This window comes from Myxine glutinosa, chromosome 1 (genome assembly GCF_964187855.1).
Source record: "Myxine glutinosa chromosome 1, kmMyxGlut1.1, whole genome shotgun sequence".
NCBI lineage: Eukaryota > Metazoa > Chordata > Myxini > Myxiniformes > Myxinidae > Myxine > Myxine glutinosa.
Window position 1 is genome coordinate 16,140,953 of NC_136261.1, and position 118,509 is coordinate 16,259,461.

At 45.3% G+C, this 118,509-nt stretch overlaps 1 protein-coding gene across 1 annotated transcript; it reads right to left on the reverse strand.

The window, feature by feature from the left end:
* Positions 1 to 23,664: 23,664 nt before the first annotated feature.
* Positions 23,665 to 87,272, reverse strand: LOC137421486 (uncharacterized). The gene is made up of 5 exons (XM_078784968.1): positions 87,169 to 87,272; positions 83,362 to 83,794; positions 30,285 to 30,431; positions 29,712 to 30,151; positions 23,665 to 28,878 (listed from the first exon to the last, which is right to left on the reverse strand). Exon 5 carries the CDS (start codon positions 28,813 to 28,815, stop codon positions 28,096 to 28,098), a length of 720 nt encoding a protein of 239 aa, XP_078641094.1. The 5' UTR covers positions 28,816 to 28,878; positions 29,712 to 30,151; positions 30,285 to 30,431; positions 83,362 to 83,794; positions 87,169 to 87,272; the 3' UTR covers positions 23,665 to 28,095.
* Between the last annotated feature and the right edge of the window lie 31,237 nt (positions 87,273 to 118,509).

The following is a 118,509-nucleotide window of genomic DNA, read 5'->3' on the forward strand; positions in this document are numbered from 1 at the left end:
GAATGCGCTTGGGGAGAGAAGGGTGCCGGTGGCACCAGGTGTGAGAGCACAGGTGTGCAAGTACAGGTGTGTGGAGAAAGTTGGAGTAAGTGGTACGGAGTGGTGTGCATGGTGCGAAGGTGTGGATGGGGGAAGAGTGGACCCCCATCACGGATACCCGGGGCGGGTAGTGTAAGTGTTAGGTAGAGGGTGCAGGTAAATTGTGGTTGGATATTGGCATCTGTGGTGCGGTTGCAGAATGGTGTTGTGAATGGGTGCATTAGTGTTGTGGAAATGGCTGGGCGTGTAGCCTGTTAGTGTGTGTAGTTGGTTGAGCACTCCACCACTGTGAGGATGTCGGCCAGGTGAGGCCGCAGGTGGGCTCTGGGAGCCGGTAGAGTTGTGGATGGGGCCCGAGGATCCGGAGGACGGACCCGGGTAGCCCAGTGCCAGAGAGGGCACCGAGTGGGGAGAGAGCCAGAGGGCCTTCCCCAGGTAGTTAGGTTAGGGTGAGGAGCAGGTAAGCTCGGAGGCAACTGCAGTGGTGGAGGTGTGCAGGTGGGTAGACCCACTGGGAGAGGTACACGCCACAGCCCAGAAATTGTGCGAGGGCACCGGGAGATGAATCGGGGGAGTGAGACCCCAAATTGAAGAGCACCACAGTTTGGCCAATGGGAATTGGTTTTTAGAACCCATAGTGTAAGAGGGCCAATGGTTTGGCCGGAGAAAGACCCCGGGTAGTGTAAAGTTGTTAAAGTCATTCAGGAAATAGTTAGGATTGATGAACCTGTCGCACCATACGCAGCCACTTGCCTGAGGTGATGATGATGACTCCACACCTGTGTTTCCTTTGTTTTGTGCAGAAGTAAGGATTGCTGTGAGGATTTGTGAGACGCATCACGACGTGGATGAGACATTGGAGTGATTCCATCTCTCCCTCCCTAGGAGGGACTGATGATGAATTGGTAATGGCAAATTTTGATGTGCAGTTGGAGATGGCAAATTTTGATGAGAGTTGAAAATGGCAAATTTGATTGGTTAGGAGGGAGAGAAGACGAATTTGGTTTATGGGAGGAACGGGGAAGACAGTAGGGATGTTTGTTGATTTGTAAAGTAGATGTTTATGGGTAGTGTTGTGTTTTGTGGATACAGTAAGGGGTAAGGGAGGGGCCATGTAGGTTACCTGGTGGGGGGGGGGCGTACGATAGGAACGTACCTGTCTCACCTGGTTCCCATGTGCCCCCAGTGTGCATCACCTTACATTGCGTGCACTTTTGCGCCCTTACCACCTTACTCACTTGTCTGCTTCTTTTGTCTCCCACCTCCGAGGATCTGGCTTTGGGGTAGAGAGAGAGGAGAGAGAGGTGCTGGCTGCGCAGTTGTGGGCCTGCACTTTCGCTGTTTGCTGCCGGGATCGATACACCATATGGACCGCAATGTTTGTGGCCACCCACAATGGACCGCAGTTCGTTTGCGGCCAAGCACCACCCGTTGATGGACCTATGGGTCAACGTGGCACCTATGCCATAAAGGTGAACCACTGTTAGTTAACACCAAGTGCACCACAAGAAGAGCAAGAGACACCTGCAGGGTTAGGGGTTGTCGAATTTATTTTTATTCCAATGAACAATGGTGACTGCACCGATTGGTGGTGGGGTGGTGCTTTTGATGCTGGGAAAGGGTGCTCTGCACGTTATTAAAGGCCGTCGGCCACAGAGCACTCGTGGGTTGGTGTATCGATGTTGGCAAGCGCGCTCTCTCTATGCATAACATCTGCATGTGTTCCTCCAAAAACAGGTCCTGGATCGTAGTGTAAATAGCAGCGTAGTCTTGTAAATAATGCTCCCTACCGGCTGTATGTGTAGTTTGAGAATTCTTTCCGGATTCGGTTATCCTGTGGGTGTGTTTCTGTGAGGAGAAGGGTGCAACGTCGCAGGGGGACATATTTACTCATTCGTGAATATCTGTAAAACTGTCGCACTCAGGGTAGAGTTAATAGTAGAGGGAACTACATTGCGTGCCACACTAAAGTAGGTAAAAATTTATCGGGTCGGGACGCCCCGAGGGTAGAGAAGGGTGCAATGTTGCGAATATGGAATTTGGCCTCCATATCCGCTTGTAAATATTCCCCTATTTTCTCCAATACTCCCCAACTTTCCCCAATCCCCCATTCCCTAGTCCCATTGCATGTAAATAACAATCAGTAGAGCCGACCTTCCCCTTATTCCCCCATTAAATGTCGTGCCCAGGTCCACCGCACCACACGTAGACAACTTTCGGACATCTTCCTAGTTATTCTTATTCTATGTCAGTTAAGGCCTCGTCTCCATTAATTATGACTCTTCGTTGCACCAGAATGTGATTATATGGCATCAGTAGTGAGTTTAGGACCTTTCCCATACCTCCTTCCATCTTCCCATACCTCCTTCCATCTTCTTCCCCAACCAACTATGGCTGCAGCAACGGAGGGGATGGGAGATGGCGGCGGAGCGGGGGAGGATGCGTCCTCACACCGGCTCGATTAGCGCCATTGACCACGCGCTCCACGGGGTTACCACGAAGGGGCTCCTTGTCAGCTCCTCGTCAAGGGCGGAGCCTGGTAAACCCCCCCGCACGCACCCAATGAGAAGCAACGTGCCGATTCCATCTGGGGCGGCGCTAACGAGCCGAGGGCGTGTCACTCCCCGCCGGATATACGCGGCCCCGCGCCGGATGTGACGACAGATGCGCCCCCAGCTGGAGAAAGAACGTTGCCTGCGATCGCTGAGAGGAAGAGAACCCGCCTGTGAAAGAACGTTACCACCTCGAGCGCTGTGCAACCTTCCGCGTCTCTGGACCGGACCGGGTCGATCCTGCCCTGAGCCCAGGAGAACCTGGAGCCATCGACAACCGCTTTCCTGCCATCAACCCCCGTGTGAGTCAGCCTTGTCCCGTTTGCCTGTCGTCTGTTGGGGAATAATATAAGATTGTGTCTAAGTGCTTGTCTTTCTATGTTGTACCTCTCGTCCCTGTAATCTGACCTTCCGCACGAATATAATCTCCTCCGGAGGTCTTGAGAACCGTATCCCTGGTGTCGTCATTTTATAACCCAGCCGGGTGTCTTCTTTTTCTTATTGAGCCAGCGTGGCGCGGCTTCGTCAACGTCGAGTATAATCGGTAACTTGTGCAGACGTGGTCATACCAAAACCGCTCGGTAAACTAACATCTAAGCCACGTCTGTAACAATATTTTGAAATAGAGTTGAGCCAGGGGCAGACACAAGTATCATTGTGCGAAATATCAGCGAAATTGGAGACATATATTGATTATTGAGGACAAGCAAAATAAGATGCTAAATTATTCCTTCTCTTCATACTGTTGCTGCTTTACAAGCAGCTATTGATACAGCAGAGGAGGATTGTGGGTAACCTTGGGGACTTGTTTTAGGTGTGGGAGAAGAGGGCATGTACAGTGGGAGAAGAGGGCACGTACAGTGGGATTGTCGACTACCACCTGGGAAACCACCTCCTAACAGGTCTCAGCCCAGAAAGGAGGGGACCCACAGTAAGACCACAGGTGCCAGAAAGAGGATCACCACCTAGGCTTGGGCCTGTCGCCATAGAGTGTTTGGGAAAATAGAACGAGCCAAGCATATGGGGCCATGCTCAGCTGGCAAGTGTGTGGAGAAGCACCCTCCTTTTGTGAAAGTAGTGAATTGCGGAAAAATTTCCATGGGTAATCTCAGTGTTCGATGCAAAATCGAGGGGGAATTTTGTGAGGCTGTGGTGGACACTGGGGCCAATGACACCATTATCAATCCTGAGTGTGTTAGACCAGAGTGTTGGAGGCTGGGATAAAATTGATCAGGTAGGACACAGCCTTCAACTGGCTATGGGGGCGACGGCACCAATTAATGGGACGTGGTGTAGTGAGGATGGAGTTGAGTAGTCTGGAGGTCAATGTGGTGGCATGGGTGGCCTCAGTGTGCGATCAATGTCTGCTGGGATTGAGTTTCTTGGTGGAACACGACTGCAAACTAGACCTAAGGCGTGGTCATATGTGGTTGGGCACTGACAGGCTGCAGATGGTAAGACTGGGGGATGATGAGGAGGTGCAGGGAACGTGGCTGGAGGTGGCGCGCACTGTGACTGTACCTCCCAACTCTGAGGCTGTGGTGAAGGTGGAATTAGCAGCAGGTGTTCAACACATTGGCCAGCTGGGGCGAATGGAGTCGTGGTCCTCACAGCGGGCCAAAGGATGGATGGTGGGTTGTGCCCTCGTAGACACCCGTGGGCCTATGATGGCAGTTTCGCTGCTCAACTTGTCCGATAACCCTCGCACTGCAAGGGGTGGAGCCATCATAGCCAAATGCAGTCATGCAGTTGAGGTCATCGGAGGAAGTGGATCCACATGCTTGCCAGTACAGCCGGAAAAGGGGGAAATTTTGGGGAAATGTGATTGGCCAGAGGGAGTGCGGGACATGATGACACGCTCTGAAAAGAGCCCAACATCGGAGCAGGTAGAGACTTTGCACAATTTGGTTGGTAAGAACTTGGATGTTTTCTCTCTCTCTCTCTCCTGAGGATGTTGAACGCACGAGCCTCGTCAGGCACCAAATTAGTACTGGTGAGGCTCGGCCTGTTCGCCAACCGCCAAAGGGGCTCCCTTTCGCTGAGAAAGAGGAGGAAGAACAGGTGAGCAAAATGAAAAAAGTCGGATTTACCGAGCCCTCGGTGAGTCCTTGGGTGTCACCAATTGTCCTGGTGAAAAAGAGGACAGGACCACTCGGTTCTGTATGGATTACCGCCAGCTCAATCACGTGACACTCAAAGACTCGTATCCCTTGCCAAAGATTGACGACACCCTCGATGCCGTTTCAGGCTCAAAATGGTTCTCCACATTGGATTTAAAGAGTGATTATTGGCAGGGGGAAATGGATAAAGAGGTGAGGGAGAAAACAGCGTTCACCACAGGAAAGGGTCTCTGGGAGTTTGTCGTTATGTCTTTTGGATTGTGCAATGCCCCTGCCACGTTTGAGCATCTGATGGAACGTGTTTTAATTGGTTTACCATGGCAGACTTGCCTCGTCTATCTGGATGACGTATTGGTCCACGCTCCCCCATTTGAACATGCTGCTAAAAATTTGTCAGAGGTATTTGATAGTGTGGAAGTGTAATTCAGAGTAACTTATTGATTGGCACTGGTAACTTATTGATTAACCTGGTAACAAAGCAAATACATTTTACATGCAAACTCTGTGAAGGACGAGTTTGTAAATGAGTTAGGAATGTGCACGAACATGATAATCTCTTGAAACACCTGGTCACAGCCCCAGGCTGGAGCACCCCCCTATTGTTTGATAAATGGAACTCACAACAGGGGGGGCTAGCTGGCGCCAGGAAGGCGACCAGTAACGTCAGCGGAGAAGAGATTACGAGTTCAGCGGACAGAGGATTAAGTCGAGTTGGTCCATATAAGCGGGAGCTGCGGCTGGAGTCGAGAGGACTTGCTACGTGAAGCGCTGACCGAACGGGAGTGTCGGATGAACGAGAAGGACCAGCGAAAAGAGTTAACCTGATCCATTATATTATGCGGTATCATTTTGGTAATTGGATGAAGTGAATACAGTTTAATAAACTAGACCTTTTGTAACCTGTGTCCGGTCATTGGAGTCCTGTGAGTCCCCCAGTACAAATTCCCTGACAATCTTGGAGGCACCGCTGGGATCAACTGGACACAAACAAGTCTTTAAAAGGTGAGTGTGTCTTGTTTGGTCCAATATGATTTACGAACTTGGAAGTTATGGGTACATACATGGGGGAGCAGGTGGTCTGGGGCTTCTTTGCGCACCGATGCCGCGATATAGGTGGCGTGAGCCATCACGAATGGGATTTCGATAAACGACTGTAGCAATTGGATTCGTTTTTTTTCTAAATGATTTCTGTAAATACGTATTTTTGCGCTGGTTATTAAAGGGCCTTACTGTGACCTGGAAGCGGGCGGAGCAAGTGTGCACCTTGCGACCGCTTGCTTCCAGGACGTGTAAGGCCGGTACACTCGTTTACCCACCCGCACACGTATAAAGTACTACTTTTTTTTTGCACTTGTTCGAAGCACTTGACTTGCTCGGCGCTCGGCGAGCGACAGGGAACCGGGAAACGGAATTATATTTATATATATATATATTTCCAATATGGTACACCGGCCACAACGATTTTAGCGATTATCCGAGTTTTTTTTTTTTTTTTTAACGATTTCTGTAAATACGTATTTTTCCTGCGCTGTGTAACTCTTCTGACACGCGCCACGAAGAAACGCACCACTGATGTGCATGAAGCGACTTGTTTGCCGGTTCGGTAAGGTCAGTACACGTGTACAATCATGTACACCCGTTTTAAATAGAGAATTTTTTCAGTTTTCCCGCCATAACTAAAACTCGTTCGATCAACAAATAAATTCATGACAGACAATCCCACCTCATGCCGGTCCAGAATTACTGTGAAAGATGGCGATTGGAAAAAAAAAATTTGCATACCAACACTCCCTCACTGTCCCTCATTGTCCCTCATGTCAATTCCGGCACCCTGTCTCTTCCTCCCGCTCTTTTTCCCTCCCTTTACTTCCCGTTGGCGGACGTTTTGCGAGAAGCAAAGCGTTTTGTAGGACGCTTCCACGGAACCAGTGCTGTTTTTTTTTTTGACGAAATTTGCTAGATAAATAGCATGGGTGACACGGAACCAGTGCTGTTTTTTTTGACGAAATTTGCTAGATAAATAGCATGGGTGACACGGATTAAATGATTTTATGATTATGAATTAATGAGGAAATGATTTTATATTTAAATATAAAAATTGATCTGCTTGGTGTTAGTTTAAGGGCTGTTCCAAATTTATCTTGATTATGAGACAAAAACAGCAGAGTGGGAATCGGCAGACAATGGAACAGCTAGCGACGAGTGTTTTGTGAGTAGCAACCACTCTCTGGTCGAGGCTCATAGAAAAAAAATTGATACTTATTGATTTGGCACGCTTACAATAGATATTAATGGCGAGGGTTCTGTGGTCGTTCGCTTTGGCTCTGCGGATGGACCGAACCATTGCATGTAAATAGAAGGGGGGTTCTGTGGTCGTTCGCTTTGGCTTTGCGAATGGACCAAACCATTGCATGTAAATAGAAGGGGGGGTTCTGTGGTCGTTACTGCCACGTGGTTTCAAAGTTTTGTTGTTGTTGTTTGCACGCATGTTTTTTGCAAGCACGTACGGGCGAGCACGTACGTGCGGGCACGCCCTAGTATATATAAATTGAGGTAATATTAAGTTATGGAATTAATTGCTTTCAACAATGCAAAGGGTGACAAAATATGGGATTTTAATGGGATTTTTTAATGGGATATTGGTTTAGGAATGTTTAGAGGTCATTGCAATGTGATAATAACTTGCTGTTGGAACTTGTTGTTGGAACTTGTTGGAACTTGTTGTTGGAACTTGTTGTTGGAACTTGCTGTTGGAACTTGTTGTTGGAACATGTTGTTGGAACTTGCTGTTGGAACTTGTTGTTGGAACTTGTTGGAACTTGTTGTTGGAACTTGCTGTTGGAACTTGCTGTTGGAACTTGTTGGAACTTGTTGTTGGAACTTGTTGTTGGAACTTGTTGTTGGAACTTGCTGTTGGCACTTGTTGGAACTTGCTGTTGGAACTTGTTGTTGGAACTTGCTGTTGGAACTTGCTGTTGGAACTTGTTGTTGGAACTTGTTGTTGGAACTTGTTGTTGGAACTTGCTGTTGGAACTTGTTGTTGGAACTTGTTGGAACTTGTTGTTGGAACTTGCTGTTGGAACTTGCTGTTGGAACTTGTTGTTGGAACTTGCTGTTGGAACTTGTTGTTGGAACTTGTTGTTGGAACTTGTTGTTGGAACTTGCTGTTGGAACTTGTTGTTGGAACTTGCTGTTGGAACTTGTTGTTGGAACTTGTTGGAACTTGTTGTTGGAACTTGTTGTTGGAACTTGTTGGAACTTGTTGTTGGAACTTGCTGTTGGAACTTGTTGGAACTTGTTGTTGGAACTTGTTGTTGGAACTTGTTGTTGGAACTTGCTGTTGGCACTTGTTGGAACTTGTTGGAACTTGTTGTTGGAACTTGTTGTTGGAACTTGCTGTTGGAACTTGTTGTTGGAACTTGTTGGAACTTGTTGTTGGAACTTGTTGTTGGAACTTGCTGTTGGAACTTGTTGTTGGAACTTGTTGGAACTTGTTGTTGGAACTTGTTGTTGGAACTTGTTGTTGGAACTTGCTGTTGGAACTTGTTGTTGGAACTTGTTGGAACTTGTTGTTGGAACTTGTTGTTGGAACTTGCTGTTGGAACTTGTTGTTGGAACTTGCTGTTGGAACTTGTTGTTGGAACTTGTTGGAACTTGTTGTTGGAACTTGCTGTTGGAACTTGTTGTTGGAACTTGTTGGAACTTGTTGTTGGAACTTGCTGTTGGAACTTGCTGTTGGAACTTGTTGGAACTTGTTGTTGGAACTTGTTGTTGGAACTTGTTGTTGGAACTTGCTGTTGGCACTTGTTGGAACTTGTTGGAACTTGTTGTTGGAACTTGTTGTTGGAACTTGTTGTTGGAACTTGCTGTTGGAACTTGTTGTTGGAACTTGTTGGAACTTGTTGTTGGAACTTGTTGTTGGAACTTGCTGTTGGAACTTGTTGTTGGAACTTGCTGTTGGAACTTGCTGTTGGAACTTGTTGTTGGAACTTGTTGTTGGAACTTGCTGTTGGAACTTGTTGTTGGAACTTGTTGGAACTTGTTGTTGGAACTTGCTGTTGGAACTTGTTGGAACTTGTTGTTGGAACTTGTTGTTGGAACTTGTTGTTGGAACTTGCTGTTGGAACTTGTTGTTGGAACTTGTTGGAACTTGTTGTTGGAACTTGTTGTTGGAACTTGTTGTTGGAACTTGCTGTTGGAACTTGCTGTTGGAACTTGTTGTTGGAACTTGTTGTTGGAATGTTTTGGGAACATTCAAACGTTGGGTTTTGCTAACGTTTCCACAACGTCGCTACAACGTTTCACTTTCGTTGTTGCAACGTTTTGCTCCAACGTTTTGGGGACATTCGAATGTCAAGTGAATCGAATGAGAATTCAGGAATTATTTCATTATTAACGATTAATGAAGTACTTATTTAATTAATTACATTTCTTATTACATTACAGTAATTACATTACAGTAATTACCTGAGGTAATTACAGTAATTACAGTTCCGGTAATTACAGTAATTACAGTAATCATTACAGTAATTGCAGTAATCTTATTACAGTAATTACATTACATTAACTCAGGCACCTTTTGAGTAAGGAAGCTGATATTTGGACATGACACTGACCAAGTGATGTGGCTGTCAAGGAAAATATTGATTTATTGATTAATCATTTAATAAATTAACTCATTGATTTATAAATGACTTATTTAATTAAAATTCCTGAGAGATACATCTTCGGATGAAATACTTGCAGATTGGTTATGCTATGAGCCAATTGATTAAGGAAAATATTTTGTGATGGCCATATTGGCAATTTCGTGGCCATATTCGTGGCAACTCAGTTAGTGCCACTGCACCTTTAAAATGCATCCCTGCGTTCATTTTTCGATCGATTGAGTTGAAATTTTGAACAATCGGATCTGGACTGTCGTTGTTAACGACTCTAGCACGCACTCGTCCAATCAGGATGGAGCGGTATGGTCCCCGGATCATCACTGCCCGCAGTTTTAATTAATTTTACTTTTTCTCTTGGGCATATAATTTTGAAGACATGCATGTCATGATAGAGGAAATGTTTGTTCTGTTAAACGGAATAAATGTTGTTAATGCATGTGTGTGTGTATTTTTGTGTATTTGGATATATTTTCACGACTAATTCCAGTTATCGTCCTGCAAAAGGTCTGCTCGTTCTTTTCCTTTGAGTCATAAATTCCTGTTGAATTCTCATTAAAAAGCGGAATTAAGTATGCTGTGTGATGATGGAGATCCTTGATGACGAATCAGGAATAGTGAATGAGCAGACAAATATCACGGATGGTACACCAGATAGGGAAAATGTAGATGAAACCCCTTTTTGCTCAGGTGCTGTGTAGCGCTGCACAAAGATCCATATGAGCGGGGCCTGGGTGCTGTGTAATTAGTACACAAAGAACCAATTACTAGGGTGCTGAATAAACACAAAGATCCATTTTTGGAGCTGGTTCTCCCGGCGCTGTGATTTATTCAAAGAACCAAAATCTTGTAAGAATTAAGATATGATTTGTCGACATCATAAATACTTTAATATATGTAACGATTTTTGTAACGATCATCCTGCAAAAGGTCTGCTCGTTCTTTTCCTTTGAGTCGTAAAATCCTGTTGAATTCTCATTAGAATGCGGAATTAAGTACGCTGTGTGATGATGGAGATCCTTGATGACGAATCAGGAATAGTGAATGAGCAAACAAAGTGACAAATGCTGCGGCTGGAGCAGTAGAAGCGATGTTTTTTAATGGAAACGATGTAATGAGTAATTAAAAGTGGGAGGGGGCAACACCACGCATACCTCTTTTAAGGTGTGTATAAACCCTGGAATAAACGTGGGAGGGGGCAACACCACGCATACCTCTTTTAAGGTGTGTATAAACCCTGGAATATTTCAGCAATCAATACAATGCTGAAACTATGTAAGTTAATTTAATGAGTAATTTAATGAGTAATTTAATGAGTAATTTAATGAGTAATTTAATGAGTAATTTAATGAGTAATTTAATGAGTAATTTAATGAGTAATTTAATGAGAAATTTAATGAGTAATTTAATGAGTAATTTAATGAGTAATTTAATGAGTAATTTAATGAGTAATTTAATGAGTAATTTAATAAGTAATTTAATAAGGAATTTAATGAGGAATTTAATGAGGAATTAAAAGTGGGAGGGGGCAACACCACGCATACCTCTTTTAAGGTGTGTATAAACCCTGGAATAAACGTGGGAGGGGGCAACACCACGCATACCTCTTTTAAGGTATGTATAAACCCTGGAATATTTCAGCAATCAATACGATGCTGAAATGATGTAATTTACTGTGTAAGAGGGTCGACCTTGGGTTTGTTTGGGTTTGTTGTTTATTTTTGTGGGTGTGTATTTTTGTGTATTTTGGATATATTTTCACGACTAATTCCAGTTAACATCCTGCAAAATTTGCTCGTTTTCTGGCCGAGTCGAAATTGCGTTGAGTTTCTATGGCATGCGCCATTAAAAGCGCTGTGTAATGGTTGAGCTCCTTTTATTTCGTTTTGGTCATGCGGATGAGCAGACAAAATGACGAATGCTGCGGCTGGAGCAGTGGAAGCGATTTTTGAATTGTTCAATGATTATTCGATACTGTTATGACTTATTGTCAATAGGTATACTAAGTGGCCATGAGGTAGCCTGTTGCTATGTAGTTTTATTCTATTGTTGATTATACCACATAACTGTGGTGATAAAGGAAATGTTCGTTTTAAATAGATGATTATGATATGACCATGACTATAAAATCATGATGATTATTATGAATGATATCATAGGGTTCAAATGCAGAATGATTGCATGAACTTGGGAAAGAACTTTCAAGCCCTATGGGATAAATTGGGTGTTACAAGCGATGGAGCTTCAAAATTTAGCATGATTGAAGGAATTTACAGTCTTATTTCAGGAGTTTTACGAAATTTAAATTGCCAAGAGATTTTGGGTACTATTAAAAGGAAAATGATGAGATATTTTTCCCAAAGAACTTTAATATCTGCCATCCATTTTGGCTGTCTCACGAATGAAGGATGAGTTGCCTTTAGTGGTTGCAAAGAAAATTTGTGGAGACCAGGCAAAATGGGAAAATATGTCAGATATGACCCTAGGACAGGACGGTGATTCATCAATTGACATGAGGTACGAATCTGAGGTGACGACCGATGAAATTCGATCTCAGTCAATGGATGGACCTGTCCTGACATCATTGGGAAAAGGGCTTATGCAAGGAGACATCCAAAATGATTAATTTGATTTATTGATGAATATTGATGAATTAATTGAAATTGAATAATTGATTGAATTGTTAATTGATTGAATCTAATTGATTGAATTTAATTGCATAAATTGAACTGAATAAATTGAATTGAATATATTGATTGTTTGATTGATGAAAATGCGGTCTCAAGAAAGAAGCTTTGATATATTTGCGAGATATTATCAATGTGGAGACAACCTGGGAAAATTGAGCAAGGTGGTGAGTTTATATACAGATATATATGTGCGGTTACCATTGTGTGATTTCCCCGTCAAACAGAGCGGACACCTGAGGATTCACCCATTTCATACTGACCCTCCGGCTCATCTGCAAATACTGATCTGTGAGATTGGATTGTGCAAAAGCCACAGCTGAGGGAGATTCTCTGGAAATCACCGTGTTAACAGGTGGAGAGATCCTTCCTGGAGGTACGAGTGAAGCTTTAGAGGAACCTGGAACAAGCTACAACACATCCAACGCTACTTTGATAAAAGGCAGAATGGGAAATGGAGCCTGCAAGAATACACAAGGACAACCAGAAATTCCACAAAAAGGTACTTGTACACATCATATGTACGACCGTTATGGTGCCGAAGCTATAAGGCAGGTCGAGAATTGGTATTTGTGGACAAAGGGACATGATGAGGAGTTTCCAAGAGATGGTACATTCGAGCGAAGTCGATTGGAAAGATTGGAACAAAGATTGAAAGCCAGGAAGAGACAGAATCTAACGGTAGACTGGCTTGCATTCCATCTTTGGGATGGTGAATCCAGACAACGGGAACAGCAAGAACGGATAACGGATCTAGAACTTAAAATAAAAAGGATACAGGATACAGTGGAGGAGACAAATGCACAACTGCCCTCGAAATTAGGAACGAAAGTGACAGTTGTCCCATCAGATTTCCAGTTGTCTCCCCAAAAAGGACGGTACAGAGAATTTTTTCGTGTTTCAGGAGATAACGAGAGATTGCAGTGGCAACTCAGGGATGTAGAGATGCAGCCCAGCAATACAAGTGCACAGGTGCACAGATCAGACAACGACAGAAACCGGTGTTTCAAATGTGGACGGATGGGACATTGGAAAAGAGGATGTCCGTATACCAAAAGGAAGACAAGTTAATAGGGTAAACCAAGATCAAGGGTACCAGTGCTGACCGATACCTCAGACAATGATTAGGCCTTCATTGCTGCAAATCCCAAATGATGATTGGCCTCAACAGATTCGATTACTGGACAAACATGAATAACTGTCGATGATTCTTGTGTCTGAAAAGTTTTCAGAGCAAGAATGATTCATTTTTTCTTTTTGCTTGTTAACAAATTAATAATTAATTGATCAAATGCCAAAATTGGATCTTCTATTTTGGGCACAGCAATTTTAAATTTACAAAGTTTGGAACAATTGCGTTGCAATTGTTGGCAAACCAAGTAACAAGAGTCACATGATGATCAGGTGGGAATTTCGGACTATTGTTCCGCACGATTGATAGGTCAATGGTCGACTGACATGCAAATGGGTGTGTAGTCAAAATTTGGATAGATTATTGTGAAGGCAGAAAGGGTAATTTCAATTTGACATCATAAGGGTTTTCTAAGAATGGACTTTTGGTTTATTTGTCTATAAGCATTTTGAATTTGATTGACAAATTTTATGAAATTGAAATAAAATTGACACCCATCTGATCTGTAAATAATGGTTCCAACGCAAACAAATATGCATAATGCATGTGTGTGTGTGTTTTTGTGTATCAATCTTACAAGATTGTTGACACCGACAGTGTGCCTGTCTGGAAATGGATAGTTATATGTGGATGGGATTGGGATATGTGGATGGGATTGAATATCCAGAGAATCCGTAAAATAAAATAGAAATATAATTTGATTATGAACATTATCTCTTTTGTCAAGGGAAATGGAATATAAAAAAAATTTGATGTGCTGGGTTATGAGCAGCCATTAATTAATAGTAAAATTGTGAGTAATTTTGGGATTCCATTTTTGATAGAATGTATATGAGAATAACATCTATTTATGGATATGAGCTTCATAAAAGGAAATGAGGAAGTACAAAATCATCCAAATTTGGGAGAGGTCTTACACTGACTTCCCAGAATACTCTGCTCATGGATTTTATATATACTAGGGCATTGCCCGTACGTGGGTGCCCGTTCCGTGGCCAAAAAAAAAAAAAAACGCTACCCGTACGCTCTACCCCGCCCGTACGCCCGTAAACAAAAAAAGCAACGCTCTTCGCTTCCGCCCTTCGCTCTGACTGAATTGGGAGAAATAATGCGCATAAGAAATCGAATTACGTACCGTAATGGCGGTCAGCTCGTAACGCGCTCAGCTCCGCTCGTCTCACATCGGCCACGCCTACGCAACAGAGCGTTCTGTGATTGGCTGCCGGAAGATAAGTCGTCACTGTCCGGAAGTTCGCAAATCGCAGTTAGGATGAATCGTTTTAATTTAATCGCAGTTTGAATTCGTTTTAAAACATAGTTTAACGGCAACATAGTTTTCCAACGTGAAATAAATGAATACGCTGTCAAATGTGCCGTCCGAGGCAGAGTCTGATCGCCACGTTCGGCACACGTGATAGCTCGCTGCTCTCTGATTGGTTGAAGCGTTTTTTGGACATAGCTCGGTAAGTAATTGTCCGATTAATATGAAACCTTGAAAAGGCACATCCTCGGGTCCCCAGCAATATACCTGGCAAGTTTCAAGTATATCGGACCCGTGGTTGTCGAGAAACAGCGGTCACAGACACACAGACACACAGACACACAGACACACAGACACACAGACACACAGACACACAGACACACAGACACACAGAGATTGCTGGAATTATAGATAGATAAACTTGAATTTTATCAGCATATAAATTGTGCTGTATGTATGGATGTGTTTTAGGCATAGATGATATGGGAAAAGAGTAAAGAAAATTTTGCTGGTTTGAACTATTGTGGGTTTTCAGTTCTGGAGTTTAAACAAAGTCACTGGTTAACAGATGAGAAAGGATAGTAAATAAATTATTCCCTGCTGGGCAAATTAAGTACGATATTACTAAGACTTATGAGAGCTATTGTTCCGCCTTACAGCAGTGGAAAATTATTGGAAAAAATTAGATCCAACATAATGAATCTATTAAAGAATGTGATAGGGATAATATCCTCAATTTGTACTAATTATTTGATTGTGGGTAAAGGAATTAAGTCATCGTAGTGGATTGTTAACAGCAGCCTGAAAATGTCCTGAGAGTGTGCATCCATGTAATCAGAAATCCCAGATTTGTTTTTTACAAACAACATTTTGGTAGAGGTCTTGTGTGGAACACTTCCTTGGTAGATAAAAACGGTACTGCATGCTGGCAGCCACTTTTGCGGCCAGTTAGGCCAAACAAATTGAGAGGAAATTGTAGTTAAATACGTAAGTTACACATGGCTATTTGTAAAAAAGGAAATTTGTTGAGATGGGAAACATTTTTTCGAAGGTTTATTAAGGTGTTATAATATGACATGTGGCAAGGCAAACTATTGGATGGGAAAATTAGATCTGGCTATAGAATAAATTTATTGACCCCTTGAAGTTAATCCTTCGAATCATTGTTTCACTGGCATTTTTGTTCAAATTGGAAATAGTTTGGTAGAGCTTTGGATAAAACCTTTGGTTGCGGTATCTTGGAACGAATTGATAAACCATAGGAGATTGATAAGAATAGAAACAAATATGGACCCAAAATAGAAAGTTGGATTCATGCCTCTCATTGCAAGCAAGCACATGGGGCTAAGGTGGACGATCCCACAGAAAATGAGGCTGCACCTAGCAGCCCAGCAGAACATTCAGTGGTAGAAAAATGATAGTCGTGATTTACAGTCATTTGAATTACATTTTAACACCCCTTGCATTGATAAACATTACATTTTCAACATGTGATATTCCTACTTGGAATAGTGACATTTATTTGCCTACATGACATACAATTACCTGCTGATATTAATACAGCATGAGTGAAAAAATGTATCACAACTACACTCATGATCAGGGGATTGAGTTCAACCCCGGGAGATAGGGGGATCAGGGTAAGACAAATAATCTGATTATGTTACATATTAAGGGATTTTCTTTATTTACCTTTTAGGAAGCTTGTTAGTTTGGTACATAATGTTAAATGTCATCGACATATAACTATGTCATAGATATGAATATATACAAGGAGTAGCAGACTTGTTTGTTGGTTTAGTAGTTATATTGGCAATTGTTTTAGTGGTGGCTTGCTTGAAAGCCTTAGTGACGGTGTGTTTGAATAAGGTAACCAACAACACGATGATAACGCATGAAGTGACAAATGAGGAAAGAAATGTGGAACCAGAAAAGGAAGACTTTTATGGCGACATAAACAGTAGAATTAAGATAATGGCATAACGACAATGTTATGAGTTGTGTCAATTACAATATCAATGAACTCATATCACCACGAGTGACACACCGTTAGGAAAAAAAAGAGGGAAAAGAAAAAAAGTGGAGAGGAATTATGGTAATAATACATTATGCTTAATTTGTTGGTTTGGGAAAATTGTTGTTGGGAATTAGGTATTCCCGTTTGTGATTGTAATCATATACAATGCTATTCTTAGTTTAGTAATAAAATACATACCTGATTGAATATTATTTGTGTGACGCATATAAATGAATATAACTTTTTGTGTTAAGGAAAAACAACAAATTGTTGAATGTGAAACTGTCGGAAGATATACATGATTATGCTGATTTCATGGTAAGATGCACCCTATCTGATTCAGTGTGTGTGGAAAGCAGATTCAGATGTGACTGAGCATAAGGATAAGACGAGATCACATTTTGAAGGGAGTGCTAACGGAATTGGGAAGAAGTTCGAGAAAGAAAATTTGTGGCTAAAAAATGAAGTTAATCGTGGCATACACCCTCTTTCTCAAAGAATGATGAAGACATTCTCCCGTGTAACTTGGAGATGAATGCTTACCTTCACCAAGGAAATTTATGTGACCATTTGCCTGGATCACACTGCAACATATGAAAGAAAGGCGATCACTTACTCTTGTTCGAAGGCTTCGAACATTCACCACATCAGAAGTTGCAGGACAACGACATTTTACCTGCAACCTCTGTGAAATGCGGGGACATATGTTATTACTTCACCAACGTCCGGGGAACCAGCATGGAGCTGCAAAAAAAACGGCTGTGCCCTTGTCACAACAGCTGTGCACGATTCTGCTGGTTGCTCCTGGTAAGGACCATGAATGACCTGAACACCATGGTCCCAACATCATTGTGGATGCATCCGGCATCCCTGTTCCACATCTTGCTGGCCAATCAACGTCACACCAATACTTGCTGCCCACTCACAATGAGGGAAGAGGCAAGTCGACTACAACTGGGTGAAGGCCTTGTTCAGGAATTACTATGGTTTACAGCAAAAAGTGGCAAGAATGCTACAAGGAGAGCAGGGTCAGTCTATGACTCCGCAATGTTACCACAACAGCGAAATCCTACACGAAGTAATGCAGGAGCTATGAAGACATTAGGAGAAAATGTTTCATACCTGGATTCAAACACAAGTGATCAGCCCTTCCTTTCAAACAAAGTCAACATTTGTGTGGAGGCAAACGTTTTTGCCAGATGGTGCAGATGCTTTACAAAACTTGAAAATGAAGTGAAATTGTTGTATCTTGGTGATGGTGAAGTGTTGTTTTGAAAATATATTTGTGATGCAAATGCAATAGATTGAACAATAAGGAAGGAGTCAATGACCAACGAAATGTTTTGTGATTCTTGCAGGATGATGGTGTATGCCTAAGGGAATTTGATTACAAAAGTTATGATTATTTACTTATACTTGTAATGATGTTTACTTGCAGTGATTGATTATTTACTTATACTTGTAATGATGTTTACTTGTAGTGATTGATTGTTTACTTATATTGATGTTTAGATTAATGGTTAATATAAACAAAAACAAAAAGATGAGGGAATTGTGGAAGTGTAATTCAGTGTAACTTATTGATTGGCACTGGTAACTTATTGATTAACCTGGTAACAAAGCAAATGCATTTTACATGCAAACTCTGTGAAGGACGAGTTTGTAAATGAGTTAGGAATGTGCACGAACATGATAATCTCTTGAAACACCTGGTCACAGCCCCAGGCTGGAGCACCCCCCTATTGTTTGATAAATGGAACTCACAACAGGGGGGGCTAGCTGGCGCCAGGAAGGCGACCAGTAACGTCAGCGGAGAAGAGATTACGAGTTCAGCGGACAGAGGATTAAGTCGAGTTGGTCCATATAAGCGGGAGCTGCGGCTGGAGTCGAGAGGACTTGCTACGTGAAGCGCTGACCGAACGGGAGTGTCGGATGAATGAGAAGGACCAGCGAAAAGAGTTAACCTGATCCATTATATTATGCGGTATCATTTTGGTAATTGGATGAAGTGAATACAGTTTAATAAACTAGACCTTTTGTAACCTGTGTCCGGTCATTGGAGTCCTGTGAGTCCCCCAGTACAAATTCCCTGACAATAGGTTAGGGGGGGCTGGGTTGAAATTGAATCCGAGCAAGTGTAAAATTTTCAGGAGAGAGGTGACTTACCAACGTCGCGTGATTAGCGAGAGCGGCATGGCCACTGACCCTGGAAAGGTAAAATCTGTAAAAGAGTGGCCCACCCCCAAAAATGTAAGGGAAGTCAGAGGATTTTTGGGCCTCTGCTCCTACGACAGGAGATTTGTGGCAAATTTTGCAGAAATCGCAAGACCCGTGCACAAATTGACAGAGAAAAGAGCCCGATTAATATGGTGAGAGAGCTGCATCGAAGCATTCAGTCACTTAAAACAATGTCGGGTGGAGGACCCAGTTTTGGCAAAACCGAAGGATGATGGCAGTTACATCCTTGATACGGGTGCAAGTCCGGAAGGATTGGGAGCTGTGTTGTCATAAATGCAACAGTGAGTCGAGAGGGTTATTGCGTATTACAGTCGGGCGCTTTCGAGGCCCGAGCGAAATTATTGCGTTACATGCAAATAGATTGGCCCTACTCTCGGCAGTTGGACACTTTCACCCTTACCTTTGTGGGAGGGAGTTTGTGATCCGAGTGGATCGTGCCTTCTTGCAACGGCTTCTTCGGTTCAAAGAGCCGAAGGGACAAATTGCCAGGTGGCTTGAGAGGCTGCAGCAGTATAATGTCACTGTGTAACATCGGCCCGACAAAGCACATGCCAATGCAGACGCGCTCTCTTGGTGGCCCTGTTTGGAGGCACAGTGCAATTTTTGTGATAGACAGGAAGCCAAGGATCCAATTGGGCAAGATCAAATTGATGCATGCCGATATGCAGCGAGAGTGACAAGGCAAACTTTGCCACAACTCCCACCTGAATTGGGCGATGTGAATTAGCGAGAGAGTCAAAGGGAGGATCCTGTTTTGGGGCCCCTTTTTCATTGGCTAAAGGAGGACAAAAGACCTTCTTGGGAGGAGATTGCTCCACACGGGGCCCAGGTGAAGGCCTATTGGGCACAGTGGCAAAATGTTGGGGTTGAAAGATGGCCATTTGTATTGGAAATGGGTCACACCAACGGGCAATGCAGCTTCGGTTGATAATTGTACCAAACAAATTGAAGGAAGTGGTTATGGGGCACGTACATGGGACTAGGACAATGGGACATTTGGGCGTGGCCAAAACTTTGTCCAAATTGCGGCAAAAGTTCTACTGGGTGAATTCGGGCAGGGACATTCAAGATTGGGTGAGATCCTGCGACCTCTGCTGCGGTAAGAAGGGACCCCCACGTGCGCGCAAGGCCCCGCTCCAGGTGTACAACGTGGGAGCACCACTTGAGCGAGTGGCAGTAGATGTAGTGGGCCCCCTGCCAGTCACCCGCCAAGGGAACCGGTACATTATGGTGGCAATGGACTATTTTACCAAGTGGCCAGAAGCCTACCAATTACCCAACCAGGAAGCCCGGCTGGTAGCTCGGGTACGAGTTGAGGGATTCTTCTCCCGATTTGGCGTTCCCAGGGAGCTACACGCCGACTGGGACCAGAACTTTGAAACTGTGCTCCTGCGGTCGATGTGTGAGATCCTCCAAATTCACAAGACCAGGACGACCTCTCTTAGGCCTCAATCGGATGGGATGGTGGAGAGGTTCAACCGGACCCTTTTGACACAATTGGCCCTCTTTACATCCAAAAACCAGCAGGATTGGGATGAGCACCTCCCCTTTGTACTGATGGCATGCAGGACCCGACAGCATGGGACCACTTGGTGCACCCCCGCCGTGTTGATGTTCGGTAGTCCCCACGAGGAGATGCGAGTCCCCACAGATTTGTTGATGGGACTGTCACCAGAGGAACCGGGTGAAGCATCTGTGGAAGGCTATGCAACCAATTTGAGAAAGAGCATAGAAAGGGCTCACGAGTTTGCAAGGAAGCAAATTGGCTTGGCTTCCTCACATATGAAAGTGCGGTATGACGTTCGGGCACACACACCTCGGTTCCTCCCCGGAGACCTTATTGGGCTCCACTGGCCCCGGAGGAGGAAAGGGGTGTGTCCAAAACTCACCTCACCTGAGAAGGGCCCAGGGGTGGTACTTCGGCAGGTGACTGATGTGGTCTTCAAAATTGATGGCATGGTCGGTGAGGGGTGGAATGTATGCAACACAGTGTCTTGTGGGTGGCCGTTTGTTTTTGTGTGAAGGTGATGTGTATTTATGTGGTGGTGAGGTTTGAGATTATGGATGAGTGATGATTACTGTGATTATGAAAAGTATTGGTTAAATGTGAATATGGGATTTCACATCATGGCAGGCCATGGCAGCAACGTTTGGAAACGACTCTTTTTAAACATCTGCTCTGGAAATTTGTTTGAAAATTGAATGGCAGCAGGGGAGGAAATGTGTTTTGGGGATTTTGTGAGTGGGGAAGGTGTGCGTGTCCGCAGGTACAGATCAAGCTCTGAGGAGCGATGACTGCGACCCCCCTCTGCGGCAATTACCCCTGACAATCAGTGGTGACTGGAAATTGGAGCCCGTCGGTGGAGGGTCTGATTGGGCGCCTTGGGTTAGAAGACTCCTGGCGACCCGTGTAGCTGTGCGGAAGCAGGAGGCAACAGACCCTGGAGTGTGGAGACCCCCACCAGCGGGGTAACGGCGGAAAGGGGCTGTTTGACTGTCACGGGGCGAAGAGGTAAAGGGGGGGGGGGCAATGAATTTGTAAGTCAAGTGACTTGCGTTTGGACTGCGGGCACCACAGCCTGAAGTGCCCCCACCATCTTGATTGTGCGGTACCTCCCCGCTGCCTAGTTGAGAGCAACACACACATGTGAGATGACATCGATGCCATGGTCCTGCAGGGGGATTGATTAAGTGCTTTATTGACTTTTGAAATGTTTGGTTGATGGAATGTGTATGAGTGGTTATGGGTTTGTGTTGAATGAATGTGGGCGAAATCCACCGAGCCAAGTCACTCACCTGTAACACCAGGAAAGGGCCCACGGAAATTTTGGGGTGCATTGGGACAGCCCCGAAGGTAACGTTTAGTCTTGTGGCATCCACCGTGGGACGCGGTCTGTAGGAAGGGGTTGTATAAATGTTTATAGAATTTTTGAGTTTTTGCAGGTTAAGGTTAAGTTTGTGGTTGTTCGTTTTGCGTGTTGCTCGTTTCCCTTCCTCCGCAGGAACAACAAGTGAATCCTCTTGGATTGCGCTGAGGTTCGGGCATGGAATTTCTAGGAGGAAGTATAATTTGTATGCAATGAAAGTACATGTAATATGGGATCGAGTAAGATCGAGTAAGCTTCACCAGTGCGCGTGCGCGAATTTACGTCACGTCGGCAGCGAGAAGGGGTTCCCCAACACGAACCAATCAGGAACTGCCACGTCACACTTATATTATCTCAGAATTCCTGTGACAGGAATTCGCGTTACACTGGCTGGAAGTCATTCGCTAGAGGCGCTTCCTCAGCGCTAATAAATTAGAACCATTGTAAATATTTGAAATGCATAATTGTAAACGGGATGAGCATGTTAAGGAGCCGATGTCGGTAGCTTCGGCTCACTTCCCACAGCCCTCCTGATTTATTTCATAGGGTAATTAGGTGTGAGACCGTAAGTGCTAAGACTGGAATGGTAGCGCATGCAGTGAACCTAGCAAGGGGCTACAGTTCCAGGGGGGCGGAGGGTTGGGGATGGGGCTGTGTTATGTCGGTTGTGTAGGCATATATAGATCCAGGTAGATCTGCATAGGTATCATGCTTCGTCTGTCCAGTGAGAACAATCTCAATGTGATAAGTTCTGTGTTTAGGCGGTTTGTCGGATCAAGTGTGTACTTGTGATCATACGAGGATGATCCGGTGATAGGTAGACTAGGGACTATGATACTTCCCCTGTGTGTGAAACCTCTGTGCTCCATCCATTGTCCCTTATGGCAACACACCACATACATGAGCTAGATCCATTAGTGCACCACATTAATTCCCCCGCCGCCACAATGACTGACCGAAAAGACCGACAGCAAGCGGCCGCACAGTGGTACACCGTGGCGATCAAACATTGACCAGGCCGGCTGAGAGCCACATCCAGGGAGATCTCGTGATTGGCCAGGGGAGGGGCAAGCAAAGAGCAGGCCACCAATTGGCAGAGCAGGGAAGGACGTGTGATTGGTTAGGGAAGGGACAAAAAGCTTCCCCGGGATTGGGAGTAAGGAAGGTAAAGGAGCGACACCGATTGGCCACCGACCGATGACACCTCGGCCAATCGGTAAGGAAGGCGCGAAAGAGCCACAACAAGCGACGCGCTGATTGAAGGACAAGCGCCGGTGATGCAAGAATGCGCGAAAGACCACCAATAAATGACACACTGATTGGGAGAGATAGAGGGTGACGTCAGAAGACGATCAGTAAAACGACTCGCTGACCGACATTTTCTCTCTTCGCCTCTGCCTCTCTTCAATTCTTGGCATATTTTGCGCTTGGACCTGTTCTTGCCTTCAGACTTTGGTGGAGAGACGGAGCGCCGACGATTCTTTTCCCCTGTGCTCACATACGAATGACGAGCTAGGCTTGCTGTTGGAGCGCTGACGATCCTCCTTTACTGCATTCACGCACGGGGCCTGACGAGTGATCGCGTGGGCGCGCTGAGGGCTGCTCAGCGCCTACGACCAGGCAGTTCCCGCCAACACCAGCGCTGCGTCGCACGAACACGCTCGATGCCTGACGATTCTTTACGAATCACAAAAGCTAAACTCGCACCACACAAACCCCAACACAATGATTATTTTATTTGAATATTCCTTCGTCCGTGTATTTGAAGTGAGGTGTGGGGACGTCCCGATTTAGGACCTTTATTTTGCCGGCCCATTCTTGTTGGCATCCGTGGCAATAAAACCTTATTTCTTTTTGTACATAATTCAGTGTTCGTGTGAATCTAATCACTTCGCAGGTTGGAGAATGCGCGCGGACTGCCAGGTAAATCTCGCCGCTTCTTCTTCCTCTTTCCGTCTTCCACCCGCGTGTGTATAGCAAATCCACCATTGACCCGGACGCCTCGTTAAGCTCGTTTCCATCCGCTATTCCCCAGTCTTAACCGAGGGCAATCGCGTGACAATATTCACAAAAACACAGGCAGTGCATTTGTGCTTTGAGGACCTCTCTTTATTGTGAAACCCTGAACAAATTAAAGTTTAAGGAAAAACATACGCAGGACTCTTCTTTTGATAAACAATTTTACAACAAGGGTGTTCTCCCAATATCACACATGGCAATGAAACATGGACGACAGCAAAGATCGAGTAAAAATTGATGTCCAAACTGCCATGGAAAGATTCCATCTGAGCAGAACTAAAACGGGACCAGAAAAACAACTAAATCAGATGGAAAACAAATTTTCTAGACACTGGTCAGTGGTCACAATCAAAAAACGCAAATGGAACTTGGCTGGATACGTGGGAAGGACAGAGACAAGAATAACAAAACTGCATTCGAAGAAAGGCCCTGAAAGAAGCACGTTGAGATCCAAGTACAGATTGAGAGATTAAGTTATGTTACCATTTTTTCTTTTTTGTACACAAGATCGAGGTTCGTGTAAGAGCTAACATTGATCACAAAAAGACAAACCGACACATCAAACATATGACAAAAGGAAGGATCGGGAGAGAAGATGGAGAGCACGGACATTGGGAGATCTGTGGGAGGGAGAGGGCTTGGGGGAGGAAGCATGGGGAGGGGGGCGGGGGGGTGGGAGAGGTAAAAAAAAAAAACCACATGGACACTGCTCGGACATCCAGGAGTGGTCAGAATTTCAAAAAAGTGGATCTGGGGTGAATTAACGGGGGAAGAAAAGATCAAGGTTTTGGATGGGAGAAGATAAGAAATGGTAGTGAACAGCTGTTTTAAAGGCCTGGAGGGAGGAGTGGGATTGAAAAAGAGTGAGGGAGTTTGTTCCAGAGGCAGGAGAAAAGAGGACTGAAAGAGTGAAGGTGAATAGAGAGTCTTGATTTTGGCAGTTTAACCACAAGAGGGTTGCTGGTAGATCTTGTGCGACCTGTAGGAACATTTGTGGGACAGAGCACAGAGAGAGCTGGGGAAGCAAGGCCGAAGAGGAGTCGGTCGAAGACAGAAAGACCACCAAGAGGAAGTCTGCAAGCCATGCGTGGAGATTTCCATTGAGTTTGGTGAGAATAGGAGGGTGCTAGACCGTATCTAAGGCATGTGCTCTGTCGAGGGAGGCGGCTCTGATTTATTGTTTGGCATGAAGTATCTCCATCCATTGTTGAGAGAGCAGAAGCAGCATGTCCAGAGTAGAACGTCCTGCTAAGAAATCAAATTTATGATCCAAGATCAAGCCATTAGAGATGAGGAAGGATTTGATGTCAGAAGCGATGATCGATTCCATGACCTTGCTGATTGTTTGGAGCAGGCTAATTAGTCTGTAGTTTCAAGGATCTGTTTTTGCACCTTTTTGTGCATTGCGGTAATGTTGGCTGATTTCCAAGCAGATGACAGATGACCTTGAACAAAATAGAGGGTGAAGAGAACAGAGAAAGGGTGAGGTAAAGAGGCAAAGAAGGATTTTAGGACCCGTGGGCTGATGCAGTCTGGTCCAGTTGCAGAATCAGAGTCAAGGTTTGACAAAAAGTTCTCCACCTTGTCAGGAGAGAAGGACACAGAGTCCAGGAGCAGCTGGGTACGACTGAGTACGGTGAATACAGAGAGAGATGGGTTTGGGACACAAGATTTTGACGCAAACACAGAGTTGAGGCATTCGGCTTTTTCACGTGCGGTGTCAGCTGTGTTGCCCTTTGAGGTAAGGGAGGGGATGGATGGGGGAACAAACACCAGAAACAGATTTGACCAGCTGCTACCAGGATTTGGAGGAGGGCGACAGGTTTGAGAATTCAGTCTTGAGAGCAGAGAGATACTGTTTCCTGGCTCTCCTGAGGGTAGATACACTTGTTCTGAGCTTTGTGAAAGGAAATGAGATTACCTTCAGTTGGATTTGCCTTCCATGAGGTGATGGCAAGTTGCTTCATGGCAACTGCCTCACTACAAGCTTCAGTGCATCATGGACGGGAGGAAGGATATGACAAATGAAGAGGAGATGGGATAAATCTATGCATGAGAGAGCAGTTTACTTTGGAAGAATTCCCAGGAAGAGTTGATGTCAGAGGCAGTAAAGATGGGAGACCAGTCCAGATGATTGATGGCTGCTTGAAAACAATGCCAGTCAGCCTGAGTTAAATGCCAGACTCATCGGTGCCGAGGAGGCTCTCTGCGATTGGCCAGAGATGTTCACTTTAACAAGGAAATGATCAGAAGAACCGATTGGAGCAGAAGAAGAGCAGCAGACATTTGCAGGGAAGTCAGTCATAACCCAGTCGAGAAGAGAAAATACTCCGTTTGCTGAGATCCAGGTCGGGAAATTGACAGATTGTGTCAGTCCCAGTGAGTTGCAGAAGTCCTTTGCTGAGGTCTCATCGCTGGTGTGAGAGGAACCCACACCCAGTCAGTTGGCATGATGACAGTTCAAGTCGCCATATATGAGGAAGAGAGAGTTGGGATGAGTGGATAGAAGTTAGTCCATGTTGTCAGACAGCGAGATGTAAATGGAGTCATCACTGTTTGGAGGACGGTACAGAACACATATGAACAAAAGGTGGGAGCGGAGAAGACGCCGAAGCCAGAGGTACTCTTGGGGGTGGGGTGGAGAGAGGGCAGTGCAAGGAGAGTGAGGAAGAGAGTCTTTGATAAAGATAGCAACCCCACCACCAGGACAAGGCTCGGGCCTATCATACCGGAGGAGGGAGAAACGAGGAAGAGATATTAAGGAATCAGAGACATCTTGAAGGAGGAAGGTATCTGTTAAGCAGATTTTTTTTTTTTTTGTATACAAGATCGAGGCTCGTGCAGGAGCGAACATTAATCACACAAAGAGTCAAACCGACACATAACACACAAAATAAGGGGAGTGGTAGAGGTATGTGATGGAAGGGAGGGGAAGTGGGGAGGAGGCAGCTTTGAGGAGGAGGTGGGAGGGGGGAGAAATGGAGAAAAATAGTAGGGTGGAGATTTGAAGGGGAGGTGTGAGGGGGTAGTTTTGAAGGGGAGGGGTGAGGAGCGAGTTTGAATTATTGGCATCACATTTTTAATTTTGGTTGTGAGAATATGGAGAACCAAATTAATAAATTCAACATTTTTTTCCCTGTCGTTTTCTATAAATTTAGTTTGAGTAGCATGGACGTGGATGGGCTTAGCATCCTGAAATTCTTGTTGCCTTTGGGCACAGGTTTGCAGTCATTGTTGTGGATATTCTGTTAACAGCCAGCCGTATGGCTTTCATCAAGGGGATCAGGGGTGCTGGCTGGTTGTCCGGAGTTACAGGTGGTTCTCTGAGGAGTTGTGCTCACAAGGAATATGCCCAAAGGGATGTACGCTTTCACGATAGCTTTCTCCTTGCTGGTTCACTGAATATCTCGTCTACTGCTGGGGAACGCATACAAGAGGAGCATGCACAACATGGCACGGGTAATGCTATGTGAATTTAACAAACCTTCAACAGAAAAACTCTTCCCAAGTCAGAGCATTTTTTTTACGTGAGCACTCCAGCGTGGGTTGCACTGTGGAAGTTCAAGCTCCGTTGAGAAATAAAATCCTCGTCAAAAAATAACTTTTGTAAGGACGCTCTCGTTGGTTGTTATCTCCATATGCGGGTTTTAGGAGGTGCGAGTAAGTTCTCCATGAACTCAAAATCTCCACCTCCTTTTTCGGTGAAGGGTCATTATTCCTGAACCACTTTGTGAAATTTCATTCTCATAGATTTGTTCCAAGGGCCCGTTTTAGAAACCTCACTGAACATCTAACAGCCTCCACCTGTATGTTGTTTGTCATGATATTCCCCAGAATGCTTTTAAGTGCTCAGTGGGGGTTTTCTTGATCATCCGGAGTCCCTGTTGCTCCGACTATCACTGGTACAATTTCAGGTTTCTTCAATTTCAAAATACTCTTGACGTCATTTTTCAGATCCTGCTGTTTCAGATTTCAGCTCTCCTGTATGGACCCTTGTATGTAATTTCAAATTGCTTTTTTGAGAGAAACCTTTGTCACATATCGAGCATTTGTGTGGTCGCTCTCCTGTATGGATCCCTCATATGTAATTTCACTTTGCTGTTGTTAGAGAAGCCTTTATCACCTATCGAGCATTTGTAAGGTCCAGAGCTTTGTTTTAGATTTGATTCGATTAGATTAGATTTTAGATTAGGTCTGGAGCTAGATTTGCGGGAATAGAGCCTGTGATTGATGTTGTGAAGAGGAACAGGTTGAGATGGTTTGGTCATGTGTTGAGGAAGGATGAAAGTGACTGGTTGAGAAGACTGATGGAAATGAATGTAGAAGGGAGTAGAGGATGGGGAAGACAGAGAAAGACTTGGCTAAAGATGGTGGAAGAACAAATGTGGGCAGGGGTTAACAAGGGGAGATGCAGAAAATAGGACAAAATGGAGAAGATCGTCATGGTGACCGCAAGGCCAACCCCCGCTCGAGCAGGGAAAATGGCCTTAAAATGCATGTTATTGTTGTTTTGAGCATTTGTAAGGTCGCTCTCTTGTGTGGATCCTCACATGTAATTTCAATTTACTGTAGCTAGGGAAACCTTTATCACATATCGAGCATTTGCAAGGATACTCTCCTGTATGGATCATCATGTGCGTTTTCAAATCGCCTTTTCCAGTGAAACCTTTGTCACATATCGAGCATTTGTGAGGGCGCTCTCCTGTATGGATCCTCATATGCCGATTCAAATCACCTTTTGCAAAGAAACCTTTATCACATATCGAGCATTTGGAAGGACCCTCTCCTGTATGGATCATCATATGCGTTTTCAAATGACGTTTTTCAAGGAAATCTTTGTCACATATCTTGCATTCGTGAGGTCGTTCTCCCGTATGGATCCTCATATGCGTTTTCAATTGACCATTTCTGTGGAAACCTTTGTCACATATCGAGCATTTGTGAGGACAATCTCCTGTATGGATCCTCATATGCCTATTCAAATCACCTTTTCCAAGGAAACCTTTATCACATATTGAGCATTTGTGAGGACGCTCTCCTGTATGGATCCTCATATGCCTATTCAAATCACCTTTCTGAGAGAAACATTTGTCACATATCGAGCAGCTGTAAGGTCGCTCTCCTGTGTGGATCCTCATATGCCTATTCAAATTGTTGTGAGAGAAACTTTTATCACATATCGAGCAGCTGAAAGGACGCTCTCCTGTATGGATCCTCATATGTAATTTCAAATGGTTGGTTTGAGAGAAACCTTTATCACATATTGAGCAGCTGTAAGGACGCTCACCTGTATGGATCCTCATATGTGATTTCAAATGCAATTTTTGCAAGAAACCTTTATCACATATCGAGCAGCTGAAAGGACGCTCTCCTGTATGGATCCTCATATGCCTATTCAAATTGTTGTGAGAGAAACTTTTATCACATATCGAGCAGCTGAAAGGACGCTCTCCTGTATGGATCCTCATATGTAATTTCAAATGGTTGGTTTGAGAGAAACCTTTATCACATATTGAGCAGCTGGAAGGACGCTCTCCTGTATGGATCCTCATATGTAATTTCAAATGGTTGTTATGAGAGAAACCTTTATCACATATTGAGCAGCTGTAAGGACGCTCACCTGTATGGATCCTCATATGTGATTTCAAATGCAATTTTTGCAAGAAACCTTTATCACATATTGAGCAGCTGTAAGGACGCTCACCTGTATGGATCCTCATATGTGATTTCAAATGCAATTTTTGCAAGAAACATTTGTCACATATCGAGCAGCTGTAAGGTCGCTCTCCTGTGTGGATCCTCATATGTAATTTCAAACTGTTGTGAGAGAAACCTTTATCACACATCGAGCAGCTGAAAGGACGCTCTCCTGTATGGATCCTCATATGTAATTTCAAATGGTTGGTTTGAGAGAAACCTTTATCACATATTGAGCAGCTGTAAGGACGCTCTCCTGTATGGATCCTCATATGTGATTTCAAATGGTTGGTTTGAGAGAAACCTTTATCACACATCGAGCAGCTGAAAGGACGCTCTCCTGTATGGATCCTCATATGTAATTTCAAATGGTTGGTTTGAGAGAAACCTTTATCACACATCGAGCAGCTGAAAGGACGCTCTCCTGTATGGATCCTCATATGTGATTTCAAATGCAATTTTTGCAAGAAACCTTTGTCACATATCGAGCATTTGTGAGGCCGCTCTCCTGCGTGGACCATCACATGTGTCTTCAAATTACCTTTTGTCAAGAAAGCTTTATCACAAACAGAGCACTTGTGGGAGCGTTTTCCAATGTAGATCCTCATGTGTATTTTGACGTCACTCGTTGAAACAAAATCCATTCTGCACACATTACATTTGTAACAAATTTGCTTTTCTCGAACCTTTTTGAGTTTGTTTAATTTAATATTCATCTTGGTGTTGCGAGGCCCAGACATGCACTTGTATTTCTTCGGAAATGAGTCTTCATCTTGTGATTGCTTCTTCAAAAAAGGCTTCTTCCTCACCGTCAACTGCGACTGGACCTTATTTGTCCCATATTATTTCTCCATTGTTCTACAGAAACAAAGAACACAATATTTTCTTTTTTTTGTCAAAATCAAAATGCAAAGTATTTGACACTTTTCTGAAAATTTATATTTTCTCAATACAAAAGATTGCATGTTAATGTTTTTACGTTTCCACTCACCAGATGCAAAACAGGAAGCACTTCCGTTTGTCATGTGAATATCATCTGAACCTTCCTTTGCAGAAGCACATTTTGAATCTTCTGTTACAGATGAATCGTTGTCATGTTGTCTGCGTCTGCCTTCCACATTTACAGGACAGACATCACCTGTGTAGAAATCAGCGTCAGTCTTTTGCAGGGAAATGAGATTGAGAACCATCTAGAGAGTTCATAGAACATGTTACGCCACACAATGTATACTTCAATTCAAATATAACAATTAAATTAAAGATTGTTAAAGAAAAATACCGGATGTTAACCCTCTGGAGTCTATTCCCATGATGCACATCGAATCCAGGAGGCGGTAATTGCACGGTAAATTTGAATGCGGTTAGAGCCTACAAATTCGGCTTGCAGACGTTTCGGCGCATGCGTGAAGCCGATAGAATCGGCTTGTAGACTCCAGAGGGTTAAGCACGATTAAAGCAGTCTTTCACATCATCCTTATGCACCACCCTATTTGACATGTCCAAGTGCTGCTATACTGGAGGTTATTGGAATAAACAAGAAGACGATTTATGTTCAACAGTGTTCAAATATTTAATTCAATTCAAATGAAGTAAAGATTGCAAAAATCCTTTCAAAAAAAAAAAATCTGGAATTTACTGGCATTGTAGTGTAGTGTCGATTACCTCACTCTATCTTTCTTACACGTTACATTAGTTATTTGTGCCTGTCGTTTGTGTCCTTTATGATGTCATTCTGAACATTAAGTTTCCTGTTTGGAATGATTTTCAATGTTGTTTGACTGCCAAACCGGCAGAGTGAAAATATTGTTGCAGACACGGGGTTTGGGGTGCATCACGTGTGCGACTTCTCGGACTCTCCCGGACCTCTGGACCTGCAGGCCGCCGTGCCGTGGATAGGTCCCCGGCCAGAAAAGATGTTGAGCAACGACTGACACCGATTGAGACCGCCAAACATAGCAACACAATTGATCTCGGCAGGCGATCCCTCCATGGCATGAACAGGCAGGAAGCTTCTCCTTGGGTGCCCAGTGCGTACAAACAGCAGCGATTGCTCTGGCGTTGCAGCATTCAAGCTGCTTCCATACTCAATATTCTAACCTCAGCAAGCCCTTCTCTGTGGAGAAGTTTGACGGTGCATCCGTAGTCTACCAGTTAATTTAAAATTTCGCACTGGCATTCGGCGGATTTCCTGCATGGAACCCCGACGTGTTCTCCATATTCACTGCTTATGCTGCAGAAGTCACACACATACATACGCCCCTCCCCATAACCTTGACCACGCCCACTCTTACATCATGGTACTTCCCCCAAACCATGCATGCTCAGAAGCTGCCTCGCAGACCAGCACACACAACTTACACACACCGGCCATCTCACTTACCCTCGCACACCAATTATTCGCACAATCAGCTACACAATCATTCTCACTCCATTCACACACATCGGGCCACCCCACGACAGTTTACACACTGCTTTGCAAATGAGCCAATCCCACAGAGGCTTCTCCAAACTCTCTCATACATTCATTCAAGAACCTCTTTGTCCACCTGACTCCGACTTCTCCCGATGCAAGTATCATTTGTGTAATGCCTCGTCAACACCTGGCGCCCTTCCCTTTTTCATCCTCTTCAATGCCGTCCGCACTTCCTTTTCCGTGATCTCTACTTTTCTCTCTATTTAACTCTGCAGCTACAGCTCGCTGCTGCTTCCTTCCTGATTAAACAGCTCTTTGAAATATCCTACACACACCTTCAATCATGCAACCGTCTTTGTCACGAGCGTACCGCTTCCATCCTTAATCTTCTGCAATTCCCTTGAATGCCTCTCCACACTTCTACCATTCCTTCTCCATTTCTTCCCCTTCTTTGCCAAATTGCTCATACCTGGCCCTCAACCTCTCCTTGTACACTGAGGTGACAATTCCCCTAAACCTCCCCCACATAATAACCTTCTGACCCCCTGCTCCTTGGATGTTCATGAAACTGGCATCTCCTCTGCTGGCATTAGTTGGTGGGCATTAGGCAGGGAAATACTGCTGGATTCTGATGTTGATGCATCGTTTTCCTGTTTTATCGGAATAGGTGAGTTCTAAAGGTTTTGAGGAATATCCATTTTGAAATTAGTTCCCTCTTCCAGATCACCTTCACCTGCACACAAGTCGACATTTTATTTTATTGTCTACAGAGTCGAGGCTTGTGTAAGAGCAACACAAAAAGCACAAAGCCATAAACAGAAAACACAAGACATAAAATAGAGGGAGTGGGCGACAAGAGGGGGAGAGAGGAAAGCATAACAACAGAAGAGAACAGGGACTTTTGTAGATCTGCAGAAGGAAGAGGGGGGGAGGGGGATGGGGGAGGAGGGGGTGGGGGGGGGGAGAGGAGAAACGGTGCAAAACAAATAAACACGACTTGGACAATCAGGAGAAAAACGGAATTTGAAAAAGGTGGATTTGGAGTGTATTAACAGGGGTAGAAAAGATCAAGTTTTGGATGGAGGAAGAAAAGTGATGGTAGATAAGAGAAGATAAGAGAAGTTACCCAATACTTCACATCGATAGTCGATGTCCAAACTGCAGGTTCTGAAATTTTGTTCATTACAACTTGAATTATGTTCAAATGAACATTTCAGAATTAAACATATTCTTTTCTTAAGAAAGACCAAATTGTTGTTGGGAAAAAAACAATTTCCACATTTTGTTCGTTTTGTTGACCAGTGGGGGGTTTTTTTTGTACACAACATCGAGGCTCGTGGAAGGGCTAACATTAATCACAAAAAAACAAGCGGACACAAAAAACATACAGTAAAGGGAGCGGGAGACAAGATGGGGAGAGAGAGGGAAGCACACAAGTACAACAGTGGAGAACAGGGACATCGGGAGATCTGTGAGAGGAAGAGGGCTTGGGGTGGGGAGGTATGGGAAGGGGGGAGGGGGTGGGGAGGTGTGGGAAGGGGGGTGGGCAGTGGGAGAGGTATAATACACATGGACACTGCTCAGACTACCAGGAAAGAAGTCGAAGATTTCAAAAAAGTGGATCTGGGGTGAATTGACAGAGGGAGAAAAGATGAAGGTTTTGGATGGGGGAAGATAAGAGATTGGGGGGAAGATAAGAGATGGTGGTGAACAGCTGTTTTAAAGACCTGGAGGGAGGAGTGGGATTGAAGAGAGCGAGGGAGTTTGTTCCAGAGGCGGGAGAAAAGAAGAATTAAAGAGTGAAGGTGAGCAGAGAGTCTTGATTTTGGCAGTTTCACCAGAAGAGGGTTGCTGGCAGATCTTGTGCGACCTGTAGGAATATTTGGGGGACAGAGCACAGACAGAGCTGGGGGAGCTTGGCTGGAGAGGAGCCCACAGAAGACAGAAAGACCACCAACCTGCCTGCAGTGAGTGATTTTGTTTATTTTATTTTTGTTTATCCCCCACATCCTGTGTTGGAGTTTGTTTTCAAATAAAAGTTTTTTTTTTCAACTTTCATATTGTTCATCCAAATCTTTCCAAGACAAAGAATTATGCAATGCATTTCACTGTTTAAAGAAGGATAAGTGAGGGTGGAGGTACATCATATTGGATTTGGGGGATCTCTTGAAGATCTCCTGGGAGATTGATCGCCTGTCTCCGTGCAGCGGGCCTTTCCCAAGAGAGCTATCCAGGGCTTTAGAACAACAACAATAATAACAATGTTTAAGCCCGTCCATGGGTAAAGAGAGGAACTGAAACTACAAGAGCAAAGCATTTCTCGCCATCGCAAATCCCCATGCTGCACACCCAAAGCAAAGTAAAAAGATGGAAACAAGTTCCACCAGGAATGACCCAATATAAAATCTTGAGCTCCTTTCCATTTTGCCCCATGACACGAAATCCTGGGGCATAAACTGGGAGTCAAAGAAAAAGTTTACATATTTCATGTGTCGCCCAATGCTGATTGCACAATCAGGTTTACATTAAACAAGACCGAAAGTCTAACAGCGGCGTAGCCGGGATTGTTTGATAATTTAGTTGAATTTAGATAGTATGACCTGGGTGGAGATAACAGTTCGCAAATAATGCAAGTATTAAATTATTTTGAAGTACTCTAAATCTCAAAGCTGTCTTAAATGTGAACAGATTGCTTTGAGACACTGGTTTATTTGAAGCCAGCAAAAGTACCCGGCGTTGCCAGGTAACAATGAGTCGCTTCCTGACGGGAATATGAATAAGGAGGGGGGGAGGAGAGAAGAGAGAGAGGGGAGGGGAGGAGAGGAGGGATGAGGAGGGGAAGGGGAGGAGGAAAGGGAAGGGAGAGGAGGGTGGAAGGAAGGGGAAGGGGGGAAGGGAGAGAGAGGACGGAGGGTGGAGGGGAGATAGAGAAATGAGGGAGCAGAGAAGGGAGGGTGGAGGGGGACAGGTGGAGAGAGGGAGGGGGGCAAAGAGGGAGGGTGGTGAGCAGTGGTGGCAGAGCGAGGAGCAGGGAGGAGAGAGGGAAGAAAAGGAGGGTGGAGCGAGAAATCGGGTTAGAGTGCCAATATCACAAAAAAAAGTCAAATCAATCAACTGCAGGTCAATCAACAAATGGGTACGTGAAAACAAAAAGGCAGCTCTGTCTACTGTAACGCCATGGTTTGCAAGGGCAGCCTCAATGGAGCAAACATTACCGCTTTGCACAAAAAATGTGCAAAAACAGATCCTTGCAACTACAGACGAATCGGCCTGCTCCCAATTATCAGCAAGGGCATGGAATCCATAATTGCTTCGGATATCAAATCCTTCCTCTTCTCCAATGGCTTGATCTCCGATCATCAATTCGGATTCAGACCAGGTCGTTCTACTCTGGACATGTTGCTTCTGCTGTCTCAACAATGGATGGAGGTCCTCAATGCCAAACAGGAAATCAGAGCTGTCTCCCTTGACATACCACGTGCCTTCAATACGATCTGGCACCCAGATCTGCTCACCAAACTCTCCTCCTATGGGATCAATGGAAATCTCCACACATGGCTTGCAGACTTCCTCTCTGGTCATAGTCATCGTGTGCCCCTGAATGGATTTCTCTCAACTCCCCTTCCTGTTCTGGCTGGAGTTCCCCAAGGTAGTGTTCTGGGCCCTGTGCTTTTTCTGGTCTTCATCAATGATCTCAATGATCAACCATAACAATTACAGCTACATATGGGCAGGGTACAGCCCGAAGTACCCCGTGGTTAGCCCACTCCCTCTCGTCAAAACTCAAGGTGGGGAACCCGATCAAAGCAAGGGTGGAAATCACTCCATTTATGACGACGAAAAGTCTGATGCCCGACGTGGAGATCGGTTTCTGAGGTTTGGGACATGGAATGTAGGGACAATGACAGGGAGATCAGGAGAAGTGGTGGAAGTATTGGTCAGAAGAAGAGTGGACATATGTTGTGTGCAGGAGATGAGATGGAAGGGAAGTGGTGTGAGAATGGTGAAGGGTAGGCAGGGACAGAAATCCAAGATTGTGTGGCTAGGGTGCCCAGAAGGCGTGAATGGTGTTGGTGTCCTGTTTTCTGAGGAGTTTGTAGACAGTGTGGTGAGTGTGACTTGAGTGAGTGAAAGGTTGATGATGGTGAGAATGATGATTGGAAACCTCTTGGTGAACGCCATCTCGGGATATGCTCCGCAGGTACGGAGCAATGAAGAGGCCAAGTTCTGGGGTGCAACAGAGAAGCTGATGGAAAACATGAAAGATGAGGAAGTTGTTGTGGTAGGAGGAGACCTAAATGGACATGTGGGAAGGAGTATGGACGGTTTTGAGGGAGTTCATGGGGGTTACGGATATGGTGTGAGAAATGGAGAAGGTGAAAGGATTTTGGAGTTTGCTGATTTGTTGATTGGTAATACTCAGTTCCAGAAAGAGGATAATAAGCTTGTTACATACACGTCAGGTGGGTAGACGACAACCGTTGACTACCTGCTGGTGCGAAGGCGAGATAGGGGGCACCTCCGGGACACAAAGGTGATCCCGGGGGAGGATGCTGTTTCACAGCACCACTTGGTTGTCTGTGACATAAGGGTGAAAGGTGCGAGGAGAGCTCGGCAGGTGAAGTACCAACCGAGAATGAAGGTGTGGAGGTTGAAAGAGGTGACAGTGAGGAAGGCATTAAAAGAGAGGCTGAGTATGGTGGAGGATGATGTGGTTGAGCTTGAAAGTGGTTGGATGTTGTTACGTGCTCCTCCCCAAACCCCGGTCACGGTGTACCTCCGAGCCCCGAGAGGAGTCACAGCAGAAAGATGTGTTATTCTGTGTGTCAAAGATCAATGGTGAAACCACACCAATTGTTACCAAAAAACAAGTATTGTATTAAGGTCACTCAAGAATAACAGCACAAAAACAATAGTAATCAATTGTACAACCAATATATTGTTGCGGTTTTTAGAACCCTCCACATTGTAAATTTTTGTGCAATATTCCCTTATAAATAATCCCCTGTAAATATCCCCATTTTTCTAACATGAAGATCGCACACATAGCTAGTCCACGAGCAACACGTAGCACACCTTAGGATCTCAAAAGATATCTCATTATTATGTGTGTAATTAAGGCTGTGTTCCCAATAGTTTGAATCTACATTGCATCAATCAAATAAGATAGGTTCCACAGCTCCCTCAATGGCAGGAAGAGTGGTTTTCTACGACCCGTGCAAACGCCATCACGCACGCGGTCCTCTGGCGGAAAAAGTTGGCAAATGGTATTTATTTTCTTTTTGTTTATCCCCCACATCCTGTGTTGGAGTTTGTTTTCAAATAAAAGTTTTTTTTTTTTTCAACTTTCACATTGTTCATCCAAATCTTTCCAAGACAAAGAATGCTGCAATGCATTTCACTGTTTAAAGAAGGATAAGTGAGGGTGGAGGTACATCATATTGGATGTGGGGGATCTCTTGAAGATCTCCTGGGAGATTGATCGGCTGTCTCCGTGCAGCGGGCCTATCCCAAGAGAGCTATCCAGGGCTTTAGAACAACAACAACAACAATAATGTTTAAGCCCGTCCATGGGTAAAGAGAGGTACTGAAACTACAAGAGCAAAGCATTGCTCGCCATCGCAAATCCCCATGCTGCACACCCAAAGCAAAGTAAAAAGATGGAAACAAGTTCCACCAGGAGTGACCCAATATAAAATCTTGAGCTCCTTTCCATTTTGACGGGGAGCACCAAATTTGATTGGCAAATGGTATATGGTGCAGAGGGATGGTAAATCCACCATCCCTCACATCATAGCCCGGACACATGAGCAATAGGTTATGGGGTTATGGCGGTGAAAACCAAGCCAGGGAGGGTTTGGTTAATGTTAGGGTTTAGAGAAATGACGTTAGGAGACTTGAGATTTAAGTAGTGACACCATACCTGTAGTGGGGACGTAGCCTAGATTAGTATGGTTGATAACGACGTGGTATGTGCTTAGTTTAAAGGGAGGATGGGGAGCACTAAGTTAGAGGGAAACCTCGGTAGCTTAGATGATGCAGTGTGTGATTGAGGAATTGAGATTGTGCATTGGGTGAATGGCATTGTAGTGAATGAAGAAGCCTGGGAGGAAAGGAGGGTGCAAGTGCCACCAGGTGTGTGTGAGCACCAGGTGAGTGTGCAAGTGCAGGTGAAGCACAGGTGTATGGAGAATGGTTGGATGAAATGAATGGTCTGGAGTGAGTGGAGCACGGAATGGATGGTGTGGAGTGAGTAGTGTGGAATATGTGGAGTGGGAGTGCATGGTGCGAGGGTGTGAATGGAGAAAGATGGACCCCCTTCACGAACACCTGGGTAGGGTAGGTTAAGAGTAGTGTTACGTGGTCCTCCCGGTAACTACCTGGTCTTGGTGACCCCCGGACCGTGGGAGGACCCCGCCAGAAAGATATCTGATTTATACGCGTTCGTAATGCAATCAATAGGAAACACACAAACAATTCAGGTCAATAAGCAACCCCACACCAAGGATCCGGATCAATTAATAATATATTCTCAATCCATCAACAACAATCAACAATCCATCAGCAATATTACTAAGATGGCCATCTCATATATTTCCCCACTCAAGACCCCTCACTGGTCACTATCCCTCACAATGTCTCTGGGCCCCTCCAGACCAAGGTGAAGGTCGACTTCTCCGCACACGGGCGGTTGAACGGACCCCTGGCTGACGTGCTCCAAACGTGCACGTCGCGTACCGGGAACAGCTGCTGCAGCGCACACCTCCTTGCAAAGCAAAGCGGGCAAAGCAAAGCACGGCTCGCAAAGCGCGCGAGGCCCAAGGTACGACCCGTACACGCCCTCGGAGGTGTCGAGGCGAACAGTGCCGGATGCTTGGTTCCTTCCAGGAAGCCACGGCAACCTGACACGTAACAGGCAATCACCCCGCGCAGGTAACTCCTCTCGCCAGACGGGCTTTTCAAACTCAGCGTTCCCAACGCTAATCAATATCGACCCCGCTCGCATCGGAGCTGGGCGAGGAGCAGAAGATGGCCGCTTTCTCTCGGACCTCGTCTCTTTTTTCTTCTCCTTCCGGTTTACTATCCCGTTTCCGGTCTCCTGTTATCCGGAGCCTCTCTAACCATTTAACCACAACAACCTTTAATAGAATAAACATTAATAAGCAATGACATGAATAGTAATTCACCTAAATCCGGGATCCGTAACAGTAGGTAGAGGGTATAGGTAAATTGTGGTGGATATTGACATCTGTGGTGCGTGGGTAGAATGGAGTGTCTGGATGGGTGCATTGGCAAAATGAAATGGCTGGGCGTGTGGCCTGTTTGAGGTGTGATTGTTTGAGCACTCCGCCACTGTTAGTTTGTCGGCCAGGTGAGGCTGCAGGTCGGCTCTGGGAGCCAGTAGTGTTCAGTGGGGCCCGAGGATCCAGGGACGGACCCGGGTAGCCTGATGCCAGAGGGGGCATAGCATGGGGAGAGAGCCAGAGGGCCATCCCCAGGCAGGTAGGTTAGGGTGAGGAGCTAGGTAAGCTCGGGTGGCAACTACAGTGGCGGAGGTGCACTGGTAGGTAGACCTGTTAGGGGAGCCACACGACCCAGCCCCAAAATTGTGCAAGGGCACAGAGGGATGAATCAGGGGAGTAAGACCCCAAATTGGAGAGCACCACAGTATGTTCAATGGGAGTTCGGTTCTTAGAACCACATAGTGTAAAGTGGCCAATGGTTTGGCAGGGAAAGTACCCGGGTAGTGTAAAGTGTATTAAAGTCATTTAGAAAGTAGTTAGGATTGGAAATCCCTTCGCACCATCTGCACCCACTCACCTGAGGTGATATTGCTCCACACTAATATATTTTTTTTGTGCAAATGTTTGGATGTAAGACGCATCATGACATGGGGGTGACATTGTGCTTTGATTCCATCTCTTCCTCCTTAGGAGGGATTGACGAGGAATTGGAATTGGGGGCAAATTTGGGTTAGAGGGATTGTTAACCAATTCGGATTAAGGGGAGATATGGGGAAGACAGGACGTAGCGACGGATTTGTAAATGTGTAAATTTTGTAGATACGGGGTAAGGGCAAGGGTAGAGTAGGTGACAGGGGGGGAACGTACGGTAGGGACGAGCTTTCTCGGCTCGCTCTCCTGCGCACCTCACCTCTGCATTACCTTGTAATAATGTGGACCCTTGCGACCTTGCCCTGATGCTTGCTTTGTCCTTCCTTCCCCACTCACGGCATGTTTCTTTTGGGCCCGGGGGGAGTGCGCAGGTAGCCGCAGTTGTGTGCCCGAACCGCTGCTGCCTGCCTGCCTGGACCGGTACACCACATATGGACCGCATGTCTTGCGGCCTAGCACCACCATATGGACCACAGTTCTGTGGCCAAGCACGACACACATATGGACCCCATGGGTTGGGGCCTGACCCCTCTGCTGGAACCGGCCATTGTGGCCAGAGAAAATCTTGCTTGCGGACCACGGTGAGGTGGCACTTAAGCCATGCAGGCGGACCACCTTTAGTTGGCCCCTGCTGGCCATAATTAAAAGAACAGCGGACGCACTTTGTGCTTGTGTTTATTACCATCAAATAGGCCGCAAGCACAGAACATCGAGCAAGACATCAAGAAACATCGGCCCAGCAGAGCAGGAGCAGAGCTGAGAAGGGTCATCAGTTAGTTTATTATGAAATGTATGACTGAGCACTGCATGGTGCTTTTTGCGTTTTTGGTGCTCTGTGGTGCTTCATGGTGCTTTTGTGAATTGTGGTGCTCTTGTGCTCGGGGGTGCACTGCAATATCAATTGTGCATCCCCGGGCATGTGAGTATGGTGTATCGGTGCAGTGCATGCTCTTCCTCTTTTCAAAAGTTCTGCTTTTGTTTCCCAAATGACAGGTCCTGGGTTCACATTGTAAATACCAAATAGTCTTTGTAAATAATGCTCCCCACCATATATGTGTTGTTTCAAAATAATTCCGTAATTCGGTTATTCTGTGGGCGTGAGTCAGTTAGGTAGGATGCAACGTAGCAGGCAGGACATACTTAACTGTTTTAAAAATGTCGCACTCAGGGTGAAGTTAATAGTAGAGGGTTACCACACCTGAGTGTCACACTAAATTAAAGTGTTCGGGCCGGGACGTCCCGTGAGGAAATGAGGGTGCAGTGTTGCGGTTTTTAGAACCCTCCACATTGTAAATTTTTGTGTAATATTCCCTTATAAATAATCCCCTGCAAATATCCCCATTTTTCTAACGTAAAGATCGCACCCATAGCTAGTCCACGAGCAACATGTAGCACACCTTAGGATCTCTATAGATATCTCATTAGTATGTGTGTAATTAAGGCTGTGTTCCCAATAGTTTGAATCTACGTTGCATCATTCAAATAAGATAGGTTCTACAGCTCCCTCAATGGCAGTAAGAGTGGTTTTCTACGACCCGTGCAAACGCCATCACGCACGCGGTCCTCTGGAGGAAAAAGGGGGAGGAGTAAGTTGAGCGCCAAGAACAAGGCGTGGCCCTGTCAACATTTCGTCAAGGGGCGGACCGGTAAGCCCTCAGGAGCCAACCAGGGCCGAGGCCAGCTCATCGTTGGGCGTGTCCTGGGAGCCGGCGGCACGATCTAACAACGCCCCATAAAAGCGGCCGAGGGACTGCTTCGGCAGATCACAGATGAGCACGTCGGGAGATCACAGAGGAGAGATCACAGATGAGCACTTCGGCAGATGAGCAGAGGAGCACAACGGCGATACAAGCAGTTCAGAAGAGAGGAGACAAGCGCGGCGTTGATCTATTACATACGAGGGAGCCCGGTTTTCCCCGAGAAATATATTCGCCTTATACGACGCGGGAAAACCATACGTGCAGCTGCCGCCGGGTTTTTGCTCAAGCCCGGAGCGCGACCTGGAGCGGACCCTTCTCCTCCTGCCATCTACCTGGACCCTTCTCCTCCTGCCATTCCTGCCTTTCCTGCCATTCCATCCCTTTGAGTGTAAGTGTGTTCGTTCTGTCTGGGCGTTGCTAATTAAGACTAAGGCTGCCCTGTGTCCTGCTTCTTCCTCTTCTTGTAAATTCTTTGCCTTTCATTTCCTCTTCATTTATTGTACATAATTAATAAACCTGTGTTCTTCCTTTACCTCTTTCTGATTTATTCTCACCCGATCGCTTGCGTCCTGTCCCCCAATTGAGTACCTGTGGCCCGATTTGGCCAACGCTCGGAATCGGGTTAGTCTTCTTGCAAACGGCTCGAGCTTCGGATTGCTAAACTGCTCGGCAAATACCATCTTGTCTGGGGCTCGAGCGGGACTTATCTCCCTGTTTTGCGGAGAGATTGGCAAAGGTATCTGGGAGCCCATCTTGACCAATCACCCTGGCCAATCTCGACCCCGCAAAAGAGCGTTATAAGTTCCAGGACTGGGAGATCGGCCAGTGTAAAAGATAAGGGGATTAACCCCCCCTTGGTAACGGGAGTGCCGACCCCAGATACGTAACAATATCATTTCTGTGATGGTACCATCAGTTTCGTACAATATAACTCACTGTGCTCCAGGTGAGCGAAAAGAACATTCCCAATGTGCCAAGGCATCAAGCATCAAGCAACAAGCTCAGCATCAAGCCAAAGTCGATCCACGCCCCAGTGATCGTCAGAACGATGTCTTATCGAGACCAGAATCCCGTTCGGTTGACAGGCACACTGTCAAAGATGGGCAAAGGTATCCTCAAGAGGCGACTGGGAAATCACACCTTCGGGTATGGACGTTCAACGGCTCCCAATCGGCGAACCGCAAATTCCCACTCAAAATCCACGTGACACACACACACACCAGGTTAACGTCTGGATGCGGTGAAATGGTTGAAGCGAGGTGACGAGCCGAGAGTAATGCAAAATCGGGCGCGAGGCAAAAATGGCCAACTGGCCCGTACTCGAGACATAACAGCACTCCAACGATTCTCTTCGGAATCAACCGCAAAACCTGTCACGCAGGTTTATCTGTCACAGCGATAACAACTCTGTCGCAGCAATCCCTTTCCCAGGAAACCCAAAGTTCACTCATGACCCCCGTTCGCCAGTGTTTGCTCAAGACTTCGGCTCGGCTCCTTCTCGACTTCCTTCGCTCCGCCTCCTTTTCCCTCTTCTTCCTCTTCGTCCGGTTCCCGATCCGGTTTCCTCTTCTTCCTCTTCGTCCGGTTCCCGATCCGGTTTCCGGTTTCTTTTAGAACACTAACTTTTTTTACCTTTTGAAAACAGTTATCTCTATTTCACTTAAACGATAACAATAATGGGTACATGCAACCAAAAATGTTCACAGTGGATGAGAACCACAACAACGGAAATGACGAATCCGTAACAATGTCAATGAAAGATAGTCTGTTGGGAGCCGTTGGTGAGGTACGTGGATGGACAAAAGGACCACTGAGGCACTCGGAAACATAGTGGTGGGATGATTAAGTTGGAAAGAAGATTGACGAGAAGAGGAAGAAGTTCAAGGAGTGGCAGAAGGCAAAGGGTATCGGGGCAAAAAAGGCAGAGCATGAAAGTTATAAGGCAGCCAAGAAGGCTGCAAAGAAAGAGGTAGCAAAGGTGCAGGCCTGTAGGAAAATGTTCGGAGAAAGCTTGGATTTGGAAGAGGGTCAGAGAGCGGTATTCAGGATTGCAAAGCAGATAGCGAAAGAGAGGTGTGATGTGATGGGGGTGAGTTGCTTGAAGGATGAAGTGGGACAAATCGTTGTGGACCCAGATGGAATTAAAGGAAGATGGAAGAGATATATGAAAATACTGTTGAATGCAGAGAATGAATGGGTCGGCAACATAGAGAGTAACCCAGTTTTAGGATCGGCAGAGAAGATAACCGAGAAGGAAGTTGAGGAAGCAATAAAAGCAATGAAGAGATGAAGAGTAGAAAAGCAGGAGGGCCGACGGGAGTTGTGGGAGACATGTTGAAGGCAGCGGGAAATTGGGGTGTGAAGAGAATGACAGAGATCTGCAATCTGGTGGTGAAAGAAGGCCGCATTCCAGTGGATTGGGAACTGAGTACCCTCGTCCCTCTATACAAGGGGAAAGGTGACCCACTGGACTGTGGCTCGTATCGAGCGATAAAGTTATTGGAGCATGGAATGAAGGTATTGGAAAGGGTGTTGGAGAGGAGGATAAGGAAGAAAGTGAAGATTGCCGAAATGTAGTTTGGATTTATGTCAGGAAGAGGAACGACAGATGTGCTTTTTATTGTGAGGCAGTTGCAGAAGTACATGGAGAAGAGGAAGAAGTTGTTTCTTGGGTTTGTTGATCTAGAGAAAGCATTCGATCGGGTTCCATGTGAAGTAGTGACATGGGCATTGAGGAAGTTAGGAGTGGAGGAATTGTTGATCAGGGTAGTGATGGCAATGTACAAAAGAGCGCTTACAGCTGTAAGGACGAAGGACAGGAACAGTGGTGACTTTGAGGTGAAGGTGGGAGTGCATCAGGGGTCGGTACCAAGTCCACTGCTATTTGTAGCTGTGATGGAGGTGCTGGCTTGGAAGGTAAAGGAGGGTTTACTGTGGGAGTTGTTGTATGCAGATGATCTGGTGTTGATTGCGGAAAGTATGGATGGACTGAAGGAAAAGATGAACAAGTTGAAGGAATGTATGGAGACAAAAGGTCTGAATGTGAATATCGGAAAAACGAAGGTGATGGCAAGTGGTAAAGCATGTGTTGAGGTGGAAAGAACTGGGAAGTGGCCGTGTGCTGTGTGCAGGAAGGGTGTCGGAGTGAATTCCATTCAATGTAGAATGTGCACTGAGTGGGTTCATCAAAAATGGAGTGGTTTGAAAGGGTCATTAACCAGTGTGGCAACTACATTCAAGTGTAAGGTGTGCACAGAGGGAGCTGCAGATGGAGGAAATACTGAGATGGATCTTGGAGACGGCGTGAAGCTGGAAGGTGTGAAAGCATGCTGTTACCTCGGAGACATGCTGAATGGAGAAGGTGGATCAGACTCGGCAACGGTTGCTCGAGTGAGATGTGCATGGTAGAAGTTTCGGGAACTGAGTGGCGTGCTGACGAGGAGGGGAGCGTCGTTGAAGCGAAAGGGAAAGGTGTATGCTGCATGTGTGAGAAGTGTTATAATTTATGGGATTGAGACATGGGTAATGAACATAGAGCAGCAACGAAGGCTGGAAAGGGTGGAAATGTGAATGGTTCGGTGGATGTGTGGAGTGTCGTTGAGAGAGAGAAAGACAAATGATGCATTGCGAAAGATGATGGCAATAGAGCCTGTGATCGATGCTGTGAAGAGAAACAGTTTGAGATGGTTTGGTCATGTGTTGAGGAAGGATGAAAGTGACTTGGTTGAGAAGAGTGATGGAAATGAATGTAGAAGGAAGTAGAGGACGGGGAAGACCGAGACAGACTTGGCTAAAGATGGTCGAAGAAGAAATGCGGGCAAGGGGGTTAACAAGGGGAGATGCAGAAAATAGGGCAAATTGGAGAAGATCATCATGGGGACCGCAAGGTTAACCCCCGCTGTTGTCGGGAAAATGGCCTTAAAATGCCTGTTGTTTAATCAATGATCGCTCCGACTCTCTGGAAAATCCTCTCTATCTCTTTGCTGATGACTCCACTCTCTGCCGCTCCATTCCTCATCCCTCAGATCGGCAGTCTGCAGCCCCCTCACTCTCTGCAGACTTGGACAAAATCAGACTGGTCAAACAAGTGGAACATGTCTTTCAATCCTGACAAATCACACACTCTTACTATGTCTCTCTGAAAATACCGACTGGAAAACCCTCCCATCCACTTTCTCAACAATCCTCTCCAAGATGTTCTGTCGCTCAAGCTTTTGGGTCTCACTGTCTGCCATGATCTTTCTTGGGAAAACCACATCTCCAAGCTGGCCTCCAAAGCCAGTCGCCGTCTGGGCATCATCTGCCGTGCGAAGTTCTTCCTTGGCACACCTGAGCTCCTCACCACAAACAAGGCTTTCATCCGCAGCTCAATGGAATACTGTTCCCCCCTCTGGGCCGATGCTCCTGCCTCACACCTAGCTCGGCTTCACGCTGTTGAAACCAAAGCTTTCAGAATCATTGGATTCTCCTGCGATGAAGCTAACTCCGAGGGCCTTTGACTCACTCACCACAGGCAGGTTGGTGGTCTCTCAGTCTTCTGCCGACTCCTCTCCAGCCTTGCTCCCCCAGCTCTCTCTCTCTCTCTGTGCTCTGTCCCCCAAATATTCCTACAGGTCGCACAAGATCTGCCAGCAACCCTCTTATGGTTAAACTGCCAAAATCTAGGCTCTCTGCTAACCTTCACTCTTTCATTCCCCTTTTCTCCCGCCTCTGGAACAAAACTCCCCCACTCCCTTCAATCCCACTCTTCCTTCCAGGTCTTTAAAACAGCTGTTCTCCACCATGTCTTATCTTCCCCCATCCAAAACCTTGATCTTTTCTGCCCCAGCTAATTCACCCAAGATACACTTTTTTGAAATTTGAACTTCTTTCGTGGAAGTCCTTGCAGTGTCCATATGTTTTATACCTCTCCCACCTCCCCCCAAGCCTCTCCCTCCCACAGTTCTCTCGATGTCCCTGCTCTCAAATGTTGTGTTTGTGTCCTTCCCCCTCACTCCATCTTGTCTACCGCTCCCCTTATTTTGTGTTTTTTGCGTCAGTTTGACTTTCTGTGTGATTAATGTTCGCTCTTTCACGAGCCTCGATCTTGTATACAAAAAAATAAAATAAAATTGTGATTGAGGGAAGCCTTGCTGAGGGCAGCAAGCTGATTGCTTCTGGATGAAATGTCCGAGGAATTTTAAAAACAGATCGATTTCGAGCAGAAAATAATGTGGAAACCACTGAGAGCAGACAAATTCAAAAAAGGGCGTTATAACACACAAAAACTTCCCCGGCCTTGTGACTAAAAACAGAAAGGGAGCTCTGCCTACTGTAACGTGATGGCTTGCAAAAGCAGCCTGAATCAAATTCATGAAATGCTAGATATGGTAAATTTTCTCAGATTTCACTGCAGATTTGGACATTATTTAGTCTACAGAATCCAATCCTCATATCCGAATCCAGATTCTGATGTGCTTCAATTATGTTATGAGAATAGATCGTGTTTCCAAGGCAAGGCATGATTAAGGAGGCTGAAACAAAATGGTGGGTTAAGAATCCAGCAAGGTAGAGTGGGGGCTGGCCAAGATGGCAGGCCGCCATATTGGTAAGCCAACACATCGGGTTTTTTTCTTGAGCACCTTGTTAATCATCTTCAAAAAGGGTGTTATAACACACCCAAACACCCAGTTTTCATCTTTGCAATCTGTTGGAAGTCCAGGTGTATGCACGCAAAGTTTGGGCCCGCAAAGAGGAGTCGGAAAAGATTGGTTCTGAGACACACCTAATTTTCCATTAAGTGAACTAGCAACGGTACCCGCCCTAAGGGCAGGGCTTCAATTGGGAAGCCCAAATGGAAAGGCAAAATATCAGGAATTGAAGGCTTTTTTATTTTGAACAATTCATGTAAACATCCGTTGAATCATATCACATGGAAATCATCAAAATAAAGTACATAGCGTATTCAACAGGACATGGGTAAACAGTACATGCTGAACAGTACATGGTGCCCATTTTGAAAAAAGATTGAATTCTGCAAAACGGAAGCGGTCGCTACACGTCTTTCTCAGTCGCACGTTTGTGTGTGAAGAGTGCGTGCCAAATCTAACATGGAAGCGGCCGCTACACCTGTTTCTCAGTCGCTTTGCACATGCTGCAGTGTTACTTCGGAGCCGCACGTTTATTTAGGAAGAGTTTGTCAGAGTCGATCAAATCTCCTGGTACGTAGAATTTCAACAAAAGCCACATCACTGTTCATTATCGGTAAATATTATTCCATCGTGTTTGGAAAAACTGGAAAATTGGAAAACTTGGAAAAATTGGAGAAACAATATCGCCTATTTTACCCCCAGGGGTCCCAGGATTACCCACCCAAAATATAGTTGCGATCGGTTCAGCCGTTTTTGTGGTACCTTTGAACGGACAGACAGACGGACATTTGGTGAATTATGGTAATATGGGGAAAGTGCATTGGAACTTATGGACCACCCACCCAAAAACCCACAAACATCCAGAAATTTCTCCCTCCCCATCTAATCCAATGACAAAGGTTAAATCCTCAATAAACCCCCAAACCCTTTGTCGATTCAAAAACACCCATATTTTCTTTGAGCACCTCCTGAGTCACATTTTTTTCTAAGCCCTGCCCACCTTTTTCTTAGCCAAGCCCATTTTCCCAAGCCAAGCCCACTTTCCCCAAGCCCTGCCCACTTGCCCTCAGCTACACCCACTTTCCCACAAGTCCGCCCACCTTTCCCAAGCCATGCCCACTTTTCCTAAGCCCGCTCACTTTTATAAACCCCACCAACTACGACATCATTTTCAATTAAGCCTTGCTCAGGCTTGCCAAGAGATTTTCTGATGGAATTTCCAAAGGAAACCACACCCACCATTCTTATATAAAGGGTTGAAACACAGGCTAAATGTACTGAGCTAAATGCTAAATGTACTAAATGTACAGTGCTGAGTTTAAATGGGATGACTTTGGAGTTCCTTGGAGTCCTACTGCCTCTGTGGAACTAAACCTTAAAATTGATGAACTGGATTCAAACCTCTTATCAATGGAGGTAAGAGTTTCTTTTAATATTTGGAGAGTTTGATTTCTACATATAATTATGTTGTATCTTTACTATAATTCACCAAATGTCTGTCTGTCTGTTCGAAGGTACCGTAAAAAACTGCTGAACCGATCTCAATGATATTTTGGGTGGATAATCCTGGGATCTCCAAGAGTAAAATAGGCTATTTAGTTTTCCCAATTTCAGCTTTAGTCTAGAGCATGCTCAGGTTTGGACTCGCGCATAACATTTGCGTTCGCATGACGTTCATTGTGACGATGGATGTGTTCACGGTAGTGTTTGACGTGATGGTGTGAACGTAATTTCGTAATGTTTATCGTTTCGTAATCCTTTAATGAACATTTAATGTTTAATGAACGTTCAATGCCCTTCTATGTCCGGGGCCGCATGCGCGCTACACTGGACGGGCCAGTGTGTACCTTGCCCTTCGCCGTCAGGCTCGGGTAAACCGCTGAACCCCGTCCATGATGGGGACTGGGGCTTGAGACAGTGTCACACGTACGAGGAATTCCCAGTAAGTGCGAGTCATCAGCTCACGTTGATCAAGTCCATGCCCTTTGTACACACCACCCGTCGCTACGACCGATCGCACGGTTTGATGAGATCCTCGGATCTCTCCCTGCACGGGCCGTTCTTGGCTCGTGCCGGTGCACCGAAAAGATGAGCGAACTTGACTGTCGAGAGGAAGTAAAAGTCGTGACATGGTTTCCGTAGGTGAACCTGCAGAAGGATCATTATCGGGACAACATGAGAGCAAGCAAGACGTGAGACGTATGTGGTACGTGATCGTCCATGTACTGTTTAGCCATGTACTGTTTAGATTTTGATGATTTGCGTGTGATATGATTTAACGGATGTTTATATGAATCGTTTAAAATAAAAAGCCTTCAATTTCTGACATTTTACCTTTTCATTTGGGCTTCCCAATTGAAGCCCCGCCCGTCGGGCAGGTACTGTTGCTCGTTAAATTAATGCATTATTTTCCCTCACAGGAAATTGTGTCTGAGATACAAAATGAAAATACTACTTTTACCACAACTTGGGATGAAATTATTGATTTGTTTGAAGACCTTTTGAACAACCACGACCCACAGAACGAGTTTTACCTTGATAATCCAGCCAGAGTTATACCTTGGAGACTCACTAAATTTGGGTAAAACATTGTGGGGGTTACAATTCAGGTCATTTCTTATTAATGTATATTCTATTAAAGGTTGTTGTGATTAAAGGGTCAGGAGCCCTTCTGGGAAAAACGAGACCGGAAACGGGATCGTGAAGAAGAGGAGGAGAAGAAGAAAGGGCGGCCATCTTAAGCTTCGAGAGCTCCGACGTGAGCGGAGGCGATCGTTACCTACTTTGGAACCGAGTTGGAAAAGCCCGTCTGGCGAGAGGAGTTACCTGCGTGGGGTGATTGATTGCCGGTTACGTGTCAAGGTGCCGAGTGGTCCTGGAAGGAACCAAGCGCCCGGCGCTGTTCGAGAGATTGGAAGGAGACGGTTGAGAGTTGAGACTGCAGCTCGAGACCGAGCCGCCGAACGTGAAGGACAAGGGAACCGTGCCTCTGTGAACCGAAGTCCGCGCGTCAGGAGAGCGCCGGATTACTGCGGAACCTGCGAAGTCGGGTATCCTCGCTGAGGTTGTCGAGTACCCTCACTCCCAGCCCCAGATTGGAATCGGACCTAGATTCCCCGATCGCTGGATCGACTCGACGTCACCTGGGAGGCGTGCAGGAATCGGACATTGCTTCCCCGATCGCTGGATCGACTCGACGTCACCTGGGAGGCATGCAGAGATATTGGGGGCAAGGGCCGTGAGTGTTGCCAACACTGTTGTGGGTTAAGGTGGCGCCACCTATACTATAGATAAGGATTGTATGGAAGTGCTGTAAACGCATTGTGATTCCTGTGTGGGATTTGGGAATATATTGGGGTTTGTTCATAACCCTTGGTGTGGACTCGTTATTGATTGACTTATTTTCACCCAAGGACCATACATCTTTCTGTCGGGGTTCCCCCTCGAGGTTGACCCCGTAACAGAATTGGGGGCTCGTCCAAATTAGAATTTACGGATTCGCAATTGGGTCTACGTCCGGGATCTATAAAATTTTCTAAATTTTAGTCCGGGAAAGAATTCCAAAGAGTGGGAACTTTTCCAACGTTCCCAAAATTGTTTTGCTCTGCCGACAAAACAACAACAAAAAAAACAAACAAAAAAACAAAAGCAATAATAGTAATACTGTTGCTTTTCTTTGTTGGAAATTTCTGGGGTGAAGGTTAACAGGTGTTACCAGTAGTCACCATGGCGTTTGTGGCACAGAACTTTGCGGTAACCCCTAGTGAGGCACAGTTCCGAGCATTACTAAAATCGGACCTCTTGAAATTGGCCAAACATTTTAACTTGGAGGTCCGAACTAATTTGAGGAAGGCAAAGTTGCAGACCACGGTGATACAGTCTATGGTGGGATTAGGAACATGGGACGAGTTAGCCTGGGAGTGGCTACCCGAAGAACCAGAAGACGTTGAGCTCCGGAAACTGGAGTTGCAATTACGGAGCCAGGAACGGATCAAAGAAGAAGAAAGGAAAGCAGAAAAGGAAAGAGCAGAAGAAGAAAGGAAAGCAGAAAAGGAAAGAGCAGAAGAAGAAATGAAAGCAGAAAAGGAAAGAGCAGAAGAAGAAAGGAGAGTGGAACGAGAACTCCAGGAAAGGTTAGAAAGGATGAAAACAGAGGAAAGGAAAGCAGAAGCAGAGGAGAGGAGAGCTGCAAGGGAACTCGAAGCAGAGGAGAGAAAAGCGGAAAGGGAATTAAAGGAACGTGACATGGCGCTTCAGCAAGAAATTAAATTCAAGGAGCTGGAGTTAATGAGAGAATGGGGAGAGGTACCACCCTTGCTGACTGGGCCGACACCTAGCCAGAACACCTGGGATGTGGGCAGACATTTGAGGCTGGTTCCACCCTTCAGTGAAAAGGAAGTCGCTAAATTTCTTCCACACTTTGAGAAAGTAGCTCGACAGTTAAACTGGCCGGAGGAGGCCTGGACCATACAAGTGCAAAGTGTGCTGGTGGGTAAAGCTCAAGAGATTTATTCGGCGCTACCAATCGACCAATGTGCAGATTATGAGGTATTGAAGAAGCACATTCTCAAAGCGTATGAGTTGGTTCCTGAAGCTTACCGGCAAAAATTCAGGAATGCCAGGAAGAGGGAGAGTGAGACCCATGTGGAGTTTGCCAGAGTGAAAGAAAACATGTTTGATTGGTGGTGTGAGTCAAAAGGAGTCGGGAAAGACTTCGAAACATTGCGTGACTTGATCCTGGTGGAGGAATTTCAACAGTGTGTCCACGAGGACATCAAAGTGTACCTGCAGGAAAAGAAAGTACCAAAGTTGTGGGACGCAGCCACCATGGCAGATGATTATGCCTTAACACACCGGATAGGGGTCCACAAACCTAACTCCTCGCCTAGACTTCAGCAGGGGAGTTATGGAACACCCGGTGCGGAGAACGACAATACATGGCGGCGGCCTCGAGAGGATTATGGGGACAACTCTGATACCCCAACTGTTCGAAATCAGGGGGCTACGGGCCCAAGACAAACTTATTTCCCGGGGGGCCCGAGGCAGACCACGAGTTTTTCCTCCGGGCCTACTTGCGCCTTTTGCAAAAAACCTGGACACTTGATGTCCAGTTGTTACCTCATGAAAAGTGACAACCCAGAGCGGAGTCCGACTAATACAACTCCGAATGCGATGGCAAACATAAGAAATCGCCCACAGAAGAGTTACCAACCATTTATTTATGAGGGGTTTGTCTCACTCGAGGGAGACTTGACTAACCCAAGACCTGTTAGGGTATTGAGGGACACAGGAGCCCATCATTCCTTAATGCTTGAAGGCATTTTGCCATTGTCAAAGAGTACAGCAACTGGTGATAGTGTTCGGTTACAAGGGATGGGTGGCTGTGTTAGTGACCCACTTCATGTCATCCATTTGGAATCCGATTTGGTGTCAGGACCGGTCACCGTCGGTTTACAAGCCACGCTTCCTGTAGAGGGAGTATCTGTGGTTATCAGGAATGATTTGGCCAGGGGGCAAGTTTATGGTTACCCGAGGGTTGGTAAAGAGTACAGCAGGGAAAATATCACCACACCAGCTAGGAATGGCGACAAAAGTACCAAGTTATTTGTAGGGGGGCTGAACTTCAAAACAGAGGAAGAAGTTATGACCTCTGTCTTCAACAGATATGGGCCGCTGGTGGAAGTGTGGTTGGTAAAAGACAGGGAAACGCAACGGTCAAGAGGGTTCGGCTTTGTCACGTTTGCAAGCACAAAAGACGCCAGAGAGGCAGAGAAGAATTGGAATGGTAAGGATTTGGAGGGTCGGACCATAACAGTAGGGAAGGCATTTCGTAGGCGTCGAGAGGTCCACAGAAGAGGACAACTTGGCGGTAGTTTTGGTGTTGGCAGCAGCCGATATTACTATGGAGGCTCCCAGAGTTACGGCACCTCCTGTAAGAATGATTGGCAGAGCACTGGCCAAGAAGGAGACCGCCAGTCAGGTAACGGCTGGGACAAGGGGTCCCACCGTAACTGTTAGGAGTCCGGAGGAGTTGAAGCACTATATACGGTGGAGCCGCCGAGCCTGGGCTCCTACACGGACTAACCGTGAACGCCACGTTCTTAAAGGCATCCAGGTAGTGAACTTTCCTGCATGGACTAACCGTGAACTCCACATTCCTTAAGGCGTCCATGTAGTGAATACTCAGCTGGGCCTCCCGAAAAAGTGCTATCGAGGTTTAACTTTGGGGCTGTGGTCACCACCTCTTAACCGTCATTCAAGAGAAACTAGAAGTTGTTGACGCTTGGTCCAGAGTGAATTACCTTTGGAATCTCTGGGGGGTTTTGTGAAATTTTGTTGCTTTATTTTTAAGTGATAATTGTGCCCGGGGGGAACTGATGATTTGGGGGTGTGAGTTCTGGTTTGTTTATCAAAGTTGGCCTGCAAAGAAAGTTTTCGCTGGGTTCAAACTTTCTTTCTTGAAGGGGGGGAGTGTTACGAATTCCCGGTTTATGGGGGTTACAATTCAGGTCATTTCTTATTAATGTATATTCTATTAAAGGTTGTTGTGATTAAAGGGTCAGGAGCCCTTCTGGGAAAAACGAGACCGGAAACGGGATTGTGAAGAAGAGGAGGAGGAGAAGAAAGGGCGGCCATCTTAAGCTTCGAGAGCTCCGACGCGATCGTTACCTACTTTGGAACGGAGTTGGAAAAGCCCGGCTGGCGAGAGGAGTTACCTGCGCGGGGTTACGTGTCAAGGTGCCAAGTGGTCCTGGAAGGAACCAAGCGCCCGGCGCTGTTCGAGAGATTGGAAGGAGACGGTTGAGAGTTGAGACTGCAGCTCGAGACCGAGCCGCCGAACGTGAAGGACAAGGGAACCTTGCCTCTGTGAACCGAAGTCCGCGCGTCAGGAGAGCGCCGGATTACTGCGGACCCTGCGAAGTCGGGTATCCTCGCTGAGGTTGTCGAGTACCCTCACTCCCAGCCCCGGATTGGAATCGGACCTAGATTCCCCGATCGCTCGATCGACTCGACGTCACCTGGGAGGCGTGCAGGAATCGGACATTGCTTCCCCGATCGCTGAATCGACTCGGTCACCTGGGAGGCGTGCAGAGACATTGGGGGCAAGGGCCGTGAGTGTTGCCAACACTGTTGTGGGTTAAGGTGGCGCCACCTATACTATAGATAAGGATTGTTTGGAAGTGCTGTAAACGCATTGTGATTCCTGTGCGGGATTTGGGAATATATTGGGGCTTGTTCGTAACCCTTGGTGTGGACTCGTTATTGATTGACTTATTTTCACCCAAGGACCATACATCTTTCTGCCGGGGTTCCCCCATCGAGGTTGACCCCGTAACAACATGTTCTAAGTTCTGCCAAGATGGTTCTAAAAGTGGAGCCTTTCTTGGAGACTCACAAAATTTGGGAAAAAACATATGATAAGTTCTGCCGAGATGGTTTCAATACCGACCTTGGAGACTCAATAAACTTGGGTAAAGCATGTTTTGAGTTCTGCCTTGATGGTTCTAAATGTGGAGCCTACCTTGGAGACTCACAAAATTTAATAAAATCAAGAAAAGAGTTTTAGCTTGGAAACTTTCAAAACTGGTTTCATTTTGGAAACTCTGCTTGAGATGTCCATCTTATTTTTTTATTTTCAACACAAGATCAAGGCTCGTGAAAGAGCTAACGCTAATCACACAAAAATCAAACAGACACATAAAACATACAATAAGGTGAGCGGCAGACAAGATGGGGAGAGAAGGGGAAGCACACAAACACAACATTTGAGAGCAGGGAGATGTGTGGGAGGGAGAGGGCTTGGGGGGAGGAGGCGTGGGAAGGGGGACGGGGGGGGGGGGGTGGGAGAAGTATAAAACACAAGGACACCAAGGACTTCCCGGACAGAAGTTGGTATTTCAAAAAAGTGGAATTGGGGTGAAATTAGCGGGGGTAGAAAAGATCAAGGTTTTGGATGGGAGAAGATAAGAGATGGTGGTGAACAGCTGTTTTAAAGACCTGGAGGGTGGAGTGGGATTGAAGAGAGTGAGGGAGTTTGTTCCAGAGGCGGGAGAAAAGAGGAATGAAGGAGTGGAGGTTAGCAGAGAGTCTTGATTTTGGCAGTTTAACCATAAGAGGGTTGCAGGCAGATATTGTGCGACCTGCAGGAATATTTGGGGGACAGAGCCCAGAAAGAGCTGGGGGGGGGGTCAAGGCCAGAGAGGAGTCGGTAGAAGACGGAAAGACCACCAACCTGCCTGCGGTGAGTGAGTGAGAGGCCCTTGGAGTTAGCTTCATCGCGGGAGATTCCAATGATTCTGAACGCTTTCGTTTCAACAGCGTGAAGACGAGCTAGGTGTGAGGCAGGAGCACCAGCCCAGAGGGGAGAGCAGTATTCCATCGAGCTGCGGATGAAAGCCTTGTATGTGGTGAGGAGCTCAGGTGTGCCAAGGAAGGACTTCACACGATGGAGGATGCCCAGTCGGTGACTGGCTTTGGAGGCCAGATTTGAAATGTGGTTTTCCCAGGAAAGATCATGGCAGATAGTGAGACCCAAAAGCTTGAGTGACAGAACTTCTTGGAGAGGATTATTCAGAAAGTGGATGGGAGGGTTGTCCAGTCGGTCTTTTCGGAGAGACGTCGTAAGAGTGTGAGATTTGTCAGGATTGAAAGACATGTTCCACTTGTTTGCCCAGTCTGTGATTTTGTCCAGGTCTGCAGAGAGTGAGGAGGCTGCAGACTGCCGATCTGAGGGATGACGAATGGAGCGACAGAGAGTAGAGTCATCAGCAAAGAGATAGAGAGGATTTTCAAGAGAGTCAGAGAGATCATTGATGAAGACCAGAAAAAGCACAGGGCCCAGAACACTGCCTTGGGGAACTCCAGCCTGAACAGGAAGAGGAGATGAGAGAATCCCATTCAGGGCCACACGTTGACTACGACTAGAGAGGAAGTCCACCAGCCATGCGTGGAGATTTCCATGGACACAAAAAGAGGAGAGTTTGGTGAGCAGAGCGGGGTGCCAGACCGTATCGAAGGCACGTGATATGTCAAGGGAGACAGCTCTAATTTCCTGTTTGGCATTGAGGACCTCCATCCATTGTTGAGAAAGCAGAAGCAGCATGTCCAGAGTAGAGTGACCAGGTCTGAAACCAAATTGATGATAAGAGATCAAGCCATTGGAGAAGAGGAAAGATTTCATATCTGAAGCAATGACGGATTCCATGACTTTGCTGATAATTGGGAGAAGGCTGATTGGTCTGTAGTTGCTGGGATCTGTTTTTGCACCTTTTTTGTGCAAAGCGGTGATGTTGGCAGATTTCCAAGCAGATGGCAGATGACCTTGAGCAAAAGAGAGGGTGAAGAGAACAGAAATAGGGAGTGAAAGAGCGGAAGAACAGGATTTTAGGACCCGTGGGCTGATGCCGTTAGGTTCAGTTGCAGAATCAGAGTCGAGGATTGACATTTGGATGAAGGAGACAGGTTTGAGAGTTCAATCTTGAGTGTGGAGAGACAGTGCTTCCTGGCACTCCTCAGGGTAGACACACACTTGTTTCGAGCTTGGTGGAAGGAACTGAGATTGCCTTCAGTTGGATTTCCCTTCCAAGAGGCAAAGGCAAGTTGTTTCAGGGCAACTGCCTCACCACAAGATTCAGTGTACCATGGATGGGAGGAAGGGTAAGACAACTGAAGACGAGATGGGATAAATCTGTGCATGAGAGAGAGCATTGCTTTGGAAGAATTCCCAGGAAGAATTGATGTCAGAGGCAGTGGAGATGGGAGACCAGTCCAGATGATTGATGGCTGCTTGCAGACCGTGCCAGCCGGCCTGAGTGAAATGCCAGACTCGTCGGCGCTGAGGAGGCTCTCTGAGAATGGCAAGAGAGATGTCCACTTTAACAAGCACATAATCAGAAGAACCGATTGGAGCAGAAGAAGAGCAGCAGACATTTGCAGGGAAGTTAGTCATAACCAAGTCGAGAAGAGAAGATACTCCATTGACTGAGATCCGGGTCGGGAAATTGACAGATTGTGTCAGTCCCAATGAGTCGCAGAAGTCCTTTGCTGAGGTGCCATGGCTGGTGAGAGATGAACCCACACCCAGCCAGCTGGCATGATGACAGTTGAAGTCACCACATATGAGGAAGAGAGAGTTTGGATGAGTTGATAGAAGTTGGTCCATGTTGTCTGACAGCGAAATGTAAATGGAGTCATCACTGTTTGGAGGACGCTACAGAACACATATGAACAAAAGGTGGGAGCGGAGAGGAAGCCGTAGCCAGAGGTACTCCTGGGGGTGGGGTGGAGAGAGGGCAGTGCAGGGAGAGTGAGGAAGACAGTTTTTGATAAAGATAGCCACCCCACCACCAGGACAAGGCTCAGGTCTATCATACCGGAGGAGGGATTAACCAGGAAGAGATATTAAGGAATCAGAGATATCTTGAAGGAGGAAAGTTTCTGTTAAGCAAATCAAGTCTGGATTGTCAGAAGCAACCTGAATGGAGAGATCAATCAGGTTTGAGCGAAGGCCCCGGATGTTTGAGGTCCATACCGTTAATGAGGAGAGAGGGGGAGTATCGGGTGCAGGACAGGGGAGGGGAGGGGTAGGGTCAGATGAAGGGTGAGAAGGGGAGGTAGGAAGAGCAGTTGATAGTGTGTCAGAGATTACAGAAGAGTTACAAGAAAGGGAAGGATGAGGAGGACGAAAGGTTTGATGGTGATGGGATGAGGCACAGAGAGGGGTTGTTTGAGGGGGGGCAGAGGAAAGTAGAAGGTTGGGGGAGGTGGAGGTATGAGACAGAAGGGAGACGAAGTGGGGAGGCAGCTTTGAGAAGGAGGTGGGAGGAGGTAGAATTTGGGAGGGATGGTTGGGGGGGAGATTTGAAGGGGAGGGGTTGGGGGAGAGAGTTGAATGTGAGGACAAGGGGGGAGTTTAGGAGGGGAAGGGCAAGGGGGGAGTTTTGGAGGGGAGGGGCAAGAGGGGAGATTTGGAGGGAAGGGGCATTGGGGGAGATTTGGATGGGAGGGGCAAGGGGGGAGTTTAGAAGGGAAGGGGCAAGGGGAGAGTTTAGAAAGTGGATGATTCATGAAAGATGAACATTTATAACAAATTGGGTTTGTTGTGATTTTCAAGTTAGCGATCCGTTTAAGAACGATGGAGGAGGGGTGGAATGAATTAGAATTTAGAGCATGGAGTGATTTGGAATCATAACAGATTGAAATTTTTTTTGAAATGGAATGAGTTGAAGAGGAAATTGAAAGGAGCCTTTTAAATAGGAAGAAAAACAGCGTGTTGTAATATACGACTGAATAAAACATTCCAGGGGAAAGTTTAAACATATTTAAACAGAACCGTGAAGAACAATCTTATATTCACAAAAATACCAGTGGGGAGAGGGAGCCTCGAGAGACGACCATGAATCACTTGAACAGGGCAAAAGGTGGAAGGCAAGGGGAAAATGGGGGCGGGGCGAGACAGCGCACGTGGGCAGAGGCAAAAGCACACGATGGGACAAAAGCACACGAGAAAGGGAAATAAGTTTTTTTTTGTTTTTTTTTGGGGGGGGTGGGGGGGGGAGGGGGTTACAACGTCAGACAAATAGTAGATGTTCGGTGAAGTTTGGGGGAGAAGGGAAAATCAAAAAACCTAGCAAAACTAGCGAAGGAAGAAACAAACTTCGACGGGGGAAGCCTGAGGCTGCAAAGCCTCACACGCCGCGCGGCAAACAAACTATTAATTTATGGTAAACACCGAGATAAACACCGAGAAACATCCAAGAGACACACTATAAGTTCACACGCCGAAAGATAAAATACAGTTACGACAAAATACAATTGTGAACAGACTTAACTTTGAAAACGTGGAGACCGTGTGGAGCTTCGAAAATTCATGACGTCGGGTTGTTCCTTTAAAAAACAAGCGTTACGCCTAGGTCCCCCGTCGGTGAAGTGATGCGAGTTGACAAAGTGAAAGACGCAAGGTGGCCATCTTGGATTTGGACGTGGCGACCCAATTTTCAGGAGCGTTCTTCCTTGTGCCTAGATACACCCACACACCAAATTAGAAGTTGGTACTTCGCTTATTTTTCAAGATATTTCGCTCAAGGTTCAGACATATATATGGTGGCGGCCATCTTGGATTTTTACGTGGAGACCCAATTTTGAAAAGCTTTCTTCCTTATCCCGAGATACACCCACACACCAAATTAGAAGTTGCTCCTTCGCTTATTTTTCAAGATATTCATCTCAAGGTTCAGACATACATGGCGGTGGCCATCTTGGATTTTGACGTGGCGACACAATTTTCAATAGCGTTCTTCCTTGTGCCTAGATACACCCACACACCAGATTATAAGTTGGTACATCGCTTATTTTTCAAGATATTTCGCTCACAAGGTTTAGACATATACATGGCGGCGGCCATCTTGGATTTTGACGTGGGTTGCACCTCCACACCAAATTCGAATGCGGTCCTTCGCTTACGCATGCATGCATGCCCGCACGGACCGACGGACGGAGGGGAAAACCATAGTCCCCCTTTCGCTCCGCGGTACGACAGGGGACAACAAAAGGGGTGATACTCTTATCGTAGCTTTCAGTGGAATATTTCGTAAAAGCAAAAGGAAACCAAAGAAGTTATGGACTGATGAGGGAGCAGAGTTCTAGAACAAAATATTCATAAAATCTCTTCAGGGAGAGGGTATTAAATTATACAGCACCTTTAATGAAGGGAAGGCAGTTGTTATTGAGCGTTTTAATCGTACTTTGAAAGAGAAACTATGTAAAAAATTCACACAACTCGGTTCTAAACAATGGGTATAATTTATTTAATTCAGGATATTGTCGATTACAATAATACAATTCATTCATCAACTAAATCAAAACCATCGGAAACATTTACAAAATTAGAATATGAAAAGGAGATTAATTTGAGAAAAGGGCAATTCCACGACGTTACGGAGTGACACTTTGAGTCATTTTTGTGAACTTCGATTGCTCTAGCACAGCGATAAAGCCACTAGTACCTACTCTCTATCTATCATATTGTAAAGGAAGAATTGCACTTTCTAGAGATATAAATGGAGTTCCTGTAAGTTGGACCATTGTCAAGTAATTAACATTCAAAAACTGTGTTACGGAGTGACACTGTCTTTTGTCATTTATTAAACAATAACAACATTTATTGAAAATTCTGCTCTCACAATAGTTATAAAATTGTAATGAAATACTGGGAAGATACACTAATAGTTGTACCTTCAGTACAGGGGTTTCAAAATTCCAGACATGACCTAATTACTCTGAAATAATTACAATAGTCCCGTTACGGAGTGATGAAAAATCCCGTTACGGAGTGACGAGTCAATTTTGAGATTTCTCCCAAAGCAACAAATCATTTCTAGATTACGCCAGACTTTCATTCTGAACCAAACTGACTTGTGCTGGCGTTTCAACATCTAACACGTCAGAAAATAATGAAAATAAAAATCTGAACTGAGAAAATATACAATAAACATATACAAAAGTCAAGAAATAGACTAAACAAATTGAGAACAATTTACGAGTGGATCACCAGAAACAAAACAAAGTTTGGAATTAATCAGTTGGCCACATCACAAAACTTCACATGACTGCCCTGCAAAAGGTTCCCTTTCCCAAAGGGCATTCAGCAAATACATGATGATTGCGATGGTCGAGGGATGGCTGAAGAAGGAATCTGATGACTTGGTTGGAATCAATCCAGGATTTATCTTCCACCTCTGGGAATGTATATGCCAAGTCAGATAGGCCCGCTTTTCGCAAAAATGATACTTCCAAACAACCATCATCTACTATCTGAGTCACCTGGCCAACAAACATCTTCTTAGATTTTTTTGTGACATACTGCACAGTCACAAAGTCACCAGGGTGCATTTGGGGTTGACTGTCTGACCTGGGGCGCTCAGCAGGTGCTGGACTAGCAGTATTTTGACATTCCAAGGATGATACATGGCACTCGGGGTGAAGACTCACCAATTCAAATTCTGCAGCTGTTGAGTACATAGAGGCGCTCACAACATATTTCCTCTCAGGTTTCACACTGTGTTTGGTGTGTATTCGGAAGCGACTTCACTAACTGCCAGCGCTCGTCCAATTGCGACTGGCACTTCTGAATGTCTCCTGCTGCGATGAATAAAACTTCGATCTTTTTGCACTGTGCCGCTGCTACGTGGAAGAAGGATTCTGCATCAGATACAGGATCCCCAGCCAGATTTGCCAACCAAACTCTCCTCTTTACCTCACCTCCTATCCCATCAACAGCGCCCTTACCGTGAGATGTGGCAAAGAAATTCCAGGATAATTGAATCATGAACAATTCTTGAAGGAATGTTAGATTGGAAAACAAGAATTTCTGTTTAAATTGACTGGCTGCCCCATCTGAAAAAAAGTCACTCGCCCTAATCCTGGGGTGGCTTGATATCAGTGTGGTGATGATATTGGACAGGAAGGTATGAACAGCATATTTGCCATGCTGGAGGTCATCGCTAACAATAACGAGACTCGGTAACATTAACATCAATCCAGGCCCGCACTGTGAATAGAGTGACTTGGACGTGGCTCCAATGAGCACTCTGGATTTCATTCTGTTCTATCGCAGCATAGTTCTCCACAAAATCGACCTGGATGACAATGCGATCACCATCAACTGCCTTCCTTCTATCTTCAAAGAAGTAGCTCTGCTTCCTCTTGATGAATGAGTGCAAGCTGAAGCATGGAAGTTGTTTGCAATACCTCATGCAGGGCATCCTGAACAGTCCCATCTCTAGCTACTTTTGTGGCCCGCTGCTCAATTGTCTCCCACTGAAACCACTTCAGCGGCAGGTTAGCCGTTTCGTCGTCGACAGAATACACTGTGGCAAACTTGGTATGGCATTCCTGACATTTTTCTGTCATGCAGTTGTCCGAATCCTGATCGCATACAATGCTTTCAAGGAATTCACGAAAGTTGGTCGAAAGTCCAGGTACATGAGATGACAAGGCCTCCAATAAGAGGTGCATGTTTTCATGATATCTGCAGAGGCAGACATTGTGCGGAAACTTTGAATTGAGGCACACATTGGCTGGACGAAGTGCTGCGAATTTGGATAGCCGATGTTGATGTTTGGATATTTCTCACAAAACAAACTGTATGCCTCTGGTATTGTCATCATTAGGAAACTCTTTTGAACCTTGTCCTTCCGTTTCCCAGTCTTAATGACCACAAAGTCTTTTAGTGGGGGGGCCAATGTTTTCCCGTTGAATTCAAATGTTAATTTGTGGACACTGGTTGGGTTGTCTTTAGGGATGATAGAAGTTGTAGAAAAAATATGTCTCCATTTTTTTCAAGTTCTTTATAGCGGCCATTTTGGATTATCAAAATGGCGTTTGTTGAAAACCGAAATTGTCATTATCTTGGCTTCTAAATGACCTAGAGTGTTAATTTTGGTGTCCAAATGTACATATTTGCGGATACTTAATCCAATAAACACACATTTATACACCTACATATGATCAAAAGGGTTCTTATGGCAGCCATCTTGGATTTTCACGCACTTATGCCAACACATATATATATTTTTTTCCATCATTTTCACTTCTAAATCACATAAAGGCTGGACTTTAGTGTTCAAATGTACACTTATAATGTCTTTGTGCAATATTTTTAGTTGGCAGTGTTCATTGTTACATTGAAGGATCTCCATCCTCCTCATCATCAGTGTTATCGATTCCCATGGGGCGCTCCTGACCCGTGTTACCACACACCTCTTCATCTGCCCCACACATACACATCTCAGAACAGTTGAGATGCTGAGACCTGCATGAGCAGTGAGACATGCATTGGGTCTTCTTGCAGTTACATTTGATTAGATGTGTGATGGCAGCTGGGGCTGGAGGGTCCTTGGTTGTGATGGGCACCAGCTGATCTCCTTCTGCTCTCCATCCATGTTCTGTTGGTTGTGGAAGCTGGGGGTCCGGTACATCAGCCTGATGCCACACCATGGCCTGGAAATGTGCACGAGCAATGGCTTCATGTAAAGCTCCCCGTGTTGGTGGCAGCTTCTGTGCCTCTAGCTGTTTCTTGGTAAACAGTCTCCACCTCAGCTTGCCCACATCCACAACTGTAGTACGAGGCTCATACAGCTGGCATACAAATGCCTCAATGTCACTTTCTGTGTCAGCTCTCAGCTCCTCAGAGGCCCCAAGGTCATGAAACGCAGATACCACCTCAACAGAGCACCTATTGAGGGCTTGCCAACATGTGAGCTTTCCCTTGCCGGCAAACCGACCAGTCTGGTCTGCTCCCGTGAATGCATGGAATCCTGGTAGGGCTGCAGCCTTCCTGACACCAAGTTCATGTACTATTGGTTCCAGTGAGATTTGCCTCTTCTTGTTCCCCACACCCGTGATGAAGTATGTGTCTTTGCATAGTTCATGGTACCGGTGGAGTGCTAGGATGAATACATCAGTATCAGGTGACTGAATGTACAGCTGTGTTGCACCTCTTCGGACGGCATCTAGACTGTGAAGAAAGATCCTCGTATCAGCCTCCTACTGGGAGCTACGGAGATGCTGTACATCCATGCAGTTGGAGAAGACATCCTGCCTTGAAGTGACGATGAAGACCTTGGTAGTCCCCTCAAAGTGACACAGAGCTTTCTTTGCCAGATAGACAGTTAGCTCATCTTTGGTGTTGGTGTGCGACAGGAACTGTTTTGCTGTCAGTTTCCCAATCGGGGTGCTGTCTTGAACGTGGTAAGCAGTGGGCGGCTTGCCACCTTGGCGCCTCTCCCGTGTGGCCTCTTTCAGTGAATTTGGCAGATCATATCGGTCAAACACGAGGTGGACTTCATCATACCCGTTGGTCTTGCAGTCCAGTGTTGCATTGAAATGGCCAGCCCACTGGGCACATGTTTTGACCCATTGTGGCTTACCCATTGCTTGCACTAATGCCATGCCGTCTATGACAGTCACCTTCTTGGGAGGGGGTGGAGTATGTTCAGGATTGTCGTCGTCTGGCTGCTGACCAGTGCCAGTTGACTTCTTGGGTAGATCTTCTAGGATGCCCATGAGCTTGCTTTTGTCTGTGCATGGTAGTAGTGTCCCAGCCATTGCAAAGAGGGTTCGTGGAAGCGCGGTGAATTCATATTGACCTATGGCATCCTTCAAGTTGATCTCTGGTCGTGAGCGGGCCACGATCAGCATGCGCGCAAACAGTGACCTGTCGTCTTTCAGCTCTACAACCTTGTCTGCCAGTTTGTGCTTCACAGCTTTCCTGGCACTCTTCCACATCTTCAGTTTGACCTTTCCCATTCTGGCCCAAAGGTTGATTTCATTTGTGTTGATGCGCTCTGCAACAAACGTGTTATACGCTTTCTGACCAATCTCATCTTGGTTGCAGACATCCTTCTGTACTTCAGCTGGCATCACCACCTTGGTGATGATAGTCGTCAGGTCTTCACCCTCATGCGTCATGGGATTCATGGACTCTCTGATCACATTCTTCAGTCGACGAATGCTGTCTTCCTGCCGAGCCCAGACTGTGGTTGATAGGTCGTGGTGCTCCTTGCGTGTAGCTGATTGTGAGCCAGCCATCTGACGGGCTTCTTCAGCAAGCCTACTCAGCTCTGGTGCTGTCAGAAAGAACCTTTCGCGGGCACTGGCATTCTGGGTAATGCCCACAATACCCCCTGTCACCTTCATGATCCTGTTGATGTGCTCCAGTGCATGGTCCACACCTACAGCACAGAAGGGGATTTCATTCTTATGGACACTGAAGTTCCCATCCATGAACTCTTGGTAGATCCCTGGATCTGTCATCTTCAGGGCCTTCATCTCTGCAAGGTACCGGGGAGTCAGCCTGGCATATTTCTGTTTGTCATGTGCAAAGAAGTATATGCACATCTCATCCAGTGAAGACAGGTGAAGCTCAAATTGTCCATCACGGGTGGCACGGATGAATGTGTATATCAGCATTATCATCCGCATGTAGCGTCGCACAAACTTGAACAGTGGACTCTTGGCTTCTTTCCTCTCATCAAACTTTGCCATGGCCTCCAGGACTTCGTTTGACTCGAGGACAGCTAGCATGTTGTTCTGCGCGCTTGTCATCTCCTCTCGGTTGTGTAGATGACAGCTCTGGGCAACCTGTTGTGCTGACTGGGTACATGGGCCCCTCAGATGGGGATGCTCTTGGAAGAATTCGTCCACATAGAGGTCGAAGAGGGCTTGGACAGTGGTGATGTGGGCCTCCAAAGCCCTCTTCATGTGCTTGGCTTCCAGTATTTGTCTGGTCGTTGTTGGGCCATAGATATCAGCCTCAGACCAAGCCTCGTCAAGACCACTGTCCTCTATGGCATTCCCAGCAGCCCTCAGTGCAGCCATCACAGTGTGCATCTCCCCTAGTCGCAGTACCCACTTGCCTTTGCAGTCATCTCTGGTCATCTCCAGCTGTTTGGCTCGCTCATACAGGGCCATGTCTAAGGTGATCACTGTCTTCCTATCGGGACCCATGACCATGCAGTTGATTTGCTGTGTCTGTTTCAAGACTGTTATCAGTGTTTGCCATTCATGGGCTGGTGCTGCTACCAATGGCAGGGCGTTGACCTCTGTCAGAGGCTTCGAAGAGGAGAGCAGTGAGTTGTAGGCTGTCCAAGTTGGGATATCGTGATGCTTGATCCTACTGCCAGGTGGTTGTTTTGGATCGTGGACGAGTGACCCAACAGGGTCAGCATGCTGGGGTTCTGCAGCTTGCAGCTGGTCATCTGGTGGGATGATGTCGTCTTGTACGTCCTCAGCTTCAGCTGTTCGCATGATTGTGCGTGAAAGTAGCCACACTGTGTCCGTCGCAAAGTACGGCTTGGTGACATCTGGGTTTGACCGTGTCTTGAAGCTATACGTGGTACCTGTGGCAGATTGTTTGTTTGGTGCTTGGCAAGGAACAAAGTCTGGAGCAGTCAGAACCTTGAGTGAGCGGTGTCTGGCCTTTCGGTCATGTAGTGTCAGTGTTCTATGTTCATCTGTGGAGGGTGCATGTTCCCGTCGTTGGTAGAGTGCCCAGGCTGTAGCATGGAGTGTCCGCTTCCCATCAGGTGTGTCTTCATTGAAGTCACTGTTGTCCACTGCAAAGAAGACAAACGTCCCTATGCGCATGGTTCTTGGAAAGTATACACCCTGTTCTGTCGTAGACTCTATGACTGAGTTGGCCAGCTGTGTCTCCAACCGCAAGATCCGACTATAATCAACAGACAGACCGAACCCATGCAGGAAATCCAGAAGCTTCTTGTTTCTGGTGGACTGATGGACTACAATGGCAACGGCAAGCTGCTGTGGCCATTCTAAGCGATGGCGGAATGGTGCATCTGGCTCTTTGGGCTTGTACGTGACTTGGCGTTTTGACTTGTAGCCGTACATGATGTTCTGACTGATGGTTATAACATCTCGATGAATAGTGGCTGAGCGCATAGTCTCTGGCTCAATGCTCGTGGCTGGTCCTTCCAGTAGCCAGCGGAGGAAAGCATAGAGTACTTTGGGTACATGCTTTTCAGCATCATCAGTGTTCATTTCTCCTTCAAATTGCCATGGGTGCTTGTTCTGACAAGCAATGGCACTGCGGAGAACAGAGGCACTCTCAAACAGTTGTTCGATGTTTTTTTCATTTGTCTTCGTCATTGCATCTTCGACAGCTGCATCACGCACGGCAGTGGAGAATACACAGTCTGACTCGTTTCGACGTTTTGGTTTCATGAAGTGAACGTCATCAATGTGAGAGTTGATTTTCTCCTTCATGCCTTGGGTAGTAGGTGATGGGACATTGTGCACACCATTATTGTCAAGAATCCTGGAGTAAACCGACTTCAGGTCAGACATGTTGAGAATTTCACCAGCTTGGAGTAGAGAGCGAACAAGGCTGACAAACTCAATGTCTGCGGCTATTTTGATAACATTAGTTTCTTGCAGTATGTGTTCTTTGTCATCACTTGATGTCCCACTCTTGGGAGCACGTTGGACATTCTGCACCCAGCATGGGAGATGATACTTGACGTCGATCGCATGAGCATCATGTGCACTGATGGCAGCACTCAGCTGAACTTTCCACTTGTGGTTGCTGCCTTCTTCAACAGCTTTCTTCAGCTGTTTACCTGCGTTGAACGTGCATACAACATGTACACTTTCCTTAGTGACCTCTTGACAGAAGAAACAAAGGTCTCTGTTGAATGGAGTTGATGATGAACGTGTGAAGCGAAGAGTCTCGTCTTGCGTAGAACCTGAGGTACTTGCAGCGGCAGGTGCAGAAGAAGGACGTCCACACCTCTTATGAAGATGCTGGGTGTCGCCATGTTCGCAGGCTTTCTGGTGGCGAACTCTAGCACGCTCCAGGTGAGCAGTGTTGCATGTAGATCCATAACATGCCCGGTGCCACTTTGCTTTATTGTTCCTCAAGTCAGTGGCAGTGAAACAGCTTAATCGTTCGCTGATCTGTTTGAAGTCGGCATCACCATATCGTGCCCTCTCCTGGATGAACTGGAGAAACTTTGCATATGAGCCCAGTGCTGGCTCAGTCACTAGTGCACCTTGGGGATCCTGGCACTGAATGCAAAGTGTGAAATCAGTTTCTTTCTTGGTTTTCTTGCTTTTTGGCTCCATCATAGCTCAGGGTCACGAATCTGGAACATACAAATAACAAATAACAATTAAGATAGATGTGCATTAAGTTAGATTTTGGACACTGGTTCGGCTGTGCCATAAAAACCTATTTTTATCCCTTGTAGGTTATTAAAGAAGGTTTCATTCAATTCTCTATCCCCAAAAATGTACAACTGGACACCAGAATCGAAACTCTAGGTCATTTAGAAGCCAAGATAATGGAATTTTACGTTTTCGACATCCGCCATTTTGAAAATCCAAAATGGCCGCCATAAAGAACTTGAAACAATTGGAGACATATTTTTTCTAGAACTTATATCATCCCTAAAGACAGCCCAACCAGTGTCCAAAAATTAACAAGCAATTTCACCGGGCATTTCAATCTGCTACATTGGCCCCCCCACTATTTCTTCCCTGGCGACATCCATGAAATATCGGGAGTCAGTGTTTTTGCCCTTCGCCCGACATCTCCGCTGACGTGCACGTTCATTTTCCCTTGCCTTCGCAACATTAGCAGCACGCGCCTCTCTTGCGTTTCACATCCAGCTCCCTGCATTTTTCCTTGTGCCTGTCTCGAAAACGCTTTTGTCGCTCGGCAGCAGTCAATGGCATCCTTTCTGTAATATGAATGCATCGACAAATTATCCATTTGAATTGCACCGTACCCTTCTACGAATCATCTAAAAGATCATGAAATGTTTTGGCCACAAAAACTGACAGTAGAGGTTGTAAGCGGCTTCACTCAGCTTGTCCACTGCAAAGTTGGCGGTCCGCGGTGGCGCGGTGATTTGTCTAGTTTTCCTCTGACGATGCGTATCCGCAGGTGACAACAGAGGTGTAGTTTGTACTCACCGATTGCTGGATGTAAACCGATTTCAAAACCGCTAAAGATGACCACTTGAAACTTGTCATACGGAAGTAAAATCTGGCACGCAATGAATTCTGGGACAGCTACTCTGTCGCCACCTTTTTTCAGGCTGAGTTATCAATTGTTTGACAGAATGAGTCACTCCGTAACGTTACGGAGTGACAAGTTTTCTTTTTAATTTATTTTTTGTAGATTTTTTTAAAATGTATAATTATACTGTACAATGATTGGGTGGTATAAGTTCTTAATGACACTGGATTTATTTGGCTTTTCATCCACCAGTTAAAGAGAAAAGTAAACAAATGTCAAATTTTCGTTATGGAGTGACACGTCACGGAGTGACATCCGACTCCTAATTTGAGTGTTAATTAAGCAAAGAAGGCCAACTCGTATTTTTTCAATTGGTTTTGAAATAATCTTCATACAGGTATCTTCTGATGGACAGCATTTGTTGACCCCATGCCAATGAATTGAGAGACTAATGAATTAATAGTTCTTTGCATTATTGAGGGCCAATTTTACTGCGCTTTTCAGTAGAATGACTTCATTAATTGCAACGAGTGATGTAAGCCAACAGAGCAAGCTAACTCAGTGATCTTGATATTATCTGAAAGTACATTTTTTCAGCTTTCATTTGGTACATAACATGAACTTTTTCAGTCAAACTTAAAATTTGAGCTCTGCTGACCGTTTCTCGTGGAATTGCCCAAAACCTAAGTTCAAAGTTGGTGATATTGTAAGAATATACAGATGGAAAAGTCATTTTGAGAAGGGGTATACACAGAGATGGATCCCTGAGCTTTTTGAAATTGTTGATGTAATGGATACAGTTCCTTGGACTTTTAAATTGTATGATTTACATGGAGAAGAGATTTTAGGCTCATTTTATTCACAAGAATTGCAGAAGACAAAGTTGCATTCAAGTTCAGAGGAATAAAGGTGTAATTAAAGATAGTATAAACTTTGAGAATTATTAACGCACAGGTTGTAAACCTGTGCGTTATAGCGTTTGCCTGGGAATTTCGGGCGCTCAAAAGTGAAGCTAGTTATAATTGTTTCACATTAAAGACAGAAGAGTTTTGAAAAATGAATGCGATAAGTTATAATAATCAATTATATACTGAAGAGGTGAATAAGAAAGCATTGGGGGCTTTTGATGACAAGAGATTTATTTCAGAGAATGGAATTGATGGTGGCCCTTATGGTTATAAGTGACAAGATTTTTTTTATTTTTAAAGGGGGTTAGGGATTTTAAAGGGCTACCTCCACCTTTTTTTACCATTATATAAATGATTGAACCAGGTTATAACCAAACCAAGGAATGGAGGTGTAATCAACCTTGGTATATAAATGGAAAGCATAACGAATGTGAGAAATACCAAAGAGGTATAATTGAGGAAATAACGGGGGTGAAGGTAAATAAAACAAATAAAAGAATAAATTTCAATACTAATAAGTTGGAGGCTCTGGGAGGTAATATCCTAGAGTGGACAGAAAATTTTGATGGTGGTCAAGAAATCGAGGGAAAAATAATTTACTATAATCTTAAAATGATATGTGGTTCGGGGGGATTTCAGAAAAGGTTATTAAGAGAGGTGTATCATTTTATATCAGCTCAGTGGCGATACCCAAACCAGGAGTTAAATTCCAATACCATATTTATCAATATTTTAGATGGTGATTGTTCTTTTTAGAGAATTAAGCTGTTACCTCAAAATGAAACACAAATATTCGTTGGGTCTTTGAACGAGTATTATGAAAAATGGGGAGAGTTAATAAGCTAAATGCAGACCATTGACTTCAATGTGTTTTAGTAGTAGGTAAATTGGCTCAGAAAAAGAGGAAAAAATGGGTGATTTAGTGCGTTTCAATGCGCTTTCCCCATTCACTTACATGTTAAATGGAATGTTTCCCAGAACCAACATTCTTCCCCTACTGAGGAGTATAGAGGCTCAAATGCCCCAGAGGAGTTTGTAACAACAAACAACAACATGCATTTTAAAGGCCATTTCCCCGACTAGAGCGGGGGTTAGTCTTGCGGTCCCCATGACAATCTTCTCCATTTTGCCCTATTTTCTGCATCTCTCCTTGTTAACCCGCTTGCCCACATTTCTTCTTCCACCATCTTTAGCCAAGTCTTTCTCGGTCTTCCCCGTCCTCTACTTCCTTCTACATTCATTTCCATTACTCTTCTCAACCAGTCACTTTCATCCTTCCTCAACACATGACCAAACCATCTCAACCTGTTCCTCTTCACAGCATCAATCACAGGCTCTATTCCCATCATCTTTCGCAATTCATCATTTGTCTTCGTCTCTCTCAACGATACTCCACACATCCGTCGAACCATTCGCATTTCCACCCTTTCCAACCTTCGTTGCTGCTCCACGTTCATTACCCATGTCTCGCTCCCATAAATCATAACACTTCTCACACATGCAGCATACACCTTTCCCTTCAGCTTAAACGACACTCCCCTCATCATCAGCATGCCACTCAGTTCCCGAAACTTCTTCCATGCACATCTCACTCCAGCAACCATTGCCGAGTCTGATCCACCTTCTCCATTCAGCATGTGTCCGAGGTAGCAAAATGTTTTCACACCTTCCAGCTTCACACCGTCTCCAATATCCAACTCAACATTTCCTCCATCTGCAGCTCCCTCTGTGCACACCTTATATTTGAATGTAGCTGCCACACTGGTTAATGACCCTCTCAGACCACTACATTTTTGATGAACCCACTCAGCGCACATTGTACATTGAATGGAGTTCACTCCGAAACCCTTCCTACACACAGCACAGGGCCACTTCCCAGTTCTTTCCACGTCACCACATGCTTTACCACTTGCCATCACCTTCGTCTTTCCTAAATTCACCTTCAGACCTTTTGTCTCCATACATTCCTTCCACTTGTTCATCTTTTCCTTCAGTCCATCCATACTTTCCGCAATCAACACCAGATCATCTGCATACAACAACTCCCACGGTAAACCCTCCATTACGTTCTGAGCCAGCACCTCCATCACAGCTACAAATAGTAGTGGACTTAGTACCGACCCCTGATGCACTCCCACCTTCACCTCAAACTCACCACTGTTCCCGTCCTTCGTCCTTACAGCTGTGCACGCTCTTTTGTACATTGCCATCACTACTCTGATCAACCATTCCTCCACTCCTAACTTCCTCAATGCCCATGTCAATACTTTGCGTGGAACCCTATCGAATGCTTTCTCCAGATCAACAAACCCAAGAAACAACTTCTTCCTCTTCTCCATGTACTTCTCCTGCAACTGCCTCACAATGAAAAGCGCATCTGTCATTCCTCTTCCTGGTATAAATCCAAACTGCATTTCGTCGATCTTCACTTTCTTCCTTATCCTCCTCTCCAACACCCTTTCCAATACCTTCATTCCATGCTCCAATAACTTTATCGCTCGGTACGAGCCACACTCCAGAGGGTCACCTTTCCCCTTGTATAGAGGGATGAGGGTACTCAGTTCCCAATCCACTGGAATGCGGCCTTCTTTCACCACCAGATTACAGAACTCTGTCATTCTCTTCACACCCCAACTTCCTGCTGCCTTCAACATATCTCCCACAACTCCCGTCAGCCCTCCCGCTTTTCTACCCTTCATTGCTTTTATCGCTTCGTCAACTTCTTTCTCAGTTATCTTCTCTGCCGGTCATGAAACTGGGTTACTCTCTATGTTGCCATCCCATTCATTCTCTGTATTCAACAGCATTTCCATATATCTTTTCCATCTTCCTTTAATTCCATCTGGGTCGACAACGATTCGACCCACTTCATCCTTCAAGCAACTCACCCCCATCACATCACACCTCTCTTTCGCTATCTGCTTTGCAATCCTGAATACTGCTTTCTGACCCTCTTCCGAATCCAAGCGTTCTCCGAACATTTTCATACATGCCTCCTGTGCCTTTGTTACCTCTTTCTTTGCAGCCTTCCTGGCTGCCTTTTTACTTTCATGCTCTCCTTTTTCTGCTCCCGTACCCTTCGCCTTCTGCCACTCCTTGAACTTCTTCCTCTTCTCATCAATCCTCTTTCCAACTTCATCATCCCACCACCATGTTTCCGAGTGCCTCGGTGGTCCTTTTGTCCATCCACATACCCCACCAACGGCTCCCAACAGACTATCTTTCATTGACATCCAACCACTTTCAAGCTCAACCACATCATCCTCTGCCCTACTCAGCCTCTCTTTTAATGCCCCCCTCACTGTCACCTCTTTCAACCTCCACACCTTCATTCTCGGTTGGTACTTCACCTGCCGAGCTCTCCTCGCACCTTTCACTCTTATGTCGCAGACAACCAAGTGGTGCTGTGAAACAGCCTCCTCCCCCGGGATTACCTTTGTGTCCCGGAGGTGCCCCCTATCTCGCCTACGCACCATCAGGTAGTCAACGGTTGTCGTCGACCCACCTGACGTGTATGTAACAAGCTTATTATCCTCTTTCTGGAACTGAGTATTACAAATCAACAAATCAGCTCCATCAGCAAACTCCAAAATCCTTTCACCTTCTCCATTTCTCACACCATATCCGTAACCCCCATGAACTCCGTCAAAACCATCCATACTCCTTCCCACATGTCCATTTAGGTCTCCTCCTACCACAACAACTTCCTCATCTTTCACGTTTTCCATCAGCTTCTCTATCGCACACCAGAACCTGTCCTTCTCTTCATCGCTTCGACCAACCTGTGGAGCATATCCCGAGATGACGTTCACCAAGAGCTTTCCAATCATCATTTTCACCATCATCAACCTATCACTCACTCTAGTCACACTCACCACACTGTCTACAAACTCCTCCGAAAACAGGACACCAACACCATTCACGCTCTCCAGGCACCCTTGCCACATAAGCTTGTATTTCTGTCCCTGCCTACCCTTCACCATTCTCACACCACTTCCCTTCCATCTCGTCTCTTGCACACAACATATGTTCACTCTTCTTCTGACCAATACTTCCACCACTTCTCCTGATCTCCCTGTCATTGTCCCGCCATTCCATGTCCCAAACCTCAGAAACCGATCTCCACTTCGGGCTGTACCCTGCCCATATGTAGTTGTAATTGTCATGGCTCTCTTTTTGAGGCAATGTTTTTTATGGCCGGATGCCCTTCCTGACGTCAACCCTCTTAGTCGTCTCTTACGACACGCAGGGATACGGTGTACCTATTCTAATCCAGGGTACACACTGGGAAACGTTTAGAACATGGAAATTCTGGGGGGTGGGGGAGGGCGGCGTCAGCATCACGGCTGCGGTTTTAGCATATTTATACAAAACCATGAAAAACAATCTGGGAAAAGTCTCTAAGTGAGAACGTGGATTTGAGAAAGCAGGAGCAGAGGTGGAAGAAAAACGAGATTTTAGGGGGCGGGGCACAAGTCGAGACAAGGAGGAGAGCGAACAAGAACGTGTCCGGGAGGAGAGAAAGAATAAGTGGAATATATTTTTTTTGTTTGTTTATTTGTTTGTTCTGTTTTCAAAACGCTGGACAAAGGGTAAGATGTTCGTGAGAGGTAGGGGGGAGAAAAGAAAATCAAAGAAACAAGCAAATACTATGAAGGAAAGAACCCATATTCACAAAACACTGACGGGGGGGGGGGGGGGGGGGAGGAAGCCTGGAGAGACCAAAAAAAAGAGAACAAAGAAAAAAACGACAAATTACACACAAATTTGCAACAACTACAAAACCAAAACCAAATAGAAACACACAACACATACACAACAAAATACCCAGCAGAAATTTGACAAAGACACGAACAGGAAAACACTCAAACTTTGATGCCGTGGAGAGATCGAAGCAAGCCTCGCCGCTCAAGGGACCGGAAGTCGGAAGTCTATATATATGTTTGTAAAACGACTAGAAAAAGACTGTGTTCGATTAACCAAGATAATGAGAGAAACCAATAAACCAATGTCCTTAACAAAAGAAGAAGAAACAGAATTTGGGCAGCCAAAGGTTGTCTGTCATATTTGTGAGGAGAAAATTGGTGAAGGCCTAAAGGTTAGAGATCATCGTCATCTCACTGGTAAATATAGAGGTCCGGCTCATCAAAGTTGTAATATTAATTATAAACTCCCCTCTTTCATTCCTCTTTCTTCATAACAACGCTCATTATGATACGCATCTATTTATTAATGAACTTTCAAAGACATCTGGAGACATTTCAGCAATTCCTCACACGGATCAGAAATACATTTCATGCACAAAAACAATTCATACATCTCCTATAACTCATATCAGATTTCTTGATACATTTAAATTCATGGCAAGTCCATTGCCCAACTTGGTTCAAAATCTAAAAGAGTTACCATGTCTTTGGAAACAAATGTCTTTGGAAATGTCTTTGGAGTATTTTTCAGATAAAGATTTATTAACACAAAAGAGAATTTACCCCTATGACTATATGGACTCATTTGGGAGATTAAATGAAACATAACTTCCTTCAAAAGAAAATTTCTTTCATAAATTAAATAATAGTCATATATCTGATAAATATTATGTACACGCACAAAATGTTTGGAAACAATACAACATCAAGAATCTTGGTGAGCATCATGATTTGTATCTCAAAACTGATGTCCGACTATTGGCTGATGTATTTGAGACTTTTAGAAGCGTCTGTCAAAATAAAAATTCCTATGGATTAGAACCCGCTCACTATTACACTGCTCCTGGTTTAGCTTGGAGTGCCATGTTAAAAATGACAAAACAGGCTTTGGATTTAATCAGTGATGTTGATATGCTTTTGATGACAAAAAATGCTAAACGAGGAGGAATATCTCAAGTATGTTCGAGTAGATATGCTAAAGCTAACAACAAATATCTTCCTGATTATGATACTACAAAAGATCGTTCTTATTTGATGTATTATGATGCTAATAATTTGAATGGATGGGCTATGTCTCAAGCCCTACCTAATGGAAAACTCAAATGGATTAAAGAGAAAGATTATGAAAAGGTTTTACAGGATATCGTTATCTCTACACAAAAATAATTGGATAAAGCTAAAATTGGATATTATTTTGAGGTTGATTTGGGCTAGCCTGGTGTTGGGCTAGCGGCTAGGGTGCCAGCTTAGGATCCCAGGATCCTGGGTTCGAATCCCGGTCGATCGCTGAATTAACGCCAGGGGGTTGACTCAGCCTGTCATCCTTCCGAGGTCGGCTAATTGAGTACCAGTTCACTGGTAATTCCCTGCTTGTCGTAAAAAGGCGACAAAAAGGGTTGGCGGCAGGAAGGGCATCCGGCCGTAAAACATTGCTTCAAAAAGGGGACCAAAAAAACAACAACAACCACGGTCCCCGGAAAAGGCCAACCCCCGCTTTGCGGGGAAAAATGGCCTCTAAATGTGGTTATTATTTTGAGGTTGATTTGAAATATCCTGAAGAACTTCATAATAAACATAAAGATCTGCCTTACGCTCCTGATAAAGAAAGACCAAGAAAAGAATGGTTAAGCGATTATCAACAATCATTTTATACAAAAGGCAAATCAACAGAAAAATTACTTACAACATTATATAATAAATAAAGGAAATTATGTTTTACATCAAAGGAACTTGAGACAATGTTTATCAGCAGGGTTGAGAATAAAGAAGATCCATGGAGTTTTACAGTTTAAACAAAGCCAATGGTTGAAGGAGTATATTGATTTTCATACACTCCAGAGAACTGAAGCAAAAACTGATTTTGAAAAGGACTTTTATAAATTGATGAATAATGTGGCCTTTGGTAAGACCATGGAAAATGTTAGGAATAGACAAAACATAAGACTTGCAACATCTTGGGAACAAGCATCAAAATTAATTAATAGACCGAGTTTTTTAAGAGCCGAGGTGTTTACAGAGAACTTTTGTGCGATCCATTTGGTTTAGGAAAGGATAGAAATGAACAAACCGATTTATATTGGAACAACAATTCTTGATCTTTCAAAGTCTTTGATGTATGATTATTATTATTATAATTTAAAGAAGAAATATCAAAAAGATCTTAATCTTCCATACACGGATTCAGATGGCTTCATCTTGAAAATTAATACTGATGGTGTTTATTCAGACATGAAAAAAGACATTAATATCTATGATACTAGTAATTATAGTCCAGAGAGTGAGTTGTTCTCTTCTAAAAATAAAAAGGTGATTGGAAAGTTCAAGGATGAATTAGGAAGAAATGTTAGGAGTGAATTTGTGGGATTGAGGTCTAAGGCTTATGCTTCTAAATATATTGATAATAATATTGAAAATGGACAAAAATTTGAAAGGAATAAAGAAAAATGTTATCAAAGAAACAATAAACTTCGAAAATTATTATAATTGTTTAACTTTAAAGAAAGAAGAGTTTAGAAAAATGAATATGATAAGAAGTTATAAGCATGAGTTATATACTGAAGAGGTGAATAAGAAAGCATTGGGGGCTTTTGATGATAGGAGATTTATTTCAGAGAATGGAATTGACAGTGTCCCTTATGGTTATAAGTGATAAGATTTATTTTTAAATAAAGGGGGGGGGGGGGTTAGGGATTTTAACGGGCTTCCGCCGCCTTTTTTACCATTATATAGATGATTGAACCAGGTTATAACCAAACCAAGGAATGGAGGTGTAATCAACCTTGGTATATAAATGGAAAGCATAACGAATGTGAGAAATACCAAATAGGTATAATTGAGGAGATAACAGGGGTGAAGGTGAAGAAAACAAATAAAAGAATAAATTTAAATACTAATAAGTTGGAGTCTCTGAGCAGTAATATCCTTGAGTGGACAGAAATTTTTGATGGTTGTCAAGAAATCGAGGGAAAAATAATTTACTATAATAGGGCGGGTCATACTCAGGTGCCAAAATGAATCTGAAGGAAATCCTAACATGAGGGGTGTTTCTATATTATGTGTTTTTTTATGGGGAATTCAAATATGAGTTTATTTTTTGGATAGGATAACTCTAACCTACATCAATTTGTATTTCTAAATGGCCAATTTTACCCTTTCGAACCCCTTTATAAGATATTAAAATATATAAGGGAAATCATTCATATTGACACAACCCAATCAAATGTACATATTTATTCACAGGTGAACTGCATGTATATCACTGGTTACAATTACAAAGATCAATCTCCTTACTTCTTGAACTTTACCAGGTTGCACAAGTCCTGCTTTGACTCATTCTTGGACATCTTCTCCTGTGCTCTATTGACCTTGTTCTTATCAATCACTTTACTTGTATTGTCTTCTGTGATGATTCCTGCATCAATCAGAGCTGCAGTGGCCTCAGCCCTATGCCATACCTTACACTAGCAAGGGCAATGTTTGGAATCTAATCATTGTTTTTCTGGACCTTTGCTGAAGCTGCAGGCTCAGTGTCAGTTTCAGGGAAGAGCTCAACTTCAGTGACAAATTCATCTTCAGCACCACTTCTCTCCAATTCCAGATCCTCATCACCATCTGACAAAAATCTCTCAACATCCTTCCTGGCTGCCTTCTCTGCTGCTGCAGCATTTTTCCCTCCTTGCTCCTTCTCCTTTTCTCTGCATTCTTTTTCTTTTCCTGCCTTTCCAATGTTCTCACCTGTCTCTTGTGCTCTGGCAGATCAGGGCTCCCCATTTGGTGGGGTCCTTTACTTCCAACCTTCTCTTTCTGTCCCTTGATGTAGGCAAGATCTTTCACAGGAATCATTTTCTCTGCTGCAGGAACAGTTAATGTGGGCTTGGATCACACAGCCCTCAGAGCCTCCCCCCTCACAACTGGTAATCTGACACTTGCAAGTCCAAATATCAAATAACTTGTCTAACTTGACAATGAACCTCTCTTTGGCATCAAGGTTGCCCTTCCCAAGAGAAAACTTCACTGCCTGATTCCAGACCTCCTTGAGCTTGGACATGATGGTCACCTTTTCATTGATAACAGGAGGCTTGAAAAGAGCATTAGCTTTGCTCCACTGACAAATCAGACCAGGGTAGATGTCAGACACAAGCTGGTCCACTGGGTCGTTCCTCCTGTCATCTTCACTTTGCTCCCTCAAGTAGATGCCATACCTCAGGATATCCCTCACAGTTGGCAGTTCAGACACCAACAGCTCCTGCCCAGTGCCAACAAGATTACTTAAATGAGAACTTGATTTCATCCTTGTTCTGACTTGAGCCATTTTTAGTAGTTCACACTGAAATAAAAACAATAATACACAGGTAAGTATCCACTACAGACAGATATTAAGGTATTACACAGGTATTACAGAAAACCGTCAAAATATTGTTGCCGATCTCTACGTCGGCCTTTTTCCCCTTACCAAGGGGGGATTAATCCCCTTGTGTGTGACTGACCGACGTGAGTCCTGAAGTCGTGCAGCTCCCTCCGGAGAGGCAGGTGCCGCGACCACGGACAAGATGTTAATTGCCGAGCGGATGTCAGCCCGCGGCACGAACCATTTAACAGGTACTAAACCCGATCCTGAAACGTTGGCCAACATCACGCCACAGGTATTCAATGAGGGAAATCACTAAGACGAACCGGATGAGAATGAAGAAGACGAAGGTAGGAAGAACAGGGATTTATTACTAATTATTTACAAGACCAAAATAACCAAGGAGAAGGAAAGATAAGAAAATAAAGACAGAAAGGATGGAAGGAGACACAGTGCAAATATTAACTTATACAAGCTTACTTAAACCCCAAGACAACACAGAAGACGGACGACAATCAGACTCACACGGGGAATGATGATAGGGATGAATGGCACGGGTGGCTGGAAGGAGAGGAAGGTTCGGTTGGAGCTTGCTCCCGCACGGGACGTCGGCCTCGACCTCGACGGCCACCGATCCCACCGCAATCGGTTCCCGCCTAGCAGCGGGTCGAAGCTGCGTGTCACAGGGGGGCTGGACTAACTGAGGTCTCACTTGCGGTGGTCCCAAAGCTGCGGTCCGTTCACTCAACGCTGCTGCTCCTTCTCCACTGGACTCAACAACAACTTCGCTGCTCCTCCTCCACTGAGCTCTGAACTCAACTCTCGGTGGACTCTTACGCACTTCTCTTTGGTGGGGGCTGATGCAATGGGTTTTATAACCCCACCCTCTTGAGCCATACCCACTCATCCTTGGTTGGTCGGCAAGGGCTTTCCTGGCTCCAGCCTCTGATGATGAGGTGCGGGCCACGCCTTTCTTCTCCGAGCTGGAGCACATGGAAATGGCGGTGAATGCAGTTGGAAATGCAGTTGGCAATGCAAATCGCAATGGTGATGCCAATAACCCCATTCAAAGTTACTTGGCACTTTGAAGAGGCCAAGGGGGCGCCGGAGGGACCTATCTTATTTCATTCGATGCAATGCAGTGTCAACTAGTGGGAAACAGAGCCTTAGACGACACAGAATAAGGAAATAACTATAAGAGAGGTATATGGTGGCCTACGTGCTTGTACATGGATTAACTAAGAGGACGACCTTTGACCTTTACACACAAAACGGAGGTATTTACAAGGAATCATTCAGAAACATTTATAAAGGGTGATAGTTACAACAATAAAAAACACAGGATTCTCAAATCCGCAACACTGTACCCTCATCCTCCAGGCACGTCCTCGGGCCTATAAAACTTTAACTTGGTGTGACACGTAGGTGTAGTTCCCTCTACAATTAACCTGACCCTGAGTGTGACAGTTTTAAAACACAAATAAGTATGTCCCCCTGCTGCATTGCACCCTGCCTAACAGATTTACGCCCACAGCTAACCGAATTGCGGAATTGTCTTCAAACTAAACATGTACGGTGGGGAGCATTATTTACAATTGACGCTAATGGTATTTACAAAACTGACCCAGGACCTGTGATTGTTCTTTTTGGGGGGAGAGACAGCCTGCGCTGCATCGACGCACCAGCACCAACAAAGAGCACCATAAAGCACCAAAACGCACCGGAGTGCACAGTCACCACAGTTCAAACAAAAACCAAACCCCTGGTGCTGGTCTTCCTCTTCGGCTCCCTCTGCTGGCTAATGTTCTTCCAGATGTTGTCAACTTGTTCGTCTTCTTGCTGGCGGCCTATTTGCAATAATAAAAAGCACAAAACGTGTCCACTTTTTATTTATGGCCCACAGGGGGCCGACTATGGGTGGTTCACCTGTATGGCATAGGTGCCACATTACCGAGGTCCGCCAGCAGATCTCGGGCCATCATGGCCGGTTCCAGCAGAGGGGCCATGCCCCAACCCGTGGGGTCCATAAGTGGTGCTCAGCCACAGACATGTGGTCCATAAGTGGTGCGTGGATGCAGGCAGCTGTGGTTGCGAGAGTTTCGGGCACACAATGGCGGACTCCCGCACACTCCCCTTAGTGCCGAGGGCACGACCCTCAGGTTGGGGAAGGAAGACAGAAAAGACAGGTGAGCGAGGGGTAAGGGCGCAAGGGTACACATCAAACAAAGTAATGCAGAACGAGGTACGTACGGAGAGCGAAGTGAGAAAGCTCGTCCCTACCATACGCCACCCCCCCTGTCACCTACTCCACCCTTGCCCTTACCCCATATTTACAACAATCTACACATTTACAAATTTGTCACTACTGTCACGTCTTCCCCATATCTCCTAATACCAAATTCGTCACAACAATCCCACTAACCAAATTTGCCATCACCCAAATTCCTCATCAATTCCTCATAAGGAGGAAGAGATGGAACATCAGCACAATGTCACACCCACGTCGTGATGCGTCTCACAATCCAAATATTTGCACAAAGAATAATAAAACCAACAAACCATGGCATGGTGGTGGAGCTTTGTCACCTCAGGTCAGTGGATGTAGATGGTGCGAGGAGATTCCAATCCTAACTACTTCCTAAATGACATTAACACACTTTACACTACCCGGGGTCTTTCCCTGCCAATCCATTGGCCATCTTACTCTCTGTGGTTTTAAGAACCAAACTCCTATTGACCAAACTGTGGTGCTTCATTAATTTGGGGTCTCACTCCCCCGATTCAACTCCCTGTGCCTTTGCACAATTTCAGACTGGGTCATGTGGCTCTCCCAGCAGGTCTACCCACCTGCACACCTCCACCACTGCAGTTGCCTCTGAGCTTAACCTGCTCCTCACCCTAACCTATCTGACTGGGGCAGGCCCTCTGGCGCTCTCCCCACCCGGTGCCCTCTCTGGCACTGGGCTACCCGGGTCCGTCCTCCGGATCCTCGGGCCCCATCCACAACAACTCTACCAGCTCCCAGAGCCCACCTGCGGCCTCACCTGGCCGACATCCTCACAGTGGCGGAGTGCCAATTCAACTACACACACTAACAGGCCACACGCCCAGCCATTTCCACGACACTAATGCACCCATCCAAACACCATTCTTCCACACGCACCACAGATGCCAATATCCAACCACAATTTACCTACTCCCTCTACCTAACTCTTAAACTACCCTCCCCGGGTATTCGTGATGGGGTCCATCCTCCCCATACACACCTTCGCACCATCCACTCCACTCCACAGTTTCCACCACACTCACTCCCAAACCATCCATTCCATACTCCATATATTCCATATATTCCATACCATTTATTCCATACAACAATTCTCCATACACCTGTTCATTTGCACACCTGTGCAATCACACACCTGGTGCTTCCTGCACCCTCCTTCCTCCAGGACCATTTGCTCAAACCAACACACAATCACTTACTCATACATTGCTCCATACACCTGTCCACTTGCACACCTGTGCAATCACACCTGGTGCCACCTGCACCCTCCTTCCTCCAGGACCATTTGCTCATCGCAACACACAATCACTTACTCATACATTGCTCCATACACTTCCACACTCAATACAACTCACAATCACCACACACTTTTCACAATACACTTCTGAATACACTTTTACACACACACACACACACACACACACACACACACACACACACACACACACACACACACACACACACACACACACACACACACACACACACACACACACACACACACACACAGCATCATCTGATCTAACTACTCCCTCTAACTTGGTGCTCCCCGTCTTCCCTTTAAACCAAGCACATACCACGTCCTTAACAACCAAACTAATCTCCCTGCGTCCCCGACTACCTGTACAATTGTCACTACTTACCTCTACAGTTACCTATGGTCCTTCTTCTCTAGATGCCTATCATTTTATCCTAACCCTCCCTCGGCAAGCTTACACTGCCATAAACCCCATAAAACTATTGCTCCTTTGCCAACGTGTGAGGGATGGTGGATTTACCATCCCATCACATCGGGTATCTCCCACTACCAATTTTTGCCATCAAATTCCAATTCTGCCCATCACTTTACCAATCTGCCAATTTCGATTCAAAACCCCTATTATCATCACAGTCCGCTATATCTGAGCCTCGGTGCGTCGTTACATTATTACACAGCTCGGCTTTGCACAGCCGAGCAATGCATTCGGGTGGTTTGGTCGCCTGCAGGTTGAGTCCGTCCGGCATTCACGACTCTGGGGAGGAGGCTTGCTCAGGCCGAGGTTCCACGCACCATCTCGGCGCCGAACCCTTCGGTCTTCGGCCCGACGACCGAGGCTCGCCCGGTCGGAACACCGTCCCCGCCAGGGGGCGAGGGTCCGGCCTGGCCACCCTCCCCCGGAATCGCGCCGATCGCCGCTCTGACGCGGCACCGACCATTCAGTGCGGGACCCGGCCCGGCCTGAAGATGCGCCATCCCATAAGCTCCCCGGATATATGTTCCAGGTGAGCTAAAAATTGACTTTGTACCATACATCAAAAATACATTCATATTAGACAACACAAAACTGCACCAAAAGAGTTTATACAAGTTAAAATAATTTTTAAAAAGCAATGGTAGAAGATAAAGATATTTGTTGACATGCTATATCGTAGAAAAAAGTGACATACCAGACGTGGATCTTAATCCATCATCCTGAGAGCGGAGGCTGCAGACATCACTGAACCCAATTCCAGAAACACCAGGACGATTTTCCAGCTGCACATTTTGGAATCCAACAAAGTTTTGGCAGAAACTGGAAAGTTCCCGAATAACATTATCCAAGTTGACGAAAATACTTCCCAACAGAGAAGAACCTGCAATCTGGACATCTTGTGGCTTTAAAAAAGAATTCATAAATTTAAAGAAGTCAGCATACATTGCAAATTGAAATTTCTCTGTGGAGAGAGCAAGGAGCTCATCCCGCAATGAATCTGACTCGGTACAAGCTCGAATAACCTTCTGATTCTCAATTCCAAGCTCATCGATCACTGCTTGGGCTGTTTCTTCTCTCAGGCCTTGTGATTGGAGCCATTCCAAGAAGCTCTCCATTTCACCGATGACCTGCCAAGGATACAATGTTTATGTTACTCACAGAAAAGTTATACATTATATATTCCTTACTCTGTTTGGAATTTTTGCGATTCATTTCCATGGACAATCCAGTCAATAATTATCCAATAAATACGGGCTTTTGTATTCAGTTTGTTGACCCACTGTGTCCCATTTTGTAAGTTTTCCCATCAATAAGGATCTAATGAATGCAAGTTTTTATTTACAGAGACAAAAATAAACCCAGAGTAAACACAAGAGGAGACCATTCGACCCATTATGCTGCGCTACATCAACACCAAACCAATTTTATCCGCCAAAAACAATGCAATTTCATTTGGGGAATGAGGGGAGGAATACGGATGAGACGATGTGGCATGACCAGGCATATCCCAAGCGCGTCAAATACAAATGGGGAAATGCATTTATTTTAATCATATTAAAATACCCAATTTGGGGTCTGTCTTTCTGTCTGTCTGATTATTTTTTTACCGCGATACATTCCGTCGTCACTTATCCAATCTCAACCAAACTTGACAGGAGGACTAACAGTCACACAATGAAGGTTGTAGCACATTCATTCCCCCCCCCCCTTCCCAAGGGGGGTTTTCTCCCTTAAAGGTGTTTTCCCACCATTGGGGACACGTGTTGAGGTGTATATCAATGTTAAGTTAGCGATATTGTGACATTTTTTCAAGGCTGCTTCTACCAACAAAACTAATGATAATAGCATAAAATTGATGTAATTACAAAACAACATCAATAGTAATAATATCCCACCTCCACAAGTGGTTTTTCCCTGCCGTGTTAATGTGTATAAATCGCTTAAAGTGCCGTTTTTGTGGGAGTAACGGCCAATACAGGAAGAAAAAATATTATAAACCACAAACATATTTGGTTACCTATATGAAGAGTCGATAATGCTGTTCCACACTGAACTGAAATAGATTTGGACTCGGACATTTGTCCATGCTTATCACATCGACGATCACACTTGATCGTAGATCTACTGCACTCTATATACCCACCAAGGGTTAATAACACGACCCTTCCTGTCGCTTCTGTGGAGTTCTTTCAAGGCGTTTTTGTGGCGTTTTTCAAAGCTCCTTCTTTTTACACAAGTAATAAAACATTATGATCACATAATATTGATTATGTTATTAAACAATATCCCCACTCCTCAAAGGGTTTTGTGGATTGAGATATTGCCTCCCCCCTCCCCCACCTCAAAATCCTCACTGAAGTAAATATTACGATCAGTAATTTTAAATGGTGAGGTACGGTCTGATGCTTTCACTGACCTGATCTAACATGATATGATGTCATGTATGTTCTGATCATTTCAAATAATTATTTTTTTGGAATCGAAAGCCAAAGCTCGTGTAAGAGCAAACACATTAAACACGAAACCATGCACAGATCTACCATGTTATAATATCTTGCAGATGTTCTGATGCTTTCCATGACCTGATCTAACATGTCATTATATCATGCACATTCTGATCCTTTCAATGACCTGATCGAACATGTTATAACATCATGCACTGTCTAATCCTTTCAATGACCTAATCTAACATGATATGATGTCATGCATGTTCTGATCATTTCAAATAATTATTTTTTTGGTATCGAAAGCCAAAGCTCGTGTAAGAGCAAACACATTAAACACGAAACCATGCACAGATCTACCATGTTATAATATCTTGCAGATGTTCTGATGCTTTCCATGACCTGATCTAACATGTCATTATATCATGCATGTTATGATCGTTTCAATGACCAGACCTAACATGTTATAACATCATGCACGTTCTGATCCTTTCAATGACCTTATCGAACATGTTATAATATCATGCACTGTCTAATCCTTTCAATGACCTGATCGAACATGTCATAATATCATGCACTGTCTGATCCTTTCAATGACCTGATGTAGATGATATAATATCATGCATGTTCTAAACCTTTCAATGAGCTGATCTAACATGTTACAATAGCATGCATGTTCTGATCCTTTCAATTACCTGATCTAACATGTTATAATATCATGCATGTTCTAAACCTTTCAATGACCTGATCTAACATGTTATAATAGCATGCATGTTCTGATCCTTTCAATTACCTGATCTAACATGTTATCATATCATGCATGTTCTGATCCTTTCAATGACCCGATTGCACATGTCATATCATGTATGTTCTGATCCTTTCAATGACCTGATCTGACGTTATAATATCATGCATGTTCTGATGCTTTCAATGACCTGATCTTACATGTTATAATATCATGCATGTTCTGATCCTTTCAATGACCTGATCTAACATGTGATAATATCATGCATGTTCTGAGCCTTTCAATGACCTGATCTAACATGTTATAATATCATGCATGTTCTGATCCTTTCAATGACCCGATTGAACATGTCATATCATGTATGTTCTGATCCTTTCAATGACCTGATCTGACATGTTATAATATCATGTATGTTCTGATGCTTTCAATGACCTGATCTTACATGTTATAATATCACGCACGTTCTGATCCTTTCAATGACCTGATCTAACATGTTATAATATCACGCACGTTCTGATCCTTTCAATGACCTGATCTAACATGTTATAATAGCATGCATGTTCTGATCCTTTCAATGACCTGATCCTACATGTTATAATATCATGCATGTTCTGATCCTTGCAATGACGTGATCATTTGGAGTTCTTTGATAGAGGGGGAGGCGGGAGGTCATCGTCATTGAAAAGAAAGGATCAGAACATACAACTTCCTCAATACCTGAAATATTTAAATAAAACTTTCAGTGAACAAAGCCCATGGGATAATGGGATATACATTTTAATGACTCAATTTATACTTCATAATCAAGCAATTAACATGTTGCTAATTAGCGATATTAATTACTTTCGTGAATAAATTAACCTTGTGAACTCAATGAAAAGTATCTCCGATGCAGAAACTTAGTTCATTGATAAAGTACTGAAGGTAGAAAGCCAATCTTTGTGAATCAAATCTTGTTTAACTGGTATTTGATGATGTAAGAGCTTGCAAACCATGAACCATCGAAATTTGGTCCAAAAGGCCAATGGGCCCCCGGGTTCACATGAAATGAAGGAGTTTTCCTGATCAAACTTCAACAAGAACGTCAATTTCATGTTTCCGGACTCTTTTTGAAAACTCGGACAGATAATATTGACAGATATCGATTACGGATAGCCGTCCCTGCCACACAGGCCTCGATCAGTCACCGATAGATTGGATAAAACAAGCAAATAAAATCGTCATTCATCCACGTCATAAATGCATCACTTGAATAAAATACCAATGAACAACAATTGAAACGTTTAGACTTCCATTATGATGCCATACTTACAAAACAAAGGCGATTATAATCGTGTTTTTCAACGAAGATCGTCCGACGAAAAATGGACTGCAAGTGAAAATTCACCAGAGGGCCGATACCGGATATGATGTGTCCAGTGTCCTTCATGACCGGATGTGATGCTTATTTTTTATTACCGCTCTTTAACATATCGTGATGTGTATAATCATAATGTTAGCCCCATCTCTCTGTTGTGAAGAATCCCTTCAAATGATCGTTTTACAGATCTTTCTCAGTATTAATAATTAATAAAATGAGAAACTCCGAACAAACCCTTTCCTCAGAAGATCAGACCCGAGCACGAGGATCTTCGTCACAGTTACAGTTCAAGGTTTGCAAGATCACCCGGAAGTTTTTAATCGTTATTCAATTTTTCCTGTAACAGTATTTCATTCTTCTTCTTCCTCTCCGCATTCACCGAGCTCCGAGCTCCACCCACTTATCTCGAGATCAGTGATGGAGGAGGAGGGTTGACGTGGGCTCCACCACATGAAGTTGCAGTTGATGGGTCATTGACACAGAACTCAAATAGACGTAGAAGAACTATGCAGGCCGCTGTGTGGCCCCTCCGCCGCAACGCGGCAGCCATTTTAGTTAGCGCAAGACACCTCCGCTTTCAGCGTACAGATAGGCCTATTGTTAACATGAGCAGTGTGAATGTTCAACAAATATCAGCAATATGCCTTCTTGTGCTGCAATAAACTGTACAAATCGACTTGTGAAAGGTTCTGGGAAAATATTCCACAGGTAAGTAATTTATTTTTCTTAATTATGAAGAGTTTACTCGCCAAACTGTAGTTAAACTTTCACGTTATGCACAGATGTAGTTTTTCGTTTATGTAGTCCCATCTGTTAGTTTGTGTGTGTTTGTGTGTGTGTGTGTGTTTGCGGATTTGTCAGTGCATTTTGACTTGAACCAAAGGCCGTGCCTTTGCTTGAACTTAAGGACTCTAGCTCTTAATCTCTTCTCTCCCAATTTTGTTGAGCCACACACAATTTTGGGCTGTTAGGAGATGCATAAACATGTTCAGTTATCAAGGATCTAGGTTAACATTTGTCGTCTAATTAGACTAATAGGGTTGTATTTTGTAATCGCTTTCTTTATCGTTAGTAATTGTTACTTTGTGGAAAATATTGGTGTGACGCGTGAGTGAGTGCAATCTGTGCCCATTTGCCCTAGTTAATCATAATGTAGGGTGAGAGCCAAGATAACATTACGAGTTTAACTGATAAAAGAAATAAAGCTTGATAAAGTATTTCCCTTGCTGTGTGTACAATGTCGCCAAGCAAAAAATATTGGGGGCTAGAGTATGGTCTAGTGATTGAATTTTCGGACACTGTACCGTATATAGAGTGTAGAAAACATGTGGGGGGCAGGCGCGTAGGAAGCAGTTTTGGTTGGGGGGGGGGGGCAAAGACCCAAGGGGGCTCACAAATTTTGTCTTTTCTTTTGAATATAGATTTCCCAAGGATGGTTCAACCCTTCAGAAAGAATGGCTCGTAAAGATGAGGAGGGACAAGTGGACACCCAGCAAGTATGCCAGCCTATGCTCGGATCATTTTGATGCTGAGTGCTTTGACCGTACTGGCCTGATAACCAGACTTCGCCAAGGTTCAATTCCAAGCATTTTCAACTTCCTAAATCATCTCCAAATGTTTCTACACTTTCAGAGTACAAGAACTCCGTGATAGGTTATGTTGCTGGATATGTTGTGAAGATGACTGAAAAACATCTCTCTTGCGAAGAGTGTATTGCTTCGTTAACCACTGGAGAAGTGATGGTCGGCAGCTTGCTGGAAAAGAAGAACAGAGGTGGTCTAGTGAGGCCTTCTCCAGACGTGGTGAAAGTCTGTAAAACAACAGAGAGGTGTTTCCAGAGGATGCTAAGTGTGACTGGAGGTGAACTCCCTCAAGCGTCTCGTCTTACTCAGGCCATTTCATCTGCTGTTCTTGCCGAAGTGAATTGCCACACCATTTTTGGTTCCCTGTCCGATCATATGTTTGATTGCGAGGCAGATAAGAATCATGTGTACATTCTCATAAAGCGTATTGCTTCATCGTACGTCAAGATCCGAATGCATCATCTTGCCCGATTGAAGAATGAGAAGTTGAGTGGACCATTTGTAAGAAAACAATTATCAAAATTAATCTTGTTCAAACACCAGTGAGCTTTTATACAGAGATTTCTTCGGATGGCTTGTGAAAATGACATTCACATGTTGTAATGGCATCATTATTGTTTGTAACACAAGTACTGAATACTCCAGTACAATATACTTCACTGTGCAAACATTTTGAACTGTTAACTTTGCCCAATACAATCTTGCATAGGTCAATTATTTTCCTCAGTCGAGCATTTTTACCTGTTTATGGAAAATGTTAGTTCTTTGATGCCAAATTGCTCCCGATATTGTCAAATCAATTTTGTTTTTCCGAGAGACTTGACTTGGGCAAAATTACTTGTACTAGCATTTATCATATGTTTTTAATGCTTTTTCTACGGGAAATATATATATCTGTATTGCATTTTGACTGAATGGAAATATTGGAAAATACATTACTAGAAAACTAAGAAAAATATTCATGTTTGTTCTTGTGTTTTAATGTGCATATTAAATTGCATTCATCATTATAGATTCATAGAATAGATTTAAAGAATTAACAAATAGTAGAAAGAGAGAGGGAGAGAGCATATAGTAGAAAGAGAGAGCGAGAGAGAGAGAGAGAAAGAGAGAGAGAAAGAGAGAGTGAGTGTGTGTGGGGGGGGGGGGAGGGAGGGGGAGGAAGGGAAGATGTAAAAACATGACCAGAAGGGGAAGATAGTAGAGTGAGAGAAGGGAACAGGAATGAGGGGGAGGAGGGGGGGGGGTAGTGGAGAGCAAAAAAAGTCAAGTTCTGTGATTGAGAAACTATCATACTGAGAATTGGCATGAGAAGGGAGTGGAAAGGGGGAGAGAGAGAGAGAGAGGGGGGGGGGTTGTGTGTTTGTTTTTAGAGCTGGAGAGACAATTATGTTGAGAACTGGAAAATAATAGAGGAAGAGAGGAGCAGGAAAGAGAAGGAGGGAGAGAGTGGTTAAAAGTACATGAGAAAGGAGCAATAGGCAGAAAGTGAAAGAGAGGGAGAGGGGGTACAAGAACCAGCAAATAGTAAGGAGTGAGAGATTAGCAGCTAGAGATGAAATGGAAAACTACCGGGGAATTCGGATAAACTATGTCAAGATGCCAGGAAAATGCTTCGACAGAGATTTAAATTATGAATAGAATTCATAAAATAGTGTTTAAAAGCAACACAACACCGTCCAATATAAAAATTCACGTCCACTCATCCACTTCCACTGGGCCTAGCTAGCGCACACGTTCGCCTATTCAGTTCTTGCGCTAACTAAAATGGCGGCGTGAGCGCGCGAGCGGGGCCACCGCTGTGTGTGTGTCGTGAACGGGCATAGGTCTTCTACGTCTATTTGAGTTCTGTGGTCATTGACCAATTGGCGTCACATAAAGAACTGAAGTCACAGATCGGCCATTTTTCCACTCCCATTCTTGGTGCATGAGAGTTATTCCCTTTCGTTCAGTTGTTGTTTGATCGTCGACTTGGCAAGAAAATTGGAGTTACACACAACCCCTTCTACTGACCTCGTAGTGAACGAGAGAACATCACAACCCTTTCCAGCAATGCCGCGCCCTTCGGAGTGCCACTCGCCCCTCACACCACCCCATCCCGTCCCACCCCATCCCACCCCGTCCCCGATCCAACTGTTCTTGGAAACACCGAAACCAAATTTCTGGTAGATCTACTAAACTACACGAACAGCAGTTTTATTTGTGTTTTCTCCTTTATGACACGAGGAGGGGGAAAGTCTATCAGAATGACGGGTGCACACAAATATACACAACACAAAGGATTACAATAAATACAGTTCGGCCTATGGATTATGTAAGATGGATTATTTGCAATAAATAATACAGTCCAAGAAACGAGACCTTACCTGGGAAGGATTAGAGGTTAAGACAGCAAAATGTCGAAACATTGCATGTTGAATTGAGAGAATTGTAACTTCACCATGCTCTCCCTCCCCCTGCTGGTAAGGCCATCTTTCGCATCCCCGCAACAGGACAAGGACGTCTTCAGTATTACCCCACCCTCCAACAGGTGGTTAAGACCATCCTTCGCCTTACCCCCGAGTGCCCATTCTCCCCCAACAGGAGGGTAAGATGGTAGTCTTTTGCACCAACTGCCCCCCTCCACCCCCAACAGGTGGTTAAGACCATCCTTCGCCTTTCCCCCGAGTGCCCATTCTCCCCCAACAGTGGGGTAAGCTGGTAGTCTTTTGCACCAACCGCCCCCCCTCCCCACCCACAACAGGTGGTTAAGACCATACTTCGCCTTACCCCCTAGTCCCCATTCCCCCCCAACAGGAGGGTAAGATGGTAGTCTTTTGCCCCAACCGCCCCCCCCCCCATGCCCCACCCACAACAGGAAGGAAAGACCATTTTTCGCATTACACCCTAACCCCCACCCCCCCACTCCTCCTCCCCAGCCCCCAACGGGTGAGTAAGGCCATCACATCCCTCCCAACAGAACGGAGAAGGGCAAGGTGATCTTCAGCATCCCCTCCCCCCCCCAACCCTTATACAGGAGCTTCAATCCATCTTGAGCATCTTCCTCACAGCTTGCCACCAGAAGCGGAGGGCGATCTCCAACATCCCTCCCACCCGTTCCCCCCACTCCAACATGAGGGTAAGGTGATCCTTATTCACATTCAGCAGCTTCCAGAATGTGTTGCGGTGTCCCATCAACCTATAAATCAAAAAGAGAATTCTGCACCGAGGAATGGTGAACTACATGCGGGGTCCGGAGTTAAACCTGTGAATCAGGACTGCGACATCACTCTCACTGCCAGAGCAGCGATAGTTCATCAACCTTCCCAGAAGTCTCTGCCAGTTTGTCACGTGTTGCCTCCTTTGCAGAGCCTGACAATGGTCCTGGTCCATTTCGGGTCTGGCCGAGCTGTGAAAATAACATGTCGTCTTGATCTTAAAACATTTTGATTGTCTGATGCTCACAGCTTGATCTTGCTGTCTGGTATGACATAGATTTATGTTTTTACTTTGTGTGTAAAAATGCTGTCATTTGTTTGATTTGTCATGCTGTAAATCGTGAAAATGCGATTTGAACTTGTCATTTTTAATGAACATGTACTCGGTCATACCAGACAGCAATGATGCATGGAAGGTATCAATGGAAAGCTGAGGATCTCCTCTTAATTAGTAAACTACATGTAAATTGTCAAAATTAATAACCTTTGGAGATTAACCCCTTGAATTCGGATTACCTTTTTTTTGATACGTGCTGTATATATAGTACATACAGTCACGTGAGAAAGTAAGTACACCCCATGTAAAATTTTGACTTTTTCAACATATTTCAACATACAGCTATTTTATCTTCATTTCAACAATATTGATAGATAAAGGTGATATAATACAACAAATATCATGAAACATTTACATTTTGTAGTCCATTGTATAATTTAAATAAACATAAATGCAAATTTCGCATGTGGAACAAGTGAGCACACCCTTGGCTCTAATAGGTGGTATTGCCCCCTTTGGCAGAAACAACCTCAAGTAGGCGTTTCTTATAACTGTCTGCCAGTCTCTGACATCGACAGGGAGAAATTTAGGTATTTGAAGTAGTGATAAATGTCGGGGTGTCCTTACTTTTTCCACATGCGAAATTTGCATTTATGTTTATTTGAATTGTTCAATGGACGACAAAATGTAAATGTTTCATGATATTTGTTATGTTATATCACCTTTATCTTTCAATATTGTTGAAATGAAGATCAAATAGCTGCATGTTGAAATATGTTGAAAAAGTCAAAACTTTCCATGAGGTGTACGTACTTATTCACGTGACTGTATATCTGCGAAAGTGCTGAATAGAAAAAATTGAGACATGGCTCATTGTAAAGAACTCTCCATGTGGATAAAATATGTTAATGATGATGTCATAGGTGCCTCCATTGTGATGTCATAATTCGACAACTACAAAACGTCATTGATCAAGATGAAATTTGTTGAGCATCATCTTGGGATAAATTGGTTGAGAGAAAAAAAATGATGACGTTATTGGTCACGTGGTTCGGCCGCCATATTTGTTTTAACACAAAAGCCTGAAAAACCACTGAATCAGCCCTCTCCCTCCCACAGATCTCCCGATGACCCTGTTCTCTACTGTTGTACTTGTATGCTTCACTCTCTCTCCCCATATTGTCTCCCGCTCCCTTTATTGTATGTTTTGTGTGTCCGTTTGTTTTTTTGTGATTATTGTTAGCTCTTACACGAGCCTCGAACTTCTATACAAAAAAACAAAACAAAAAAAAACACTGAAAACACGTCCTGGTGAGGGTCTGCAATCTCCGATTGCTCTTTCTTGTTTGTTTTGTGCTGTGAGGAAAGTGGTGAAGTGAATTTATGAAGATAAAAGGAAACAGATTTTATTTGCAGCACCAAACTGTCCTGAGGGTGTGCGTCACTCAGTTGATAAAGGGTACTGGAGGTGTACAGTGACTCAGATTGCTATAAAGGTCAAATTGACTGGAAAACTGAAATAGCGTACATAATTTGTTGATGGGTATTTGGTAAATAAAGAAGATGATTCATTGATGCTTTTATTTGGATGATATTTCCATAGGTCTGGCAAAATGTTACACTCTGGCAGTTGTCAGGTGTGAGAAATCCATTGGATGAATAAAAGACCCATAAAATTTCAAAGCCTGTGAAAATCATAAAATCTGAGATTCTTATTATAATAGAGGAAATGTATATGGTTATGTATGTCTGTTTATATGCGACCAAAACGTCTTCTTCTTCAAATAAAATGAACACCCAACACACAGTCCATGAACTCTTAATTACGTTTAGACTGCTGAGACCCCTCAGACCTTTGACGACCCTTTAAGTCCCCCAAGACCCAAAAGACACTGAAGACCCCAAATACCCCAAGACCCAAAACACCCAAAAGACCCCAGAAACCCAAAGCCCCTGAAGACCCAAAATACCCCAAAGTCCCAGAAGACCCAAAATACCCTTAAAGGCCCTGAGGCTCCAAGAGACCCTGAAGACCCAAATGGCCCTGAAGACCCAAAACACCACGAAGACCCAAAAGACACCGAAATTATCAAAGATGCCTGTCCCTCTGAAACGAGGTGTGGTGAGGGGCACGGTGCGCGCCGAGTCACGCCAGCAAAAATAATTAAGCTTGTTTTTTCCAAAGGAAAAGTCAGAAAAATCGAATCGGTAATCCAGTGTAAAAATGGTCAATCCATTTTAAAAAATATCACCAGATCCATCTCGATATGTGTGCACTGTATGGAAAGATAGAACACCAATATTTTGCAAGCAACTACTTAAGCCAAGTGGCCTCAGTACTCAAGCAAGCACACCAACAAAAGCATTGGTGAGGAATTGTTGGCTTGGCAAGTGATAACAAGCTGATTGGTAACTGAACACACCAAAGGTGTGCTACACAGATTGTAGTTCCTTTCTTTTAGTTTGGTGGCTTGTGTAATGGGAAAAGTTAATTTCGGGTAAAACATCGTACATAACATAATAGTTTACAACAGTGTAATTATGTTTTCATTGCGTTTGATGCAGATCTGGCCTGTGAATGTGTTTCGAAAGGCGTGAGCTGTTTCGCCCAGCGATGGTGTACCCCAATGTGGGGAGATTTGGAATTGGTCTGCCTTGTGTGCAACGTGTAGTATATTTTAGCAGAGGCCGTTAACGAATTACCGAGACGATGAACAGTGAGGACGTCAAAGGCATTGAAATTAAAAGTTTAAAACATGCGTTGATTTATATCCACGCAGATTTAGCACGGGAATTGAACTAATCTTGTGAAGGAATCGGAAAGATCAGATAATGCGTTCAAGAAATATCGTTTAATACGAAAAATATTACATACGCAGATTCAAAAAGTTCTCGGAATACGATGGTTGTGTCGATCCATGAGAGCCAAGATTAGAAGTGTCCGTTAATACCTAAATAAAATTGTGATTTAGCAGGGTGTTTCGTTATAGTAGCAATTTGTGATTGGAGTAGTGCTGTTTGGAATGAAATAGGGATATTAAGGATAAATATGAATGAATAAATGATGTTGTGGCGTACACGAAAGCCCACTGGCGTGGTGACATCATTCCGCGCACCAAGTGGGCGGCGGCCACGCCCGAGGGGTAGGCGTGGCCTCAGGATATACACCGGGCGCGCAGCCCGGAGCGCGCCAGTGCTACAGTGACCTCTTTGAATAAAGAACATCAAACTTACCGCGTTGTTCGCTTCCTCCTTGGTAGCAAGTCACGCGCGTAGCACCGCGTGCTAAATTGGTGACCTCCGACATTCGAGTCAACCGTCGCTGACTACCCGAAACCGCCGCAACAATGGCTACCATCGCGGTCTCCATCAAGCTCCCCGAATTCTGGGAGTCACCACCCGAAGTTTGGTTCCTGCAGGCGGAAGCCCAGTTCCGACTTCGAGGCATCACGGTTGACGAGACCATGTACTGCCACGTGGTTGCCGCCCTCGGGCCCGGCACGGCCACCGGCGTCATATCGGTCCTAAGGGATCCACCTGCCGACGGCAAGTACGAGGCGGTCAAGCGTCTCCTCCTCGTCACGTTCGGCCTTACGGTGGACGCACGGGCCGATCGCCTCTTGGACCTCCCCGAGATCGGGGACACGCGACCGTCGGTCCGTATGGACCATATGCTGGCGCTCATGGGCGACAAAACCCCGAACGCTCTATTCCGGGCGTTGTTTCGATGCCAGCTGCCAGCACAAGTCCGCCTCACTTTGGCTGGTTCCGCGTTAACGGAACCCCGTGCGCTCGCTGCCGAGGCCGACAAATACTACGCGGCTTTGGCCACGCAGGCGAGTCTTGGCGCGGTTGCTGCTCCCGAGGCTCCCGAAGCTTTCCCCGATGCACCGCACCTCATGTCCGCCGCCACTCCCCAACCACCACCGCCGCCGCCGCCGCGAAGAAAACCGCGGCCTCCGACGCCGCAGCTGCCCGCCTGGTGTTTCTTCCACGCCAAGTTCGGCCATGAGGCTCGGCAGTGTCGCCCGCCGTGCTCATTCGGCAGGTCGGGAAACGGGCGAGCCGGCGCTCGGTGGCAACGGTGAACGTCGGCAATTCCAACAGCCTTCTGTACATAACGGACACCTTGTCCGGGCGCCGTTACCTGTGCGATACGGGAGCGCAGGTGAGTGTCGTTCCTGCCGGTACGTCCGACAAGCACACCGCTGGCCGAGGCCCTGCGCTGCTTGTGGCCAATGGTACGTCTATACGCACGTACGGAAAACGCTGTCTCTCCCTGCGGTTCGGAGGTCAGGTTTTCCGTTGGTCGTTCGTTACGGCCGACGTGCCCATGGCACTGCTCGGCGCGGACTTCTTATGTGCTAATGGATTACTGGTCAATCTAAAGCGCAGAAGGCTTGTCCAGGCTGAGACGTTCAGCTCGCTCACGTGTGCGCTGCCTGGCTCGTTGAGCAGCTCACAGAGCGGCTCATCGAGTGGCTCGCCGAGCGGCTTGCTGAGCGGTTCCGTTCCGGCCAGGTTCATCTGTACGCTTCCGGCAGTGGACGAATTCGCCCGCCTCCTCGCGGGTTTTCCGGCCCTCACGTGGCTGACCTTCTCGTCGGGGACCATCAAGCACAGGGTGGAACACCACATCCCCACCGCCGGGCCACCGGTCTACGCCCGGGTACGCCGCCTCGAGCCGACGAAGCTTGCGGTAGCGAAAGCGGAGTTCGCTATGCTGGAGCGGCTCGGCATCGTGCGGTGCTCCGAGAGCGTGTGGGCGTCCCCGCTCCACATCGTGCCCAAGCCCAGCGGGGGATGGCGACCGTGCGGGGACTACCGGCACCTCAACGATGCCACCACCCCCGACCGCTACCCCGTCCCCCACATTCAGGACTTTTCCGCACGCTTGGCGAATATGTCCTTCTTTTCAAAGGTGGACCTCGTACGCGGCTACCATCAGGTCCCTGTCAGGCCGGAGGACATCCCGAAGACAGCTGTCATCACGCCATTCGGGCTTTTCGAATTCCTTCGGATGCCCTTCGGTTTGAAAAATGCTGCTCAGGTGTTCCAGCGCCTCATGGACAGCGTCTTGCAGATTGCAGCGTCAGCGTCATATGCAGCTTCACCATTGACTGGGGATAGAACCATTCAGACAGGTATCTTGCTCGACTGCTGGTATAATTAAAAAATTAAATAAGAGGAGTTTTTCTCACTACTCGGCTTGATCTGCGGATGCTTGTGTGAGCTGCACACCTGGAAAAGGTTGGGGCAGTGTGCAGCTTACAAGGTGGGGCGAAAGGGGGTGCAGCATTAACTCAAACCAGTTGTCTGCTGTGTTGTCAAGAGCTGCCTACCGGAGCTGAATGATGTCTGAGGACGAATGGACAGGTCTGTGGAGACAACAAACGTTTTTCTTGGGGACGAGTAGGGATAGAGCCACTGTTTCGTACTATTGCGGTTTTGAGAACCCACACTTTTGTAAATAAATAATCACTCTTGTAAATAATTCTCATCATTAAAAGGTCAAAGCTAGCACCCATAGTTAGGCCACAGCAACACGTAGGTCACCTTAGGATCTCAGTTATTTCCTTATTATGTGTTAAGTTAAGGCTGTGTTCCCAATAGTCGAATCTGCGTTGCGTCAATTAAATAAGAATAGTTCCCATTCCAATTCTGGTCATTTTGCAGTCTCTCTCTCCAAGCGACGCCATTATGCGCCCCTACAGGCGGGGCTGGTCTCTCTCCCAATTCTGTTACGCGCCTTAGCGCTCGCTCCAGACGCCATTACGCACGCGGTCAAGCTCGAGGAAGAAGGGGGCGGAGCACCAAGGACAAGGTGTGGCCCTGTCAACTAGCTGTCAAGGGCGGAGCCGGTAAGCCCTCGCCAACCAACCAGGGCTGAGATGAGCTCGCTGGCGGGTGTGGTTTCCAAGCACGCGGATTGATCTGGAGGCGCACTATATAAGTGCACGTGCCAAGCCCTATCACGGACTGCGCGAGGGAACTCCATTGTTAACGGACTTGTCGGGAGCACGCGCGTATGCATGGACTGCGTGAGGGAGCTTGATTGATACGGACTGCGCGGAGACAGCTCGATTATACGGACTGCGCTGGGGGGACTCCTTTTTGCACGGACCGCGCGAGGAGTTATTCAGCGGCGCTGATTGCTCTTTGATACGAACTGCCTTTTTGATACGAATATTGATCGGGAGAGAGAGAGAGAGCGCTGGGCATGATAAACGTATTACGTACGCAGCATCCCGGTCCCCCCGCTATATGTAAGGTCCGCTCGCGGTTTACGACACGCGAAGCTGCCTGCCGTTCTTCACCCGTGGAACCAGAGCCTGGACGGAGTCGACCTACCTGGAACCATCTACCTGGACCTTCCCCCCTACCATCTACCATCCACCATCCCGTGTGAGTGTGTATGTTTGTCCGGGGTAATAAGTTAAGACTGTATAGTTAAGATTGCTCTGTGTCCTTTTGCTTCTTCTCCTTCCTGTACATTCTTTCCTTTCGTTTCCTCTTTGGTTTTGTACATAATTAATCAACCACGCTTTGTTCTTCCTTGACACTGGTTTCCTCTCCATCCGATCGCTTTAGTCTTTTCCCAATTGAGTACCTGTGGCACGATTTCGGAACCGCTCAGGATCGGGTTTAGTTCTTGTTAACGGCCTGAGTCGTGGCTCGCTTCGCTCGGCGTGTCCATTACCGCCGCGGCTCGGGTGGGAGTTATCTCCTCGCTTTACGGCCGGTGGTAGTACTTAGGTACTAAGACTAATTAGGCTTACAACCCTACTTACCACGGGCCGGAAGTGACGTCATAGCTTCCAGGACTTGGTGACGGCCAGCTTAAAAGACAAGTTGATCAAATCCCCCCCAACCCCCTTGATAAAGGGAGAGCCGATCCCCGAATCCGTAACAGTACTCTCCTCTGGTCTTGACCATCGTTAGTTGTGCTGTCTCTCGAATGGCCCTGCCTGCCATTGTTGGTTGTTTGAGATGGAGAGAAGGCAAGCTATTACCGGCATTCTGGGCAACAGACAACGTAAGTAACAAACAGGATGTCACTGACTTCAAACAGTAAGATGGTTCATAGACTTCCACTGGAGAAGACCTTTCCAGAAGACTGGAGGAGAAGAAGAGGTAGGAGTTTTTCTTTTCGCAAACAATAACAATTCTTGGCTGCAAAACTGTGGGGCCAATCATATTGGGATTTGGATGCGTGCTCTGCTTTACACTATTACATTACCTTGGAGTTTTGCATTAATCAATAAAGCGGTTCAAGAGATAAAATTTTAAGGAAGAATTTTTGTTCGAATTGTAACCACCAACCACATGACCTAAGATATCATAATTATCATTTAAGATTTTACAGGTGGATGTGGGCCTGTGGTGAAATTTATTGTCAAATGGCCGAACAATTGCAGAGAAAAATGTAGAAACAAACAAACGGGCCCAAGTGGGGTAACCTCTGGCAAGGGTGGCAAATAATTTCATGGTCATACGAATAATAAATTCTGAACAGCTGTGTAAAAGTAGCTATTGAGTTGTGGAATCCCAAATTAATGTGGGTGCAACCCTTTCCATGGGCCATGGATGTGCATGTGTGTTGGGACAGCATGCGTGACTAATGGAGTTATTCAGAGATGTTTTAAATCACATGAATTGTCGAAGCTTATTCCAGGAGAATTCGGAGAGCATGGCATATTGATGAGCTCCAACAGGTGGCGTCATCTCCAGTAATTTGCAGGCACACGAACTGGTTTGGAAAGGGAGGTGCCGGAAGCATTATTACAGGTTGCGTACACGTGGTTGCAGGGGAACACAATGCTATGCATAGTACCTGACCGGAAAAATTTAATGTGACATGATGTTGACAAATGGGAATTGAAAAATAATAACACGACGGTGCCGGTGATGCAGTGTCCCAATTCGAGTAAACTGGAGTGCTTTTTGTCAAATTTGAGGGATGATGGGCTAATTCAATCCGCCTGGTGCTATCTAGCATCACAATGGGGGGTTTGGGCTCAGAAAATGAATGAACGATGGGAAGAGTAAATACTAATTTGGATTATACAGCTTATCAAAAGGTGGAACAAATTGTTCCAGAGTATAAAAGTAAACATATTTTGAAATAGAGTTGAGCCAGGAGCAGACACAAGTATCATTGTGCGAAATTTCAGCGAAATTGGAGACATATTTTGATTATTGAGGAAAAGCAAAAGAAGATGCTAAATTATTCCTTCTGTTCATAATGTTGCTGCTTTACAAGCAGCTATTGATACAGCAGAGGAGGATTGTGGGTAACCTTGGGGACTTGTTTTAGGTGTGGGAGAAGAGGGCATGTACAGTGGGAGAAGAGGGCACGTACAGTGGGATTGTCGACTACCACCTGGGAAACCACCTCCTAACAGGTCTCAGCCCAGAAAGGAGGGGACCCACAGTAAGACCACAGGTGCCAGAAAGAGGATCACCACCTAGGCTTGGGCCTGTCACCATAGAGTGTTTGGGAAACTAGAATGAGCCAAGCATATGGGGCCATGCTCAGCTGGCAAGTGTGTGGAGAATCACCCTCCTTTTGTGAAAGTAGTGAATTGCGGAAAAATTTCCATGGGTAATCTCAGGGTTCGATGCAAAATCGAGGAGGAATTTTGTGAGGCTGTGGTGGACACTGGGGCCAGTGACACCATTATCAATCCTGAGTGTGTTAGAATGGGTGGCCTCGGTGTGCGATAAATGTCTGCTGGGATTGAGTTTCTTGGTGGAACACGACTGCCAACTAGACCTCGGGCGTGGTCATATGTGGTTGGGCACTGACAGGCTGCAGATGGTAAGACTGGGGGATGATGAGGAGGTGCAGGGAACGTGGCTGGAGGTGGCGCGCACTGTGACCGTACCTCCCAACTCCGAGGCTGTGGTGAAGGTGGAATTAGCAGTAGGTGTTCAACACATTGGCCAGCTGGGGCGAATGGAGTCGTGGTCCTCACAGCGGGCCAAAGGATGGATGGTGGGTTGTGCCCTCATAGACACCCGTGGGCCGATGTTGGCAGTTTCACTGCTCAACTTGTCCGATAACCCTCGCACTGCAAGGGGTGGAGCCATCATAGCCAAATGCAGTCATGTAGTTGAGGTCATCGGAGGAAGTGGATCCACATGCTTGCCAGTACAGCCGGAAAAGGGGGAAAATTTGGGGAAATGTGATTGGCCAGAGGGAGTGCGGGACATGATGACACGCTCTGAAAAGAGCCCAACATCGGAGCAGGTAGAGACTTTGCACAATTTGGTTGGTAAGAACTTGGATGTTTTCTCACTCTCTCTCCTGAGGATGTTGAACGCGCGAGCCTCGTCAGGCACCAAATTAGTACTGGTGAGGCTCGGCCTGTTCGCCAACCGCAAAGCGGCTCCCTTTCGCTGAGAAAGAGGAGGAAGAACAGGTGAGCAAAATGAAAAAAGTCGGATTTACCGAGCCCTCGGTGAGTCCTTGGGTGTCACCAATTGTCCTGGTGAAAAAGAGGACAGGACCACTTGGTTCTGTATGGATTACCGCCAGCTCAATCACGTGACACTCAAAGACTCGTATCCCTTGCCAAAGATTGACGACACCCTCGATGCCGTTTCAGGCTCAAAATGGTTCTCCACATTGGATTTAAAGAGTGGTTATTGGCAGGGGGAAATGGATAAAGAGGTGAGGGAGAAAACAGCGTTCACCACAGGAAAGGGTCCCAGGCAGTTTGTAGTTATGTCTTTTGGATTGTGCAATGCCCCTGCCACATTTGAGCATCTGATGGAACGTGTTTTAATTGGTTTACCATGGCAGACTTGCCTCGTCTATCTGGATGACGTATTGGTCCACGCTCCCCCATTTGAACATGCTGCTAAAAATTTGTCAGAGGTATTTGAGAGGTTAAGGGGTGCTGGGTTGAAATTGAATCCGAGCAAGTGTAAAATTTTCAGGAGAGAGCTGACTTACCAAGGTCACGTGATTAGCGAGAGCGGCATGGCCACTGACCCTGGAAAGGTAAAATCTGTAAAAGAGTGGCCCACCCCCAAAAATGTAAGGGAAGTCAGAGGATTTTTGGGCCTCTGCTCTTACGACAGGAGATTTGTGGCAAATTTCGCAGAAATCGCAAGACCCTTGCACAAATTGACAGAGAAAAGAGCCCGATTAATATGGTGAGAGAGCTGCATCGAGGCATTCAGTCACTTAAAACAATGTCGGGTGGAGGACCCAGTTTTGGCAAAACCGAAGGATGATGGCAGTTACATCCTTGATACGGGTGCAAGTCCGGAAGGATTGGGAGCTGTGTTGTCATAAATGCAACAGTGAGTCGAGAGGGTTATTGTGTATTACAGTCGGGTGCTTTCGAGGCCCGAGCGAAATTATTGCGTTACATGCAAATAAATTGGCCCTACTCTCGGCAGTTGGACACTTTCACCCTTACCTTTATGGGAGGGAGTTTGTGATCCGAGTGGATCATGCCTTCTTGCAACGGCTTCTTCGGTTCAAAGAGCCGAAGGGACAAATTGCCAGGTGGCTTGAGAGGCTGCAGCAGTATAATGTCACTGTGTAACATCGGCCCGACAAAGCACACGCCAATGCAGACGCGCTCTCTTGGTGGCCCTGTTTGGAGGCACAGTGCAATTTTTGTGATAGACAGGAAGCCAAGGATCCAATTGGGCAGGATCAAATTGATGCATGCCGATATGCAGCGAGAGTGACAAGGCAAACTTTGCCACAACTCCCACCTGAATTGGGCGATGTGAATTAGCGAGAGAGTCAAAGGGAGGATCCTGTTTTGGGGCCCCTTTTTCATTGGCTAAAGGAGGCCTATTAGTCCATGAGCCAGACAAAATTTGTGTATCAAATTGGCGGACTAATTCCCACTATGATTTTTAGTTACACACATGTATGACGTCCATGAAAATGAGTGATGGACATTTCAAATGAGTATCTTAATGCCATTTCCGACGCCATCTTTAAAAATGGCTGCCATTTTCAAAGAATATTCATGTAATTCAAAACTATGGCTGCATGGTAAATTCTGATGGTCAAATCTTAATTTGTACTTATCAAATGTTGTTCACTTTATAATTTGGAGCATGTCAATACTTATTTTAACCATTTTTATACATGTTTGCCAAGTATTTTGCTTAAAAATGCTTGGAAAAATGCCTAAGTTTGTTATTTTTAAACAAGTCACTCACAGAAGTTGTCTATAAAAGTTGGTTAAACCAAATTGGGACAGATAGATTGAGATTATCAGTAAAGGTAATGATTACCGACATGAGAATATTCGTCATAACTACCGTAGCCTCCGCGTTTTTGGTGAAAAACCTCGTTTTTTGTTTGTGTGCCCAAATTCTAAAACAAAATTGTGGTGTAGGGGAAATAAAAATAGGCATAACGTTTGAACCACACAAGATAGGCCAACACATTACCATTCATAATGTGTGTCTTGAAGCCCTCTACGCATTGCATTAATTAATATGTAAATTGGATCAGTAATTAGGTCACCAGGGGTCACAAGGTCACGAAATTCAGGCACTACTGAAAATGAGTACATCGTCCAGCAAAAATTTAATTTAAAAATCGGTTACACACATTTTCACAGTTTTGTGTTTCTATTCTTCAAAGATGAGACCCTTACACCTGTTGGATGAGAAACTACTCTTCTTTGTGGGCAATCTGTGTGTAGTTTTGCATTGGTTTTATTATGCTTTGATTATGTCGTAGTTTCTATTGAAATTACTGTTTGTACTCTTTCTTTGTTCTTGTTGTATTAAAATCGTCTATTCAACGTATTTATGCCTTTGTCTTTATCAATCCTGGTTGATTTCGAGGGCTACATGTTTTGCTAGAAATGTATTGAGGACACAATATTTTATATTTATATTGGTATTATTTTCAGCTGAAGGAAAAAGATATTGATTTTCAGATTTGTTTAGCTAGATTCACATTTCAACTGCATATACAAGTATGGTAATTTTCCCCCATCATTTTCTCATTTCAGATTGCATGGATGACGATTAGATCTTCTGCCCAAAAGTGCCATTCCACCTATATATACATGGGTTATAAACAATTTTGAAATGTCTCAATCGGAAGTAATGGTTAAACGGAGAAAGCTGGAGCATGGGACAGGAACATGTATCATTTGCAGCAAGAAATCAGTCCTGCATGAGTTGAGCAAGCCAAATGACAACGACTCATGGCAGACACTTTGCAATGCAGCGACCATACGAAATTTTAAACCCATTCTTCAGCTTGCTGAAGAGAGCCCAGCTGAACTTCCGCATGTTCCAATATACTATCACAGGGCTTGCAGGTCAGACTTTACACACAAAAAGTCATGAGCTAAGTTTCAAGAGCAATCCAACAGTTCTTTGGCAAATGTGCCCGATACTGCGCCCAGACGATCTTCCAGAGATGAGCCGTCATCCAACGAGAGAGTGTATGAAAAGAAATGCATCTTTTGTCTGCGGGTGTCAAAGTATATCAAGGGAACACGGTCGAGAGAGACTCTTAATCCAGCTGTTGAGCTGCGGTCAGACAAAACCGTGAGGGAGGCTGCAATCAACTGTAATGACGACAGAGTGTTGGCCGTGACTGCAAGAGATATAGTTGCAGCCGAGGCTCATTACCATAAATCGTGCTACCGAGATTACATGCGTCCAGAGAGAAGAGAGCAACTGCAGACTCCAGAACCGAGTGAAGAAGACTACATTCAATATCAAAAGGTTGAGAAAGCATCACTAAAAACTGTGTTTGAATACATCCGGAACAATTTATTTTCAAATCCAAGGATTATTCCACTGCTCGATATCACAGCTAAGCTTGTGTCATCAATGGCGTCTGCAGGCATAAGTGAGATCACCAATTCCACCAAGAAAAATATCCGGCGCAGTATAGAGATGCAGTTCTGCGATTCACTGACTTTCTTCACAGAGAACCGTCACGTTTACCTAATGCCTGATAACCTAACCAAAACGATGTTAGCTGCTGAGTTGATCCACGTGAAATCAAAGCTGGAAACATTTGAAAAAGCCAGCAATGACAACATAATTGTCCAAGCAGCCATGTCACTGCGAGATGAAATTAAAGCCACTCCCTTCAATGACAATTGGCCTCCTCAGCCAGCAGACCTCACTCCAGATTATGTGAAAGTTCCACCGACTCTGCAGAGATTTTTGAGAATCTTACTTGGTGGAAGTGAGAACGGCTCTGCTCGCATAAATAGACTAACATGGTCGATGGCACAGGATGTCATCACTGCAGTCAGTGTTGGCACAGTGAAAACATCAAAACATGTCTTGCTTCCATGGGCTATCAAAACACTAACTGGTAATGTTGAGTTGATCAAAATCTTGAATAGACTCGGACATGGGTGTTCATACACAGCTCTGGAAGAGATTGACACAGCACTCTGTATTGACAAAATAGCAAGTGTAAACAGCGATGATGTTTCTCTTCCTTCAGATGTGCACCACTCTGTCCCGACAGTATTAGCGTTTGACAACATTGACAGGTTAGAAGAATCCCTGAGTGGAGGTGGAACATCGCATAGAGTCAATGGAATCATTGTCCAACCAAAATCATTTTCGTGTATGCCTGCACAGAAAACATCTGTTGTTGATAAACAAGAGAAGAAACGATCCATTCAATCATCGGATAAACTGCTACCAGTGTATAGTGTCGGGAAAAGAAAAGGTCCGCCAGCAATACAAACAGCTGATTTGTCTGGAACTCTTGAAGATGCAGCTTCTAAAGCACAGAGGAGAAACCACTTGTGGGTGTTGACGCATTTGCTCGACCCACTTCATCAGAAAGTCAGCTCATGGACAGGTTTTAACATCATGACAAGGGGTCATGTGGAGGTGATGGAAGATGTTGTAGGCTATCTGCCCTCGATAAATGCACCCGCAACAGAAATGGCAACAGCGCAGGAGATTCTCTCCAATGCTTTAAAGATCATGTCTTCACTCCATCTTGAGAACATTGCAATGGTACTCGATCAAGCTCTGTTTGCTAAGACAACTGAAATAGCTTGGAAGCATCCCACCCAGTATGGAAAAATTGTGCATCGTGGAGCTCTTGGAGCATCGTGGAACCTGACACAAGACGTTTTCAACCAAATCCAAGAGTTCACATGTCTTCTTTACTCTAAAAACACAAAGATATGTGGTGTAAACGATCTGCGCTATAATATGTTCTGTGCAAGAAAGGGCGACGTCGAATCTGGACAGCTTCCTCCATGCGCAGACACAGTGCTGCAGCACACACTTCGTGCAAATTACCAAGCTGCTATCTGGAGGCGAAGCCTAGAATGCTTTCCAGACATCCCCAAGCCATCAGAAGGCCATGGCTGGGAATTAAACAGTGAAGGAGAACTAATAATTCAGTGGATGACTGGCTTGCCGGCTCCAGATGTCGTTCTTAGTCTCATCTCATGCAAGTGTGCACGGAGTTGCCGCCAGTTGGACTGTTCTTGCATGATTAATGGTCTAAAGTGCACTGCTGCATGTAAACTGCAGAGTTGCACCAACATGGCACAAGAAGACGATGATTACGATGATGGTGCTGATATTGAACAGGACTCAGATGATTGCGACAGTGATTGTGATAACGAAGAGGATTAACGTCAAAAACTTGTAAACGAATTTTTATCAGTGTATATATGAAGAGTTTGGCTCCAAAACGAGATAAATCCATTTTCGAGGGTTTAAGAAAAATGACAGAAAATGTCAAAATTCAAAGGGAAATGTATAATATAGATGTTATTATTGCCAAGAAACCCAGGATTTACGGCACTTTGGGACGAAAAAGCCCAGGGAAAGTTTGATCACTTTGACAATCTTTTGACAACAAAAAATCCAAAATGTTAAATTTGGCATTTATTTCATTTTGAAACCAAGCTCTTCGTATGTCACATTGATACCGATAGGCTAAACCATTTTCAGATTTCATTCAGCATGCCATGGAGGTTAGGTTTGAAGAGGACTAAACATAGCCATTGAGTAGAACATATAACTTTTTCTATTTCCCTACAATTTCATAGACATTGCACAAGCTGTTTTGGGTAGAGAGCAAAGCACAACGTACTGGAGGGCATATTTCCAGTTTCGCATGCCCCACACATCAATTAATAATTCATTGTATGTAAACTTGTTAACATGGGTTTAACACATACCAATACCTAGGTGTAAGGGTCTTATCTAGGCATCAGAATTGTGAAAATGTGTGTAACCGATTTTTAAAGTAAATTTTTGCTGGACGATGTACTCATTTTCAGTAGTGCCTGAATTTCGTGACCTTGTGACCCCTGGTGACCTAATTACTGATCCAATTTACATATTAATTAATGCAATGCGTAGAGGGCTTCAAGACACACATTATGAGTGGTAATATGTTGGCCTATCTTGTGTAGTTCAAACGTTATGCCTATTTTTATTTCCCCTAACCCATAATTTTGTTTTAGAATTTGGCCGCATACAAACAAAATAAATGGATTTTTCACCAAAAACGCGGAGGCTACGGTAATTATGACTAATATTCTCATGTCGGTAATCATTACCTTTACTGAAAATCTCGATCTATCTGCCCCAATTTTGTTTAACCAACTTATTTAGACAACTTCTGGGAGTGACTAGTTTAAAAAAAACAAATTTAGGCATTTTCCAAGCATTTTAAAGCAAAATTCTTGGCAAACATGTATAAAAATGGTTAACATAAGTATTGACATGTTCCAAATTATAAAGTGAATAACATTTGATAAGTACAAATTAAGATTTGACCATCAGAATTTACCATGCAGCAATAGTTTTGAATTACATGAATATTCCTTGAAAATGGCAGCCATTTTTAAAGATGGCGTCGGAAATGGCATTGAGATACTCATTTGAAATGTCCATCACTCATTTTCATGGACGTCAGACATTGGTGTAACTAAAAATCATAGTGGGAATTAGTCCCCAAACTTGATACTCAACTTCAAAATTTTTGGACCTGGCTCATGGACTATATTGGGCACAGTGGCAAAATGTTGGGGTTGAAAGGTGGCCATTTGTATTGGAAATGGGTCACACCAACGGGCAATGTAGCTTCGTGGTTGATAATTGTACCAAACAAATTGAAGGAAGTGGTTATGGGGCACGTACATGGGACTAGGACAATGGGACATTTGGGCGTGGCCAAAACTTTGTCCAAATTGCGGCAGAAGTTCTACTGGGTGAATTCGGGCAGGGACATTCAAGATTGGGTGAGATCCTGTGACCTCTGCTGCGGTAAGAAGGGACCCCCACGTGCGCGCAAGGCCCCGCTCCAGGTGTACAACGTGGGAGCACCACTTGAGCGAGTGGCAGTAGATGTAGTGGGCCCCCTGCCAGTCACCCGCCAAGGGAACCGGTACATTATGGTGGCAATGGACTATTTTACCAAGTGGCCAGAAGCCTACCCATTACCCAACCAGGAAGCCCGGCTGGTAGCTCGGGTACGAGTTGAGGGATTCTTCTCCCGATTTGGCATTCCCAGGGAGCTACACGCCGACCGGGACCAGAACTTTGAAACCGTGCTCCTGCGGTCGATGTGTGAGATCCTCCAAATTCACAAGACCAGGACGACCTCTCTTAGGCCTCAATCGGATGGGATGGTGGAGAGGTTTAAACGGACCCTTTTGACACAATTGGCCCTCTTTACATCCAAAAACCAGCAGGATTGGGATGAGCACCTCCCCTTTGTACTGATGGCATGCAGGACCCGACAGCATGGGACCACTTGGTGCACCCCCGCCGTGTTGATGTTCGGTAGGGAGATGCGAGTCCCCACAGATTTGTTGATGGGACTGTCACCAGAGGAACTGGGTGAAGCATCTGTGGAAGGCTATGCAACCAATTTGAGAAAGAGCATAGAAAGGGCTCACGAGTTTGCAAGGAAGCAAATTGGCTTGCTTCCTCACATATGAAAGTGCGGTATGACGTTCGGGCACACACACCTTGGTTCCTCCCGGAGACCTTATTGGGCTCCACTGGCCCCGGAGGAGGAAGGGGGTGTGTCCAAAACTCACCTCACCCGAGAAGGGCCCAGGGGTGGTACTTCGGCAGGTGACTGATGTGGTCTTCAAAATTGATGGCATGGTCGGTGAGGGGTGGAATGTATGCAACACAGTGTCTTGTGGGTGGCCGTTTGTTTTTGTGTAAAGGTGATGTGTATTTATGTGGTGGTGAGGTTTGAGATTATGGATGAGTGATGATTACTGTGATTATGAAAAGTATTCTCCTACTTTCTGACCCAGCTATGTTCCCTCTCCCCCTCAATCCTCCTCCTTGGTGATTTCAATATCCACATGGACTCCACTGACTCCACAATAACCACTGACTTCAGTGATTTACTCACCTGCTTTAACCTCACTCAACATGTCGACTTTCCTACCCATATCCGTGGTCACATTTTGGACCTTGTCTGCTCCACTGGATTAAATTTGCACCATCTCTCTGGCTCCGACCTCACCCTCTCTGACCACTTAGCCATCACTCTGACCATCAACATCCCCGCCCCAACACCAAGGCATTATCGCACTATCAACTTCGGTAAGCTAAACGCTCTTTCACCTACCTCATTCTCATCCACCCTCTCTGAAAAAATGTCCACTTCTCCCTTCATTGACCTCCACACCCCTTCCGACCTCACTGACTACTACAACCACACTCTCTCCTCCTGCCTTGACCAGCTTGCGCCTGTAAAAACCAAAACAGTTTCTTTCACCCATTCTGCTCCCTGGTTTACCCCTGAACTCCGCCTGATGAAAACTCGTGCTCGCCAACTTGAAAGACTCCGCAATAAAACGGGTCTCACAGTTCACTCCCAAGCCTACAAGGACCACCTACAACACTACAAAGATGCCCTCTCCCGCGCCCGCTCAGCCTACTACTCTCAAATTATCCACGCTGGCTCCGGAAACCCAAAAGCACTCTTCTCGACAATAAACAAACTCCTCCGCCCCCTGAACACCACCACCCAGTCATTCACAGTAGACAACTGCATCTCCTTCCTCTCTTTCTTCCAACGCAAAATTGACAACATCTACAACAGCTTGACGACCGCCGCACCCGCTCCCCCTCCAACCACCTGCCCCCCCTTATCCTGCCATCCCCTGTCTCGGTTCTCCCCAATCTCCCCTACTGACCTCTCTGAACTCATAGGAATGAAAACTGCCACCTGCACTCTTGACCCCATCCCCTCCAGCTTTGTCAAGGCCTCCCTCCCTGCTCTCTCTCCACTTATCATTGCAACAATAAACTCCTCCCTGTCTACAGGCATCGTCCCACCTTCCCTCAAAATTGCTGCTGTTACCCCCATTCTAAAAAAACATGGTCTAAACCCTGACACCCTAAACAACTTCAGACCCATCTCCAACCTACCCTTTCTGTCAAAAGTTGTGGAACGCGCTGTAGCCACTCAACTCAAACATCATCTCTCTGCCAATAACCTGTATGAAACATTCCAATCCAGATTCCGCTCCAACCACAGTACTGAAACTGCTCTCCTCAAAATCACCAACGACCTTCTCCTCTCCTCTGACGCTGGCAACCTCAACATTCTCGTCCCCCTCGACCTCAGTGCTGCCTTTGACACCATCGATCACACCATCCTCCTCACCCGACTTGAATCCACCTTTAACGTTACCGGCACTGCCCTCTCTTGGATTAAATCATACCTCTCTGACAGACGCCAGTTCATCTCCATCAATAACTGCAAATCCCCCACTGCTCCCCTCCCCCAAGGTGTCCCCCAAGGTTCAGTTCTTGGCCCCCTCCTCTTCATCCTTTACCTGTCCCCCCTCGGTCACTTAATCCGCCGTCATGGTCTCCAATTCCACTGCTTCGCCTATGACATCCAGCTTTTCATCTCCACCAAGTCCGTCTCCACCGACACCCACTCTATCCTGACAAACTGCATCACTGAAATAAAATCCTGGCTTCAAATCAACTTCCTCAGGCTTAACTGTGATAAATCTGAAATAATCATCATTGGCCCAAAAACGCTCACAAAATCCACCCATAACTTTGCCCTCAACATCGACGGTATCCCAGTATCCACCTCCCCTCACATCCGGAATCTTGGCGTCATCTTTGATCAAACCCTTTCCTTCGACAAATACACTAAACAGATCACAAAGTCAGCCTTCTTTCACCTGAAAAACATTGCCCGTCTCCGCTCATCCCTCTCCTCCACGGCTGCAGAAACCCTCATCCACGCCTTCATCACCTCCCGTCTGGACTACTGCAATAGCCTCCTCTATGGTTCACCCTCAAAAATCACCAATAAACTCCAATACATTCAGAACTCCGCTGCCCGTCTACTCACCCATTCCCGGACCCGTGACCACATCACCCCCGTCCTTTACAAGCTTCACTGGCTCCCCATCCCCCAGAGAATCCAGTACAAAATCCTCCTCTTGACATACAAAGCCCTCCATAACCTAGCCCCATCCTACCTGGCTGACCTCCTCTCCAGACGCACTCCCACCCGCAACCTCCGCTCTGCTGGTACCAACCTCCTGACCCCCTCCATCCGGATCAAATTCAGATCCTGGGGGGACAGGGCCTTCTCCATCGCTGCTCCCACCCTCTGGAACTCACTACCTCACACCATCAGAGACTCCTCCTCAATCCCCACATTCAAAACATCACTAAAGACCCACCTGTTCAACACTGCATTCAACATTCAACCCACAGCATCTAACCCCTGACTTTCTCTTCTCCTTCTCCCTCCTTTTGCTTTAAATATTTCCCTATTGATTCTTGTCTTTTTGCAATTGTTGTTTTCATGTATTGTTATGCATTATGTTTTCCACTCTGTCAAAGTGCCTTTGGGCTTCTGGAAAAGCGCTATACAAAATAAATGAATTATTATTAGGTTTACTCTCCATGAAATGGAGAGTAACCTATTATTACTGCTAGAGTTTTTCTTATTAGGTTTACTCTCCATGAAATGGAGAGTAACCTATTATTACTGCTAGAGTTTTTCTTATTATTATTATTAGGTTTACTCTCCATGAAATGGAGAGTAACCTATTATTACTGCTAGAGTTTTTCTTATTATTATTATTATTATTCTTCCACCCTATTTTGCACCTCCGAAAACTTCATAATTAAGTTTCTCAGCAACCGCTGGTCGGATTGACAGGAAATTTTCATCAAATGATCGGCTAGGCTCGTAGAATTTTTTAATGCTAATGATGACGTCATAGGTCACGTGGTATGGGCGCCATCTTGTAAAACACCTTCAACTTTGCCCCTCTGTATCTCCGAAACGGCTCAATGGAAAAATTTGAGGAATGGCTCATTCTAAAGAACTCTGCAATGGGAACAAAAAACATGTGTATTGAGTATATCAAAAATGCTAACGTTAAGAGGTTAGAATTCGTCAAACACAGTTTTTCTCCCCCGAAAAAGAGATTTTTTCCCCCAGATGCTTAGTTTAAAAAAACTCAGAATGCGAAAATTTTCGAAGTCATACGTCACATGGTTCGGCCGCCATCTTGTTTTCCGTGAAAAAACACAAAAAAACCCTTTTTCTCCGCAACGGCTGAACGGATCGAGCCCAAACTTGGCATGCGTATTCGGATACCCATGACAAACAAAAAAGTCAGCGAGCACGACGTCATCCAACACGTGGTTTCAGAGTTATGACGTTTTCAAATCTCAAACTAGAAATGGAATCACCTCCATAATTTGTGGATGTATCGAGTGGAAACTTTACACAAATGTTCCTCATGGGGGGATGTTTAATCGTTACTTGAGACGTTTTTTTAAGTCACATGGTTTGGCCGCAATAAATAATGGAAGTTAAATTTTAAAAAGCTTGTAACTCTTGAACCACTGCATGGATCGACTTGAATTTTTAATAGAATGTAGCTCTCATCGGGTGGAACAAGTGTGTAAAATTTCAAGATGATTGGATGTACGGTCGCGAAGCTAAAGTCTTTATTGTTGAAAGAGGAACAAACACACCATTTTGTCCTCCCAGGCCACATCTCCCAGTGGTTTTGCCATTTTCAGTTTTAATTTCCTTTAAAAAACATTTTCTCAGCAATACTAGGGCCGATTGAGATAAAATTTTCACCATAGGAGGGACTCGGTCTGTAGAATATTTTAATGGTAATTATGACGTCGCAGGTCACGTGGTTCGGCCGCCATCTTGTTTTTCGTGAAAACACGAAAACCCCTTTTTCTCTGCAACGGCTGAACAGATCGAGGCCAATCTTTGCACGCAGAATCGCATGCCCATGCCGAACAAAAAAGTCAGCGAGGGCGACGTCATCCGACACATGGTTGCAGAGTTATGACGGTTTAAAGCATGAACCTTTAAAACGTAGCTCCTCCCTCATTTTTGATCCAATCGAGGAGAAACTTCACAGGTCTGTTCAGGATGTCAGTCTACTAAAATGTCATTTTAGAATTTGCGATAGGTCACGTGGTTTGGCAGATATCGTTAATTAAACGATTTTTTTTTTAAAAAATGGATATCTCTTGAATCGCTTTATTGATCGACGTGAAACTTCATACTGTAGTAGAAGTCATGAAGAGTAACAAGTGTGCAAAATTTCAAGATGATTGGATGTACGGTCGCGAAGCTATAAGTCTTTATTGTTGAAAGAAGAAGAAACACACCATTTTGTCCCTGCCAGAACGTGCTCACGATAACGCGATCTCCCGCGGTCATTTCAACAACAAATGAAATTCAAATTGCAGAATTATCAATAGGTGAGACATATTAACAAACGAATGAAACAGATTTGCTCCAATTCTGACTATTTTTAACTCGATCGTATTTCACTCAAAGTTATGAGCGCCTGAAGAAGAAGAAGAAGAAGAAGCGTTTAGCTTCTCAGATAAAATAAATAATTCTGTCTGCAATTTCAGGTTAATTTTCTTTTTAAAATGGCTTTTTCTGCAATCAGTGCATGGATTGACATGTGTGGATGTGTGTGTGGGTGTGGGTGTGGGGGGGGGGGGGGGAGGGGTGTGTGTGTGTGTGTGTGGGGGGGGAGGTGTATGTGTGGAGGGGTGTTCGTGTGGGGGGAGGGGTGTGGGGGTGGAGGGATGTATGTGTGTAGGTGGGGGGGGGGGGGTTGGTGTGTGTGTGTGTGTGTGTTTGGGGGGAGGGGTGTGGGTGGGGGTAGGGGGGATGTGTGTGTGCATGTGTGTGTGTGTGTGTGTGTGTGTGTGTGTGTGTGTGTGTGTGTGTGTGTGTGTGTGTGTGTGTGTGTGTGTGTGTGTTTGGGGTGGGGGGATGTATGTGTGTGTTTGTGTGTGTGTTAGGGGTGGGGGGATGTGTGTGTGTGTGTGTGTGTGTGTGTGTGTGTGTGTGTGTGTGTGTGTGTGTGTGTGTGTGTGTGTGTATGTGGGGGAGGGGGTGGTGTGGAAGGGGATGTGCGTTTGTGTGGATATGTGTGTGTGTGTGTGTGTGTGTGTGTGTGTGTTGGGGGTGGGGTGTGTTTGTGTATGTGGAGGGGGGGGGGTTGGTTGGTGTGTGTGTGTGTGTGTGTGTGTGTGTGGAGGGGTGTGTGTGTGGGGTGAGGGGTGTGGGTGTGTGTGTGGGTGTGTGTGTGGATATGTGTGTTTGTGTGTGGATGTGTGTGTGTGTGTGTGTGTGTGTGTGTGTGTGTGTGTGTGTGTGTGTGTGTGTGTGTTGGGGGAGGGGTGTGTTTGTGTATGTGGAGGGGGGGTTTGGTGTGTGTGTGTGTGTTTGGGGGGAGGGGTGTGGGTGGGGGTAGGGGGGATGTGTGTGTGTGTGTGTGTGTGTGTGTGTGTGTGTGTGTGTGTGTGTGTGTGTGTGTGTGTGTGTGTGTGTGTTGGGGGTGGGGGGATGTATGTGTGTGTTTGTGTGTGTGTTAGGGGTGGGGGGATATATATGTGTGTGTGTGTGTGTGTGTGTGTGTGTGTGTGTGTGTGTGTGTGTGTGTGTGTGTGTGTGTGTGTGTAGGTGGGAGGGGGGGTTGGTGTGTGTGTTTAGAGGGGTGTGCGTATGGGGGGAGGGGTGTGGTGGGGGTAGGGGGGATGTGTGCGTGTGTTTGTGTGTGTTAGGAGTGGGGGGATTTGTGTGTGCGTGTGTGTGTGTGTTGGGGTGGGGGGGGGGTGTAGAGATGTGTGCGTGTGTTTGTGTGTGTGTGTGTATGTGGGGGAGGGGGTGGGGTGGAAGGGGATGTGCGTTTGTGTGGATATGTGTGGGTGTGTGGAGGGAGGGGTGTGGGGGTGTTTGTGTGTGGGTGTGTGTGTGGATATGTGTGTTTGTGTGTGGGTGTGGATATGTGTGTTTGTGTGTGGGTGTGGATGTGTGTGTGTGTGTGTGTGTGTGTGTGTGTGTGTGTGTGTGTGTGTGTGTGTGTGTGTGTGTGTGTGTGTGTGTGTTGGGGGTGGGGTGTGTTTGTGTATGTGGAGGGGGGGTTGGTGTGTGTGTGTGTGTGTGTGGAGGGGTGTGCGTGTGGGGGGAGGGGTGTGTGTGTGGGAGGGGGTAGGGGGGATGTGTGTGTGTGTGTGTGGGTGTGTGTCGGGGTTGTATCCAAGGGGGTTGTGTCAAAGCATGTCCAATGAAAGTGGGGTTGTATCACAAGTGGGGTTGTATCAAAAGTGGGGTTGTATCAACAGTGGGGTTGCATCAAAAGTGGGTGCGAGTAAACCGATCATCACTGCCAGCAGTTTTAAAGTGGCAGTTCTAGTTATTAGGTTTACTCTCCATGAAATGGAGAGTAACCTATTATTACTGCTAGAGTTTTTCTTATTATTATTATTATTATTATTATTCTTCCACCCTATTTTGCACCTCCGAAAACTTCATAATTAAGTTTCTCAGCAACCGCTGGACGGATTGACAGGAAATTTTCATCAAATGATCGGCTAGGCTCGTAGAATTTTTAAATGCTAATGATGACGTCATAGGTCACGTGGTATGGGCGCCATCTTGTAAAACACCTTCAACTTTGCCCCTCTGTATCTCCGAAACGGCTCAATGGAAAAATTTGAGGAATGGCTCATTCTAAAGAACTCTGCAATGGGAACAAAAAACATGTGTATTGAGTATATCAAAAATGCTAACGTTAAGAGGTTAGAATTCGTCAAACACAGTTTTTCTCCCCCGAAAAAGAGATTTTTCCCCCAAATGCTTAGTTAAAAAAAACTCAGAATGCGAAAATTTTCGAAGTCATACGTCACATGGTTCGGCCGCCATCTTGTTTTCCGTGAAAAAACACAAAAAACCCTTTTTCTCCGCAACGGCTGAACGGATCGAGCCCAAACTTGGCATGCGTATTCGGATACCCATGACAAACAAAAAAGTCAGCGAGCACGACGTCATCCGACACGTGGTTTCAGAGTTATGACGTTTTCAAATCTCAAACTAGAAATGGAATCACCTCCATAATTTGTGGAGGTATCGAGTGGAAACTTTACACAAATGTTCCTCATGGGGGGATGTTTAATCGTTACTTGAGATGTTTTTTTAAGTCACATGGTTTGGCCGCAATAAATAATGGAAGTTAAATTTTAAAAAGCTTGTAACTCTTGAACCACTGCATGGATCGACTTGAATTTTTAATGCCATGTAGCTCTCATCAGGTGGAACAAGTGTACAAAATTTCAAGATGATTGGATGTACGGTCGCGAAGCTAAAGTCTTTATTGTTGAAAGAAGAAGAAACACACCATTTTGTCCTCCCAGGCCACATCTCCCAGTGCTTTTGCCATTTTCAGTTTTAATTTCCTTTAAAAAACATTTTCTCTGCAATAATAGGGCCGATTGAGATAAAATTTTCACCATAGGAGGGACTCGGTCTGTAGAATATTTTAATGGTAATTATGACGTCGCAGGTCACGTGGTTCGGCCGCCATCTTGTTTTTCGTGAAAACACGAAAACCCCTTTTTCTCTGCAACGGCTGAACAGATCGAGGCCAAACTTTGCAAGCAGAATCGCATGCCCCTGACGAACAAAAAAGTCAGCGAGGGCGACATCATCCGACACATGGTTTCAGAGTTATGACGTTTTTAAGCATGAACCTTTAAAACCTAGCTCCTCCCTCATTTTTTATCCAATCGAGGAGAAAATTCACAGATCTGTTCAGCATGTCAGTCTACTAAAATGTCATTTTAGAATTTGCGATAGGTCACGTGGTTTGGCAGATATCGTTAATTAAACGATTTTCTTTTTTAAAAATGGATATCTCTTGAATCGCTTTATTGATCGACGTGAAACTTCATACTGTAGTAGAAGCCATGAAGAGTAACAAGTGTGCAAAATTTCAAGATGATTGGATGTACGGTCGCGAAGCTATAAGTCTTTATTGTTGAAAGAAGAAGAAACACACCATTTTGTCCCTGCCAGAACGTGCTCACGATAACGCGATCTCCCGCGGTCATTTCAACAACAAATGAAATTCCAATTGCAGAATTATCAATAGGTGAGACATATTAACAAACGAATGAAACAGATTTGCTCCAATTCTGACTATTTTTAACTCGATCGTATTTCACTCAAAGTTATGAGCGCCTGAAGAAGAAGAAGAAGCGTTTAGCTTCTCAGATAAAATAAATAATTCTGTCTGCAATTTCAGGTTAATTTTCTTTTTAAAATGGCTTTTTCTGCAATCAGTGCATGGATTGACATGTGTGGATGTGTGTGTGGGTGTGGGTGTTGGGGGGGGGGGGGGGAGAGGGGTGTGTGTGTGTGTGTGTGTGGGGGGGGGGTGTATGTGTGGAGGGGTGTTCGTGTGGGGGGAGGGGTGTGGGGGTGGAGGGATGTGTGTGTGTAGGTGGGGGGGGGGGGGGGGGTTGGTTTGTGTGTGTGTGTGTGTGTGTTTGGGGGGAGGGGTGTGGGTGGGGGTAGGGGGGATGTGTGTGTGCATGTGTGTGTGTGTGTGTGTGTGTGTGTGTGTGTGTGTGTGTGTGTGTGTGTGTGTGTGTGTGTGTGTGTGTGTGTGTGTGTTTGGGGTGGGGGGATGTATGTGTGTGTTTGTGTGTGTGTTAGGGGTGGGGGGATATGTGTGTGTGTGTGTGTGTGTGTGTGTGTGTGTGTGTGTGTGTGTGTGTGTGTGTGTGTGTGTGTGTGTGTGTGTGTGTAGGTGGGGGGGGTTGGTGTGTGTGTATGTGTGTGTGTTTAGACGGGTGTGCGTATGGGGGAGGGGTGTGGTCGGGGTAGGGGGGATGTGTGCGTGTGTTTGTGTGTGTTAGGGGTGGGGGGATTTGTGTGTGCATG

What these genes read in the sequence shown, in the direction of transcription:
- LOC137421486 (XM_078784968.1), bottom strand. Translation starts at nt 28,815, where the DNA reads ATGAGGATCCATACAGGAGAGCGTCCTTTCAGCTGCTCGATATGTGAT.